The sequence below is a fragment of the Phascolarctos cinereus genome, unplaced genomic scaffold (assembly GCF_003287225.1).
Source record: "Phascolarctos cinereus isolate Bilbo 61053 unplaced genomic scaffold, phaCin_HiC Scaffold_9;HRSCAF=440, whole genome shotgun sequence".
In the NCBI taxonomy this organism is placed as follows: domain Eukaryota; kingdom Metazoa; phylum Chordata; class Mammalia; order Diprotodontia; family Phascolarctidae; genus Phascolarctos; species Phascolarctos cinereus.
Genome location: NW_027556402.1, coordinates 172,424,738 through 172,546,633, shown reverse-complemented (window position 1 = coordinate 172,546,633; position 121,896 = coordinate 172,424,738). Strand labels below are relative to the sequence as shown.

General features: G+C 39.5%; 1 protein-coding gene across 1 annotated transcript; it reads right to left on the bottom strand.

Moving 5' to 3' along the window:
* Positions 1-22,511: 22,511 nt before the first annotated feature.
* On the bottom strand, positions 22,512-67,509 carry LGI2 (leucine rich repeat LGI family member 2). The gene is made up of 8 exons (XM_020992412.2): positions 66,697-67,509; positions 64,436-64,507; positions 60,930-61,001; positions 54,430-54,501; positions 46,092-46,163; positions 45,203-45,372; positions 38,070-38,234; positions 22,512-28,542 (listed from the first exon to the last, which is right to left on the bottom strand). The coding sequence occupies exons 1-8, from the start codon at positions 66,897-66,899 to the stop codon at positions 27,725-27,727; spliced, it is 1,644 nt and encodes a 547-aa protein (XP_020848071.1). The 5' UTR covers positions 66,900-67,509; the 3' UTR covers positions 22,512-27,724.
* Between the last annotated feature and the right edge of the window lie 54,387 nt (positions 67,510-121,896).

Below are 121,896 nucleotides of genomic sequence, written 5' to 3'. Positions count from 1 at the left end.
GAAACAAAAAGCTTGTTTCAGTGCAAGACCAGAGCCCAACTCTCACATAAAAACACCAAGTCACAAAGAAAGGCAGAAAAAATTGAGGCAAAAAAGAACTTAACTATAGAAAATTACTATGGTGAAAGAGAGGATCAAGGCATACATTTAGAAGAGGACAATAGTGTCAAAATAGCTACATGTGAAGCCTGAAAGAAAAATGTAATTTGATCTCAGGCCCAAAAAGAATTCCTAGAATAGCTTAAAAAGAATTTTAAAAAGCAAATTAGAGAAGTAGAAGAAAAATTGGGAAAAGAAATGAGAATAATGCAAGAGAATCATTAAAAAACAGTCAATAGCATGGGGAAAGATTTACAAAAATTTATCAAGGAAAATAGCTCCCTAAAAATTTGAATTGGACAGATGGAAAAGGAAGTACAAAAGCTCATTGAAGAAAATAATTCCTTAAAAATTAGAATTGAACAAGTAGAAACTAATGACTCTATGAGACATCAAGATAAAATAAAATTAAATTTAAAAAGTAAAAAAAAAACGGTGAAATTTCTCATTGGAAAAACAACTGACCTAGAAAATAGATCCAGGATAGATAATGTAAGAATTATTAGGCTACCTAAAAGCCATAATTTAAAAAAAAAAGCCTGGATAATATCTTTCTAGAAATTATCAAAGAAATAGAAATTGAAAGAATCCATCAATCACCTCCTGAAAAAGATCCCAAAATGAAAACTCTCAGGAACATCATAGACAAATTTCTGAGTTTGCAGGTCAAGAAGAAAGTTGCAAGAAGCCAAAAAAGAAACAATTCAAATATCATGGAGCTACAGTCAGGATTACACAGGATTTGTCAGCTTCCACACTGAAGAAATGGAGGGCTTGGAACGTGATAGGCAAAGGAGTTAGATTTACAAGTAAGAATCACCTGCCTAGCAAAACTGAATATATGCTTGGGCGGGGGAGGGGAGGGGATTAACATTTAATGAAATAGAGGACTTTCAAGCATTTCTAATTAAAAGACCAGAGTTGAATAAAAAATTTGACCTCCAAATACAAGACTCAAGAGAAACATAAAAAGGTGAAAGAGAAACAAGAAAGAGAAAACATAAGAAATTTAATAAGGTTAAACTGTTGGTATTTCTACATGGCAAGATAATATTTGTAACTCTTAACAACTTTATTACTATAAGAATAATTAGGAGTATATGTAGACAAAGGGTATAGTTATAAAGTGACTTTTATGGGATGATATGGCAAAAAAAAAATAAAGGAGTGAGAAAGAAAATTGCACTAGAAGAAGAGGGGGGCAGATTGAATGGATAAATTATCCCACATGAAAGAGGCATTAAAAAGCTATTATAATGGAGGAGAAGATGGGTGGGGCAAAGCTTAAATCTTACTCTCATCAAAATTGGCTCAAAAAGGGAATAACATACACACTCATTTGGATATAGAAATCTATCTTACCCTACAAGGAAGTAAAAAAGGAAACAGATAATATAAGGGGGAGGGGGGAAGTGATAAAAGGGAGGATATATTGGGGAAGGCAGTGATCAGAAATAAAACACTTGTGAGGAGGATCACACTAATAGCTGCTAACAAAACAAACTAAAACAAAAAAATAAAGAAATAAAAATGAATAAGCAAAAGAGAAAGAACACAACCATAGATAGCTACTATGGGGATAGAGAAGATGTGGGTTCATATTCAGAGGAAGATAATGGAGCTAACAAAGCCACCCCTTTTTTTAGAAAAAAATCTTTTAACATTTTTATTTACAGTTTTGAATTCAAAATTCTATCCCTTCCTCCCTTCCCTCCCCCCTCCTTGAGATGGTAAATGATAGGTTAGACATGTGCAATTATATAAAGCATTTCCATATTAGTCATTTCCTATAAGAAGACTTGAATAAAAGGGGGAAAAAAGAGAGTGAAAATAGGATGCTTCAGTCTGTATTAAAACAATATCAGCTCTTTCTCTGGAGGCTCATAGTACGCTTCATCATTAGTACTTTGGGCTTGTCTTGGACCATCGTATTGCTGAGAACAGCTAAACCATTCACAATTCTTCATCAAGCAATATTGCTGTTACTTTGTATATAGTTCTGGTTCTGTTCACTATGCATCAGTTCATGTAGGTCTTTCCAGGTTTTTCTGAAACCATCCTGCTTGTCATTTCTTATAGCACAATAATGTTCTATTTCAATCACAACTTATTTAGCCATTCCCCACTTAATGAGAATCCCTTTGATTTCTAATTCTTAGCCACCACAAAAAGATCTGCTATAAATATTTTTGTGCAAATAGATCCTTCCCCCCCTTTTTTGGATGTCTTTGGGACATAGACCTAGCAGTGGTATTACCGGATCAAAGGGTATGAACAATTTTATAGCCCTTTGGGCATAGTTCCAAATTGTTTTCCAGAAAGGTTGGGTCATTTCACAACTCCACCAACAGTGCATTAGTATCCCAGTTTTCCCACATCCCCTCCAACATCCAACATTTTCCTTTTTTGTCCTATTAGCTAATCTGATAGGTGTGAAGTAGTACCTCAGGGTTGTTTTAATTTGTGTTTCTCTGATCAATAGTGATTGGAGCATTTTTTTATATGACTACAGAGAGCTTCGATTTCTTTGTATGAAAATTACCTGTTTATGTTGTTTGACCATTTGTCAATTGAGGAATGACTTGAATTTTTATAAATTTTACCCAATTCTTTACATATTTGAGAAATGAGGCCTTTATCAGAGATACTTGTTGCAAAAAATTTTTCCTTATAATTTTAGTTGCGTTAGTTTGGTTTGTGCAAAAACTTCTTAATTTTATATAATTAAAATGATCTAGTGTACATTTTGTAATGCTCTCTATATCTTCTTTGGTCCTAAATTCTTCCTTTCTCCATAAATCTAACAGAGAAACTACTTCATGCTCTCTTAATTTGCTTATGGTATTGCCTTTTATGTTTAAATCATGTATCCATTTTGACCTTATCTTGGTATACAGTGTGAGATGTTAGTCTATACCTAGTTTCTGCCATACTGTTTTCAAGTTTTCCCAGTAGCTTTTGTTCCAAAAGCTTGGATCTTTGGGTTTATCATATACTAGATTACTATGGTAATTTATTATAATGTAATTTGTACCTAATCTATCCCACTGATCCACCACTCTATTTTCCTCCAGTGACTGCAAACTACAGCTGTCCTCTCTGACACGGAACTGAAACCAGGGACTCTGCTCTCCTGCAAGTGCCCACAACCAATAGGGTCCCTGCCCCAGCTACTGCACTCACCAGGTGTGTACTATCTCTTTCTCCCTGCAGCCACAGCCTGGGAAGCATCTGGTCTGCACAGCTGTGCTTGGCAACCCCTGGGCAGTGGGAGGTCCTTCAATCTTCTCCTACTCAGCCATCAGACCCCCACAGTGAGAGATGAAAGTTTCTAAGGCTGAGGCTGCCTCTCAACCCAGCAGCCCCTGGGCTCCTTGTTTGTTGATTCAGCAGAGCTGGCCTTGAGGTGTTTGCACTTCACTGAGACCTAAACTCCGCCCTTGGAGGTTGGGTCTTTCCAGCCTTCTCAAATTGCCTTAGGAGAACAACTGCTTTACCGCATGTTTAATTCTGCTGCTCTGAGGCCATGTTCTGTCTTTTTTCATGGAAGAAATTTGGAGAGGTGAAAGTTATCTGACCTACTCCATCAGAATCCTCTCCAGTTTAAATTTGCCCTCCTCCTTAAAGCCTAGCCAGATTCTCGCAGCTGGATCAATCTTCCTTTTTTCTGATCTCACAGCATTTTGTATTCTTCTGTTCTGATCATTTTAAAATTTGTATTTTTTTTATCAGTATGTGTGGTTTGTCACTTCTACAAGATTATAAACTCTTTGAGGGCAGGGATCAGGGACTATTTTAATTTTGTACTTTTTCCCAAGGGGATGTGGTGCCTTGAACCTGATAGGTTACTAATAAATGTTCATTAGATGAACTGACCATAGGCAAAACTTAAATTAGAGACCTAGAGGTACCTAAATGAGAATGCACATGAAATAAAGGCAGAACAGGTATGAACAGGGCTATACCAAGAATCTGGAGAATGGGTCTCATTTTTTGGATGCCCAGCTCAAGGGAGTATCATACTATTCTCATTCATCACTGCTGCTCCTTGCTCCTTGAGCAGCTAGATGGCACAATAGATAGAGTACTAGGCCTGGAGCTAGGAAGATTCATCTTCCTGAGTTCAAATCTGGCCTCAGACAATTACTAGCTGTGTGACCCTGGCCAAGTCACTTAACCCATGTTTGCCTCAGTTTCCTCATCTGTAAAATGACCTGAAGAAGGAAATGGCAAGCCACTCCAGTATATTTGCCAAGAAAACCCCAAATGGGGTCACGGAGAATCAGAGATGACTGAAAAATAACTGAACAAAACAACAACAACAACAACAACAACAACAACTTTCTCCTCAACCATAGAGAGCAAGTGTCCTCCAAAAAAGACATAAAGACAATATTTAAAAAAAAAAGTTCATTGAGGTAGCTGTGTTATAAGCGCCCCTTGATGAAAGATATAAGCAAATACAAAATTTTACTGCTAAGTTACAGATGGCGGACGTCATTTTTAAAACACCAGGGAACTGCATTAAGAATGTGGATTTTTTTGTTCTCCCAAGATCTTTCATAATATGCAGGTACACAGATAGCAGCACGTCATTATCCAGAATGGTGGAGGGTTTGGATGAGCAACCAAAGGTTAGAATCATGGAATTTTAGACTAGGAAGGAAACTTAGAAATGACTTAGAGAAAGGCTTCTTAATCTTTTCTGTGAAATAGACTCCTTTGGCTGTCTAATAAAGCATATGGACCCCTTGCCAGAAAAAAAAATGTTATTAAAGGCATAAAAGATAGAGGATCATAAAGGAAACCAATTATGTTGAGATAATTATTTTAAAAAAAATTTTAAGTTCACAGACCCTTAGTTAAGAACACTTGATGTAGTCCAACCCTTTCATTCAACAGTTAGAAAAACCAAGCCTCCAAAAGATGAACTGACTTGCCTAAGAAGTGACATGAGGCAGAAACCCTGAAATCCTGCTTCCCTCAGCCCAAGTGTTACTTTCCTGCTCCCAGATAGGCAACTTAGAAGATCAAGGCCAGAGGTGGTTACACCAAAGGGATCACCAGCATCCCAATATAGGAAGTTATATGAAAAGGAATCTCAATGAATAGGCAAATAAGGCTTTTAAACTCACGACGCTCCGTATTCCCACCCTGCAATTATGGGTAATGCGCATATATGTGTGTGTGTGTGTGTGTGTGTGTGTGTGTGTGTGTGTGTGTGTGTATATATATAGTATGTGTGTATGTGTGTATATGCGCATACACACATATGTGTGTATATATATATAGTATGTGTGTATATGCGCATACACATATATGTGTGTGGATATATATAGTATGTGTGTATGTGTGTATATGCGCATACACATATGTGTGTGTATATATATATAGTATGTGTGTATGTGTGTATATGCGCATACACATATACACACACACACATACACACAGCTTGGGCTGAAAGAAGCTTCTCTGATGGGGAATATAGCCATGTACAAGCTAGTGATGATGATGATGATATGTGTGTGTGCTTGCGTGCATGCACACACAATAAATTGCTGTCTTGGTTGGTGGTTCCCCATCATTAGTACCATTACTTCTGATGGCTATTACTAGGGCTGCAGGCAGCAAGTGTCATCTTAGCTGCATGCTTCTGCATTTAAATGCTCCCCTATAGCCCAGATTCCCCTATTCTGAGGGAGGCTTCAGGCCAGGCTATCCCAAATGTTTTCATTCAGAATGATGCATCCCAGCTCATTTTGGAAGCTTTTAAACTTCAGGGTGGACAGCATGGCCCTTGGGAATGTGCTTTCATACACCAGGAGTTGATTTTAAACAGCAAAATATGCCGCAGTCAGTCATAGAGGGAAATAATAATATGACTTCAAAAGAACAGAGCCCAAAAGAAAGGGTGTTATTAATGGGAAAAAATTTTAAAGTCATATTAAAGAGCCTCAAGTCTAGTGGAAAAAGCCAGGAAATGGGAACAAAATTAGCATTATTATAGCTTTTCATGGTAACTTACTTGGGGTTTTTTATGGTGGCTTAAAAAAAGAGAGAGAGAGAAAGAAGAAAAAAGGGAGAGCCAAGCTGATAACAATTTATCCTACCAAATACATTACGCATCCAGAATGCACCTGAGATAGCAACTGTATTTAAAATGTTTTCTTTTTATATCTGCTTTATGGATGTTTATACCTCACAGGGGTTATTGGGAGGGAGAAAGCAGCATTTTGTGAGGAACAGTAAATAGTGAGGCACTTCTAAGTCTTTCAGAGAAAGGTGCCCTTTAAATACGCAGTATTATAATTATTAATCTGCAGTTTAATATTCCAAACAAGTCCAGGTCTTAACAAAAGCCCCCACACTGCTGAGGTGGGGCAAACACCTCTCCAGAGCATTGTTGCCCGTGAGGAGGGTGAGTCACATATCTGGCAAGCTCAGGTGGGAGAGTTCAAAAACAGGTGAGCCATTCATCCTGTACTTGTCATGTCTTCACACATAGGTTTTCGTGACTGCCCGTTATTGTTTTCAGTAATATCTCCTGAACTTCCCCCCACCAAGTCCTCTGCTTTTGTTCTGAAACCCCCCCCTTCCCACACCTAAATCCTTCCTCTTCTCCAGCACCCAAGACAAATTTAATTGTGAGATAGGAACAAGGTAGAGGGTGAGGAGGGGGTTTAAGATCTGACTACTCCAGTAAGGTGAAGGTAGCCTGGAGGCAGAGCTTATGGGAGGAAACTGAGAAACTGGGAGACCAGAGTGTTCAAAAGGATGAAGATGTAAGGAGGAAGACCACGAGCCAGTACTGAACTTACTAGGTAGGAGGAAGAATGACCCAGAGGTCCACATCAACAAGGAGCTGAATGGCCTGAACTTTTTTTCCCTCCCAATTAATAAGCATTTCTTTTTTCTCCTTCCTACATTCCCCCCCACACACCTTGAACAATGACAAAAAAAAGAAAGAATAACAAAAATCTCACAACAAACATGCATAATCAAGCAAAGTAAATCCCCATGTCAGCCATATTGAAAAACATATGTCTCATTTTACATCTTGGGTTCATCACCAACTGTCTCTGGTGGGTAGTCTGCTTCACCTTTAGCACAATGGACTTCAAAGAGGTGGAGGTAGTTGCTGAGTACTCATGACAGATCTGGCAGTGGGGAAGAAGAAATACACCCTCTCCTCCTGTATCAGGGGCAAAAGAGAAGGACCAGCCTGCCTCGAAGAGGATGTCAAGAGATGTGATGACTCTGAGACAATGCAAGAGTTCAGGAAGCACCAGATGATGAGAAGAGTATGAGCAGATCTCTAGAATGAATCGAAATTAGTTACCAATCAAAGAGGATCCAGAGGGCATAGCAGAAAGGGAAGATAGAAGAGGATATGGATGAGGACCCATGGGAGCTTAACTGTCCTGAGATGACAGTCTGGGAAGAGATGGGGGAGGGGGGAGGAGTGGAGAATGGAGCCGGGATGGGGACGGATGGGGATGGGGTGGGACGGCATGCCTAAGCCAGGGGTTCTTAACCTTTTTGTATCATGGACCCCTTTAAATAGTCCATGGACCTTTATCAGAGTAATGTTTTTAAAGGCAAGAACATATTGCATTACAAAGGAAACCAATTATATCGAAACACAATATAATCTTACAGTCCCCTGAGCCAATTAAGTCTGGAGAATAGTTTAATACCTTCTAAGGAAATTAGCCTAGTTTGCATGGAGGCCTGGGGCTAGAACGTTGCTCCCATCATAGATTCCCTATGGAAACATTATACTATGTGAGGACCAACTGAAGGAATTGAGGCTGTTCAGCCAAGGGAAGAAAAGTCTTAGAGAGGACACGCTAGTCAGGGGTGGGGACGTGTGGCATCAAGGCCACATGTGGCCCTCTACGTCCTCAAGAGCAGCCCTTTGACTGAATCCAGACTTCACAGAACAAATCCCCTTAATAAAAGGATTTGTACTGTAGAATTTGGACTCAGTCCAAAGGCCACACCCAAGGGCCTAGAAGACCACATGTGGCCTTGAGGCCACAGGCTCCCCACCCCTGTCTAGACCTTCATATACTTACATTATACTTCATACCCATCAGGTGGAAGAGTTCTTGTCCCCAAAGGGCAGAATGAGGAGTATTGGGTAGAAGTTACCAACATAGAGATTTCAGCTCCATATAAGAAAGAATCTCATTATAACTATATCTAACTCAAAGCTGGATGGGCTGTCTTGACATATGGTTGGTCCCTTTTCACTAGAGCTCTTTACACACCAAGGTCTGAATAACCATTTATGGAGTATTCTGTAGAGGAGATTTTTGTTCAGGTCCACACTAGACTCAAAGGACCTTGAGGTCCCTTCTAACCCAGGTTCCATGATTTGTTAATGAATGAAAAGACACAGACACAAAGCACGTACATTGAGAAGACATGCATGAGGTGTGGTCTATGTTGGGTAGGGAGTATTGCTCCCAAAAGAAGTCACAAATCCTCTGAAGTAAACACATATACATGGAGAAATAAATTATGACAAAAGGGTTGTAATGAAGCCTACCCATCCTTTTACTACATGAATAATGTACTGCTTCTATTATCCTGAGGTCCACTATTTCTCAGCATGAAGAGTTGGAAAAAGAAGATATATGTACCTTCATTCAACAGATATTTGAGTGCCTACTATATGATGAGCAGCTGGGGAAGGTACAAAAACTGAGTAGCACGTAGTCTCTGCCCTCAAGGGGCTTACATTCTAGTTTTTAGGTTTTAGAGCTGAAAGGAACCTCAAAGATCATCTAAAACAACCACCTCATTTCATAGATGAAGAATCTGTGGCTCAAAGAAATTAAGTGGCTTAACTAAGGTGATAGTACTAATAAACAGCAGAGTTCAAATTCCAATACAAATCCTCTGACTCCAAATCTGGTACTCATTGCACTATATTGTAGGGAAGAGTTGTGACAGGCATATAGGAAAAGATAGTGAGTAATATATGCTATCCATCTCTAGTTGGGAAATGAGACAGTAACATATGAAAAGATAACTAATGTTACATGCTATCTCCAATCTCTAGGTCTGAACTCTCACCTCTACCCCTCTCCCAACCCTCTGCTCCCTCCATGAAGCTATTTCTCACAGCTTTTCTATTGACCAGTCTAAACTTCTAGCTGTTTCTTGATTTTGTTTTATTTTATTTACTTTACCTTTCCATGCTTCTGTGAAGTAAGGCCTTCTTTTTCCTGTGTCCTAGGTCAATCCACTGGTGCTAGATCCAAGCTGTCACCCACATTGAGCAATTCTCTTGGATTCTGTCCACCAATTTTCCCTGAATTACACCTTCCTTTTCTTGGTCCACAACCCAGTACAAACATCTAACAGATGCTTCTTTGCTTCCTTTAATCTTCCTCTTTTTGTTTTCTGAACCCAATTTCTTTAGAAGTCTCCAACTCCATCAAAATTTCACCTTTACCATATGTTACCAACCCACTGCAGTAGTACAACATTCCCATTGCCTTTTCCAAATCTCCCCATGACAAGTCACTTAACTTCTCTGGGCCCAAGTAAAGGGAACGCTATTTTATTCCCCATCCTGCACTCTATAATCCAGTCAAATGAGGAGATGAGACTAAATAATCTCTAAAGATACTCTTCATCTCTAATATGATACATTTCTATATTTACAAATGTTAATATGACCAAATCTTCTTTGCATTTAGATTATTTCATCCTAGACAGACTCAAGTTTCTCTTAATACACATATATGAGAGAAGGATTTGTTCTGTTGTGATGGTAGTTGTGGTTTTGCCACAGGTGGATATATACAGGCAGGAATGTATACTCCTTTGAAGTAGGAGATTTCTAGCTTACCATTTTCTACACAATCAGTACATCCAGGGGGTTTCTGGGAAGGGTGATACCACTGGGCTTGTTTACTGGGCTATTACATGGACAGTCATGGTCAGTTGCATATCTGCTGCTGGGGAGTATTTTTAGTGGCAAAATGGAAAGGTTTGCAAAGAAACAAACATTTGGAACCAATCCTGAAGAGGAGAGTTCCAGTATGAGACCCACTGTCAAACTAGGTCAGCCTCGGGCACAACTACTTTTGACAATTTGCTCCCAAAGGTGACCTGCATGTGTGTATTACTTTGTCCACAAACAAGCCATCTGTGATTTTAGAATCACAGGGCTCAAAGGGACCTTGAGAGGTCATCTAGTCCATCCCCCTGCCTGCAGGTAGTCCCACATCCAATCCAACCCAGAGGAATGAAAATCTCTCTGCTTTTGTAAGGATCTCCTGTAAAAGAGATTCAATAATGTTTCTTATTATCCATTTCAGTATGGGCTGAATTCATTTTGAAGTAATAAGTATGCTCAAGTAATAAGTAAGCTCAAGGTGGCTATGTGGAAGAAAAATAAACCCAAGTGCCCCTGTTTCCACCCAGACTCTTAAATGGAGGTTCTGATTCCCACCCCTTTAGGGCTTAGGGTATCTCTGATTGTTTAGGACCTTGGCTTATCACTAGTAGCCTTGCCCTTGCCACCTGGGCCAAAGACCATGCCCACAGACTGTTCCACCATTCTTTCGCCACCACCTCACAGTCTCCCATCCTCTGTTCTGTTCTTCACTACCATTGATTCCCATTGATATATGAAGTTAGCAGCTGTCAGTCTCCGTTGTGTGATCAGAGTTGCCTATAGGACAAGAAATTGCACAGAGAAAATGGGTTAAAGAACTGTTTCTCAAACTTGTTGGTCTCAGGACCCCTTTACACTCTTAAAAATTATAGAGGACTCCAAAGAACTTTTGTCTCTGTGAGTTATATCTATCAGTAGTTACTATATTAGAAATTAAAAGTCTTTGTAGTATTATGAAAACAGTTTTGACCTCACAGACCAGATCCCTTGAAAGGGTCTCAAGGAGACTTTGAGAAATGCTGGTTTGAGCATATAGCAAATGGGGTAGAGTGAAAGTCTTCAGAAAATCAGAGGAAACATCCAGCCCCTAATGTGAGGGGAAATCATAAATCTAGGAGTCCTATTCAGCCAGCTCAAGGTGATAAGCAGAAGTAATAACCAGAGAAAGACTTGTAACTTAGAGCAGAATGTTTTTTAAAATCCCCTAGACTAGTCAAGAACACAAGCCCCTCGGAAGAGATGTGAGCCAGCCCAGGAAGAAGGGGAAGAAGGGCTTGTCTTCTGTGGGCACCATGTGAATTTCATTTCAGATTCTTTTGTCAATGTATGTGCTGTTGCTCTCCTGTATCTTTCTCCCACTTTAGCAGCTTTACAATTCACGAGCATATCTGCAGAGGAAAAGATTCGTCTCAATCTTTTCATTCATTACCCACTATCCTTAACCTTAATCTTACTTAATTTTAGGGACTCCACTAATTTTCATTTAGCTATTTAGAAGTCTGTTCTGACCATTGGAAAAGAATACTCACATGAAAAGAATTCACATCCCCGCTTAGGGGGGGATAGCCCCTTAGGCTTTCTGTCTCTGAGGAATTCAGAGGAGGAAGTGATCAAAAGAAAACTTCTGCCCAAGAGAATAGTGTCTCTAGACTGTCGGTTTTGGTTTTCATTTTAACTGCTCTAAGCACAAAATACTTAACAACAAAATTGACCCCATCCTCTCCTCCCAGAACTAAATTTAAGTGGACTGTGCCTTCTTATTTAATCCTCAATAGGAGGCAAAGCTGAGGTTTGATGTGGAGGAGTGATGAGACACTGAATACATCCCCACAGATACAGCATTCACTTTTCCTGTAGTTTACTTGGCTCTGTACTGTGGCACAGAATCATACACCTGAAAAGCAATCCAGTAGGCAAATCAGTAGGTTTAGTTTTTCCTTTCTGGAATTCCTGGGCAATCTGAACTTGTGCCACACAGCATCATGCCCCTACCATGTAAACAGAACGGACTTTTGAATGGATTCTAGCAATCTTGTGTGGATGTAAACTCTAGGATTCCCATACTGTCCAATCTCCCCACCCATAACCAGAACCTTTAAAATCTCTGCTCTCACTGGCTCATCATCTTCTTTCTTTAAAATTGAGGTGCAAAGGTGAAACAGGGTGATCTACTTTGTACAGAAAAATTTAAAAATTAAATTAATTACAGTATGATTTGTTGAACACTAACTTCTGATACATGAGACTTCTAAGCTAAACGCAGACCTGATATTGGTTAGAATGTACTCAAATCTCTCTAGGAAAACAATACAAAACAAATCTCTGTTTTGAACTTAACTGTTTATGGTTATTGCCTTATTGCTTACTATTTGTCCAAAATGTATTTGTTCTTGCAAAACATCTTGCTTTGAAGGGTAAAAGAAATTTGTTTTTGTTTTTTGATACCTCAGCAGATAAAAGAAGAAGGAATTAGCCATAGAATAAATAGGATCATAGGATTTTGCACTGAGGGGATCTTAGAGACCAGCTAGTCCAAGCTCCTTATTTTACAAATGAGGACACTGAGTCCCAGAGCTGGGAAAGGACTTGCCAGAGGTCACAGAAATTCAGAAAGAGAAACATCTTTTGAAATTCACATCTTTTCAAATGGTCTCCCGCTTCTGATAATAACCTCCGGGTGCCAGACAATTTTTGAGTTCTTCCCAATCCCAAGTGCAGAAGGAAACAGATAGAAATTTGAGAGTTCTCAAAGTCCTGGATATTCTCCATACTAGGGATATACCAGCTCCTTCTGACTATACTGATCACCAGGGTTTTGCTTGGGGGGGAAAAATTAAAAAGCAGACTATTCACTTATAGAAATAACCACAAGAGGGAGCTCCCAGGGACCCATGCACTACAAAGGGAAGAAGGGAAAACACCCACTATATACACAGTACATTGAAACTGACAAAGAAAACTTGATTTACAAGGCCCACTATTGTTAGCGGTGCCTCTTATCTGACCCATCGAAACTTCCTTCTGCGCCATTAACTTGAATTCCTCTCTGGAATTGGGATTTCAGGTCTATGAGAGTGAACTCATTGGTTTTTAGCATCAGTTTATCTGGGGAAACAACTCCCCATTTCCTAAGGCAAAGAGAAGAGATTCGGAATAAACAAAATTAGAAATTCAGAAAGTGTGCGAAGTTAACATGGAGCCTCAGACCCTGCTAAATGGAGGTGGGGACCTGGATGGCAGCTGATTATTTCAAAGCACCAATCCTCATTTCACAATTGTTTCCAGAGAATGCTGCTATCTGCGTATTCCATGGCATATGTCTGGGTCTTTTCAAGCTATGTTTCTTCATTTTTTTTCTCCAATCATTTTGCTAGGGACTTTGGATCATTATGAGATTGTTGGTAATGATAGACTATAATTAAGCTTAAAGCAGATTTTCTTTAGAAGTAAAGAAAACTCTGATCTAGTTGAGAATCCAGATTTTTCAGGCTGTAATCTGCAGCTCTGTCACAAAGTGAGTACTTTTTCAGCATGGAGCCCAGTGATGAAGAAGGAAGCATATTGGAGGGGTGTAGAGCTCTCCCTGCACACGGTATTCCTTCCATGGGAAAGGAATGGACTCTTAAGTAGCTAAGTACAGCTTGGGCTGATTACAGGCCAGATACTCCTATTGTACATCATCAGTTATCATTGTCAAGGCTGCAATTTCATCGCGATGTTTCTCTTTGTCGACTACTCACAGCTCATTTGAGTACAGTAGTAAAGCTGCATGATAAGCCCAGGGCTCCTTTCTGATAAGACCCATGTCCCTATCATATCACCCAATGAGCTTTCAACAGATCTATGGATTTGGAAAGCTTTTGCCTCTAGAATGTTGTTTCATTCATAAATCTTAACTCTAAAAGCCTAAAGTGCTGGCACTGTACTGAAGTTCAGGATAACATTGAAGGAAGACCCCGGGACAATAAGTCAACTGGAAAAGGGTACCCTGAAAAAATGGGGAGCACTAGGAAGAAAGCTGGATATTATTTTGTTGATCCCAAGGATGAGGAACAGTCTTAGCCGTAAGTGGAAAATGTTGTTTACACAATGAAATCTAAGTGGTGTTAAAAAGCCTTATCCCTCAACTGATCTACCATGGTATCTGAAATGGCATCAGACAGAATTCTAAAATATGAATTCTAACCATGGAATCCTAGAGTTAGAAAGAAATTTGCATGTTATCTAGTCCAAGTTCTTTTTCCAGATGAGGCAACTGAGGATATTACCAGCTCCTTCTGACTATGCAGGTTTACATAGATAGAATGGCCTTTTAGAGATATATCTGGAGGTAGAGGATGTTTTCAGGCACTAGCTACATTGGCTTCTTGGAAAGGTCATCCAGTTTCATTTCTCTAAGTGGCACTGAAATTATCCTGAGCTTGGGACTGGGGAAGACAGTTTGTTCTCAGTTTTTCAAGGTGAATTGAGTGAGCTGGGGTGAGGAGATAGGGTGAAGGCTGGGTAGGGAAGATTGGAGGGAGGCTGTAGATCTGGCTAGTTGGGCGACTAGCATTTTTTATATAAATAGTATTTTTTCCAATTTCATGTAAACATTCTTTTTTTTTAATATAAGATTTTGAGTTCCAAAGTTTTCTGCCTCCCATTTCCCCTCCTCAAGAGGGCAAGCAATTTTATATAACTTATATATGTGCAATCATGTTAAACACATTTTCACATTAATCATGTTGTGAGTGAAGAAACAGAACAAAAGGGAAAAAACCACAAAACAAAAGAAAGTTAAAATAGTATGCTTTGATCTGCATTTGGACTCCATTGGTTCTTTCTTTGGATGTGAATAGTGTCTTCCACCATGAATCTTTTGGAACTATTGTGCATCACTGTGTTACTGAGAAAAGCTAAGTCTGCCACAGTTGATCATAGAACAATGTTGCTGTTACTGCGTGTCTCCTGGTTCTGCTCACTTACTTCACTCAGCATCAGTTTATATAAGTCTTTTCAGGTTTTTCTGAAATTTGCCTGCTCATCATCTCTTATAACACAACAACATTTATATACCACAACTTGCAACTATCATTTTGAGTAGCTACCTGTACCATTGCTTCCACCTGTTGGAACCCTGATAGGTGTGGTGGAAGTCTTCCTCCAAAACCTCAAAATGCCAAGCTTTCTCCTGCTCCAGGAAAATACATATGGAGAAAACCTCAATGTTTTGATTTTTACTAATAGTTCTTAGAAGGTCCCCAATAGCTAAGGAAAATTAAGCCACACGAATTTGGACACAAAGTAATACAATGACCTAAGGATAACAGATTTAAGTAGTGGGAGGAGGTTTAGTAAAAAATTAGATGGTGCAGTGGATATAGTGTCAGGCCTAGAGTCCAGAAGACCTGAGTTCAAATCTGGTCTCAGACACTTACTAGCTGTGTGATCTTGGGCAAGTCCCTTAACCCCATTTGCCTCAGTTTCCTCATTTATAAAATGAGCTGGAGAAGGAAATGGTACACCACTCAAGTATCTTTGCCAAGAAAACCACAAAAGAGGTCACAAAGAGTCTGACACAACTGAAAACAACTAAACAACAAAACAACCTCTGATCAAGAGAGGTTCAGTGGCTCGCCTAGGGTAACAAAATCATGACAGAAACCATGGTATTCTTTAAAACCTGGTTTTTTACTAGTTCAGTGTGTAACCTTGGGCAAATCTCTTCCCTTTTCTACTCCCAAATTTCCTTATTTGTAAAATTCGGACTTTTGACTAGAGGATTCTTGCCAAAGCTAATCATCTATGGTTCAATTATTAATATAAACTAAATACACATTAGATCATTCATTTCTTTTGATTAGTTTACCCTTTTAAGAGCCTCCTATTAAAATCTAAACATGCCCAGGATAGATCACACCTTCATCTGTTATAATACAGCTGCCAAATTTATATTCCTAAGGCACAGATCTGACCATGGGAATGACTCTTCCACTCAAGAAACTTTAGCAACCCCATCCCCCAAGCCTCCCCAGTGACCTCTAGGATAAAATACAATCTCCTCTGCCCAGCATTTAAAGTTCTTCATATTCTGCCTCCTTTGCACAGATCATCCTCCATGCCTAGAGTGTCTTCCCCTCTCACCTCCATCTCTTATACCTCTTATCTCCCATCAAGGCTCATTGCAAGTACCATTTCCTTCAAACAATCTTTCCTGGTTCTCCTGTGTTGGTACTTCTAACCCCTCACCCCAACTCCCCTGCCCCAATCATTTTGTATTTATTTTGCATATGCCTTGTATTTCCTTATGTGTGAAACTTCTGTAGCCCTCTTCCACAGTAGACCAAAGTATAAACTCCTTGAGGGCAAGAGCTATCCTGCTTTTGTATTTGTATCCCCAACACCTAGTACAAAGCAGGTGCTTCACAAGTGCTTATTCTGTGATATAACAGAAAGGTTATTGCACCAAGAGTCAGGCAACTTGCATACGGTTGTTTTGAGGATAAAATGAAATAGTGCTTTACAAATATAAAGGTGGTGCTGATGGACTCACCCAAACATATCATCCCACCCCACTCAAAGTAAGCAATAAAATACCCAATTGAACACTATCAATACTAGACTTTAGACTAAGAAAAGTACATGGAATTAGAGTGAAGTTGCCTAGGAAGAAAGGTTCAGATAGATCAAGGAAATCTGGTCACATTCCAGCGATCATCTATAAACAAACAAGCTGGTTTAGGACTGGAGTCATTCAAGAGGTTGGAACAATAAAACTTAAGGATGAGCCACCTGGAGGATGAATGAGAGGTCGCTGCTTCAGCCTTGCCTTAGGTCTCCTTCCCTGCCACCCCTTTTGTCTAAAGGAGGACCGGACAAGCTTCAAAGAGTCTTCCCATCAGCATCCCCATTCTAGAAGCATTCCCAGACCAGCTAGTGACACTGTCTGTGTGGGGAGCCAAGGAAAGATTGGGGTATAAATTCCTAAGGAGCCAATAAAGAAACCACCACGTGCCTAAGAGGAACATTGTGAGTACCCCAAAAATGGGGAAAAGGGCATCAAGCAACCATGAGTTACCTTTTGCCATATATATTCTCTAAGCTTGACACCAACTTTCCCCTGCACTCTGCATGTATTTGTTGGAGTCCATATCACAGACTTTTGGGAGGATGTTTTATACCAGCTTCTTACTGTATAACCTTAGCAAATACTTGTTTATGAAACTACTTCAAGCTGGTTGTCTGATAATCTTGGGGATAAGCACCTTGATGGGTTTTAAGCTATGGTGTTAGAGTCCTTGCACTCCCCAGGGGTATCTCTAGGACCCTAAGGGCCAGATGTAGCTTTGCTCTGGGACCTGAGTCTCACCTAGGAGAGTGGGAGTTGGATAAGGATCTTCAGAGCTTATATGGGTTACATAAACTTTAAGGCACTACATAAATGTGGATTCTTATTAGTTTTTGTCCTCACAACCCTTTATCATCCAGATTATGGAGGCAAGCAGGATTTTCAAGGCAAGCAAGAGATCCTGCTAACCCTGGCCAGGGCTCTGTGACACACAGATGTCCTGGGGCTTCTGGGCTCCCTGTGGCATCAGCAGACAGACTGTTCTCTCATCTCTGTGTTATTCCTCACCCCTTGCTGCCAATGCCTGGTGTGATCATGTTCTCTCTCACCCCAGCCTTGCTCCTATTTGGTACTGCAGTGACCCACATTGGATAGAATCCTGCCAATGGATCCTGACAGCAAGTGCCTTAGAGCCATTCGGACACTGCTGGTGTTAATGAGCCAAGCTGTCTTCTCAGATTGCTAGACCTCATCCCAGGATTGTTTTGGTCCTGTGATTGAGAACATCCTCATGGCAGCCTCCACCCACCCCCCACGACTGGCACCTATTGGGTCCTTAGGACCTGGGCTCCAGGCTCAGCTCTGCCACTCGGTGACTCTTGGGAAGTCACCTCCTTTCCCAATGCCTTGATTTCCTCAAGTGTAAGATGAGAAGATTTGGCAAAGTCATCTCAAAAATCCCTTCTGGTTTTAAAATTTTGTGATTCTCCAAACCAGTGAACTAAAGCAATTGTGTTATCGGCCACAGTGGGAGTCTCGCTGTGATTACAAGAGTTTTCAAGAAGAGTCCTGGATTTGAAAGCAAAAGCCTTGGGTTTGAATCCTAACTACACTACTAATTTAACTTCCCTCCTCCCTTAACTATAAAATAAAGGAGTGGGGCTAGCTGATCACTAAGGTTTTCTAGCACTAAATCTAAGTTCCTAGAATTCCTCTGAGAGGGTAAGTGTATGGGGATAGCAGAGTTGGCATCAGGAACTCTTGTGTTCAAATCCCCTTTCAAACATTTACTTGCTGTGTAATCCTGGGCAATTAACTTAGCCTCTCTAGTTTCCTTATCTGAGCCAGGAGACTATGATGCCCCTAGGAGAAGTGCCTCTCTCACTGTCTTGTGAGATTCAAATGAAATAATGTATACAAAGTATTTTGCAAACCTTCAAATGCTATCTGTCAGATATTGTTATTTATGAAGGGAGTTGAGCCGAGAGTCCTTCGGAAGGCTGCTGCGGGGAAGAAGGGTTGGCTCCCGCCACCTGATGAATAGTCCTTTCACTTAGCATTGTCCCCTCTGAGCCGTATTGCTTATGTGCCTGTTTCCCCTGCTCCCCGGCTCCAGCTGACTCCTGTGGCCAGTTAGAGAGCCATGCTAAGCAATAGGAACAGCTTGGATCAATATCTGGAGATCTTGTTTTTGTTTTGTTTTTTAATTTATTATTTACTTTATCCCCACCCTCATCCCACATCCCATAATCCATATATTCATTCTCTCCCCCGACTTGTTAAAGACGCTGGGGCTACTTGTTGGTTCTATGTGTTGAGTCTGCAAGCTGGTGAGGATGTTGAATGTTCACAAGAGCCATGAAAGCTCTAATCACTGTGGCAAACTGTCACTGACCTTGCATTGGGTCAGTCTCTCAGGTGTGAACCCGTTCTGACTATGCACTACCCCTTCCCCCCTCCCACATTCCCAGAGATGCCTCAGGTTACAGCAGAACTCAACGGACTGAAGAACTGGAAGGGATCTTAGAAATCATGTAGATTGGGATGGGGGTGGGGGGGTGGGGGCCGTGCTGGACTGAAAAATCAAGAAGCACTGGATTTAAATCCTGACCCTGACATTCTGTAGCTGTGTGACCATGGACAAGTCACTTGACCCTTTTTAGCTTCAGTTTTTTTCATTTCTAAAATGAGGGGGTTGTATTATATAGCTTCTAACGTTCTTTCCACCTCTAAATCTAAGATCCTATGATTCCCAAGATCACACTTGTACTTAGTAACAGATTTGTGACACAAACCCAGGATAGGACCCCTGAGTCCAAATCTTGAACTAAGCCATCGATTCCTGGTACTCCAAATAGGAAAGAAGAAAGGGAGGGAGGGAGGGAGGGAGGAAGGAAGGAAGGAAGGAAAGAAGGAAGGAAGGAAGGAAGGAAGGAAGGAAGGAAGGAAGGAAGGAAGGAAGGAAGGAAGGAAGGAAGGAAGGAAGGAAGGAAGGAAGGAAGGAAGGAAGGAAGGTTGGTTCCTGTATACCTACCTTTTACTGGTTCAAGATACATTTCCCTACTTGATATAATTACTCTCTTTTCAACTTACTTTCTGTACCATTCATTTAACAATTCATCATTCACCACTTTGTGTCACCTTTTCTATTGTTAGGTTGAACTGTTCTTTATTTATTTTCCTGTTGTTTAATTTTTGACATGTTCATGCCTGTTTCCCCAAACAAACTTAATGTCCTTAAGGTGTCTAAGCCCTGTTTTTATCCCCCACAATGCCTACTTCTTCAGCACTCTTAATCAAGCAATCCAACAAGCATTTTAGTGCTGGTTGCCCAATGAGAGACAATTCCTGCTTCCACACAGCTTCCCGGAGGATGAGGATGTGATCTTTGATAGGATTCTCCTACGGCTAAAAGGACTAAGAAAGCCTAAGACTTCCCATGTTTGCCAGGTTAGACTTGTACATCACACACGGTGTTCCATGTTTTAAGTATATATTAACATGTGCTTAAGAGTTTTTGTTTGTTTGTTTGTTCTAACATTTTAAGCTTTTCCTTTGTGTTCTGCAGCCTCCATTTCCATCTGGAACTGAAGGTTCCACCTGCTGCCATCCTGAGCTCTGATCGGTGAGCATTTCACCTTAACTTGCTAGGTCAAAGGCCCATCATGCCACTTTCCTCACATTTCCATGCCATGCCAATAAGGGCATGCTCTTCTCCTCCCCCTACCACCTTCCTTCTCCCCGCCCAAAAAAACCCAACTGCCTACCATTCCTAGTGAGAACATCTCAATCAATTGCCCTATTAATTCAAACACCATTCTGACTCCTCTCTCCAATACTCCTCCCTGGCCACCATACCCCTACATGTGTTTTCTTCCCTATGAGGACGAGAGTTCTTTGTGGGCAAGAACTGTCTTGTTTGCTTGTATTTGATTGTCCCCTCCCCCTTCCACTTAGCAGAGTGGTTGGCACATAGTAGATTAGGCAGTAGGCTCTGATTTCATTTTCAAGGTGAGTGTTCCCACTCTGCACCAAAGAAAGTCAGTAGCTTCTCTTCTAGCATTAAAGAATTGCCTAGAATAGAGGTGTCAAACTTCCTGTGAGGAGGGAACAATATTAAAAGGTAACTGGAAAAATCTTGAACAAAATAAAGAAAAGCACAACTCAGATAACATTAATTTATGGTTTTCCAAGTCAATATATCTGCAGGGATCCATTTCTATTTGAATTTGACACCACTGGGCTCTAGTAGTGAAAGGTTAAGGGTCACACAGCTCATATGTGTCAGAGATAGGCCTTAAATCCAGATATTCCTGCCTTGGAGGCCTGCTCTGTATCTACCATATCATGAGTCTCTTGGTGGTACGCAATAAATGCTTCAGCTTTTTCATTAATTCAAGGGGGGGGGAAATAGCTAACCTAATCTTGATAGTAGCTACATTGTATGGAATGACTTTCTAGAAGAAACTCTGGAAAAGTTAACAACCTTTAAACTGGTTTCCTCATCTGTAAAACGGTGATTATTATTTGCACCACCAATTTTACAGCGTTGTTGGGAGGAAAGCGCATAGTAAATCTTAAGCATGAGTTTGTTGAATAGATGATGGATAAATAATTGCCATTTATTTCCCAGACTTTCCTTCGGTTGACCAGCAAAATTAACCAAAAAGTATGGATGGTAGAGGCTGAGACTCTTCTTAATTAAAGTCCTACACATCAAGCCCCTGCATTCTACTGAGACATACGACTTCAGGCAGAATCAAACCATCCAAACTGACCTTGTGCCTGTGGTCATATGCCAAGTTTGGAGTTCTCTTGCTCAGGAGACTTGAGAACTTTGAAAGGCGCCTTCTACAGACTCAGCTCAGGCACTGCTTTAATTTGAAAACTCTTCAATGAGCTGATTGAAAATGAGTATCTGTTTCCAGATGCTGGAAGGATACTGATATTTTGATTTGATATTATTTATATAATTTACATAATACTTCATTTATTTATATATATTTATATAATACTTTACATTTGTATAGCACTCCATATGTATTATTGAGCACTATAACACTATGAAATAGGTATTACCAGTGTCATTATAATCCCCATTTTACTGAGGAGGAAACTCAGGTTCAGAGTGGCTGAATCATTTGTCTTTGGTCACACAGCTAATATATATCAGAGACAGAATTTGAACTGAAGTCTTCTTTTTTTTTTTTGATGAGGTGATTGGGGTTAAGTGACTTGCCCAAGGTCACACAGCTAGTAAGTGTTAAGTATCTGAGGCTGGATTTGAACTCAGGTCCTCCCAACCCCAAGGCCAGAGCTCTATTCACTGCGCCACCTAGCTGCCCCTGAACTGAAGTCTTCTTAACTCCAACTACAGCACCTCATCTACCATGGTGGTATTAAACATTCACCATCGAAGCTACGAGGGAGTGTTCAGAGGAGAGGAAGGGAACTGGATTAAAATGTAATTGGGAAATATTTAACAACCTGAAAAAAACATAGAAGAAAGCATGCAACAGAACACAGATACTGTTAACATGTAGTTTTCTAATGCAGCCCAGACATCTTTACGCATGGTTTAGTTAGTGGCTCTATTTCTAGGTGAATTTGACCCTCCTGTGCTATACTGAGCTGCTTTTCTCAAGATGACTCTAAAGATACTCACCTCCTGATAGAAGATTAACTAGCCTTCAAAGGGTAATAGGCTCCTGGACCAGTTTTGTCATTAGCTGTTTCACTTTGGACAAATCAGCTTGCCCTGTCTAAGCCTCAATGTCCTCGTTTGCAGAATAAGGAGGCTACACTCCATGACCTCTACTATCCCTTTCCTGCTCTAACCCAGATGGGAGGTGGATTTCAGTGGAAAGGCTTCCCTTATGTGTCACATCATCTTAGGGTGGGTCTTCAGCTCTATATTCAATTAGACCAGTAAGCAAACCAGGTTAATCATGTGCTACTTTTTATTAGTATTTTTAAGGGTACATGGATTTAAGAGGCAGATAATTCATTGAATCTATTTACCAAAAAGAGCTAAATTTATACAACCTGAAAATGCATTCATTGTAGCCTGCATATTGTAAAATGTACTTTCATATATAAACTACTGTTATTGTACCTAAGTTTTGCATTTAAAATACATAAAATACATAAAAACTGTACCAAATGGAATATTGGCCTATTTTATCACAGTCCTGATACATTCCTGATAGTCAAAGGACATTGACAGGGGATGCATAGATTACTACTAGAAAAGAGTTCGATTATGCTCTAACAAGCCATAGAAACAGAATGGGGTTATTCTTGTGGACAGAAGGAAAAAGCTACGCTTTCATGTGGATTAGGACCTTTACAATGGAATCCCCCTTTCAACACTGTATCTTCTTGGTCTCATTTAAGCTGTTTTTCTACATTAATACCTGGGATGCTACTTTCTTGCCCAGCTCTCTCCTAGGCAATTCTGACAGTCTCAGGCATTTCATTCTCTAATGCTGTGTGTTCTCCCTCTTTTCCCCTGCCTCCTACCTTCCCCAAGCTGCCAGAGCTCCTCCTGCCCCCCATTCTCCTTAATGTCCTCCCACACTCTGCACCATCGGGCTCCTTCCATTAACACCTCCATCTTATCTTTGTACTGTTTGCCTGAAATCTCTAGTCAGACATCTTTTAATGGAGGAATTGTCCCTAGAAGCTGCCAGTGTGTGTGTGTGTTGTGTGGGGTGCTCATCTCGCAACAGAAGAGTCAATTTCCCTTGCTAACGTGATTTTCTTTAGAGGGTATGTAAATAAACTCCCCTCCTACAGACCTTCATTTCTCTTTCGTGATACCCACAGTGGAAGAAATTTCCATCGTGACTGCTCCTAGCAGCCAAATCTCTAGCATCCCACGCTGATTTCTTTCCTAAAAATAAACAGTCTCTCACTCTGCAGGAGAATACCACGTGTCTTTTCTACTGCCCTGCTCCCCAAGAGTGACGACAGCCTGGGAATCATTTTCTAGCATCCTCAGTGCTCCTAAGTTTTTTTCCATTTTTTCCTCCAGAAAGCCTTTCCCATCTGCCTTGCATTGAGTGCCCCACCAGCTTTAGCACTTAGTACTTTCTCCCTCCCCCCCCCCGCCCCCACCCCTTTCAAGAAGAAGAATGGGTTGGGTGAGGCAGGACTGCTCTTTAGAAAGTAGAAGGAACTTCTTGAAGACTTTGTCACTGCTCACTGCTTGGCAACATTTCCTTCCATAACACGGGGGCTTTGTTGGTATGGCGTCCAGGGGCCGATGCTGCCTCCAGGATAGGAGAAAACAAACACACAAAACCAGTCTGCTACAGAGGAAAGAAAAAGCACTGGCAAGAACCCAGGGAACTCGTTCCATTTGTCACCTTTCTGGTCCTTTGTTTCCTCATCCTAAAAATGAAGGGATGGACTAGGTGATCTCCAAAGGCATAGGAGAGATGGGAAGATTATCTAGTCCAATACCCTCATTTGACAAACGAGAAAAATCGAGGCCTTGAGTGGGGAAGTATTTTGTCCAAGATCACAAAGGTCCCTTTACATTCTGGACTTGGGAGTCAAAAGACCTGGGTTCAAATCCCACCTCCGACATTTAGTAGCAGTGTGACCCTGGGAAAGTCTCTTAACTTCTTTGTCCCTCAGTTTCCTCATTTGTAAAATAAGTTGGTTGGACTTTCTAAGGCCACTTCTAGCTCTAAACCTATGAATTTATGATTCTAAGTTATCTCCGTTCTTTATGTTTCTTCATCTGCAAAACAGAGACAATAATACCTGCTTCCATCTAAACTGAAAAAAAAAACCTATGATGAATATCAAAGGAGAGAAACTAGGTAAAAGAGCTCTGACCAAGCAGGAGGTATTGTTGGAAAGGCATTATTATTATTTGCAGCCCCAGAGAACAATGAGGAACTCAAGTAAATGGTTTGTACCTGACATCCATCCTCTACCCTGTGAGATTTTAAAATCCCTCTGGGCTTTAAGGTAGGTAGGCCAGTACCCCTAACTGCACAGAGGGTCTCAGAATAAGAAGCCAGAACCAAGAGAAAATTAAGGGATTGGATGAGAGCAAAGAGAAATATCAGAGGTCTTAGCCTAGAGACAGGAACAGCCACTAATAATGCTAACCTCCAACAGGGGATGGGCTCAAATATTTCGTTGGCCTGTTGGTGCTCTATAAGTTGCTTATGGAGAAAGAGTTTCCTGTGGCAAGAGTCATCCACAGTATGAGGTCTTAACCAGTTGCTGCTAGAATGTTTTCTGCTTATTTAAAGATAATGACTAGACAAATTATTTCCCCAAGGGGCTCAGTGTATCAGAGGTCCATAGTATCTTGCTCTCTCTTAAAAACAGAGAAAAAAAACCCCTCTCCCCCCCAAACCCAAATGAATTGGAGAGAAAGGGGAGTTTGCTTTTTGCATCTTTGATCACATCCTTTTAAAATGAAGATGGTGACAATAACCAACATTTATAGAACACTTTTGGGTTTGCAAAGCACTTTACATATTAGCTCATCTGATCCTCACAACAACCCTGTGAGGTAGGTATTATCCCCATTTTACAGATGAGGAAACTGAGGCTGAGAGGTTAAGTGACTGGCCCAGGGTCACACAGCTAGGATGTATCTTACGCAGGATTTTGAACTCATCTTCCTATTCTTGATTCCCAGTCCAGCATTCTATTCACTGCCCCACCTAGGTGACTTATAATTTTTTTCTTTTAGTCACTAATGCCCATCTGTTCTCAAGAAAACCAGCATTTCTGTGCTTCCTGGTGATCTCTATTGTGTGCAAAATTTACACCCCTATTTTCTGCTGTCAGAAAAGACACTGGGGAACCAGTCAGTTGAGGCAGTACTATGAGATTATGCCTCTTCAGGTGTGCCCATCACTAGCAGGTGGCATACAGAATACTGGAGTGAGCTGGGCTGGGGCATGGAGAGGTTTTTTTTTTTAAACTTTGCCTATGCTACTTGTCCAGTTTGCAACATGAGCTGGACAGAGTGGTGCCCAGAGTTAAGAAGTGTTCACTAGCCATCTTCACAGCTAGTGAGAGAGCTATAGGGTGGTCCAGGTACTCCTACCTCCCAGGGTCAAGGGAGACATGGAAGCCTCTGGGGCTTGCGTCATCAGTTCAAATAAAGCACAGAAGATAAAATGTAAGCAGGAAAAGAAAAGAAATCTAAAATATGCTTAGGGGAAAAACGGAAAGCGGACTTCGTCTTGTGCATTAATTTAGTGCTCGACTGGAAATAAATGTCAAAGTGGTAACACTTCTGGTTATATGTGGGCTGGTTCATTAGATCCACTCATCTTCTGGGCTAGAAACTCTTTGCCTGCAGTCTCATAGTGCACCCAAGGGTGCTGCTAGAACATCATGGCATCACCCTCCTAAGGGCTGCTGCCTACAGATCGCTCTGTTTATAGGCAGTAAACCACTCATATTTGTAGCTAGGTTGCTATCTACCCATGACTTGGCAAATGGACTTTAAAAAAAACTGATGCAATAATATTGTGCTAACTTCACTGCTGGAACAGAGGTGGTTGGTTTCCCTTTATATAGGCAGTCTTAAAAAATCTAGCCTGACATATTTCAAAGAAAACTAGAGTCATAAACGCTGTTAACCATGCAGAGCATCCAATGAGAATCCTCCACAAAACTGGGGCCAGAGGACAAAAAAGAAAAACTTCATTATGAGTCAAAAAAAGGCTTATTTTGATCAGGGACAACTTGGTCCTGTGAATCATGGAACTGGTCTCTATGACTCAGCTCATCTGGCTCGATATGTAGTCCCTTGTGATAAGCCTAAGGGCCCCATGCTCCCTTCCTCCCTCCCTGATCTGGAGGTGGATCAACCTGTGGGCACGCTCTAACCCCAGAAGTTGGTTGTTGTTGTGGTTGTGACTGTTAAGCATTGCTGTTACTAAACCAGGAAAGATTCGGGGGATCTTTGAGGGGATCCGGAACTTTCACAGTCTGGCACCTGCAGTACCTTATGTCAGGGGCCAGTGGGGGGTGGAGAGAAGCAGAAAAGATGAGTCAGCAGCTCACTGTGTTGCTAACAGTGGCATCACCAAACTCCAAGCAGAACTACAGACAAATGGTAGATACGTGTGGGTATGCATACATATATTATATAGGTACATTGTCTGGTAGGGAAAGAGAGAAGCATGCAAAAACCAAAGGACTGCCTGTGGCTTTCTAAGCAAACTGTCTTTCATGAAGGATCCCCTATGACTTAACATGATTCTCTAAGGACAAATCTTTTTTAGAAAAAAAAATCTGTAGGATGATCAACAGCAGTGGACAGAGGTGGCTGCCTTCCCGGGATTCATCTCTCTGAGGGCCAAGTACATGGCATCATTCAATCTTTGGCCTGTCAGTTGGGTTACCCAACAAACTCAAGGGATGATTTTGGGTAAGCAAATACTAGGAATTCAACAATTTTAGTTCACACAAACTACTATTAAACACTTATGGTCTTCATGTAGGCCAATTTTGAAGCTCTAATGAAAGGCTGCTGCCAAGACTAACATATCCAGGACTCTAAAGGGTTTATCATTTTTTTTCTTCAGTAGTGGACAAAAAAATTTCAAATACTATAGAGTTAACATCCCTAGCATGTCACATCAGTGTGAATTAAAACGATATCCTTCATTTTATTCAAAGAAGGACAAAAGAAGGCTGGACAGCAATTTCATGAACCAGATGGCCCAAAATAGCTTTGCTGAGTGTTGACATTATAAGATTTTATGCTAATCATCAGCAAATGTTTTTTAGCTGACTTTTGCTTTAAGCATTCTTACTGAAACAATCACTAAGGTGGAATGGATAGTTCCTAAATTTTAGTTATCAGAGCTGTACCATATGATCCAATTTTCTCCTCCTTTATTTAAAAAAAACACATTTCCTTTCTTGATAGTAAGAGCTAACGCTGATAGGCTGCAAGCTTTTCTCAATAATTACAGGCTTTCAAATGTCTTTTAAAATGAGAGTGGACATGTCATGCAATTAGCCAAGTAAATGCAATCCCTGATTAAAATGTGAATTCTAAAAGTTTTGAAAACTTCTAACAACTTTCCCAGTCAGAGCTGTGGCTCTGTTTTCCTTTTCTCTTAAGAACCAATGTCACTGTATGTTAAACTACCTCCTTAAGCTTTTCACAAGCTCAAATCCACAATTATATGTTCAAATATTTGTGTTTTTCCTTTGAAGCTGGAGGCAAAAAAAAAATCTCTTCTGTCTGTGGATACAGCTGTGAATGAACGAGGTGCCTGCACATAGATCTCTTTAAACTTTCTGAAGATCTGCTTCTCCTTATCCCACTGGTATATCTGGGAGAAGGTGTAGTCACTTCCCAGTGCTAGGTAGTGATTATCCTTAAAGGAAAAGGGCTGAAGGGTCATAGCGCCACGGGATGGGAGAGCCTGGATCTCCACAAATTGCTTACTATTCCATTTCATGACTCTGGAGTCCCCAATGAACCGGGTAAGGGAAATGTATAGGCTGTTCTGCATTCTAAAGCTTTTCACGGCCAATACATCTTCCATATTGGGAATGTCACCATGTGGGACAAACTTCTTAGAACTTTTATTCCATTGCAGTATGATGGGGACCTGTGAGCGACTGGAGAGGATTAGATGGGATTTTCCATCTATGTCAACAAATTCAGCATCTGTGTCCCTGAACCATTCATGCAGAGATTGGTAAGAGTAGAATCCTTTGCTATTCCATTTATAAATGGTTGACAAACCAGCTTTAGAGCTATCTGCGATGACAAAGAACCTTTCATCATCGATCTGAAACAACTCTATGTCGTTGGGCTTTGAAATCCGGGAAACTTCAATGTCTTGGAATTTGACAAACTTGGTCCAGCTCTCATCATACTTGTATATGTGTGAGCCACCAAAAAGCTGTGCCACCACCACAAACACCTGGTCCTCGATCAGGATTGCCTTACATCCCACTATGGACTGACCTGTTCCCCAAAACAAAAAGGAAGGAAGGGTATCAGTGCAGCTGCAGTCCAACTCCATCACCTAAGATAGCCAGAGAAATTCTTTTTCAAGCACTTTGAGGCCCCTCAGAGAAAAAGAGCTTGTTAGTAAAACTTAACAATTAAAACAAAACAAGTGGTTTTCACATTTTTCCTTTGTCTTCATTCATAAAAGGCTGTGGCAGTGAAAGAAGCCCTAACTATATTTGCTATGGGATAGGAGGGGAAGCACAGGATTTGTTTTCTGTAAAGATACAGAAAGGAAAACAAAAGAAGCAATGGCTTTAGAGATATTAGGGTCCTCAGTATAAGTCTCACCAGTCGAAGAAAATCTAAGTGGAAAATTGTGTTAACTATCCTGATAAATGAAAAAAAAAATCCCTCTCCCTTTCATGCCCTCCCAAAAGCTGCTCTTAATGCCTTTTATTTAAAACCACTTTGGTCTTGACCCTTCGGTGCCATGATTACTGAATAAATGGATTGATGGATGATAAGAGATGACTTATCTAGGACCTGTTGTAAATGTTATAGCTTACAAAGGACTTTAGATATGTTCTCTCATTTGTTGCTTTCCTAAACTGTGTGAGGTAATTATTACTGGAATTCTTATCCCCACTTTATAGATGAGGATGTTGGGGGTGGCAAGAGAAGTTCGTGACTTTTTTATGTGGTCAGGCATAGCTCGGAAGTGTTAGAGGTGGGATGTAAACCCAGGTCCCTATTGTCCAAAAAGAGATCCGGCCCTCTTTTCAGTAATTGTGAGTGAATGAATGAATGAACAAATTATCTGAATTATTTATATCAAACACTGACAACCTACAGCACAGCAGGATGGAACATGACATGATTTTCCAAGGCAGACTTGGTGGTTGCCACCTATTCTGGGCCACCACCACCTCCTAATCATACCCCTCCTTCCAGCCCATGGTTAATTACTTCCACCTTCTAGACCTGTGCTCAGTAAGCAAAGAAGCAACTGTCTTCTAAAAAGTTGCTGACTTTTGATCTAGGAAATTCAATGAGTACGTTTTCCTCAATTCGCTAGGCAATTTGGACAAAAGTGATTTTTGTTCTTGGAAGTTGCAGAAACTCTTCCTTGACTTTTCCTTTGGGCTTTCCCTCGGAAGCCCAGGCTAGTGCTGTTACTTCCTAGGAGCACTCCTTAAAAGTCTTTTCTTTTACTCTTCTGCTTTGCTTCACCTTAATTCGACAGCCTGCTTGACCTAGGTCCCCACAGTGCAGAAGCAGCAGAGAGAAATGCCAGGCTCAGTTGATTAGAGGGGCAGCCTGAGCCAGCATTTAACCAAGTGCAGAGCGGCTTTCTCCAGCTTCTCCGAGGAAAACACTACTTTTGTGGAGTCATTAGCAATCACAGCTACTTTCACTTTAAGGAAGGAGTTCTTAACCATGAACTTGGTTTTTTAAACATACATATTTTGATAAATGCATTTCAATATAATTGGTTTCCTTTGTAATACTGAGCATTTTATTTTATGTGCTAAAAACATTATTCTGAGAAGTGGTCCATAGGCTTTACCAGGTCGCCAAAAGGGTCCATAGCACACACACACAAAAAGCTAAGAACCCTGTTTTAAAGTGTTAAATGGAATAACGAAAAGAATTAGAACAAGCTAGCATGAGAAATCAAATAAGGTGGAAGTGTGCACAGATGTAGGGAAGATGAACTGATTTTTTAAAAATCGGGATAGTTACTCCATTTATCCACTTAGCTTTGCTTTGGTTGAAAGGATTTGGACCTAGAACTCAGTTAACTAAATCCTATAATCCTCATTAGTATTTTCCTCTCTGCCTTTCTTGAAGCCTCTCCTGCCAATGGAAAGTGCTGCTGTTATTCTGCAGAGGCTGGTTGGGCTGGGGGCAGGGGGAGTCAATAACTAAGGTGAACTTGAACATCTCTTCAAAATAAATCATTTTAAAACATGAACAAAACTGTCACCAACTCAATATGCAGAAAATGTGGGCACCACACAGGCAGACAGAGTAATGAGGGCAGAGAATGCACCATAAGTGAATAATGTCTAGGAATAATGTGGACATTATAGGTAAATAAGGTCTGAGAAAGATGCAGATTTGCCCTGCTTCACTTGAGTCCTATGCAAAAGGAACTGAGAACCCCATCAGAGTCATGGAAGCTAAGCTGGAGCTCCTGTTGTCAGCACATAAAGTTGGGGGGGGGGCTGGGGACTTCCAGACACAGCCAGGGATCAACCCATTGTCACTGAGGTGATAATCAGGCCCAGCACTGCTCAAGGAGGAGAGACTGGCCCACTTTCACTGCCTCTGTTTTCAGCAACTTATTAGTTGCTCCTTTTCTTTATTCATTTCTCATTGTCATCACTACTGCTGTTCTGTGTTTTTTCAACTGCAGTTTCTCTCCAGGGTTGGAAGGCCATACTCTTCACCATCCATCATGCTGCCCCTATGACCCAGGTGATCCTTGGGTTCAGTGATATTTATAAAACATTTGAAGCGATGCAGATAATATCACAGAAAAGTTCAGACTTTTCCCTTTGCACTGGGGAAAGCAGGCAGGACTCTGGACAGGGTCCTCTTGTCCATTCCCAGATCCTTCTCTTAGCTTCCTGTCAGAACTATGTGACTTCCAGTATACTTTCTGTTCTTTTGAACAGCTAAGAGAACATCACATGAGAAATTCAAACATTAAATATAATCCTGAAAAATAAGTGGAAGTAAGCACTATCCTCCCTATGGTCTTAACCCAGATTCCCACAAACACATAATAGAAGGAAAACTTATGAAGGAGACACTAGGCAAAATACTTGGGAAACTGATTTCTGCTTCCTCAAATAGAGAACAGATGCAATGGTACAAACCGTACAGATTTTGCTTCATCAGAGGTGGTAAAGAAGGGATGGGTAACAACCAAAGTAATTAATGCAAAGTCCTCTAGTCCCTACATGTTTAACAGAACTGAAAACAGGGAAGTGACAAACTTTGGCCACTTGTCCCTACCGCCTCTTCTTTTTTTTTGCTTTTTGTACTTCTAAAATTTATTAGTTTAAGTTCTTAGGACAGCCAGGCTCTCTCATTAGATCCACCTGCCCTAGAGTGTGCTGAATTTGCATTTCCAGAGTGGAGCCACTGTTTCCAGGAATGTTAGTTCAGCACTAAGAGACCAGATGGCCTGACAACAAACACAGGAGCCTTATTTGAAATGGCATCTTTGGAGCATCAGGATGTGTCTCTTGTAGACCTCTCAATATTGTGAGATTAGGCTAATTAGCAGCCCTTCTTCCTGAGGGGGTGAAATGACATTCTCTGGGAGCCCTGATGTCCCTGCATCTGCTACTAAGCCAGTTCATTCCTGAGAAATTCCTTGGAGTCTCCTATGCTGAAATGCTAGCAAGAAGGGTTTCTAATTGTAACTGTAAGGTCTTGCTACTTAAAGAAATCTGTAAAATGAAATTTGGACTAGACCATTTTATGTCTCTTTCAGCTCAAGACCCGCGCATCTCTAAGCACCAACATGACATCTCCACCTGGATGTCACACCAGCACCTCTAATCCAACATACTCCAAACTAAGTTTACTGTGTTTCTCTGTAAACCTTTTCCTTCTCTGACTTCACTTTTTCTTACCTATAGTAACCACCATTCAGCCCAAAATTTTGTTGTTATCTCTCCCTCACTGCTCCACTGGCTAGACTAGTCATCCAATAAATTATCCAGCCCTGGAGAGACTTCCTCTATAAAAGCTCTCCAATTCACCCCCTCTGTATTCCCATTGTCACCCCCCTGCTACAGTTGCATTACCCACCCGAACTACCAAACTCCTTTTATGAAACAAATATGATATTGATATCTAAACCAGGAAGAGTAAAAACAGAAAAAGAAAATTATGAATTGCAGAATCCTAAGAGGTTTTCCTGATTCTACTCTCTGTCTCTCTTTCCAATCAGTCCCTCCTATTGTTGACAGAACCATCTTTTTAATACATAGTTCTTTCATATCACTCCTCTGCTTAAAAAAAAGTTTGGCAGTTTCTTACTACCTACCAGGTAAAAGTTCAAGATTGTCTGCCTGCCATTCAAAGATATTAAAAATCTGGTCCCATCCTCACTTTCCAGTTTTATCTTATGCTACTTAATTCCCTTAATTTATTCTATGCTCCAACCAAACCAAATCAAACCATTCTCTGTCCCCTGAACATGCTCTAAACTTTTTTCATCTCAGGTATCTTCACTCACACAATTCCCTTGGTCTGCCTTGATTTCCTCATTTGTAAAATAGGATTAGAATAACACTTACCTCCCCGGGTTGTTGTGAGGATAAAATGAGGTGTTTGTAAATTGCTTTACAAATCTTAGAGCACTATATAAATGCTAGCTATTATTTTTACTGCTCATTCTTTAAAACCCAACTAAAATGCCAAGTCCTTCATAAAGCCATCCAGTTGCCCTCCAGTTATCTACCTTGAGGAGTTGTGATGAGGATAAAATGAGATATTTGTAAAGTGCTTAGTCTAGTGCCTAGGACACATAGTAGGTGCTGTATTAATGCTAATTCTCTTCCTCTTCCCTTTCCTTGGCCCTCAGATAGCACTCTGGCTTTAATGCACTTAGAATGTATTCTTTCAAATTACAGTTATCTGTGGTTTTGTCACTTCCCCCAAAAGACTCTAAGCTTCATGAGGGCAGAGAACATCTTTCCTTGGAACTAGCACACTGCTTTGTTCACAGTACACATTTAAATGTTTGTTGAATTAAATGGACATTCAGCTCTAAAAGTCTATGTTTTTTATGAAATTATCCTCATAGGAAAATAGCCTAGGCTTCTTTGCCTCTTCATAGCATTAATGTTAGTAACAATTTTCTTACTAATCATCAAGAAAGCTCATAAAATACAGTGTTTGGACACCATCTCACTAATAAGAAACAAGAAAAAAAACAAGAAGACCGCTGGATTTTAAGAGAAATGGGACATCAAGATCCCATTCGGAATACTGGAAGATATACACTAGCAAATCTGGCTCCAGAGGCCTGAATGTTGTGATCCCCTTATTCCTGTCTTACAAATAAGATCCTAGCATATTATCACTGGAGCCCAAAGGCACATCCAAATTATCTAATTAGTTCCAATAGATCTGGCCTTGGAGACAGATGATCAGAGTTTTAATTCCAGGTCTGCCTCTTACAAGCTGTATTATAGTATCCAAATCAGTTTACCTCTCTGGACCTCAGTTTCTTTATCTCTAAAATGGAGCTAATACTATTTGTAGTATGCTCTTTATAGGGTTATTAAGAGGAAAGGGCTTTCTAAATCACAGGTCAAATTTCCTAAAAGCAATTATCCTGAGTATTTTGGCACACTGGAATTTTACTGTATAAAGTACATCTTGAAATTAGTGGACTTGGACCAGGAATTTTTTCTTGTTATGTGGATATGTGTAAGTGTGCATGTTTACACACACACACACACACCCCCCACACAATCTGATCTCCTGATCTCCTAGATGGGAAATTGAAGCAAATTTTTAAAAGAAGAATCATTTTACCCAAGATTACCAAAAAAAGTCAGTGCCAAATAACATAACTTTTTAGTAGCGAAAACAAAAACAAAAACCAAGCCTGAAAACAAAGTAAGTATCCATTAATTGGAGAATGAATGGTAGAACACATTATAATATGTGAATGTAATAGAATATTATTGTGCCAAAAGAAACAATGAATATAAGAGATTCAGAAAAATATGGGAAGACTTGTATGAAGAGATAGAGTGAAAAACAGAGAACAAAATATACGATGGTTCTGATAACATATAAAAATATCACAAAAGGCAGTTGAGTTCAGCTGAACTGTTCTAAAGAATAGATGATTAAATGTGTATTATATATGTATATGCAAATATATGTACGTATGTGCATACGCACATATACACACATGCATGTTGGTATCCTCTTGGCAGAGATGTAGGGGGACTACGAGCATGGAGTGCTGGGCATATCATCATGTGGAGTTGCTCTGTCAGCTTTGCTCAAGTCTTTGTTGCAAAAGCAGAGTCATAGTGTGTGTGTGTGCGCGCGCTATGGGGAAGGGGGGATACTGAGAAATGACTGATGTAAATGAAGGCATTAAAAATAGTCCTCGCAGAAGCAGCCGACTGAATAGAATAATCCTGCCCAGTCTATTCTTTTTTATAGCAAATAGCCTCAAGGTACACGTATCTAAAATTAGATAATATGGTGGTTTTTTTAATATCCTGCTTCATAAACAGGGATCCAAAATAAAATTAATGTGGCTGTGGAACTCAGTGCCATGATCATAATATAACAATAACAGTAATAGAATCATAGCTCTAGTGTTGGAATGAACCTCATCATAATACATCACAATAGCTAGTATTTATGAAAATTTGCAAAGGGCTTCATATATATGTATGTTTATATATACATATAGATGCACATATGCATACATGTGTTTTGTGTGATCATATATACATAGATGTATATTGCATGTATGTTATATATATTAAATCTCCTTTGTTCTTCATAATAATCCCATGTTACATTTGGCTATTGTTAGTCCCATTTTATGGATGAGGAATCTGAAGATGGCAGAAGTTAAGTCACAGGGATAGTATCTAAAGTAGGATTCACATTCAGGTCTTGCTACGTCCAAGACCAACACTCTACTTGACAACCTAACACAATAAGCTTAAATACCCCATTTAGAAAAGTTGGACTCCATGGGATTCAAATATGTTCCAAGTAAATCATGTCACTACTCCATTCATGGATTAGTTAGTTCATTTGGTTAGAAACCTATGCTATGGACTCCAAGGCCATAGGTTCAATTGCCATGTGGGCTAGTTGATTTCATTCCATTATATGACCATAGCTATATACCCTTAGCCAATGTTTTTTTTCAAAAATACTTTCCCTTGGACATAACAATGTGTGAAGAGGCCAATGCAAATCCATCACACAACTTAGAAAACAACACTAAGATGCCCTATTGATGGGAGGTCTCTCAAATTATCTTTACAAGAGAGGAACTTTCTAATGGCCCTCAAAACTCAAAGTTATATAGATTCAGTTGCTTCAAAATATGGGGGGGAGCATAAACCATCTTGGGGAGTAGGGAAAATTAAGTTCAGCCACCTTAGGGAGACTGATGGTGTGAAGAAACCTATTTTCTCATGACTGTTAAATGATTAATTTTATATATAACATATGTTGTTGCTGTTTCAAAATCACTGTGTCCTTTTAAGAAGCCAGCATGCCAAATCATTCACCCAGCTTTAACTTGAAGGGTCTAATTGAAATCAGCTGAGCACAGTGACATCACCACAGGCAATGTGAAAAAGAACAAGGGAAAAAAAAGGCAGTTCCACGGAAACTTGTCTCAGCTCAGGAAAGGGAACTCCTGAGGACAGTGGTTCCAAACTGGTTCTTGCTGCCTAAACAAGACTAAATCCCCATTGCATGGAACTACTCAATACTGCCGAGCAATTTCATGAAGTCCAATTTAGGTGCTTAGATCAAGGTCAGGCAGCCTGGATGCAAAGAGAACTGGCTCTATTACTAGACAGCTTAGGGCAACTGTAAGTAAGGTGAATTTTAGTGTGTGTAAAGTGGATTTTTTTGTTATTCTTTCTTAGAGTTTTCTTCCCAGGATCTATAGCCATAACAATCTCTACTTCCCAGGTATTACATATGAGTTCTCATGATCATGGTTCGAAACAGTTTCTACCATGCTTGTGCAGTAGATACAGGGATGAAGTGATGTAAAATTGTGAGGTTATTGCTGGCAATAGGCCTTCTTTGTCTGTTGCCCTATAAAGCAAGTGGGAGCTGGTCAGTGACTGGGGACCTGCATAAGGGTGAATGTGCAGACTGAATGCTGTGCATGCCTTGATCAGCACCCATCAAGGCTTGAGAGAGGGAATCTCTGTGTTTGCCCCAACTGGACCCCATTGAGGCTTGAGGGGATTGAGGGGAGAGAACAAGTTTTGCTGATCTCAACTGATCCCATCAAGACAAGAAGTAGTTGCCCCCCCTTCACGAAGGGTTGTTAGAGAATGCTGTAGGAGTTGGTGCTCCCATTATCGGCAAACTCTCTTTCAGAAGACTAGGCTAGAATAAAGTAAGCTTATTTAACCCCTTATTATAACTCTATTCCTGTCTTCCTGTCTGACCAGATCAATCGAACCTGCTAGTGAGTTAGGTGCTAGAAGCCCTCCTGTGTCTCTTTCCTAAGAAATGGCATAGTCAGTGTGTTTATTTGTTCAACAGTAACCTTTCACAATTTTACTAGGGTAAAAATGATCTCCATTTTCCCACAGGAAAAAAAAAGAAGCTATGGGGTAAAATGGTAAGGGAATCACATTTGGAATCAAAAGAAGTAGCCCTGCCATTAGCTGCTGAGTGACCTTGTATAGTAGGGGGTTGGGGAGAGAGGGGAGGAATGCTGGACCTGGAGTCAGTGAACATCTGAGACTAGGTGTTCTTGAAGGTCCTTTTCCCCTCTAGTATTCTACGACTATGAGTATGTGTACTGTGTGATGGCATAGCCAAACCATCAGTGTAGAAAAGGAGATGGGTCTATGTCAGGAGTTGGAAAAAGAAGAGTGTTAAGTAGGCTGATTTTTCCCAGAAGCAATAATACTCATTATGTTAGGTTACCAAAAAAAATTGGCTATATAGTGGGATCTTGTAGCAGCTTAGATTAGCTCTATGATCAGAAAACCGTGACTGCTGGAATAATAATAGCTCAGTGGGTGCTGATATTCTCCAAGACGGAAGACACAGAAGAGTATGGGATTAATCCAGTATGGTGCATTCCTTACCCCCTAACGTGTCTTGGGACCTCTGGAACATCTCCATATCTGCCTCTCTTCACTGCTTTCTCTATGTTTCTAGAATCAACTAGAGTCAATCAAGATTCCCTAGAGTAGTTACAAAACAAAAGAAATGGCTCCTGGCCTGACCTAACTGACCTTGTACCTCTAGAAACATCACAAAGTCAGCTGGGAAAATGGGGACACAAACCAGGAAAGAGCTACTGGCCTGGCTTCGGAGGATACACTCCCAATGAGATGCAGTACAATCAGGCACTGCCCAGTTAGCCAAAACCTGAAACCAAAACTTCAAGGCCAAGGGAGAGGATCAAGGCAAGAGACTGCGGATGATTTTATGACCTATTACTGCTCTTGCAAATTTAATTTAAACACATATCCTACCAATAGCAGTTGGTAATATTTTTTAAAATGATCCATTTCCTTTTCTTCTCTCCCCCTCTCCCCAACCTCATTTGATGAGAGTCACCAGAGAATATTTTCGTCATTCCAGGCAGAAAGAACAACACGAAGCAAAAGCAAGAGAGAAAATGTGTGCTGTGTGACGCTAGGCTGCATTTATGGAGTCTAGCACCTAAGATCTCCCTTTATGACCGAGAACATTTCTTCTTTCCTGGGCCTTAGACAATGCTGAATGTTGGTAGATAAAACCGATTAGGACCATAAACGTACCTGTAATATTGTCATAGCTTCTGAAATTCATTTCAATGTGGTCCCACTCCAAGACCATACAGTTTTCCATACTGGGTTGTGCAATGGCCACAAAAACATCATTCTTAGAGTTGAATGTATCCACAGAAACAGACTGGTAGGGCAAAGTCTGATGCACCACAAAATCTAAAACCAGAAATTAAAAAAAAAAAAAAAAAAACAATGACCATAAAAATCACCCGCTGGAAATGCCCACAGTCACTTATCTCCTGCCTCATTTATCAATAGTACTGCCAGACTGGGGAGGGAGAAACAAGGGAAAGAGAACATGTTTAGACTCACTAAAAGCATCAAAATATAATTCACAGTGGGGGATCCTGTAAAGATTATGGTTTGCACAGGATTTGCAGCCTATATTACTGCTCCTATTAAGTTTCCCTCCAGGTGAGTAGGCTTCAGAAGTAAGTTAAGGGATTTCAAATCTTTCTAATAAAATTGGCAGAAACAGCTTTTAAAGTTGTGGGAAAGAGGCTATATGCCACAGAGGCTGCACGTCAAAAAACTCAAGCCGTGAAGTTGATGCAAACCTTGTGCGTTGTGTCAGTTTCACCTACGGTGCCTTCAGATTTGGAAATGGAATCACGTCCTCAAGCCTCAGGTGTAGTCTATTGTTTTTGTTCAACAGACGAATTTCTGTGAAGTCAAGAACTAAGAAAGGCAGCCTGACATACCTGTTCTCTCAGATCCTGGGCTTCTGACGGGAAAACTGTGGCTAATTAGTGAAAACAATAGCACAGAAAATATTGAAAATGGAGGCTGTCAAGCTTAGGCTGCAAAACCTGACCTGTCTTATAGGAATCAGGCAATAGTAGTGACTATGGCATCTCAGAGGCATTTCTTTTCTACTTGGGCCTCTTGAAGAGCCGTGCTAGTGACTTGCAGTTTAATTTGTGATGAAGAGTGGGGAAATAACTTGAATTTGGATACTTACTGACTCCCTGATTCTATGGAGAAGGTGGTTATTGTGGGATTTGGGTAGCCACAGGTGATTATTTCTCATTAGCAAATTCTTTATTTTCAGTGCATTTGGTGGCAACTCAATGTTCCTCCTTGTAGACCTCTACAAAAGATACCTAGCATGGCACTGAAAAGCTGGCATGCCTGTCTAACTGTGTGAGGATTAAGTGAACATTTTCTAAGTGATGCTGGATAGTAGTTATGTGACCTAGAGAAATCTGGGGCTGGGAGACTCTCCAAAAAGCTGTCAAATAATAAATACTAGTGATTAGCCCACAAAATAAATGGATAAAATTTACCCAGATGCTCTCAGGGGATAGGGATTATTTATTTTAATTATTTATATTTATTTATATATAATATATAAAATTACATATTTATTTATTATAATAATTTCATTTATTTAGTAATTCCCAGGTAAAGAAACTCCCTCTACCAATGAACATTGGTTTCTCTGCAACCTTTTGTCTTAGAGAACTATCTGGGGGCATTAGTGACTTGCCCAGTGTCAGGCAACCAATTAGTATCAGAGATGGAACTTGAACCCAGAACTTCTTGGATTTAAAGCTAATTCTCTATTCGTTACACCACATTGACTTGCTGTTGTCAATAGGGCCCAAGTTAAATATTGGCTAACTTTTAAGCATCGTAGATTGATAGCATAATGATAAGTGATTTATGCCAGGAATGGGCCTCTTTCCTGTCTCCTACACTTCTCCATAAATCACAATCTTATTGACTTTTTAAGGTCTGGCACAAGAACCAAAGCTTCCACATAGCTTTCTGTGACCACCCTAATCAAGCATTCTCTCACTTCAAGACTCCTGGCACTTACTGTCTGTACTACTTGTTGATTATATATTACATACTCTCTTCGTTTTAAACTATTACATCGGTTACTAATTTTTGTATGTTTATGCCTTGTCTCCTCCTGTAGATAGGGAGACATTTGAAAGACTTACTCAGTTTTATGCTTTTATTCCCCTTACTGCTCTTGCATACAGTAGGCATTCAATAAACACTTGTTAATTTTACTTTTGCTTGGATTGCTTCACTAAAGTCACTTCAGTTGATAAGGGACAAGTTGGAGGGTAGGAAGAGGAAGGTATTTAGGGAAGAGTTAGGGGAAGTGGGAGGGAGGGAGGGAGAGAGGAGAGGGAGAGGCAGAGACAAAGACAGAGAAAGACAGAGAGAGAGAGGGAAAGAGAGAGAGAGAGAGAGAGAGAGAGAGAGAGAGAGAGAGAGAGAGAGAGAGAGAGAGAGAGAGAGAAAGAGAGAGACAGAGACAGAGACAGAGACAGACAGAAAGACAGAGAGAGAGAGAGAGAGAGACAGACAGAAAGACAGAGAGAGAGAGAGATGATGAGAATCAGGGATTGCACCTGACCAAAAAAGGTAAAGGAAAGATGAAAGAAGTGGCATAGAAAATGAGGGAGAAGTTAACTAAATGAGAAAAGAAATGCTGAAGAGGGCAGGAAATGGGAAATAAGCAGCTGAAGAGATATGGTTGGGTTGAGTAAAAGAGGAGTTCCAGGCAAGGAGGCAGAGGTAAGGGATGAAAAGAGCAGGAGACTATTTGTCAAATGGAAAAAGAAGTGAGGGCATGAGTCTAAGAAAGGATGCTCACTTCACCTTTCACCTCCTTTGTTCCAGTCACAATTAAACTCATATTCTGCTGGTAGTGATATTTTAAAATCTTAGTCCTGTTTGCCAGCCATACTTTTTGAGTATATGGACAATACCTTCTTCTTTTGTACCCTTCACACTCCTAGCACTAGGACCACAGGACATACTCAATAAATCAGATTTCAGTCTTTTTGTGACACCATTTGGGGTTTTCTTGGTAGAGATACTGTGTGGTTTGCTGTTTCCTTCTTTTTACAGATGAGGAAACTGAGGCAAACTGGGTTAAGTGACTTGCCCCGGGGTCACACAGCTAGTAAGTGTCTGAGGCCAGATTTGAACTCAGTAAGATAACTCTTCCAGACTCCAAGCCCAGTGCTCCATGCACTATGGTGCCACCTAGTAGCCCTCTCAGTAAATACTTGTTGGCTTAATGAGTGTTGACTCATTATTGCATAGGATTTCTCAGTAAAACTTGGACATCTTAGAAAAAAGCCAGTGGAGGCTCCTGTCATCACTTTAGTGGGTCAAAAGCTAGTGCTGTCAGTAGGCCCCAGCTGAATGAATTGATGCTGGCAGGGAAGAGATGGCTGAAGCAGAAAGGATATTGCTTCAATCCATGATAGACAAGAGATGACTGTGATGGTCTAGGCACAGGAGGTGGGAAGAAACAAAAAAGGGACCAGAGCAATGGTAGAGTAAGTTGTCCATCAACAGAAAGGAAGACAACACTATTAAATGTGGAATTCAGATAATTAGGCTTTGCTACAGCTACCCAGCAGTGAGTAAAACCAGGCTTCCTCAACCTGGGTTGGTTTTGCTTTCACTGACAGGCTCATGGAAACAGAAGAACAAGGCTTTGCCACTTTTCTTGTAAATATTAAGATGACAAATGAACAAGAGGGAGGAAGGGGGAGTTGGTGGCAGTTACATGTTCACTGTTCTAAGGGTGCGCAGAAGGATACAAAGAATGCAGCTGTGTTCTTTTAATTACAACAGAGATGACTTTCAACTTTCTTTACTGGGTTTCCTGTTTTATAAGTATAACCCAAATCTGCCAAGAGTGCCGAACAAGTCCTATCTCACTCATAACTCATGACTCTTCCTGGTTTACATTAGTCTCCTAACTGCACTCTTAATTCTCAGATACATTAATGTTCCATTAAATACGTGGGTCTTTTAAATTGTCAAGTTTTGTAATTTAGCAGTAGTTTTAGTCTTTAAAGAGTCATGAAATGAGAAGTTATAACTGCAAAAAGAGGAAGATAATTCAAAAAACAAATTCTAGAAACTCTATCCTTTACTGGTCCCATTAAGCTCTCCTGTTGCTGAATCCTTTTTGTAAAAGTGTTTGCATAAACTTTATATATACTGAATATCTGGCGTAACAAAATTAGTTAATGGCTGGAACCATGAGTCTAATTCTTAATAGGAGACATTTAGACAAAAGGGAAGGATGAAAGGAAAAGGTGTGTGGGGGATTGAAGGCATTTACATAAAATCTCTCATTTACCATTAAATAGCAGTTAGCAGAAGCATACTCATCCTGAAACCCTCTCAAAGACTGCATATATTGGCATGACATCAACGCATAAGTGATACAGTATTAATAGGACTCTCTGGAGTCAGAGCTGCCACTTCTGTTCTTGTTGGATCAAGTTCATGATGTCAGTGGGGCTGTTACAATTTAAATCTGACTCCCACTGGAATCAACAGAATTTCATGTGACTATTTATAGCACACTTACTAAATAAATTATACATGATATAGATCCTATTGGGAGAGAAACTGCACATTAATGCATCGCTTCTGTTTGCATTTTCATTAGCCCCTGAAACAAGGGAGATAACGGGGCAATTAGGATGCAAAATTCACTCCAGCGAAAGAATCTGGTGGCTTCACCTTACACAGGTAATACAAGAAGATAGCTAAAATTAGCCTGAAGCTGGGGGCTGGGAGGTAGGGGAAATGGAGCTGTGATCTCAATATGCATGGGTGAAACTTCACAGCAGTGACTAGTGGTGTTAATAGCTTCTGTCAAATTGCTATAGGACAGTAGAAACAACAGCCCACCTCTCTTCCATAGGGGCAAACAGAGATTGCATGCTTAAATGCTCCGTTTTTGAAAGTGTGATTTGGGAGGAAAATTACATACTACAAAAGAGACTCCTTTCCAAATACTTAGCATAGGCTCTAGCTTTGGGCTTTCTATTTTTCTTGGTATTGTTCCTCAAGATAGCTTCTCCTCGAGCCTTTGTTAAAGCAACAGAGGGAGCAAAGTAGGGTCTGAGCAAAGAAGAGGAAGCCAATAACTCATAATTTCCTGACCTAGTTTTTACAATGCAGTGTTTCTATGGTCTAGGCAGGTCATAATTTTTCTGTGCCAATTTCATTGCAAGGGAAGAAAGCAATGACTAGGTAGGTGGTTGGTTCCTGTTACAGGAGGGGGGAAAAAACAAAGCCGAGGATTGCTATTTTTTCCCTTTATCAGGAAGTTTTATGACAACATGCTCCCCAAACCAGTCAAGTGCTGACTAATTCATGTTAACTAATGAAAAGCCACTAACTATGCATGGTTTAAAATCCATTATCAGGCCTCAGTTACCCCATGCATTCCAAGTTTACAGCAGTTTTCAGGTGCTGACCACTTTGGATCACTCCCATGCCACTTCAATGATAATAGCTATCATTTATATAGCTCCTACTATGTGTCAGGCACTATGCTAAGTGCTATATAAATATTATCTCATTTGATTCTCAAAAAAGCCCTGAAAGGGAGGTGCTATTATGAGGAAAATGAGATAAACAGAAGTTAAGTGAGTTGCCCAAGGTGACATAGCTAGTAAGTGTCTGAAGGCAGATTTGAATTCAGATCCTGCACTTTTTTAGGTGATGCTTCATGGGATTCTACTTCAGGAATTTCCCCTAACATAGAGTCTTTTCAGGTACCCAGATCTCCCCTTTGCCCCAGGGAGTCAGGAAGACATCATCCTGCCAGACCATTAGAACCCTAACGTTCTAAAGTTGACAAGTTGTTCATATTCCAGGACACATTGAGAGAAAAAGAAGTGAACAGGGAAGAAGGATGGGGTGCACCAGGCCAAGTTAATTACTTAGAGCATATCTCTCTACTGAAGAGTAGAGATGGGGAAAGGAGAGAGGATGAAAAAGTGGAGATCAGACCAAAGGTCCAGTGGGGGGTGGGGTGGGAATATTTGGCATAAATATCAATTGTTGATGGGTTTCTCATAGATAATAAATTGTCTCTCTAGTAGTTTCAAAGGATTAAAACACATTAACATTTAATCTCAAAGGATCTAGGCACACAAAGAAGTCCTTGTCCAGACATGAATGACAAGATGGGGACAGAATTTCAGGGTCTTCCTGAAATTCCAGGTTTTCCATTAGACCAAGACATTGCTTGCATGGCCACCTATTTACAAAGGTCAAATTCTAAAAAAAAAATCATTTTCACCTCGTGGTTGGTTTGTTTTTTTCATTCAATGGACCCTGAAATAACAAATGCCAGAATATGGTACAGTGGAAAAAGCTTTGATTGGGTATGAATCCAGAAAATGGGTCCGAGTACTGGCTCTGTCACTTACTATGTGAATCTGGGCAAATCACCCTCCCTTTTCTGAGCCTCCATCTCCTCCTGTGCATAATTCCCAGATGATCCCCAGGGAAGTCTCCAACATTCTGTTGTAGGTTTTTGGCTCTGACTACCTAGTTTCACTTTTTTTCCCCTTGAATTTGCATTCCTCATTCTCGTTGCTTCTCCTTTAGCATGCCCTGGGGCTTTGGAGATATCAACTATCAATCTGAATGCTTATTTTTATATATTTGGTAAGCAACTTTCATAGCACTCCTTTATTGATTCACTTTATCTTTAAAGCTTGCCTTAAAAGTGGCAAAAACTCAGATCTTTTCATCTTGAAGACATATAACTGATATTTTGTTGTGTTATTCCATGCAGTTAATATTTTAATTTTGTTATCTGACAACCTTCAAAAAAAACATAAACTGGAACCTTGAGGTTATTCTCAGGATATTACTTTTGGGGAAAAAAATCAAATTGTCTTTAAAAAAAAATTTCCCCCTGGATGTACAAACATTCATTGTTGATCCACTTTCTATTTTAACACTAATTGCAATTTACCTAACCATACCCTTTCACAAAGAGCTGCCTGATTGATTTATTGAGTTAAAGGGCTGACTAATGAAATAGGAATCATAGGGAAGATCATGATTAGACCTAATGGAATTTTAATTCCCTGGCTGTTTTAATATTCTTTCAGAATAAAAATTCACCTCCAGTTCTTTTTCTTTACCCTATTGTGTTAACTTCATCTAGAACTGTGAATTCTTCCTAAATAATTTTAATAGAAGGTCTCCCCTTTGAAGCTTCTGTTCCACTCCCCATAGACATTCTAGCAGAGAATAAAAAAAGAAATGGTTCTAAATATGAATCTTCAATCATTTATGGTGTGGTTAAAAAGATACATTCTGAATACCTGTAGTGGTGCATTCATAATCAAAACTGGCCACATCATTTAACTTCTTTTCCTGATATTCTGGTGGACCAATACACAGGACATCAGAAACAGTGGAATTTGTCATCTTTAACCACAAATACAACCACTTGGCTTTGCAGTCACACTCAAACTTATTGCCCCTTAAATCTCTAAAAAAACACACAGAAATAGACATGTTTGAAATGGTTGGTAGTAATGCAAAACAGTAGCACTGTTAGTACCCTAATATATTTAATTCCCCAAGACATTGGATCTGGTTTTTGAAATTTCCCAATTATTGCAACCTACTTCTTTTCACTTGTCACAACAATTTTATTTAAAGGTCTTCTGGGTTCAGGATTTTAGTTTTATGGTAAAGAGAGAGCACTTGTTGCTGGCTGAAAAACTCAATCAGGATGATGTATCACCCTCTCTTCAAACACTATTGAAATCGTCACTGTTCCATGCAAAACAAGTTTGGTATAAGCATCCTATTGATACGGGTTCTCACCCACTCAAACAGGACATAACAGGAAAATATTTCACAAGCACAACTGAAACATTGGGTTGTCTATACCAAGCCAGGCCAAAAACAAAAACTGACAAACACCATAAAATATGTAATAGCCAATAGCCATGGGGGTGGGGAGTTAGAGCAGAAGGGCCCACCTTCAGAGTCTAACTTAATAAAAAATGCATTTGAAAACTACAAAAGCTAACACAAGGTACACTGTACACACACCATACATACGAATAACACAATCTACCCTACTTTTATCACAGATTTCAGCGAGAATGCAAACAAAAGAGGAGAGGGGAAAACATTTAAAGTGCACAATTAACTGGACCATAATGGCAAGCCAATATAAATGTGGTTTGCATTACTTACAGTTCAATCAGCGAATCTAAATCACTGAAGACATCCCTTGGAAGTGTTTTTATGTGGTTATTGGCCAAAGAACTGGAAGGAGAAAGTTACATTTCAATATGGTTATTAACTTTATTCCTCTTCATTCTAAAATCACTTAAATAAAGCTAATGATGTAAAATAAAGACCTATTGCCTTCAACTCAGAAATATTCAACTTTGTCAGTGGATGCTGGGGTTAGGAAATTAGTTAGTTACACACAGAAAAAGCACGACTAGTCAGACTGTATTTTAGAGTCTGGATTCTTAAGACAATAATTAACAATTATATGATAATATACGATTGAAATCTTTAAGCAATATTAGACATCTGCCTCTTTAATTCAAGAATGATGTATAAAGTATTTCATCTGTAAAAAAAAAACCTCATCTATAAAATGACAGACTGGAGTATATAACCTCTAAGGTCTTTTCCAACACTAATATTCTATGATTATATGACATCACTCCATCCTTCAAGGAATTATACATGGTCCATCCATAATCATTTTAATACTTGAGAATAGATACAAGAAAGGACTTTAAGAAAGGACTCAGTAAGGTACCTGGTTGCAAAGTCATTTTTATGTCTTGGTTTCTAAGGTTTGCATGTGTAAAGAAACTAAATCTTAGTAGACACCCAATGACCTGGGCTCTTCAGAGAACAGCCTGTTGTAAGCAATTATTTTCTCATTAACCAAAAGTTGATTTTTAGTATGGGAAACAGGAGGAATCCAGGAAGTTGTACAGTGCTTTTACTAACCCCAAGCTTCTCTCTGAAACAAAAATTTATCTTTTTAACACCAAAAAGTGAATCCTCCAGTAAGGCTATAGGACTACAAATAATCTTTGAAGAATCAAAACTGGGCGTGACACAAAGGACAATGGAAAGACAAGTGGACTATAACATATAACCAACAATGGTTTGCATAGAAGAAGAGATATCATCCAAAAGTCATCCAGTCATTCTATGACTGGAAAAGGAAATGGGTCAGTCTTGTAGTGAGAGTGAGGTACATCAAATGAACAGCCTGAGGACTGCACTGATACCTGTGTGAAGGCATTCCAGTTCCCCATTCACCCAGAATACTTGGTGGACCCTTTTCCAAGGATTTATGGGAAGGCATGGAAAAAAATCAATCAATGTGAAGGTATAGGTTAGATCCCACATTGGTGGGATCATGGAACCTGTGAAAAATTGAAGTAGCCAAGATTAAATGGATATCCTTTCTTTTTCAACTCATTGTTTTAAAAAAAATCTTTCTAGACACCTCCCCTCATTACTTTGCTAAGGTGAGGGGGAGAGTCCATGGATGTGGAACATTGCATATGTTGTCAGATTTTTTTTTTTATGTATTGATCATTTTGCTGATTTTTTTTTCTTCTTCCTCATCTTGTTCTTTTCTTTCTTTTTAATTTGTTATATGGCATAGCTCTCTGGAATGGGGGGAAGTTTTTATATTGCCTAAATTTCTCCTTATATTACTGCATCCTTGTAAGGATATAAGATAAAATTTAGGCACCATAAAAAGGTTATCAATAAAAGTTTATTTTTTAAAAAATCTTTCTAAACTATGCTAATGTATTCACTGCAGGTCAGGCTATAAATTGATCCAAACTTTTGGGAGGTGGGAAATGAAATTATGAAAAAAGTTACTAAATGGTTCGTATTTGATAAACCCTCTACTGGGGTTGCACCTCCAAGGAGGTCACTGACAGCATGAAAAGACCCATTTGTATGAAAATATTCATAGCAGCACTATTTGTTAATATCAAAAAAGCAATAAAGAAATCATGAGTGTAAATATTAGTGGCTAATTGAACCAAGTATAGGCTCTATGAATATAATGGGATAATTCTAGGCCATGGGGAACAAGAAATATGTAAAAGTCAACGAAATGTGATAACCCTTGGATGAAGTGAGTAAAGAAAGCAAAACCAAATGCAGAATACATACAATGATAACAATGTAAATGAAGATGCGACCAACAGCCACAAAACTCAAGTTGAACCACGGATGATGCTGGCACCAAATTATTAAAGCTGAAGCAGGCATCCTTCTTTTCTGCTACACATAAATTACAAAAGTGGAAATCCACATATGCTGTTGATTAAAATCATTCTTTTTGGGTGGTTTCCACTTAATACTTTTCAAAGAATGTACTTTGCCTGGGGTAGGGGTTCACAGGTTTGCTAGGATATAGCTACTGTATCAACACCCAAAGTATCAAAATTTTAAAATAAGAACAAATTGAAATTTATTACTTCACTTTCCAACCTGAGTAAATAATCTATAACAGCCACAGCTGGTTTTTTCCTCATGATTCAGGATCTCTAAGCAACTCAGTATCATTCTGAACACAAAAGACTGCTGTATAGGTAGAAAGTAGAAAGTTTATTGAGACTATGATAAACACAAGAAAAAGAGAAGAACAGGAAGGGTACCTGGACTGGGAACCTAAAAACAAGTTATTGGTGTTCCTATCTTCTCTTCTCTTCCTGTTCCTTCTTCCCCATTAGAATATAAGCTACTTGGGGACAGGGACTGTCTTATTTCATCTTCACCCCTCAACTCATCTAACTCTACCTGTCCTTTAGAACCAGCTAAAGTCCCACTTCTTCCATGAAGCTCTAATCTAGCCTTCATTGAGCTCTCTCTTCCTTGAATTCCTCTATAGCACATACAGTCTAAACCACACCATTTAGTTGTCAATTACAGACTGCCTTGCAGTTTTGTTTTGGGTTTTTTTGCTCTTTCATGTGTATTAACCTTGCCCCTTAACTAGGAAGCAAATTTTTTTAAGGATGAGGACCGTGTCTAATTGTACTTCTTTATCTTTCACTGTGTCTAGCAAAGTGATGAGCATGTGCTCAATAAATACATGTTGGTTCACAGATTGTTGAACCACGTATCCCCAGTTGCAAACTATTCCCTGGGGAAGTTAGGTGCCCTTGGAAGCTATGTTTTCTATGCTGGAAACTACACTTAGTAATGGAAGAATTTAGTGCATCCTTTGTGAAGTACCTAACCAACCCCCAGTTAAACACTGGAAAATTATAGAAGCATGGCCCCAAAGGACAACAAGCTTCTCTCTGTTTCTCTCTCTCTCTCTCTCTCTCTCTCTCTCTCTCTCTCTCTCTCTCTCTCTCTCTCTCTCTCTCTCTCTCTCCCTCCCTCCTCCCTCCCTCTCTCTCTCTCTCTCTCTCTCTCTCTCACACACACACACACAGACACACACACGAATGCACGTATGCATGCACACATGCACATATGCATGCACACTTTCTCTACAGGTTCATTCCACTTCTGTCTAAACACCAGAACTTGTACTTTAAGGCCAGATAAGTGAGTCAATAGGTAACTGGGTCAGCTAGACTTTTCAGTCTGGCCCAAACACCCAAAAGATGCTTTTTAAACACCTAAATCCCTTATATGGACAATTTTCCCAGGGTGGTAATTGCTCTCTTTCTCTTGAAAGTAAAAGTACTCAGGGCTTGGGAAATTCAGCTGACTGAAGGTAGGGCTAAGCTGGGTTCCAGTTGAGGTTTCATAGTCCTACGATAGTAAGAACATTCTGAGGAGCTAAGGTCAAACCAAAACAGCAACTACCCCACATATCTGGTAATATAACCTGCCCACCAAAATCCTATTGCCAAAATTATCTAGATTGTCTACCTCGATCAAATCCAAAGCTAGAGGAGACCTCAGAAATCACTTAATTCACATTAAAGGTTAGAAAGGAAAAACAATTTGTCCAGTAAGTCATTGACTCTCCATTTCAATTGAAAACCATGTCATTTATTTTATTTCTGAAATGAAATAACCATTTAAGATTCTGTGTCCTTCAGGATTATTAAGCTTAGGAGAAAGCAAATGCCCTCAATGAGAGTCACAGAGTGGCAATGTCCCTTCCATACTTTAAAACACGATTTGTGTTTCTCTGTGTACACTACAAGTTTGAGGTCAAAGTATGTGGATGCTGTTGAGGTTCACTAAGGTGTAATATGGAACTGACTGGTACTGAACAAACTCCAGACAATGAGCACTGTTGGTCAGAGGAGCAGAGTCAATTAAGACATCTGGGAATCTCCTCAGCATTAAAGAGTTCAAAGGGACTTTAGAAGTTACTTAGTACAACTCCTGCCTAGAGTAAAAACCAGGCTTCCATGAGGTTGGGATATCTGTGTGTGCGTTTCTGTGTGTGTGTGTGTGTGTGTGTGTGTGTGTGTGTGTGTATGTATAGATAGACATGGAAAACACATGACCACAAGGAAACAGGACTAAGAAGATAAAGATATCAGGATGTGGAAGCAAATGAGGGTTCATTTGGTTCTTACTTTGCCAAATTTAATATACACTTAAAAATTATAATTTTTTGCAGGTTATGGCTTTCATCTCATTTTTAAACTCTGCTTATTGATTTGAACATTTTATACCTTGATAGTCACTAAATTTAGAATGCAAAAGTTATCCAAAAAAAGAAATGTAACTTTTTAAAAAAACCACATGTACCCAAAGTTACTTATCCAAATGAGTGTTAGTACTTTCAAAATAGTCACTTAGGGTGGCTTTATGCTTATTCTTATTTTGAAGAAGCTAGGGAGTATATTGGACAAAGAGCTAGACTTGGAGGCAGGAAGGCCCAAGTTCAAATATAACCTTAGACATTTACTGGTTGTGTAACCTTGGGTAAGTCACCTAACCTCTTACCTTCGAAGCACCTACCTCGAAGAATTGTTGTCTCAAATGAAATAATATGCATGCAGTGCTTTGAAATCCCAAAGAACTATATAAATGGTAGCTATTATTATTATTCATGATGTAGTAGAATGAGCTTATGATTTGGAGTCAGGAGACCTGGGTCTAATCAGTTTTAACATTTAAGGTCCCTTCACACCTATGGGCATCTGTGTCCTCATCCACAAAATGGGAACAATACCCACACTTCCTACATCTTGGCTGTTGTGAGTAAAGCACTTTATAAACTTCATACCACTATAGAAATGTGAATTATTGCTATTATTGTTATTATTAATTTTAACCTTACTGCCATTGAACAAAACATTTTAAAAATTCTTCATTAAGAAATACCCTCAAGCCTATAGTATATTCTACTGAGTATCATCATGGGACAGTGCAGGGGAGGGCAGGGGAGGGTATCACAATATTTAACCCTTGAGGATGGATTTGATTCTCAGCAATAGCCAGAAGTCATTTGGAACCAAATTTTATGAATGGGAGGGTGCAAATCAAACTTGTATATAGCCATTTGGGGTTAGACAAAATGTAATTATAACATTAGAAATAAAGTCATGAGGCATTGGATTTGTTGTTGTTTGCATGCTTCATAAATGACCTTTGAAGGCTACTCCAAAAGAGGAACCAGAAAACTTCTTTCTGCAATGACAACATTACCAGAATAAATGTATAACCTCCAAGGGCACTACTTAGAATGATGATACCTATCTGAAATCACAACTCCATTTGTTTTATTTTTAGTCCCATCACTTTATATACATCTCGTATATACATATGTAGAGCAACAAAGGTGTGGGCTACAGCTCATCCCTTTTAGTGCCCCTTGTACCTGTTACAGTGTCTTACACATTCCCTTACATTTTCTATTGTACTGTGTGTCTGGTGACAAGTGTGATCATTTGTATATGGACTTGCCCAGGGCCAGGGCCACGTTAGTGACTGGAGCCTCCCAACCTTTTCTATCCCAAGGTTTGTCTACAAATTTCTGCATTTTCTGTTCCCCCCACACCAGAGCAAAGAGAGGTTCCATCTGCACTGCTGAAAATCTGTGCATAAATGGCAGCTGGAATTGGAATTCTTTGAGTGAGTTGTTCTTGACTATGATAAAAACAAGGAAAAGAGAAGAACAGGAAGGGTACCTGGACTGAAAATCTAAAAACAAGTTATTGGTGTTCCTATCTTCTCTTCTCTTCCTATTCCTTCACCATTAGAATATAAGCTACTTGGGGACAAGGATTGTCTTATTTCATCTTCACCCCTCAGCTCATCTAACTCTACCTGTCCTTCAGACCCAGCTAAAGTCCCATTTCTTCCAGGAAGCTCTAATCTAGCCTTCCCTGAGCTCTCTCTTCCCTGAATTCCTCTATAGCACATACACCATTTAGTTGTCAATTACAGACTGCCTTGCAGGTTTGTTTGTTTTTGTTTTTGTTTTTTGCTCTTTCATGTGTGTTAACCTTGCCCCTTAACTAGGAAGTAAATTCTTTAAGGATGTATTTCTTTATCTTTCACTGTGTCTAGCAAAGTGATGAGCATGTGCTCAATAAATACATGTTGGTTCACAGATTGTTGAACCAGGTATCTCCAGTTGCAAACGATTCCCTGAGGAAGTTAGTTGCCCCTGGAAGCTATGTTTTCTATGCTGGAAACTACACTTAGTAATGAAAGAATTTACTGCATCCTTTGTGAAATACCTAACCAACCCCCAGTTAAACACTGGAAAATTATAGGAGCATGAACCCCAAAGAGACAATAAACTTTTCTTGGTTTCATACACACACACACACACACACACACACACACACACACACACACGAATGCATGTATGCATGCACACTTTCTCTACAGGCTCAATTCACTTCTGTTTAAACACCAAGGCCACATTAGTGAGTAAATAGGTAAATGGGTCAACCAGGCTTTTCAGTCTGGCCCAAATCAGCCAGACAAATAGCCATAACCTTCATTAATGATCTATATATAGCCAGGGCAAAAACAAAAACAAAAACAACCCCTCTTTTTTCATTAGTAAAATGAGAAAATGGGATTAGATGATCTCTAAGACCCCTTCTAGCACAACCATTCCATGATCTATAGTTATCTAGCCTCCACTTGAAGACTACCTTCTTCCTCATTTAAGGACACCAGGACTGTCTGTTCGTAACTGCTGTTTGCCAGCTATTCAGAATTGTTTGCTTATCAAAACCTGTTCTTGCCAACAAAACTGCTTTGGCTGAGCATGCTTAATTCAGATTGCAATTTCATGGAGGAGATCCAAACTTCTTTATGGAATAAGGAAGGCAATAGGATATAGGAACTTGACACAGGAGTTGACTTTGAAAAGATTCAGGGCCCTGGAAGAAGGAAGGTCATCTGGGAAAAATAATGTCAACCCAACTGAGACCTCCAGAGGAGTTTCTAGGTTCAATTCCTGTGTTCATAAAGATGTTTTTCCTAACTTTGAGTTCACTCTCTCAACCTCTCTCATTCCCTCAGTATTCTTTTACCCTAGGCAGACCTCTAAAATTGCTTATCTAAAAGTACTCGACAATGAGGACAATCTATTCATTCTAATGGACCTAGCTGGAACCAATTTCTATTAAGATAGCTATATATTTTTAAAGAGTATTTTCTCCACAACATCTCCCCCTTTAAATTTTCTTTTCATTACATACAGTTGGTTATTGTTGGGCAATGTTACCCTCTTTAAATACCACAGGATGCTTTTTTTATATGGACTTGCCCTGGTTTCTAACTAACCAAAGACAATGGGATATTTTTGCATTTTCAGAAATGCATGATTATTTAGAGTTTTTGTGAATTTCTAACAAAAAAGAGGTGTTTTGCCTCATTCTGAAGTATCAAGTCAAATCAATCTGCAAATTTTTTTAGAGAAAAAGGTCAGTAAAGGAGCTATAACTCAAGTCACAGATTAATTCCACATTAAAAAAATTTTTTTGCACTCAAATTAAAGAAATCATTAAAATGTACCATGGTATAAGAGAAAGGAGTTCAGGGTGGAGAGTTATAAAAGACCTACTCATTCTTTGATGTTGGAGAAGTCATAACTTTGGGGGCCTTTGTTTTCTCATGAAGGGAATGGGCTGGATCATCTTTAAGATTGCTTTCAGTGGTAAAAATTCTACTAATTTGGCTAAATTAAAAATTATTCATTGAACTGGTTCAGGGTTCTATTTCCACTGAAAAGGGCAACCTTCCAGTTCTTACCCCCTTCACTTAGAAATAGGCTACCTCCCTCCCCAAAGTTTACTTTGACTTTGCAAGAATGTTGGTGCACAAAAGTGATCAATCACAATGAAAAAAAAAAAGAACAGGCACAACAGTGGTAAAAACTGGAGATCAGAGAATGGTGGAAAAGGGAGAATGATACAAATTAGCAGGCGTGTCATAAACGATTGAGGAATGCCTCTGACTGAGTGAAAACTGGATTCTTTGAGGGAGTACTGCCACACAGTAATAACTGACCAAGTGAACAAAGAAATGCCCAGCAAGATGCATCTCGCTCAGCACATCAATGGTCCCCAACACAGTTTAAAGGACTTACAGGTGAGTCAGGTCACGGAGCCCACGGAATGCATTTCTTGAAATGGTTTCAATTTTGTTTCCTTCAATGAATCTACAAAGAAAAGCAAGCATCGTTAGCTACATTCTGTCATCTTAACACTTTAAAAATTATTTTTCATGGTGGTCCCTGACCAATCTCAGAAAGCACAACTGAATAAAAAACATCTTTGAAGAATGCCAATTTATGTACCAGGAATTCTCAATGCAGGGTAGGAGATTATGAGTATAAGTTAATGTGATTTTGTGTGTGTCTGTGTATGTGTGTGTGTGTGTGTGTGTGTGTGTGTGTGTACACTCCTTTTAATAGTGGCATTAAAGCACTGAGAGCTAGAGACAATGTAAATAAGAATGCTTTGAAAATAACAATGCTCCTTATATACGTGAGAATCGTTATAACAATATTAGAACATTTCTAGGTACCCTCCCTGCGCCCTGCCTCCCACCCCCACCCCCATTCCCCTGCAAAATCCACTTATGTTCCAATATCTCTGACTGTTAAGACAATTCAGTGATTGCATACAGGTTCTCAGTCCTAGTCCAGAGCCTCATCTTTTCATACCTAGACTATTATAATTGCCTCCTAATTGGTTCTCCAGCTTCAGTCTCTTCCTTATCCAATCCATGCATACTGCAGCACCTGACTCATCTTCTTAATGCATTATAGCTCCATCATTTCTCTACTTAAAACCTTCAGTGGATTGCTGAATAAAGTCTAAACTCCTGGCTAGCATTCAATGCCCTTTGCCTCAAGCTTTAACTAGGTCCTCCCACCCTCTCTCATACTACTTTCCTTCACATAGTTTTTATTCTTGCTAAATTACGACTACTTACCATTGTCCACTATTCTCATCATGTTCTGTTCTAGCAAACCTCTTAATTTGTTCACACTGCCCCATCCCATACCTAGAATAAAGTCATTCCTCCTCTCCCCTCTCTCCCCTTCATCTTCATTTATTGAAGTCCCTTCCTTCCTTTAAAGCCCAAATGAGATATCAACTCCTCCATGAAGACTTCCATAACCACCCCCTAGGTGAACATGATCTGTCCCTCCTCAAATTTTTCACAGCACTTGGTCTGGCCATCTCCTTTACACTTATTTCATTCTCTCTTGTATCACAGTTACTGTGCCCTCGTTCTTCTCATCTGAAGGTAAACTCTCTGAGAGCAGGGATTGTCTTAGATCTATATTTGTGTCTGCAGCACCAGAGATTTAGTAGATGCCCTGCACGTACTAGACAGTGAATGTGTTTATTGAACTGAATGGCTCTATGGGCATTTCTATGGAAATGCATCCCCTGTTCAAGCATTTATTCCAGAAGAGTGGTAGAAAATGGCTTGCTTTTGACAAAAAGGAGATATCACTTAATATTTGGAATAAATTATTCCCTAAAAATTTGTATGTAAATTAAAAACTTGCATGTTGTACAACCTTATTTTGTGCCTAACTCCCATTATTTAACCAAGAGATGTGTGTTCTTCTAGGAAATATTTTGGAAGTAGTTGTGTCTAGGAAGTAAAAGAGATTGAGGAAGGGAATGAAACCATGGTCATTCACTCAACAAATATTTATTGAACATCTTTTTATAATTGACTAATCAATTAAAAACCATTCATTAAGCACTTACTAATGCACACATGGGTGACTGGAAGGCTGATAAAACAGTACTCGATAGTAATAAGGGAGTCTGGAAGAGGAATGGGGTTAGAGGGAAAAGACAGTAAGCTCTGTTTTGGACATATTGAGTTTGAGATGTCTACATGGCATCTAGTTTGAAATGTCAGTCTGGCAGCTGATAACGAAGGACTGGAGCTCAGAAGAAAGATTAGGGCTAGATATATAGATTAGCATAGAGATTATAATTGAACCCATGGAAGCTGACAAAAAAAAAAGCAAGTGAGAGAATATACAGAGAAAACAGAAGATAGTCAGGTCAGAGACTAGTCAGGTCAGAGACTTGGGAGAACCCATTCCCTGCTCACAAAGAACTTATAATCTAGTAGGAAGTCCCACTTGTTATAAATGACACTATCCCTGCACACAAGATGCTTATGATCTAGTAGGAAGTCCCACTTGTTATAAATGACACTATCCCTGCCCACAAGAAACTTATGATCTAGTAGGAAGTCCCACTTGTTAGAGAATATGCCATCCCTGCCCACAAGATGCTTATGATCTAGTAGGAAGTCCCACTTGTTACAAATGACACTATCCCTGCCCACAAGAAACTTATGATCTAGTAGGAAGTCCCACTTGTTAGAGAATATGCCATCCCTGCCCACAAGATGCTTATGATCTAGTAGGAAGTCCCACTTGTTATAAATGACACTATCCCTGCACACAAGAAACTTATGATCTAGTAGGAAGTCCCACTTGTTACAAATGACACTATCCCTACACCAAGAAATTTATGATCTAGTAGGAAGTCCCACTTGTTACAAATGACACTATCCCTGCCCACAAGAAACTTATGATCTAGTAGGAAGTCCCACTTGTTAGAGAATATGCATCCCTGCCCACAAGATGCTTATGATCTAGTAGGAAGTCCCACTTGTTATAAATGACACTATCCCTGCACACAAGAAACTTATGATCTAGTAGGAAGTCCCACTTGTTACAAATGACACTATCCCTACACACAAGAAATTTATGATCTAGTAGGAAGTCCCACTTGTTACAAATGACACTATCCCTGCCCACAAGAAACTTATGATCTAGTAGGAAGTCCCACTTGTTAGAGAATATGCCATCCCTGCCCACAAGATGCTTATGATCCAGTAGGAAGTCCCACTTGGTATGGAACTCACTGTCCACAAAGAGATTATGATCTAATAGGAAGTCCCCTTTGGTATATAAGACACTATTCCTGCCCACAAGGAGTTTATGATCTTATAGGAGGTATCCTTTGGTCCATGTCACTTATCCAGCTTGCTAAGCAGAACAACAGCTACGTCAGTGGCTAAAGAAGGAAGCAAGCTATTGCTAACACAGTAACATAAGAACTTGATTCTTCTCTTCTTGTTGCACAAAAACTCAATATGCAGAATTTTTCCTATATGGAATATGATTCAGGGAACAAATTCTGTATCCAAGCCTCCTGTAGTCATACCAGTAACTCAGAAATCCCTTAAGGCAGATTTTCTCAAGTTCCACAGTTGAGAAGCAGGATGATATAGTGGAAGAAAAATTACTGAATTTGGAGCCAAAAGATCTGGCTAGTAAAAGGCTATGTAATCATAGGCAAGTCACTTCTCTCTGTGTTTCAGTTTCCTCTTCTCTTAAAGAACATAATAATATCTATCCTACCTAGCTCATGGGTGCCAGTAGCATCAAGTAAAATAATGTTCATAAAGTGCTTCATAAACTATGAAGCATATAGCTGTCACCTACTCTTGTTACAAGAAGCTCATTTCCCAATTTACCAACTGTATAGTAAGAAAAATCCACAGAGGGAGTAGGTGTTCACTGAGGAGCAGTAGTAACAGCTGTGTACAACTCAAATCATAAAATCTGATTCCTCTTCTGAACATAAACAACACACATACAGAATTTTAATTTGGTTCTATCTGTGGCTCTGAATTTACCCAGTGTTAACAGCAATATAACATGACTATTCGGCCTAAATGATGCAATTGCTTAGAAACTTGGTTAAAGACAAAGCATCTAGAGTATTGGGTGTGGTTCTAACCACCACCTTTAAAGAAGGGCATTGAACTGCAGGAGTGCCTCCAGGAGAGGGTCACCAGAATGCTCAAAGGGCTGGACATGCCTGTTCTGAAGGGGGAAGAGAAAGCTGGGAAGAGTTGTAGGGGAAATTGAGAGCTGCCAGCAAGTATCTGAGGGGCTGGTTAGTACAAAAGGGGATAGGCTTGTTCTACTAGAATTAGGATCAATGGCATATTTTAACCCACTCTGAAGGGAAAACTGTCTCCCAATTAGAGCTGTCCAAAAGTGAAACAGGCTGCCGCATGAGGAATCTGGTTTCACTGGAGCTTTTCCTGCCAAACCTGGATGACCATTTGTCAAGTGGAGTGCAGAAAGGATTCCTTAGCTGCAACAGATGTGCTCTGAGGTACCTTTCAACTCTGTGGTCCAGGGGGCTACCTTTTCATTGCTTGACCCAATCACTAGTACATGTACTCCTGAGCAAGTAGACCATATGAAGTTGCTCTCAAAGCCTAAAACCACCAGAAAAAGAAATAAAGGAGGAGACAAACATCTTCATACACCTATGCAAAAAAGTGATTTAGCCTAGAAATGTTTGGCTCCCTTATTAAACTTTTGACTCTATGGAACAAAGGTGCTATGAGGCTTATGAAGGTTATTATGGCTTCCTTCTCTACCTTACAGGACTGTTCAGGAAAAAGTGCTATATAAATATAAATTACCATTATTATTGGTTACCATTATCATTAATTTTTGGATGGGAAAGGATATGGATCTGGGATTTCATAAGTTTGAGAGTCCCCTTAACCAAGACAGGTCAGTGACTCATCTTTGAATGTACCAGAGGCAGATTTTGAATCCAAGGCTTTGTGAACTCTGAGGCCAGACCTCTCTATTATGCCACACAGTGTCTCCATTAACATTATTATGTTGTCCATGGAGCTGCTGAGGAACACATGGGATTTGTGTTCTAACACTGAAATTTTAGTCCATGGCACTTACTTGCCATATTACTTTGTCTTGAACAAGACTACTGTCTTGGGAAAAGTACTGAATGCAAAAGAATGTTACCATGCTACCCCACTAGTATGTTCACTATTTACATAGAGAGCTTGGCTTGTAAAATCAGAGATTTGTGATGTCAAAAATTTCAACAATAATAATAATACTGGAAAATTTTACAACAATCTGCAGTATGGGCTATTTGAAATTCTGCAAGGTTCTAGTTTCTTATTCTAATTCTGTCTCCAAAGTGCCCCTTGTATGATGTGAAATGAATAGTTTTGCATGCACACACACATACACACTCACACTCACACTCACTGACTTTCACAGACTCTGATGAAGCTTCGAATTCATGTTACATCACATCTCTGATGCTGAAAATAGAATGAGGGAAATTATTTCTTGCAGAGTCATTCCTTCCAGAGGGACTTATCTTGTACCCAGCATGTGTTTCGAATTTTAAAATATACCTGTTGATTTCAGATAAGAAAATAGGCAAGGCTTTCAAAATCCCTTTGAATGCTAAATAGGGAAAACCAATCCTGATAACCGGATTAATGTTATTAAAATGTTTAAAAGACTACAGGATGAAAGGACTTGAGGGGAAAAGACATGAAAGTGGAAAGAAGAAACAGGAATTTGGTGGAAAAGTAGAAATCAGACAAGAGGATATAAATCTGAAAAGGTAGAAGAAAATTAGCAGAGCCAGAAAAGCAGAGCACAGGAGAAACAGTAAACAGGATGACAAGGGATAATCAAAACAAGGACTGTGAAGTTTTCCACAAAGATGGGGCTAATGGACTCTGGAAGAGGCAGCCTTGCACATCTTTTGTCTCTATGTCTAGCTGATATCAGCAAATCATTGAGTAGTTACAGAGAGTTAAAAATAGCCCACCTAGGAAGTTTCATTTGTGCTTACTGCATACTTACCTCCAAACTAAATGCCAGTACTGGGTAAGGATCCCCTCTTCTCTGCTCACTTCTTGCCTTCCTTCTTTGTTCTCTCCTTCACTCACTACTCCTTCAAGGCCCAGCAAAGGTGCCATGTCCTCCATGAAACCCTCCCTGATCTCCACCCCTCCCCCACCCAGCCAACTTTTAAAAAAAAGGGTTCTGCCTCTTCACCTATTCTTGGAGTATTTACCTTAGGGTAAGGAATTTTAACCTGGGCTCTATTGAGACACCTCCCCCCACATACCACTCCCTCCCTCAAGAGGACTGTGGGTAGATTTCATGGAGTTTGTGAACTTGGAAGGGAAAAAATTATACCTTCATTTTCACTAAAAATTTCACTGAAATTTAGAGTTTCCTTCAATTATTTAAAAACATCATTCTGAGCAGGGGTCATTTAGGCTACACCAGACTGCCAAAAAGGGGTCCATGACATGCCCCCAAAAAAGCATATTTATAAAAGAACATTTTACCAGAGTCTACCCTTTCCCCCCCTATCACATTCTACTTTGTATTAGAGAGTTTTATCTTAATCACATACCTCTCTTAAGACCATAAGCTCCTTGAGGGCAAGAATTATGTCATTTTTCATCCTTGAATCAGCACAGAGCATTTTGTCACATCATATAGGTCCTTAATAAATATTTGTTGCATTGAATTAAATTGAATTAAAATAGTAACTACAGCCCTCATGTTATTTGAAAAGACAAGTAGGAGCTAATAAAGCATTGAAATGAGAAGGTAAAGTTTTTTTCATCTTCCCCATTCCTATGTTACCCAGAAGACAATTCCCCTAAAGGACAGACCCCAGCAACCCTCCAGGGTATCTTGAATTTTCCAAACAACAAATTGGAACTTACAGGTACTCTAGGTGAAAGAGGCCAGCAAAGGCGTCATCTCGTATGACTGTGAAAGAGTTAGAATTCAGCAAGCTGAAAGGAAAACCAAAGACAGTCCTAGTGACAACACAGTTATGTCCTTTCTGCTTACTACTGGACCAATCAGTTGAATTCTTGTGTCACCTCATACTTGGTAGCAAGAGATACTATTTTCCTGGGAACAGCAGGATAATCCCAACACTCAAAAATCAATGATTGAAAATAATCCCTTGGATTCTTTTATTGGCCTTTCTTCTAGTAATGCTAATCATAGAATGTCTTTACCCTGTAGTTGTTCACTGAATACTATCTGATGTTCCTCAACATTATTTAAAATCACCATTGAACCATATTCAACTAAACTGTAGGGGAAAGAGATCTGGATGAGGAATGAAGTGACATGGGCACTAATTCCCATTGCACTACTTACTATGTGACTTCAGCGAATATATCTCTCTAGGTCTCAGTTTTCTCATATACAAATTCAGGATAATATAACTCCTGCCCACTTCGCTAGGTCATTATGTAGATCAAAGGACATGCACAGAATCAGGGACTTTAGAGCTGGGAGTTTAAAGATCATCTACTCTAAGCTAATGGATGTACAAGGGTACAAAACAATAAAGTACTTAAAAATGTAGGTGGAGAAATGCATAGAGTTCTGGGGCTGGAGTCAGGAAGATTCATCTCCCTGAGTTCAAATCCAGCCTCAGACACTTACTAGTAGTGTGACCCTGGGCAAGTCAATTAACCCTTTTTACCTCAGTTTCCTCATCTGTAAAATTAACAGAAGAAGGAAACGGAAAACCACTCCAGTTCCTTTCCTAAGAAAACCCCAAATAGGGTGAATTTAGTTCTCAGTGTAACTATTTTGGATACAACCTGAAAATATGGTAATTATCCTTATTAAAGAAAAGCTTTTTTAAAAATTCTACACAAAATTGAAGTTGTAATTAATTTTTTAAATTGCAGATTTAATTATTTCTATACATAAAGTCTATATTCTCTCCAGGAAGATATATCTTTTCTTTTACATTTCAAGATGAAAATCAGTATGTATTCATTCTTTTCCTAGTTTCCTTTAATACTTCACAGAGTTTTAGTTTCCTTCAAGACCCACAACAGTAACCTAAAGAGAATATGGTATAGTATAAAGAACGCACATTTAGGGTCCCTTAACTCTACATTAACTGTATAACCTTGGGTAAAGCACTTACCATCTCTGTCACTCAAGTTATTAGTTATGTGACTTAAAAAAAAACACTTAATCTCTCTGGGCCTCAGTCTCCCTCATCTGCAAAATAGGGATAGTAGATAATGCTTACCCTACCTCCCACACAGGGATCAAATGACATATGGATATAAATAATAATGTCTGATATTTATAAAGTGTTTTACATACATTGATCCTTATGGTCCTCAGGACAATCCTTCTCACATTGGAAATACTATCCACTCCAGCAACTTCTCTCTCTGATCAGCCAGATCCCCTCAGAACCCCCATTTTAAGAAGATGATCAGTCCAAACACACCTTCATTCCTCTCTAGGACAAACTGCTGACTTACCTCCTAAGGACTTTCTCCACCATGCCACAAACCTCATGTAAGCTCACTGCATTCTGGAATGGCTTCTCATTGGAAGTACCCTGAACCCCTAAGACTTCTTCCTCTGGTTGCCTTCTTCCTCCCAGAATCTACATTTTAAAGAGAATGCCTAGGCCAACCAGGTCTTCATTCCTCTCCTAGGCACTCAGACTCCCTGGACTTTCTCTCCAATTTCCCCCCCACTCCTCGCACCAGGTACCTTCATCTCTGTCCCTCCCCCATCCTTTTCAGCTTCTTTTATGTGTTGGCTTTCCTTATTAGAAAGTAAGCTCCTTGAAGTCAGTGACTGTCTTTCCTTCTGTTCATATTTGTGTTCCCTTCACTTAGCATAGTGCCTGCCTGGAACCAGGTAAAAGTTCAATAAATGCTTGTTAATTTGGTGTGCTGACTTATTAAGTGCTTACTATGTGATAAGCTAAGTCCATTTAGCCGCATCTCCTTCATTTTAAAGATGAGAAAACTGAGGTCCAGAAAGGGTAAGTGATTTTCCTCAGGTCACACAGGTAAAAAAAATGGGATTTGAACTCAGGCCTTCAGCTGGCCCTCAGACTTCAAAGCCAATGCACTTTCCACTGTAAACTCCCTACTTAAGTTCCTCTCAAGTTAAGTAATAGCTGACATTCATACAGCTTTGTATATAAGACCTCCTCTGAGCCTCACATGTTCATATTGGACATGTTATTATTCATATTTTTCACAGGGAAACTGGACTAATATGTTCAGTGGTGAGATCCAGGTCATTTAGTCAGTGGCAGAGTCAGGATTTAAATATGTATCTTCTGACTCCAAATTTATCGTTCCCCACACTGCTGCTTTGCAAACTGTGAAGCATTTTACAAATGTGTATATATACCTAGATAAGGTATGACAACTAGTGACTACCAAATTAAGAATTCATGACCAAAGAAAATGAAAAAAAATCAGAATGCAACATTAAATCACTAACTTATACTCATCCATGATTAATGCCTTTGTTCCATTTCTTAAGATCTGGCCATTTTAATATCAAATAGAGTACGTAAAATACTTTGTAAAATGTTAAGTTATCTATAAAGATAAGACATTTTCATTAGAATTATCAAGAGTAAGATGCCAGGGTTCATTATTTTAGTTTTCTTTCCTTCTCAATTTTTAAGCTACTGGCCACAACAAACGTGTGTACCAGAGATTACATTTGTATTTAATGTACTCTTGAAAGTTATTCTAGTTGCTTTAAAAAGTTTTCAGCACCAAACAACACAAAGTGCGTACCAGAGCACAGTACTGGGTATAATGTGTAGTCCCTAGATAAGCATTGACCAGGCCCATAAACAATTTTACACTAGTTATGGGTATATAACAACGTAAGTGAGCCCAAGAGGATGGGAGGGGCATGAGAAAACAAGGCAGGAGATTTACAGCGGGGCCTCCAGGAATCCTTCAATAAGGCTATTCCCCCAGACTGGATATAACTCCACCATTTACAGAAGGCTCTCAGAGATGGCCTTTCAGCCCACTCCAACACAGAGATCTAAAATATAAAGTTAGAGAGTAAGGAAACCATACTTGTAGGTCACACTAAAGCCTCCTTTTGACTTTCCCTTCTCAATGTGCACATTACTGCTTGAGGCATTTGGGGGCAGATTAAGGAAGAAAACATTGGAGTAAAGATCTATAACGAAGGGGGGAGGGACAAAAAAACAGTTCTAAACAAATTCATGTGGCCCCAAGGAAGGAAGGAATGAAAGGGATCATAGAGAACATGCTGTACACAGACTCTACTTGTCAACTTAAGCCGGTTTGATTCATGGGTGCTGAACACCAGAGGAGAGAGGGAGAGGGCAACACAGGGGCAGGGATTGAAGAGGGAACAATAAATGTATTTGGGACATTTTCATACTTACAGCAATTGCAAGGAAGGCAGATGAGAAAACATTCGGTCCTTGATTTCAGAAAATGTTCCATTTACCAGGCTTCTAAAAGGAGGAAGAAAAAGGCCAACAAACCCCAAGAACAAATTCTAGCATTCCCCAAAAACATGCTGGGCAGTACAGGCAGTTTGTTCCACCATCACCACCACCACTCCCAGCTACTACCACCTCTGCCTCATTTCCTTCTGATGTGCAGTGAGGACATTCTTGACATTCCCTTAGAGAGGGTGGGCTACACAGAAGTGGCCTATGTCTCCTCAGATGCAGCAGGAAAACAGAAAAGCAAGCAAAGAGGTGGTGAATTTGATTAAAGCTTAGAAAACCAAATCTTGCTTGATTCAAGCCAACTTCCCAATCTTCTAGGGCTGAGGTGAAATGATCTAGATAATTGCTTCAATCTTGCCCTTGAATTTCTTTGTATAGCTACAAACTTTCAGTGGGGGACCGATGATTTCTATAGTGCAGGAAAATATGGCATCTGAACTCCCTCTATTTAAGACCAATTCCTAAGAGAGGCAGAGAAGTGAAGTGGACAGGCCCATGTTTACACAGCAGGACTGTGTGTCCGGAATTTAACTCAGGTTTTTCAGACTCCCAGTCAGGTATGCTATTTTGGCAGGATCCCTTTCATATATTAGACAAGAGATAGAGACTGAACCCATGTTAACACTGGGTACAGGGATCTCCTGAGTAAGGACACTTTTATTACCAAGGCATCTCTGCAAATTATAGTCTTAGAAAGTTTCCTAGGACAGTGAGAGGTTAAATGACTTGCCCAGGGTCACACAGCCAGTATGTTGGAGGTATGACTTCAATCCAGGTCTTCCTGGCTCCTAGGCCAGTTCAACATCCTGCCTCTCCATTCAATCTTAATGTTAGTAAATAGCAAAACTCCAGAGTTGCAGCAAGTACTGCTTCTCGGGGAAAAGATTTGAAGAATGCTGAAAGTACAGTTAATTAAATGAAGAAACATGGTCAAACTAAGCCATGAAAGCTTGGAAAGGGCAAAGGTCACCTGAACTGGAGTGTGCTGTGGGTGGCAAAACTGTTAGGTAAAATAGCCCATGTTAAGTCCGGAGACCATTTTGATCACCTGGTGACCTTGACTTAGTCCCTTATTTACCCTACCGCATCCTTCCTCACCTGCAGTTCGGAGAAGCTGTTAAGAACCTGACAATATGAAGAACCCAAAGTGATAGAGTCAGGGGTCACAGTCAGCTTTAAAGAAGTTGGTCAAGATTGCCCATCACAACAGGCCTGTGCTCTCACTGGCCCAACACCGGTCAGAGGAAGAAACACCTTAGCTGACATATTATCCAAACTTGAAAAACCTTAGTGCTCAGTTTCATGCTGGGGACCTCTTCCATGAGCAAGGGAAGGTATGCTGTGCATTGATAGTCCGGCATCCCTAGATGCCTCTATCTCTCTGATTCAGCCCCTATCCAAGGTTCACTGGCCCTTTGTCAAGTAAGCTTTTTGAGCAGGAAATTATCCTCAGTCCTGAGGGGATACTTGTTCATAACCACTGGGCACCGGTACCTATGGGACTTGAGATCATTGTATTCAAGAGACTGAACGCAACCCTGCCAAGGAGGTGGAGAAAAGCCACCAAGTTTCTCTAGCCCAGGAAAGGCAGTCAACTTCAAGAGCTGGTTTGAAGAAATGGACAAACCCTGGTAAAGGCGGCAAGTCAGCACTCCACCTGGACACTTGGCCACTTACTACTCCACGTTCCCCAGCCCCTTCAGGTGTACCCCACCCCGACGTGAAAGAATATACTTCAGGGCACTCTGAGGGCTTTCTAACCAACCTTTGGCAACTGAAGGATGTAATCACCTTTAGGCTTCCACACAAGCATTAAGAGCTACTCACCACACCCCCACACACCCACACCCACACACCCACCCACCTACCCACACACACACACACACACACACACACACCCCTTACCCGGGGGGCCTTCCCACCCCCAGCGTCCTTCTTCTTCCTCCCTCCTTCCACACGCCCTCTCCCCAGCCAATCTCCAGCGTACCCCCCGATCCACGACCCACTGCCCCCACAGAAAGTAAAGGAAGAAACAAAGGCAATAGGGGTGGGGAGAGGAGAAAAGGAGGAAGAAAGAGGGGAGAGGTTGGGGGTCTGGTCCCGAGGCACCTTCGCGCAGGAGGCAAGTCCCCGAGGAGGGAGTCGGGGTGACGAGAGGGAGGAGGGAGTTAAGAGGAGGTTCCACTCACAAGGAGCTGATGTCACCCGGGACGATCCTTGGCACCCAGGAGGAGCCGACGCAGATGATGGAGTCCTTGGTGCAGCTGCAAGTGGCCGGGCAGCGGACCAGCCGCCTCACCTGGGCGCGCTGCAGCAGACACGCGGCGGCCAGCAGCAGCAGCAGCAGCGACCCGCCGCTGCTGCCCCCGCAGCAGCCCCTCAGCACAACCATAGCCCGGCCGAGGGCCCCTGCGCCCGGGCGCTGCCGCCGCTCAGGAGGCTGCGGACGCTGCAGCCGCGCCCGCTCACACTGTGTCTGCTGCTGCTGCCGCCGCCTTTGCTTTTCGAGGGACTGAAGCGGCGGGTGTGGGAGCCGGAGCCGCAGCCGAGCAGCATGCTGGCCCCCGACCCCCCACCCCGACGCTGGCTCTTTCTCCCAGCTAAGCTCCGGCGATAGCCAGGACTCTGGATGCAACTGGGAGGGAGGCGGCTGCCGCTGCTGCTGCTGCTACTGCTGCTGCTGCCGCCGCTGGGGATGTTGCTGCTGCCGCTGCTGGGGCTGCTGCTGATCTTGCTTGCTGAACTGACTCCTTCCTGACATCAGCACTTTGGCTGCAGCCTGTTTCTGGCCAATGAATAATGTATTAAGGGCTCCTTTCTAAAAGTGGGGGTGGGGTGAAGGTGTTTTGCTTTTTTTTTTTTAATCCTCTAAGAGTGAGAGTTCAGAGTTAGCTTCATCCCCTGGCCTCTTCTCTCCAACTCCCTCCATCTTCACCATCTCATACCCCAGCCAGTCCCTCCAACCTACTTCTTCCTGGAGTTCCAGGAGGTGGGAAGAGAAGAGTGGCTGACCTTGGGAAGGAAGAACTGTGTACCTTTTGGGGAATGGAAAGAGGGTAGTAGTCCCTTCCTTACCTTCCCATTGCCACTCAGACCTGGCTCAGGATTTAGAGCTGAAAGGGACCTCAAAGTCTTCTAGTCCAACCCCCTCGTAAGTCGGGCTTCCCCCCTTCCCCCACCATCAGCCAAAGGAAGCTGGGAGATACCTGTTACAATTCAGGGGATGGTAAAATTTTAGAATTGAAAGGGACTTAAGGGGTCATCATTGTCTAATGACATATTAAGTTGCTCTAGAAGCTTAAATAATTATCCAGCCCAGATCTTTCACTTAACAAATAAAGAAGCTGAGGGCCCGAAAATTGAAGTGACTAGTTCTCTAAAGTCACAGGGACAGTAAGTGACAGGCCTTCCCCCAGGGGAATCCATCAATGTACCAAAGGAAGATAACCTGTTAGAGTTCAAAGTATCATAGGATTTTAGAATTGGAAGGGACTTTGAAAATAATCTAGTCCATAACAATAATAATAACTAGCATTTATATAGCCTTTTAAAGTTTGCAAAGCACTTGACAAATGATTTAGTCAATAATAATAATAATAATAGCCAGCATTCATATAGCCCTTTATAGTTTGCAAAGCACTTACATTTTACTCATTTAATCCTCAGAAGAACCCTGGGGTGTATGTCCTATTATTATGCCCAATTTATAGAAAAGGAAACTGAAGCAGACAGAGGTTAAGTGATTCACTCAGGGTCACACAACTAGGAAGTATCAGAGGCAGGATTTGAACTCAGGTCTTCCTGACTCCCAAGTCCAGTACTCCATCAGCTGGGCCACCTAGCTGCCTCAACATTAATATACTAACCTAGGAAAAACCTCAAGTTGCTATAAAAATGTGAGTAATTATCTAGCCTATTGCCCTCATTTGACAGATAAGGAATCTGAGGTTTAGAAAAGCGAAATTACTTGCCCAAGGTCACCTAGATAATTCTTATCAATTCTAAAATTTAAACTCAAGTTTTCTGACTCCAAATCCAGGGCTTTCTCCACTACATCACTGGTCAAAATATCAAGTCTCCAAAACCCCCAAAGTATATGCTGACCAAACTAAAGCACCATTGGTAGAGCCCTCAGTATTCAGGGATTTCATACTCAGGCTGTGGGGGAAGAGGAGAGATAATTATATGGTATCCACAAATGAAAATGTATGTAGGACTGGGAGGCATTTGCAGCTAGACTCAAAGTATACTGTATCAAATACCCCTATGTAGTTATGGCCCTGGTCAGGGAAAGGAAATCATAGGCACCATATTTTAAGAAGATTTTTTTTAAGGTTTCTTTAAGCAGGAAGAAATGTGAATGCCACCATTGTGGCCCTGAGCACCTGATTTTTTTTCTTGGTCTTCTTCGAGTAGGGCTCTGGAGAATAGTGGAGGTTTTAAAAGCACACTGGAGCTATTGATAGAAAAACTCTACCACCATAATTTGTTGGGGGGAAAATGCTTAATTCAGGCATTGATACATAAGTACATACACTGTTGTCCATAGAGTCATACAGGATTTGATTGCGACTCCCAAGAGAAATTGTGAGGAAAAAAAAACCTAGCATGTCCAGTGTTATCTATGAAATAGCTGCTTGTGGGAAACCCCCACCAAACGAACTGCAACATAACCAGAATGGTGAACAATAGAAATAATTGGTCCACACCATCCAGAATACTGGAGATAAGACAGTGATAATCACCACCCTGATGGTAGCTCAAGGCAAATAGATGTACATTTTGACATCAGATAGCAGATCCTTTAAGAGGCAAAGCTTTATTGCCATAGAAACAACTTATAATCATCTCTAGAGCAATCACTTGATCAAGTGGGACAGATATTTACTGATGTGGGGCACTTTATCCTCTAAAAGCTGGGAGAGATATGACAAGGTATTAGGGTGGCATCTGAATCCTGGGGCAGCTCAATTCAATTCCATTTAGTAAGCCTTTATTACATACACCTACACTGCAGTGGGTGCTAAGTAATATAGAAAATATAGAAAAGGAAACAGTCCTTATGTCATGGAGGTTATCTTCTTTTGACAAGGATATGACAAGCACAAAAGTAACTTCAGAGTACTAACAAGATCATTGGAAGAGGAAAAGTGCTAATAACTGGGACGATTAGGAAAGGCTTCACGAAGAAGGTAGCACCTTAGCTGCATTTCAGAATAAAGCTAGGGATTCTACCAGACAGAAGTGCATTCCAGATACAGGAGGCCACTTGTACGAAGGTACTGGGGCTGGTGATGGAATGTTATGGGTGGGAAACAGCTGGTAGCTTAGTCTTATTTGGACTGGAGGGTAAGTGAAAAGAGAATCACATTTTTTTTTCAGTTGGAAAAAAATTAAGTAGGAACAACATTGTACTGAGCTTCAAAGGTCAAGTTGAAGAGTTTGTATTTTATTCTAGAGGCAACTTGAACCTACTGAAGATTTTTTTAATAAAGAGGTAGTCAGACCATACATGGTTGGATCTATATTTAGGCATATAAACTTGATAAGGTATGTCAAATTGATAGATTGGGGAGGAATTGGATTTTGCTCAAAATGACTTAGATTGTTATGTTAAACACCTAGAGTTCATAGTTAGCCTACATCTTTGTTTCTTGGGTCAAATCTTTATGATCTCGCGTGGCATTCATTTTGGCTGAAAAGTCATCTAATCTCTTATCTTATGTTCTTCTCATGAGAGGATATTATTGTTGTTCAGCCACTTCAGTCACACCCCACTCTGCATGACCCCATTCAGGGTTTTCTTGTTTGCCTTTTCTTTCTCCAGCTCATTTTACAGATGAGGAAACTGAGGCTAACAAGGTTAAGTGACTTGCCCAGGGTCACACAGCTAGTAAGTGTCTGAGGCTGGATTTGAGCTCAGGTAGCAGGAGTTAATTAAAAACAACAACAACAACAGCATTGATTTGGAGTCAGAGTAAATGACTTCCAATCCCAGTTCTGCTATTTACTAGCTCTTATGACCTTGGACTGGTCCCTTAACATCTCTTGGACTAAGAAACCTTGTCTTTAAAATAAGGAAGTTGAACAAGATATTCTCAAAGATCCCTTCCAGCTAGTTTTTCAATCTCTGCTTTACTACTGACTATAATGATTAGTAACTACCTAAAAAGAAATTAGGGGCTCTCAAGAAGTAGTTTATATATAGTAGGAATTATGCCCTACCCACAGGTCCTAAATTTGTCAGCCTGTTGGGGGGGAAAAACTGGACCATGGCATTCCTTGACCTTCCTTAGATAAACAAGAGTTTAGGATAATAGGACAAAAAAAATCATCTTATGTAAGGGAGATACTGACCTGGGCATAGCTGCAGAAATATAACCAGATCCCATGTTCCTAATTAAAACTCCAGTGTAATTTGGAAGGCCTTGGAACTAGCTGCCAGTGGCATTACGAGAGTTGAAATAAATACTAACCTCAATCTAAATATCAAGTCAGTCTTGGGGAGTTCATGCGGAAGAGGAGTAAGGTAATTTTTTTTAAAGAAAAAGAAAAACTTTGATGTAAGGGACTCTCTTCTGTGTTGGCTGCGAATAGCTATGGTCGGCTGAAAAAAGTGCTTGAGCAGTGTGAGTCATGGGCTATTTCACAAAAGAACAGCAGCCCTCTCTGTGGGGGAAGAAGTCTAGCAGTAGATGAGAGCAGAAGCTCAGCAGAAAAGCCCAACAGCAGAATCCAGCAGCAGCTCAATGAGGAAACAGAGGGAGTGAAATATAACAACTCCCAGGAGAAAGAGCAGGGGAGCAGCACTAAGTTGTCTTGGAGAGTATAGCATGAAGGTCTATGGGGGAGGATGACCATTTTTGTGTGTGGAGAACAATTCCTAGCTAATACCTTCCCATTCAGTGTTGATTAAGTGTATTTTTATTTTAAGTGGCTTTACTGAGAACACATTAATTAACTAATATGATCACATTAATTAATTAATGTCAGAGATGGGATTCAAGCCCAAGTCTTCTGACTCTCTATTCTGTTTTTTCCTTATAACATTTACTAAACCGAGGATTTTAGACTATATGTATACTTATTAGGAAAACCCTAGAATGGCATTTATTGTGAGTTATTTGAATGGAAAGTAGAAGGAAGGAAGAAAGAAAGAAAGAAAGAAAGAAAGAAAGAAAGAAAGAAAGAAAGAAAGAAAGAAAGAAAGAAAGAAAGAAAGAAAGAAAGAAAGAAAGAAAGAAAGAAAGGAGTTCTCTAATGTGTTGAAATCAGCGATCCCTCTGTAACTTTGCATGCAAGTCCTAGAGAAGAGTCCTTGGTTATAATTCATAGATAGATAGATAGATAGATAGATAGATAGATAGATAGATAGATAGATTATTCCTTTATTTATGTATCCCCCCCCCATTACATGTTAAAACAATTTTTAAACATTTGGGGTTTTTTGTTTTGAGTTCTAAATTCTAACCCTCCTTCCCTCCCCTCCCCTCTCCCTGAGAGGATAAGCAATCAGATATAGGTTAGACATGTACAATCATGCAAAACATTTCCATATTAGTCATTTTGTACAAGAAGACTTGAATGAAAGAAACAGAATGAAAGAAAGAACATGAAAATAACATGCTATGGAATATTTATTAAACCATCATTCTAAAGCATGAGGCCCACCAAAATGAATCTTTCCCATTTTATGGACAGAAGAACTTCTCTCCTAGGAGGACAGTTCTAGAAAGAAGTGATTCTTATAACTCAATTCTATTTAATTCAACAAATATTCTATCTACTTTGTGTCAGGCTCTGGGGATACAAAGAAGGCCATAACAGAGGCCCAATTTTCAATGTGATTATGAGCTGATTTACAGTAGAGGGCTAGGTAGAAAGATGAATTTATGAAAAGCTATGAGACAAAAGGAGAATGTAAGAAAAGGAGGAAATCAAGTGGAGTTTTAGTGGGCTACAAGTTCAACATGAATCAACATGGAAACTAAATAAGCTAATAAAATCTTGGGCTGAATTAAGAGAGATCAAACTTCCAGGAATAAGAAGGTGATAGGACTATAATTTATCTTAGTGCTAGAAACACTGTCAGGTAGACATCTTAGACTTGTCCCATTTGGCCACGAGGGCAGAACTGTACATTCCACCAATGAATGAAAGCTGCAAAGAAGCACATTTAGACTTGATTTAAGGAAAAACTTCCCAGCAATTAGACTTATCCAAAATGAATCCCACTCACTGAAAAGGTTTTCAAGCAAAGACTGGTTGATCATCTGTTGGTTATATTGTAGCAGGGATACTTTGGGGCATGTGACTTGGACTAGACAGCAACTAAGGCCCCTTCTATCTCTGAAGTCCTGTGGTTCTGCAATGTCCTTTGAGAAATCTGAAGAGAGATAGATCACTTTCAGTGGGGAGACACATCAGAGAAGGTTTTATAGATTAGACAGCTCCTGAGGTAGGCCTGGGGTGGAAGTGAGTCACTTCAACAAGCAGAGATGGTAAGGGAGACCATTTCAAGTATTTTGTATCAGCAAAAGCATGTTGATGAGCTGGGTGGGGGGGGTGAGATTGCTGGGGGTGGACATTAGACAAATTTGCTTAAGCTTCTCCTGTTTTCATGTCTTCCCTCATTATAAAAAACAAGCAAAAACAAAAAATAACTTTACCTTGATCTCACAGTTTCGTTAAACTTTCATCCCATGTAGCTCTTCTCCTGCATTTACCCCCGCTTCCTCAAAACTCCTAGAAAGAATAATCATCGCTACCTCCAGTAAAGAAAGAGTAATACTTGTGACCTCCACTCCTTCACCACTCTCTGACTCCTCATCCTCTTTCATGATAGTTTCTGCCCTATAGCTCTGTTGGAATTACATTCTCAAAAGTTTCCAATGATCTCTGTTAGCCACTGAATAACGCTGGTATGGCCGCAGTACTCCAGGATGCATCAACACTATGACCAAAGACTTGGCAATATTCCCCTCCTGGCCTCTTATTGGATTGGCACAATTAGACTTGCATTACATTTCACCACCCTAATTCTCCTTCTACCTATTTTACTATGACTTCTCTGGTTCATCATCCTCCCACCACCTAAATATAAATGTCTCCTTCCCTTGCCTCCAGGCCCTGCTCCTGGCCTTTAATGATCCCATCCTCTCCTATGGGTTTAACTGTTATCTCTAGGGGGTTAACTCTTAGATCTATATATCCAACCCTATTCTCTCCCCTGACTCCCAATCTTATGTCTTCAATTTTATCTTTTTTTTTGAGAGATAACTGGGGTTAAGTGACTTGCCCAGGGTCACACAGCTAGTAAGTGTCAAGTGTCTAAGGCTGGGATTTGAACTCAGGTCCCCCTGACTCCAAGATCAGAGCTCTATCTACTGCACCACCTAGCTGCCCCTTATATCTTCAATTTTAAACATGTTTGGCACCTCAAACTCAACACATTCAAAATTGAACTCATCATTTTTGCTCTTAAACATGTACCCCCCTCCAAAATTCCTTCTCTTTGTTAATGGCATCACCATATTCTCAGTCACCCAGGTTGGAAACCAGGGTTATCTTTGATTCCTCATTCTCTTTCATATTTCCTATAATATCTCTTTTACATGTCTTTTTTTCTGCTTATATTGTCATTGTGTTGGTTTTGGTCCCGTTTCCCCTCTCACCTAGAGAAGATGGTTGTAATAGCTTGCTAACTTGTTTTCCTGCCTCCAGTCTTTCTCACCCTCCAATTAATCCTTTACTTAGCTGAAAAAAATCTCTGTAATATATGGGTTTGATCCAGTCATTTAGTTTCTCAAAAAGTCTTCAATGATTTCCTATTGATTTTCAGATAAAATATAAGCTCTTCAACCTGATATTTAAGGTTCTCTAGAATCTGCCTCCAACCTGCCATTCTAAGTTTAGTTCACATTGCTCTCCTTCTCCACTCTATGTTCTAGACTAGTGATTGGACTGCACCTCCTCCTCATCTCTCCTTTTTTAATTTTTTTTCTATTTTATGGAATAAAACAAGCATTTCTATAACATAGTACAACAAAAAAGATGATTGCATGTGAAACTACAAATTCACTATGTACAACTTGCTATTCCTTTTAAATACACAACAGTTAACATGTAAATTTCCTTTCCCCCCTTTTTTCTTCCACCCCACCCCACCTCAGTGATGGCTATCATTAGACACAAATAGGTATAGATAGTAGATAGACAGTACATTATATACAATTATTCTATGCATACTTCTATTTATCAGTTCTTTTTCTGCATGTCCTTTATAGTTAATTTGGGGATTTGTAATAATTGCATATTTATAAACTGTATTTATATAACTGTACCTCTTCTTAATCTTTTTTTTTAAGGAAATCCTTTTTTTCCTTCAAGGTGATACCTCTACCTTGAAGTCTTCCTTCCTTTCTCCTTTACTCCTGTCTGTGGACTCCAAGATCTCATGACTCTGAACCCTCCTTTTTGCTTTTTCAACATGGTACCCCCATATCCCAACTCTAATCATTTTCACTGACTTTCCTCAATGCCTGGAGCTCTACCTCTCTGCATCTCTGTCTGCTGGCTTCCCTGACTGCCTTCAAGTCTCAGCTGATGTCCCACCTTCTTCAAGAAGCCTTTCCCATTCTTCCTTATTTAGTGCCTTCCCTCTGAAACTACCCCCAATTTGTCCTTCTTTGTACATAATTGTTTGCATGCTGTTTCTTCCATTGCATTGTGAACTCCTTGAGAGCAGGGATGATCTTTTAACTTTCTTTGTAGCTTTACCACTTAGCACAATGCCTTCCACTGAGCAGGCATTTAATGAATACTAGCTAACACGCTGATTGACTGGTTATTTTTATCCCCATCCCACTGGATGAAAGCAATCTTTCCCTGCTCAAATTTCCCTAGACAATTTTGTCTGTACCTCTCCTTTACTCTGTAATACTTAATTCTGTATTATGGTTATATGTTTATATGTTGAATACTACTAAATAGAGTGTAGGAGTACAGGATCTCAAAGGGCATAGAAATAGAATTTGGGTCTCAAACTTTTCCAATGACCATTTAATAAAAGTTTAGTCCTTACTTGAATTTAATAGGTCCCTTGTTTGATATTAATTGTCTGTGTGTCAATACTGTCATATGATGTAACGTATCAGGAGATACTAACAATTGTTATGTGACTAGAGACAATTGGACTTGTACTCATAATTTACGACTACTTGAATCTTTGTCTATGACAAAGATTCATCTTATCCTGGAAGCAAAGTGGATAGAGCACTGAACCTGAAGTCAGGAAGTTCTGAGTTCAAATTTGACCTCAAATGAATCCTAGCTATGTGATTCCCCTGGGCAAGTCATTTAACTTCTATCTGCTTTGGTTTCCAGATCCATAAAATGGGGATAATAACAGCCACACACACACACACACACACACACACACACACACACACACACACGTGGAGATATATATATATATATAGATATCTATAGATATAGATATCTATATATATATATATATACACACGTACACATACATATTTATATATACTTATGTGTGTATGCACACACACACACAAACTGGGGATAGTTTCAGAGGGAAGGCACTAAATAAAGAAGAATGGGAAAGGCACCTTGAAGAAGATGGGACATCAGCTGAGACTTAAAGGCAGTCAGGGAAGCCAGCAGACAGAGATGCAGAGAGGGAGAGCTCCAGGCAATGAGGACAGTCAGTGAAAATGATTAGAGTTGGGATAAGGAGTGTCATGTTGAAAAAGCAAAAAGGAGGCTCCGGTGTTATAGATCTCGGAGTCCATAGACAGGAGCAAAGGAAAAAGGAAGGAAGACTTCAAAGTAGATTTGTCACCTTGAAGGAAGAAAAGGATCAAATAAGATACTATTTGTAAAGCATTTTGCAAACCTTAAAGTGCTATATGAATACTAGCTATTACTATTACCATTATGAAATATCACTCTGATTGGTTTTTCCTTTCTATTAGAGAAATGCCCTGTTCCTGTTTAGTAACTTTAACTCAAGCCTTGTAGTCTAAAGTTGTTGCTTAGAGGTCTCTGTAAACCCTTGGAAGTTTAAACCAAAGACTTCTCATTTCAAACAAGGAAACTTGGTTAACAGAGCTGTCTAGGTGCTTAGTATAACTAGCAAAAATCATTTCTAAGAGAGCTGATCACTAAACATAACACAGAGTGGCTCTATTATTTCCCTTCAATAAGAGCGAGGTCAATCCTTTTCATCTTTGTATGCCCAGCAACCAGTATAGTGTTTTTCACATAGTAGGCTCTTAATGTGTGTTTGTGGAATTGGAATTGAATTGATTTGAAGTAGTACGAAGTCGCTTGTGAAGGTGGATTAGAACTACTGTGGATATGTGCATCAAGAATGTATTCCATATTTGCTAGTCAATTGGGAACCACTAGGAGGTTCTTTAGCAGTGTCTCGTATCCATTGTAATGTCATCAGGGAACATTTCATATTAATGGTCAAAGGGCTGTGTAGTAAAGACTACCAATGACCCATTGTGAATCCCTTCCCTGTTCATGGGCCTCTGCCAAGTGCTAGGGCTATAGTCAGGGCTAGATAAGGCCTTAGTGCCTATGAGGGTAATATGAGAGTAAGGGAAGTGGAGAGTTTGTGTTAAATGATGAGAACAGGCCCTTCCTATGATTCTTATAGCTCTGTTCCTGTCCTGATGTATCCATTTAGAATCATTGACTCATAGAATTTCAGAGCTAGAAGGGACCTTTGAGGTCACCTAACCCAACTCTTTCATTTTACAGATGAAGAGATTGAGGCCCAAGAGATTAGATGACTTACTTACCTAATGTCCCATGCGTAGCTGAGTGACGAAATCAGTATCGGAACCCAAGTCTCCTTTCAATGTTCTCTCCACTGTATTACACATTCCAATATCCACATTTATATTTCCACTATATCCACATTCCTGTCACTTGGCAAGGAACAAAGAATAAGGAAGTTACCTTGTGTTAGATGGCATTAGAACACAGTAAAGAACTAATAAATCCCCCCCTTTCTGGGACTGGGAAGTTGAGGTAGGTTTCAAAGGGCTTCAGGAACTTTCTCTTAGACTTCGAATTGTCTCTTTAAATATGTAATAATTTTTTTAATTTTTAAATTTAAATTTTAAATTTTGAAAATTTTTTCAAAAATTTAAATTTTCAAAAACTCTAGTTTAATCAGTGCCAAATTCCTAATTAAAGAATGGTAGAATATGCACTGATCTGGATGTCAAAACACCTAGCTACTAGTCACGGTTCTGTCAGAACTAACTGTTGTGACCTCAAGCAAATCATTTAACTTCTTTTGGGCCTTTGTGTTGTCATCTGAAAAATGGATATAATGATAACTGCCCTTCTAACCTCAAAGGATTATTGTGTGACAATATTACTCAAAAGCACTCTACAAAGTTGGAAACTATTACAAAAATGTCAGATTTTGTTCTTGTGATTACCTCCATTGCCCACTCACTTACTGGCTACTCTCACACCGCCCACTCTGACACCAGGAATCTGAGCTCTACTGACCAGAAAAGGAGCAGAGAGAACACTTAGGCAGCATGGCTAACAGAGCAGATGGATTGGCGATGGGGCTAACAGAGAGAGACTAAGTTAACAGTGAATGAGTGGTTGCAAATTATAAGGCATAGTTCATAAATTAGGCAAAAAACGGGAATGTAGATTACATTGGTTTGATTCCAAGTCCTTAAGCAGTTAAAAAAAAACAACTCACAACAGACAACCAGGGAGACACAGTCTGTTTCCAGGAAACAACTAGAGTTTTTGAAAAATTTAAAAGCCAATTATTACAGATTTACACTTAGCCTGTGTATGACAGTAAACAAACATTTGGGCCAGGATTAAACTAGTGCAAGCAGGTGTGGATGGCAGCGTCTTAAGCCCCAAACCAGTTCTGCCATGTTTTTCCACCTGTGTTTGCTTCTCAAAGCCCTCTGGATGATCCTCAGTGAGCCAGTTTTATAGGAACCTAGATTTGAAACTAGAAAGTATCTTAGAAGTTGCCCAGTGGATGCTCTCTGCTTTTAGAGGCAGTGAGGTGGTATAGTGGATAGAACACTGGGCCCGGAATCAGGAAGATATGAGTTCATATGTGGTCTCAACTATTTACTAGCTGTGTGATCCTGAGTAAGTCACTTACCCTCAGTGTCCTCAATTGTAAAGTGGGGGTGACAATGGAATCCTCATCCCAGAATTGTTGTAAGAGCTGAAAAAGGCTTTAGCATAGTGCCTGGCCCATAATAGGTAGTGCTTTTTACAGATAAGAGAACTGAGTCACAGAAGGATGAATGGATTCAGAGATTAGAAGACAACATGTCATAGTAGATAAAGTATTAGCCCTGCCTGGAGTGAGGAAGATCTAGGTACAAACCCTAGAGGCAGCTGATGGTGTAGTAGATAGAACACTGGGCCTGGAGTCAGGAAAACCTGAGTTCAAATGCAGCTTCAGACACTTAGTAGCTGGGTGACCCTGGAAGAGTCATTTAATGTCTATTTGCCTCATTTTCCTTAACTATAAAAAGGAAATAATAATAGCACCTACCTTAAAAGGTTGTTGTGAGAATTGTAATATGTATAAAAAGGGCTTAGCACAGTGCTTGGCACATAGTAGGAAATATATAAATGCTTATGTCCTTTCCTCCCCTTCCCTTCTATCCCCCAAATCTTACCTTGGATATTCACTGTTTGATTGTGGGCAATTTGCTTTATCTCTATGAACCTCAGTTGGATCATCTGTGAAATGGGTCATTTTACTGACACATATAGAACCTACCTCACAGGGTTGCCATGGGGCTAAAATAAGACTATACATGTAAGATATATATGTAAAATAAGATTGTGTATTATATGTATCTACATATATGTGTGTAGATATGTTTAGCAAACCTTAAAGCACCCTATAAAATGTCAGTGATTGTTAAGTAGAAGAAAGGGGATTTTAACTTGGGTCTACCAATCCCAAACCCACCACTCTGTCAGCTAAACTAAACTGCCGCCTACTTGACCCAAAGGGGGAACTAGGTGGCTCAGTGAATAGAGTGCTGGGCCTGGAGTTGGAAAAACTCATCTTCCTGCATTCAAATCTGGCCTCAGACAATTGCTAACTGTATGATCCTGGACAAGTCACTTAACCCTATTTGCCTCATCTGTAAAATGAACTGGAGAAAGACATGACAAGCCATTCAGTATCTTTGCAAAGAAAACCCCAAATGGGTAGTGAAGAGTCAGACATGACTGAACAACACTAATCCTTTTTTTTTCTATGGTATAAATAAAGCAGGGGTTCTCATTCTCTTTTGTATTATGGACCCCTTTGACAGGATAAATGTTTGTTGCCTACATTCATATTTGAAGAAAATGCTACATTTCAGTTAGGGGTTGACGAAAATAAAGAAGAAATTTTTCCCATCCAAATCCAGAAATATTTCTAGGCATCTGTAAACCTTATATTAATAATCTCTAATCTAGAGAAAGGTGAATAATGCAGGGATGGAAGAAATATTTATGGCCTTATGTTTGAAAACATCCACTCCTGGTACAGTAAGGAGTGAAGAACTGATGTCTTAAAAAGGAATAAGAACCAAAGAATGTTCTAGTTTTTAGGCTAATGCTACAAACCAGATTGGAAATCTTACAAAACTGAAGGATTTGATTCACAATTCTTATTTATTTTTAAAAAAACATATGTGATTCACAATTCTTATTTATTTTTAAAAAAACATATAAGAACTTATTTCTGTGCCTCCATGCTGTCTTGGGAATCCACAGGGTCCTCTGCCTCGTTAGCTACTGATTTATTTTCCTTAATCTTACAATATTTATTCATAAATGTCTGGATTCTTTTAGTTGATCTGGAGGCCATATTCCCTTCTGTTATTAATCTTCCCTGTTGGTTTAGCTTTATGCTTAGTATCTTTAGTTGAGTTTACTTCCTCTTGAGATGTTTGGTGATTTGTCTTTTTAAAAAAAATTCTTATATTGTCCTGTTGCTCACTTTCTGATTCTTTTCCCTTTGATGGTGGTTTTCCTGGGCCCAAACCTCAAAGCCCTCATAACCTCCTCCCACACCGAGCAATTCATATTTCTCAGTCCTCACTCTATGCCCCAGATGACTTCTGGGATGACAAAACTGGCTCCAGTTGGATGCTGGGTTCTCTCTCAGGCTTAGTAGAGTGCCACAAGGCCCCCCACATGTTCTGTCCCAGTTTGCTCTGTTCCTCAATTCTCTGGACGAGTTATGTCTGTTGCAGCACAGAGTGCTGTCAAGCTGCTATTCAATCCTTAGCAAGGTTTTGCACTTTGAATTTTAGAGGCACTGGGAGGAAGGTAGGGCAAAAGGATCTAGAGTTTAATTCTCTCTTTTTTGTTTTCAGCCAAAGACAACTTTTATTAGAGCATCAGTCGTATTGGGCAGACTCTTAAGGAATCTGAGCAGTGGCTAGATTATCAGAATCTGAGCAGTGGCTAGATTATAAGAATCTAAGTGAGTTTAATTCTCTTGCAAGCCTGTGGGTCAGCCTATGCAGACCTGATGCTGGAGTACGATGGATGGTGGGGGAGCAGGGTTCTGAGTGAGCACATTGCTAGGGATTATTAGCTATCTCTATTGTTAGTGTATTACATTCTTACCTCATTTAAGATCTTGGTGTCCTAGACCATGGTAGCAGCTGAAATTGATTTATCTCCTGTGTATAATTTTGAGAAGTTATGAGAATCAGAGAAAATTATGTCTAGTCCTCATCTTGTTGGTCATGTGACTAGGTCTCTGAAGGATTCAGTTCAAATCAGTGTGGCAAACTTTAATGATGCTCTTACTATCCAAATGCAAGGCATTGTGCTAAGCACAGATGACAATAAAAGGTGAATAAACCCTTACTCCCCAAAAAGCTTGCATTCTAGTAAGAAATATAAGGTATGTGCCGAAATAAAGGAGCAGCTAGGTGGCACAATGATTAGAGTGCCAGGCTTGGAGTCAGGAAGATGTATCTTCCTGAGTTAAAATCTAACCTCAGACATTTACTAGCTGTGTGACCCTGGGCAAGTCACTTAACCCTATTTGCCTCACTTTCCTCATCTATAAAATGAGCTAGAGAAGGAATGGCAAACCGTTCCAGCATCTTTACCAAGAAAATCCCAAATGGGGCCATGAAGAGTCAGACGTGACTAAAAAAACTGAACAACATCCAAATAAATATACTCCCAAATGGTGACATACAAGCCACAGGAAGAGTCTTGGGAGACATGACTCATGACCACATATCAGACCATATACTTGGGGATGAAGAATGCAAATAGCCACAATGAAAAAAAGACCCAAGTTTTAGAAAATCGGGTTGAGTCAGATAGGTGGCATGTCAGAAACCCTTGCATTATGACAGCATGGAACAATGGAAAAAATAATGACTGAAAAGTCCAAGGTTCAGGGTTCAAATCCTGCTTCTGGTACTTACTACTATAATCATGGGCAAGAAACTTAACTTTCTTGGGTCTCAGTCCTCTCACATTTTATATGAACAGGTTGAACTGTGACTGTTCAGGTTTCCTATACCTAATCTTAGCACCTTAGAGGTCAGTACTCTTTAGACAGCCTGGCTTTTGGGTTTATGCTTGCTTTCTGCAAGCTTGGACTCTGTTTCCTCTTCCCTGGCTGGTGATTGCCTTCTCCCACATGGGGATCTGTTATTCCAACATTGGAATATTTTGGCCCTGCCTTAAGTTTGACACACTACGTGTCGTATAGAACTACAAAAGTCACATTAGATCAACTTCAGTGGGAGGGGGAGTGAAGAGAACACTATAATGCTGAGCTACCAAGTTCTGACTCGATTCAGTAGGTAATTGGAAGTTAGCACTCCCAACCTTCACTCCTTCCCGCTATCATCTGACCAGCACTCATGCTGAAGGATTCAGAAACACTTCAGGAGGATTCATCACTTCTAGTTTTAGTACTTGAAACCACTGGAGAAATAGTATTCATCCAAACCTCAAAATACATTTGGTTTAAGTGGCTGCAAATTAGATTCTCTGGGGATAGGGCAAAGGTTATGTTTCCCTCAGTGGTTTGCCAAGCCCAAGCTGACCACATTACCTCAATATGCCATTCTCTCCGTTGGCTGCTGATCAAATTCAAGATACCATTCATGGCTTGTTTTCCTTTTTCCTTCTTTCATGAATCCTGTGTGGTAGTGGATATCCTTAAACCTGGGATTCACTCTAAACTTGTCACTAATTTACCTTGTGTAATTTATCTTAGATTCTGTCCTTATAGCATTCTGGAGAGATTTCCTGATGACTGTAAAGTTACCTCTTCAAACTGCCCTTTTCTTCCTGTTTACTCCTACTCTACCTTTAACACTCCACCCTGCCCACCCACCCATAGGCTCATGGAATCATAGAATCTGAGTTGGAAGGGACAGCAACTACTATGTCTCATAACTGGAGTGGGTGACACATGTACACAAATGTTTATAGCAGATCTTTTTGTGGTGGCCAAGAATTGGAAATTGAGGGGATGCCTATCCATTGGGGAATGGCTAAATAAGTTGTGGTATATGAATGTAATGGAATACTATTGTTCCGTAAGAAATGATGAGCAAGAGAACTTCAAAAAAACCTGGACTTACATGAACTGATGCTGAGTGAAGTGAGCAGAACCAAGAGAACATTGTACACAGTAACAGGAACTTTGTGTGATGACTAACTTTGACAGATTTACCTTTTCTTAGCAATGCAAGGATCTAAGACAACTCCAAAAGACTCATGATGGCAAATGCTGTCCACATCTAGAAAAAGAACTCTGGAGTCTGAATACAGATCAAAGCATACTATTTGCCCTCTCTCTCTCTCTCTCTTTTTTTTTTGTTTCTTCTTTCTCATGGTTCCTCCCATCGGTTCTAATTCTTCTTTACAACATGACTAATGTAAAAATATGTTTAATATGAATGTATCTGTAAAGCTTATATCAGATTGCATGCCATCTTGGGGTGGGGGAGGGGAGGGAGGTGGAGAAAATTTGGAACTCAAAATCTTATGGAAGTGAATGTTGAAAACTAAAAACAAATTAATTAATATTTTTTAAAAATTAGAGTGGGTGAGAAGTGTATACAAACATGGAGGAAAGGGAAGGGATGGAGTGGAGCATCACATGAACCTCACTTTTAGCTGAACACAATAAAAGATTGTTGAATACACACTCACAAATATGCAACATATGGACACACACAAGAAATCTGGTATAATAGTACTTTAAACTCAACAGAAAAACATGTAAGGTCTTATATGCATGTGTATGTGTATATATATATATATATGTGTGTGTGTGTGTGTAGATACATATATGTCTATACATACATGTATTTGTATATATGTGTATGTATATTACATACTGTATATTGTGTATGCATATATGTGTATGTACATATGCATATGTATAGTCAATCTTAATTATTCATAGACTTTGTATTTGTGAATTCTCCTACTTGCTAAAATTTATTTGTAACCCCACAATTAAAATTTCTTGTACTCTGACAGTCATTCAAGGACATGCACAGAGCAAGGGGAAAATTTTAGTCACCCAATGTACATTCCCAGGTGAGGTCAAACAAGATGATGCTCTGCATTCTTGTAAACAAGTGTCCTTTTTGTAGCCTAGTGCCATGTTTTTCCATAATTTTTTTGGCTTTTGGGGGGTGATTTCACTGTTTAAAAATGGCCTTCAATATCCACCTTCAGAGAAACATTTGACAAGTGGAAATAAGCATAGTACAGTATTACATATATGTCTATGAGTACATATGTGTGTATAAATGAGTATGTTTATAGATATCTATGTATGTGTGTGCATGTATATATATACATATACATATACATACACTTGTAGCTTTCTTTAGGGGAGAAGGAGGGGAAAAATAAAGTAAAAAGTGCACAGTAGAGAACAAAAGAAAACCTACAAAGAAGCAAAGAAAGGCTGGACAGCTTTGAAAACAATGTGTAGTGTTTGTTATGTAGGTTTTCTTCAAATGGAAATTTATTGTTTTATATTGAATCCTCTCATATTCTACTGTGTACATGGCAATGTTTTTTTTTCTTTTCTTATTTTGTATTTAAGCTTAAACTAAATTTAAAAATTTACCCAAAAAATAGCCTTCAACTGTAGTGTTGAAATGTTATCTAGCTAGAAGGTTGTGATGTACCTTATGGAGAAAATATGTGTGTTAGATAAGCTTCATTCAGGTATGAGGTATAGGGCTATTGGCCATGAGCTCAGTGTTAATCAATCAACTATATGATATCTCCAGAAAAAGGTAGAGGAAATTTGCCAATCTGTACATGAGGCCGCTTCAGAAAGTGCCAAAGTAAATACTGAGACCTGAGGCTCACAGGAACCTAAACCTATATTTCTCATAGGAACAATGGCTCAATATTCCTTAATCTGATGTTCACTGGGACTTTATAGAACATAACTACCACAAATGATGGGAATAGATAGATTGATCAATAGATACATAGATATTTATCTATATACACATTGTGTACACACACGTTGTATGTGTGTGTATATGTATATATATACATATATATATATATACACACATATACATACACATACACACGTTGTATGTATTTGTATATGCAATGAGGGCATGCACAGAGCAGAGGGAAATGTGTATACATATGAAAAATTTAAAAAAACGTGGCACTAAATAGACCACAAAATGGATACTTGTTTATAGTATGAGAGCTGAACGAAGAAAATAGAGCATCATCTTGTTTGACCTCAGCTGGGAATGCATGTCAAGTGACTCAAATTTTCCTTCTGCTCTGTGCATGTCCTTGATGTATATACATTGTATACATGCACTACACACACACAACGCTATGTGTGTGTGTATATATACGTGTGTGTACATATATATACACAATAAATGTTGCATATATCTGATAAGTATAATTTTTTACATGTTGTCTCATCCAATAGAATGTGAGTTCTCAGAGAGCAGAGATCACATTTTTGCATTTCTTTGTATCTGCGGTGCCTATAGCACAGTGCTTGGTGTGTAGTAAGTACTTAATAAAATGCTTGTTGACTGACTGACATCAGAGGATGTCTGGTCCAACCACACCTGAGCAACCCTATAAAAATAGCATGGCAGAAACTAGCTATAGACCAATATCTTACACTGTAAGACCAAGATAAGATCAAAATGGGTACATGATTTAGCTATAAAGGGTGAAATTACAAGCAAATTAGGAGAGCAAGAAATAGTTCACCTGTCAGATCTATGGAGAAGGGAAGAATTTATGACTAAACAAGAGATAGAGAACATTATGAAATACAAAATGGATAATTTTAATTATGTTAAATTAAAAAGGTTTTGCACAAAGCTAATGCAACCAAGATTAGAAGGGAAGCAGAAATCTGGAAAACAATTTTTATAGCCAGTGTCTCTGATAAAGGCTTCATTTCTAAAAACATATAGAGAGCTGAGTTAAATCTAAAAGAATACAAGTCATTCCCCAATTGATAAATGGTCAGAGGATATGACAGGCAGTTTTCATATCCTGCCTGATATGATAATTTCATATCATATGATAAAAATATCATATCATGAAGATAAAGAAATTAAAGCTATCTATAGATAGACATGTGAAAAATGCTCTAATCACTATTGTTTAGAGAAATGCAAATTAAAACAACTCTGAGGTACCACATCACACCTATTATATTGGCTAACATGACAGAACAGGAAAATAATAAATGTTGGAGAAGATGTGGGAAAATTGGAACACTAATGCATTGTTGGTGGAGTTGTGAACTGATCCAGCCATTCTGGAGAGCAGTTTGGAACTATGCCCAAAGAGCTATAAAACCATGTATACCATTTGATCCAGCAATACCACTAATAGCTCTGTATCCCAAAGAGATCATAATAAAGGGGAAAGGAACCACATGTACAAAAACATTTATAGCAGCTCTTTTTTTGTAGTGGCAAAGAATTGGAAACTGAGCAGATGCCCATCAATTGGTGAATGGCTGAAAAGTTGTGGTATATGAATGTAATGAAATACTATTGTTCCATAAGAAATGGTGAGTAGGCAGACTTCAGAAAAACCTGAAAAGACTTGCATGAACTGATGCTGAGTGAAGTGAGCAGAACCAGAACACTGTACACGGTAACAGCAACCTTGTGTAATGACAGACTTTGCTAGACTTAGCTCTTCTGAGCAATGCAATGATCTAAGACGATTCAAAAGATCCATGATGGAAAAATGTTATCCACATAAGAACCATGGAGTCTGAATGCAGATCTAAGCATACTATTTTCTCTTTTTTGTTGTTGTTTTTTGTTTTTTCTTTCTCATGGCTTTTCCTTTTGTTCTGATTCTTCTTTCACAACATGACTAATGTGGAAATACGTTTAATATGATCATACATGTATAGCCTATATCAGATTGCATGCTGTCTTGGGGAGGGGGGTGGAGGGAGGGGGAGAAATTGAGAGCTCAAAATCTTATAAAAGTGAATGTTGAAAACTAAAAATGCATAAACAAACAAATGAATGAATGAATGAAAAGAATCCTTGCTACACCATTGCTAGGAAGTGGCCAACCAGCTTCTGACTGAAATCCTCCAGTGAAATGGAATATGCTGCCTCCTTAGGTAACCCACTTCATTTGGGGACTGCTTTAATTCTCTGCCAGATTTTTCCTTATGTACAGCCAAAAATTTGCCTCTCTACAACTTCCACACATTACTTCTTGTACTGCCCTCTTCTGCCAAGAATAACAAATAGAATCCCTCATCCACATGACAATGTCACAAATATTTGAAGCTAACTGTCCATATCATTCCTCTAAGTCTCCCAGCCCTTGTCATGCATTTTTTTTTCTAGGTGAAACATCCCCTCTTACTTTGACAAATCCTCATACAGCATGACCTCTAGGCTCTTCATCATGTTGGTCACCCTGCTCTGAACAAGCTCCAATTTGTCAATGTCCTTCTCAAAATGTGGTCTTTGGCATTGAATACAGTACCATGGATGCCATCTGACTGGAGCAGAGTATAGCAAAGCTGTTACTTCACTCCTGCCTCTCAACACAAGGTAAGATTTCATTAGTTTGGGTTTTTTTGTTTGTTTTTGCAGCCATGGCAAGATGCTGATTCATATTTAAGCTCACAGCCCACTGAAACTCCAAGATCTTTTCCATGGAAACTATAGTTTATGGTTACATGCCTTTTCTATGTAGTATCTGTGAGATTGACTTTTTGAACCCAAGTGTAGAACTTTATGTGTTTATAGCTACAAAACTTCATCTTATCAGATTTAGACCACCATTCTACACTAGCCAAATCTTTGTGGAAACTAGAAGGCTTCTGAGCTATGATCTTGACTGTCCCACTCAATGTCTCTCCCAGCTAGGGATATGCAGATAAATGTTTAACAACCAGCTACACACTCTTTTTAGTTTAATCTGCATTCTTAACATTTTTCTGTCACTTTCTTAAGCCCAGACAATCAACAAAGAGATAAATCAATCCTGATTTGTAAGTGATTTCTAAGGTGTAAGTGTTTACATTGAACTTAATGATCAGCATTCCTGACCTGGTTGGACCTGGCTCCAGCACACCCCTGCTCCCAGCTTTGTGTCATACAAAACTATCATAAGCATGCTATCTATACCTTTATCTGAGTAATTGACAAAAAAAGGTTAACAATACAGAACCAAGGACAGATCCTACTGGGGACCTCCCTCCAAGTTGACAATTAACCTATTAATGACCAGAGTACTAAACCCAGATTCAGGAAGACCTGGATTCAAATTCCACCTCCAACTCTTACTATATCCACATGTAAATCTCCTAACCTCTCTGCACCTCAGTTTCCTCATCTTCACACTGGGAAAGAAAACACTTGTGCACGCTATCTTAACGGAATTATAAGGCTTAAGTGAGATAATGTGCATAAGGTTCTTCATAAGCCTTAAAGTGTTATCCAAACTTCAGTCACTACTTTTATTACTAATAATATTTGGTTCCAGACATTAATCAGTTTCAGGTCCGCTGAAACACATTATCATCTAGCAAATCTGACTTGTCCACAAGGATTTTATGGGAGGCTTTGTCAAATGCTTTACTGAAATCTAGGTATACTATGTCTATAGCATTCCATTGATCTTCCATTCTAAGCATCTTGACTTTTAGTCATCATCTCCTCCTTTTCTTAATGCCCACAAATCATCCCTATAATAATATAGTCCCGAATTTTATTGGGAATCAAAGTCAAGATCACCAGGCTATAATTTGTGGATTCCTCAAAAAAAAAAAAACAGTCCTATGGTACCTCTAACATGTTCCACAACCTTTCAACAATTGCTAGCAGTCTGGAGAAGCAAAGATTTAAGGGGCACTTGTTCTCAAGTCTGAAACATTTGAAGAGGGATTAATTATTCTTCTTAGCCTTAGGAGGGAAGAATGAGTACAGATCCCATGAAAGTCATATTGGTGAGAACTTCTGACAGTTGGAAATGACCAATGATAAAATTAGCTAACTTGGTAAGGAAGAGTTCTTCATTACTAGAAATGTTCCAGGAGAGGTAGGATGACCACTTGTCAGGTATATTTTAGAAAGGATTCCTATTCATTTAGGGGTTGGGACCTCTCCCCCAAAGGTGAGATTCTATGGTTTTTTCCATTTGTCTTGGGTTCTTGCTTCACTCAGCTTTGAGGTAGAGAGGCAAGAGGAAACATCATTACACTATTGCAACCTGGTGATTGGGCAGGAGTTGGCCAAGCTCCAATATCATTTGAAACTGGAACAAGCTGGTGGTGTAATGGATAGAACACTAGGCCTGGAATAAAGAAGACCTGTGTTCAAAATCTGGCTTCAGACACTTATTAGCTGTGTTATCCTGGCCAAATCACTTAACCTTTATTTGCCTCAATTTTTCAACTATAAAATGGGGATAATAATAGCATCTACCTCACAGGGTTGTTGTGAGGTTCAAATAAGATAATATTTGTAAGAGTATTTAAGCACAATGCCTGGCACATAATAGGTGCTATATATAAATGGCTATTCCCTCCTTTTTCCTTCCCTAAATGTCCTTAACCTGGAACAGGTTCCCTGTGTTGAAATACATTTATATAATATTAAAGAAAAACCCCTCTCCCAAGTATCTATGTCTACTAAGTGTCCTTATCTTTAGGATGACATTGCAGTTCTTGGATTCTTTGAAGATCATAAAGTCATACAGATACATTCTATAGGGGAGCGATCCATCATTTCAAGAAGGGCAAGGCTATCTATCGGTTTGAATTAGCTTGAATGCCTATAGATAAGAGTAGATGCTGAATGGATTTCATCAGAAAAGAGGGCAGTTCTAAATCCCCGATCTTGTCCTCAGTGTGGGGCACTTGCTTTTGGCCAGATATAAACACGTGCTCAGTTATATTGAGAGTGATGTACTAGTTTCTATCTCCTGCCACCATATTTACCATCCCTTGTGTATTGATCTTCACCAGGCTTAAAGGACTGAATTCAAGAAATACCTCTACATGAAGACTTTGGTATTGCTAGTGGCGGGGGGTGGGGGGAGACACAACTATTGCACTGCTTTATACAAGGTTCTAAGGGGAAACGCACTTCAGATATTTTCTCTGATTTTATCTCAAATTGTTTGAAAACATTTCTTCTAAAATGTAAGATAATTATGGAGGATTGTAAAAGACAAGAGCTATGTCAAAAGCTGTAAGTAGCAACTTTTTGCACCTGGGGAGAGTGGTATCAGTTGGGAGTTCACCTGAGGTGTGACTAACAGGGTCAGTGACTAGTAATCCTAAGCTCCTGAATCAGTAAGGAGGTGCTATAAGACAAAGCCTTCATTATGGTGTATAGCTGGGTGGGGAAGGGAGTAGTGATGCTGGTGCCTAGAAATTTGGGACTTTGGTACAAAGTTCCAGTGACCATACCCTAGTTCCTGGTCTGCTTATGTTTTGTGTAATGTCTAACATACTACAAGTGGTACAGCCTGTCCCAGGCTATTTGTCCTTGCTCTCTTTTCTCCATTTGAGTAACTTGGGGAAATAATTTGTTTCAACCTACATCCCAAGGGATTGGAGGAGATTAAAGAAACTGGAGTGGAGAATGGCTTGTAAGTAGAGAGCAGCAGCATTAGTGAGAAAAGATTCCATAGATGTATTTTTGGTGTATTCATCTTTATTTTTCTTTCCATCTTTTTCTCCTTCCTAGTGTTCTTCATGGATCTTTGGGATGGCTCCAAGTTTCTTAGGCCAGGCATGACTGAATTTCTATTCAGCTTTCCAGTTTTATGAGGTTTTTTTCCCCAGTTTTTCTGTTATGCCAGAGAAATGGAAATAAAGAAACATGACTTGCCACCACACTGATCTTGGAACATCAGGTATCAATTGGGACTCAAGACTGCCAAGCCACAGGCCTTATCGGGGAAGATCTTCACCAAAGAGCTATATCATAGACAATAGGTGGCTCTGGAGATTTACACAGATCTCTGGAACTGATGGCTGCTCATTGAAGTGTGTCCATTTTGTTTTGGGAAGGGAAAAGGGAAGGGAAGGAAGGGGGAAAGGGAAGGGGAAAATGGAAGGAGAAAAAGAAATGGAATGGGAAAGGGAAAGGTAAGGAGAGAGGGAAAGAGAAGAGGAAAGAGAAGGAAAGAGGAAAAGGAAAGATACAGGGAAAGTGAAAGAGAAGGGAAAAGGAAAGGAAAGAGGAAAGGGAAGGGAAAGATAAAGTGAAGGATAGGGGAAAGGAAAGGAGATGGGGAAAGGAAAGAGGAAAGGTAAGAGAAGAGGAAAGGAAGGAGATAGGGAAGGGGGAAGGAGACAAGAGGAAAGAGAAGGAGAAAGGGAAAGGGAAGAGAAGGGGAAAGGGAAGAGGAAAGGGAAGGGGTGAGAAAGGGAAAGGGAAAGGGAAGAGGAAAAGAAAGGAGAAAGGGAAGGAGAAAGAGAATAGGAAAGGGAAGGAGAAAGGGCGGGGAAAGGGGAAAGGAAAAGGAAGGAAAGGGAAAAGGAAAAAGGTTTGCAATATTGTGAACTATATGCTCTGCAAGTAGAAATCTGATATTAGTATATTTTACAGGGTACTGGGTATATATTTCCCCAGGTTTCCTGGCTAGTGACCACAAACCAAAAGGGTGAGAAGATGCCCTAGCATGTATCTGAGCCCTTCTTGTAATAGGCCATTCATTGATGCAAGGGTTAGAATAAACTCAGTGGTTTGCTGGAGCCAGCTCAATCAGCTCTGGAGAGCCAATTGTTAAATTTTCATTTACACCTCAGAAATTATCAAGTTATAAATCAGGGCTTGATTTATTGTTTTGTTGATTGTCTAATCTTAAGACAGTGATGGATAAAATGTGAATAATTTAAATCAAACTTAAATTTTTATCATGTGTACATTCCTCCCAGAGAGCTACTTGTTAAACATCTATCAGCATTCCTCTAAACCCTGCTGCATTTCCTCAGTAGCCTTACCCACTTGAGGATAACTCTGCCCTGAGGCCTGCTCTTCTGATTACTGAGCTCCTAGCCTGAATCCTTATTTCTTTAGAAGCCTCTGCAATGCTCACTTCATTCTTAGTTTACCCTGCCCTGCCCCACTGCCTCATTGTCAGCTCCCTTAAAGTTCTCATTTTCTCTCATATTCTCCCCTTGAGAATAAGGGACTACCTTTTTGCTTGTATTTATATTCCTAGCACTTGGCACAGTGCCTGGCCTATAGTAAGTACTTAATAATAGTCATCTATCTAACCCTAAACTTCTAGGAGCTTGCTAGTCTGAAAACATTCCTTGATTTTCACCTTGAGTTGGTTTTAACCCAGGATGAGAAGAGAATTTCCCTGTCAGAAGACAGCCACCAAACTGAGCAGAGAGAGGAAATGAAAACATTTAACTTCCAAGATTATAGATCATCCTTTACCCTCCATGACATGAGAGGGCCAGATGGGAAAACTGCATCCATTCTCTGCACCAGAAATAGCCACACACTCCCTGTAGCTTACAATATGAGACAGAACGATTTTTATAGTTTACCCCAGAGGAAAAGTAATAGAATTCATTAATAATGTCTTGTTTTATGTTTGGGAATTTAAAAATTTTAACACTTACACAGGTATTCAACCTGATCACTTTTACTGTAGTATTTCTGAATTCAGTTATTACAATTGGATTTTGCCAGAAAAACAAGAGAATTTAGCTGTCTTTTCTGCCCTATATGTAGAGTGCTATAAGGCTTTTCTGATAAACAAACAAACAAAAAAACAATGTACAAAACATTGAAGGACTGGCCAACTGACTGTCCCGCTTCTGTTCTTCTTCCCCTCCCCACAATATATGTGTCCTACTCAGGAGAAATGATGCCAGCTCACAGAGAAGACTCTCAGTAGAAACTGGTCTCCAACAGTGAAAAAGTAAAGTAGAAATTAGTACTTGGTTGGCTGACATGAACAGAGAGGAATTAAATTGGAACAGATTCAAAGTAGTGATAGGTGACTTTAACCATGCAGACATATGGTACAGCCCCACCTTCCTCCTCTCTCTGCTAAAAGTATGGAATTGCCTTAATGACAATTTCATTCTTCAAAAGTGGAGAAAGTCACGGGGGAACTGCTATTCTGGGCCCGATGTTGACCAGTAATGACCAACTGGTTGTCAAACGGCAAGACCATCAAGAGTAAGGGAGTTTGAAATCATAGAGCTGATGATAGAGTAAAAGGTAGGGGAGAGTCGGGTGAAGACTAGTGTGCATCCTAGACTTGGGAAGAGTGGAATTAAGAGTTCTAAGACTACATAAGATCTTATGGCCTCAAGTTTTAGGAAGGGAATCAAGCCCAAAGGGCTGGGAAGCTCGCAAGAGAGTTCTGAAGATATAAACACAAACAACTCCAAAGAGAAAAAAAGGAGAAGCTTCTTAAAAGATATTGGTGTGGCTAGAAAGGAAACTCATCAACCTCCTGAGATTGAAAAACATTTACAAATGATGACAACAAAGACAGAGGACTAAAGATGAATCCAAAAGAGTACGAGGGTTTTATAAAAATGGCATCAGGAGAGCTAAGGTTCAGAAGGAACTGAAAATGTTGAGGAAAATTAAGGATGACCGAAAAGGGGCTGGGCTGTTTTTTTTTTTTAACTGGAATGAGTCAAGAGGACATTTAAAGAAGAAATAGGACTATCCTTAGGGGTAGATGGAGGCATTAACAGAAAACAGAGAGAAGCAAGAATTATTCAATTCTTATTTTGTTTCCATTTTCTTTGCAAGAGACCAAGTCTCTTTGACAAGGACCAGCCTAACGAAATGCAGACAAGCTCATCACCTGGCTGGCCATTTGGTGATGAATTCTTTAGCAATGGAAGAAAAATACAAAATGGCCTTCAGTCTGTACAGAACCGCTCTCCTCTTCTACTTACACTGTGATGGACAACAGGTTGTTCTATTTGTTTGCTTCTCTCCCAACAGCTAAAGTCTTTCATTTTCTCCATCTCCCAGTTTAGCTGAAACCCTCATCGAAGGCATTGCTATATTTTTCCTTCTTTCAGAAAGAAGAGGGATCCTTACTCTAGAATGGGAAGAAATTGCCTTTATATGTTCTCTCTTCTCTCAAGGCCTTGGTTCCAAATCTTCACTATGGGCAAGATCATCATGGCAAATGAATGCTCTTGGGCATAGTCTTTCCTTCTAACAACCCCAGACAGTATAGGGTTGGGTTCCTTTGGTGAGAGATTTCATCTTAATCTTATGTACTTATGGCACATTTTCAAAATGCTCATCTCTTCTGCCTAGATCATAACTAGGTTATGGGCATTTGCTGATGCTGTTTGTAATCACCAGACACCACCCAGGGTTGAAGTTGCCCAAATTTTTAAATTCTATGTCTCTCTAGTTGGTTCATGGGAATGAATGGGTAGGGAATAGTTAAAGATAGAAACTATGCCCAAGGGTCAAGTTCTTTGCCTCCATTGGCTACTCATTGTTTTCTTAGAATTTCCTTATGCAAATAAGCCCATTCAAATTTCATACTCTTTACCAGGTACAAAATGATCTTCTCAAATCTAAAAGGAACTTGCCTTTTATAAGGTACAAACACCATCTGTTTGATGTACCCTTTGTATTTCATTGTCTTTGTTATTTACCTCTTATATCTTGAAAATTTTTAGTCTTAAAAGGCACATAGTTTACTTAGGTTCTATCTCAACCTCACTCATACTATATTTCTGGACAAAATGGAGAGACACATGCAGAGTTATTGAATGTCTATTGCAAAAATCTACTTAGTAATGGTTCCAGTTGGCTTAGAAGGAGATCTCTAGTGGATTAACTCCAGGATTGGTACTTAATCCCATACTACTTAACTTTTTGTTGTTGTTGTTATTGACTAGGATAAACACATAATTGACATCTTTGTAAAATTTGAAGGTGACACAAAGCCAAAATACGTGTAATTAACACAGAGAATCAGGAGGCAAAAAGATTTTTGACCGCTTACAACATGGGGTTAAATCTAGCAAATGAAGTGTAATTGGGATCAACATAAAGTTCTATACTTTGATTCAAAAAATCCATAAATACAACATGGGGAAGAGGCAGATAGTAGCTTTTGCTTTTTTTTCTTCTTCAAAAGATCATGAGCCTTTAATAGAGCCCAAGATCAATATGAGTCAACTCTCATATGGCAATCTAAAAAATTAATGCCGTTTTAGGCTTCATTAAGAGAGGCATAGTGTCTTTTCAGGACTATGTAGGTGATAATCTCTCTACTCTACCTGCATCAGAGCACATCTGGAATATTGTTTTCATTTCCTGATGCTACATTTTAGAAAAGACATTGATAAGCTAGAGAATGCCCAGAGAAGAGTAACTAGGATAGTCAGAAATCCCTAGATCATTTCAGATAACTGAGACGTTTGTCCTGGAGAAAAGATGACTTAGGGAATATGTGATCATTGTTTTCAAATGGCTACCCTAAGTGAAGGGCTACCATACAGAAGAGAGACTAGAGTGTTGGACTCAGGAAGTCCTGAATTCAAATTCTACCTCAGATGATTACTAACTATATCACTCTGGGCTAGTCATTTAACTTCTTCCAGTCTCAGTTTCTTCATCAATAAAATGAATATAATAACCTACTTTACAGGGTTTTTGTGAAGAACTAATGAGATCATGTATTTAAAGCACTTTGCGAATCTTTAAGCACTAAGTAAATGTTTGCTAGGCAACACAAGGAACATTGGGTAGAAGTTGAAGAAAGGTAGATTTAGGCTCAATGGAAGGAAAAGCTTCCTAACAATTTTGTCATTGTTGTCGTTGCTCAGTCCTTTTCAATCATGTTGTCCAACTCTTCGTGACCCCATTTGGGGTTTTCTTGGCAAAGATACTGGAGTGGTTTGCAATTTCCTTCACCAGCTCATTTTATAGAGGAGGAAACTGAGGCAAACAGGGTCAAATGATTTGCTCAGGGTCACCTGGCTGGTAAGTGCGTGACACCAGATTTGAACTTAGGAAAATGAGTCTTCCTGACTCCAGGTCTGGCATTCTATTCACTATACTAACTAGCTGCCCCAATCCTAACAATTAGAGTTGCCCCAAAGAGGAATGGATTATCTTGAGAGATTGAAAATTCTCCCCTCCCTGAGGTTCTTCAGGTAAAGGCCAGATAACCACTTGTTAATTCTATTGTAGAAGGCATTCTTGTTCAAAATCTTGTTGGACTGAATGGAATCTGAGATCCTTTCTTGGTCAACAACATTATGTGATTTTGCAAAAGTGATGGTAGCTAATTGTCAACCAGAATGGCTTCATCAAGAACAAGCCATGCTCCCTAATAAATAAGTGGTCAAACAATATGAACAAACAATTCTCAAAAAATTGCGAACTATTAGTAACCATATGAAAGTGGGCTCCAAAACACTGATAATAAGATAAATGCAAAAAAAAACAACTTTGAGGTTTCACTTCATAACTGGCAAATGAGCAAAGATAACAAAAGATTGGAATAGCCAATATCGAAGGGGTTGTGGAATGATGGACACTATTGTTAGGGATGTAAACTGATACAACCATTCTGCAAAACAATTTGGAATTATGCAAAGAAAATGACTATGTTTTCTAAGCTCTCAGACCCCAAGATTTCCACTACTAAGCATCTACTCCAACGATATCAATGAAAAAAGAAGGGTCTTATGAGCACCAAAAATATTTGTAGCAGCAAAGAATGGGAAACAAAATAGATGTTCATCAATCAGAGAATGGCTAAATAAGTTACAGTGCATGAATATAATGGAATGTACCTGTGCCATAAGAAATGAAGAATACAATTTCAGAGAAGATTGTGAAGACATATGAACTGCTGCAAAGTAAAGTTAGGAGAGCAAGGAAAACAATACACATGACCACAACAATGTAAATAGATAATAGAACAACTACAACAAAATAATTTCGACTGCTACAAAATTATAACGACCAAGCTTAGCCCAAAGAAGAGATATAAGAAGCCAGTTTCCTACTTTTATTGCAGAGAAGTAGGGAACTATGGGTATGGAACACTGTAGATAATGTCACACTTTATCAAAGTGTTAGTTTTATTGAACTTTTTTCTCATTTGATTCTTTGTTATAAAGGATGGTTCTCTGGGAGGAGAAGACAGGAATACATTGGGAAATGTAAGGGATGTTAAAACAAAATATATAAATAAAAATAATAATGGTGAAGTGTTTAACACAATGTCTGGCATATAGTAGGTGCAATATAAAAATATTCATTATTATTATTATTATTGTTATTATTATTATTATTCCAAACCAATTTGATTTTCTTTTTTATCAGGATCTCCAGACTGTAACAGTAGATCAAGAAAATACCACTGATTTCACTAAGATGACGAAGTCTCTTGTGATATTCCTGAGAACGTGATAAAGATGGCAGAACTGGAACACTGGCCAAAGCCAAAAAGTCATGAGTTCTGGATCAATGCCAGCCTCAATGGAAGTCTCTAGTGGAAAACCTCAGAACTCTTTGTTCCTATTCTTTTAAGAAAAAAAATCAGCAACGGATTCTATGCTAATCAAATTTATTGATGAGAGGAATATCTAATACATTAGGATTCAAAAAGCTCTTGACAAGATAATACCTCAAAGGTCCTTTTTTAACTGAGATTCTATGATTTTGTGAATAACTGTTTATCTCTGGTTCTAAAAGGATATATATTTTTTCCCTTTTTCCATACATGCCTTCTTTCCATAAATTCACTCTCTAGTGAAGGGAGCGAAAACTTCATGCATTTTGTTTCTTTCTTTCACAGTGCCTCTCTTGTGCTACCTGCCTGGCAGCTAGATTGGACATCAACTGTTTCTTTCTTTTTAAGAAGATGTTGTACAAAAGTCTATTTAATTGGGGGTGTTTCTCTTTAGTTTCATCAGAATGAACAAGAGCTGAAATGAAGAAGAGGAGTAATATCCTGCTGTGGAAGGGTAGCACATCTTGTTTGGGTGAAGACAGCAAGTCAATCTATCTTCAAACATCAGGCATGGGGTACTGCCAAGTGGCAGAAATCCTACTGTTTAAATACATGGCTCTCTCTTCCCTTTCCATCCACATATAATATGGTTGAAATCAAGCAGTTCTGGAAAATCTCATTGCTCCCATAAAGCAAAAGAAAAGTGATCTTGAGTATCTTGGAACCTTTAGGAACATTCAAATATTGACTCACAATTCCCTGATGAGGTCCAGAATTCCCCATTGAATCTATAAGCTAGGCTACTTGGTTATTTGACATTCATTTCCCCAATACCATACCTGTTCTCTCCCTTTCTTCCTAGGCAGGGCTGGCCTGATACATAGACAAAGTAGGAGATCACTTACATACATGGTGTTATGAGACATTTGAGGAAAGTCTCTAACCTAAAAAATCTAATGTCCAAGTTCTAATGGGCCTGAAATTCTGTCATTAGCCATTTATTCCTTTTTAAGAGGTTCTATAACTAAATTTTCTTGAAAAGAGTAACACATTAGATCACTCTCAATTCACTAAAGGCAAATAGGGTTAAGTGACTTGCCTAGGGTCATACAGCTAGTAAATGTTTGAGGTCAGATTTGAACTCAGATCTTCCTGATTCCAGGCCCAGCTTTTTATCTTCTGTATCACTTATCTGCCCCAGTGGTTTCCCATTTCCTTTGCCAGTGGATTAAGGCAAAGAGAGGAAGGGATAGGAGTTACCGAGTCTTGGAGAGGAAGAAGCATCATTTGAAGGGGAAAAAAAAAAACATAAATCCATAAACAAGCTTCTTATGCACCAGGCACTGTGCTAATTGTTATGGATATTAGGATGAAATTTTAAAAGTCTCTTACCCCAAGAAGCTTACATTCTAATGATGGAAGCAACATGCATATATTTAAGTTTTTCCTGACTAGATACAAAAAGAACACAAGGTAGTTTTTGGAGGGAGGGAGATCCGTAGCAGCTTAGAAGATCATAAAAGGTTTTCACTTCAATGTAGCCTTGACAGACTAGAGTGGTTCTCAGAGTTGGAGCTGAGGAGGGAGAGACTTCCAGACATGAGCACCTCCAGTATAAAGGCAGAGAAATGAGAGCTGGAGCAGTGAGTGGGGAATGGCAAAGAGCCCAAGACAATAGAACAGTTTTCTCTGTTTTAATGCAATGTCAGTCATTCTATAAACATTTAGTAAAAACCTACTATGTGCCACAGCTAGGTGGCACACTAGACAGAGTGCTGGGCCTGGAGTCTGGAAGACTCATCTTCCTGAGTTCTAATACGGCCTCAGATGCCTACTAGCTGTGTGACCCTGGTCAAGTCATTTAACCCTGTTTGCCTCAGTTTCCTCATCTGTAAAATGAGCTGGAGAAGAAAATGGCAGAGGACTCCAGTATCTCTGCCAAGAAAACCTCAAGTGGGGTCATAAAGAGAAAAACATGACTGAAAATGACGAAACAATAACTTCACGTGTCAAGTTTGAGCTCTCAAAGAGCTCCCAGTCTAATGGGAGAAACAACATAAAAACAACTATGTACAATCAGGATATACGCAGAATATCAGGATATATTAGGACAATCAACCTAAAGATTGGGCTAGGGAAGCCTTAAGGTGGATCAAGAAAGGCTTCCTGTAGAATGTGAGATCATAGCTATGTCTTGAAGGAAGCCAGGAGGAACAGATGAGGAGGGAAAGCATTCCAGGCATAGGGGTCAGTGAGTGGAGTATCTTGTTCAAGGAACAGCAAGGAGGTCAGTTTACTAGATCACAGAATGGGGGGGGGGGTTATAAGATGTAAGAAGACTGGAAAGGTGAAAAGGAGCAAGACCTTTAAATGACAGACAAAAGAATTTTTAATGACCCCAAAGGCAACAGAGACCCTCTGAAGTTTATTGAGTAAGGAGTCAGACCTGAACTTTAGGAAAATCCACTCTATTTGCTGTGAAGAGGATGGATTGGAGTAAAGAGAAATTCAAGGCAGAGAAACCAAAGAGGAGGCTACTGCAATGGTTGTTGTCCTTTGTGCATGAAGAGGACCAAAATGACATCACTAGGTAAAAATGGTAAAATGGTAAAAATGGTATGAGTGATGTCTTTTGACATGAGCATAGATTGAAATTAAGTGAAGCAGAGTTTTATGAAGTCATCAGTCTCACTCTCTATTCCAGAGTCATTGGAGTCCAGTGGCAAGACAAAAGTCAAGACAACTGGTGATGGCCTGGAATGCTGAGGATGACTTTGGGCTCTTCAATGTCTGAGCACACTCTAAGCACATGTTTCAGCCACCTTCATGTCTGGGAAGACTTCCCCTTTAGCACAGTGTCTAACTCACAGTAGGTGTTTAATAAATGTTAATTGAATATTGGATATCTATTTCATGGTGATTTCATGACATAACTCTCCCATCCTGCAGTGAAGTTTCCCTTATAACAAAGATAGTTAAGCAGCAAGCACAATATTCTGTACTTTTAGTCTCCTGCATCTCTAAAAGGAGGAAGTATATTTCATCATCTATCCTCTAGTGTCAAGATTTTGTCATTAAAATTATATTAGAAGGGGCAGCTAGGTGGTGCAGTGGATAGAGCACTCTCCCTGGAGTCAGGAGGACCTCAGTTCAAATCTGACCTCAGACACTTGACACTTAACTAGCTGTGTGACTCTGGACAAGTCACTTAACCCCATTACCTAGCCCCCCCCCCAGAAATTAAATCAGAAATCAATTGTCTTTCAGTGTTATTTTCCTTTCTCTTTGAGGGTAGGGTAGAATGTTCTCCTGGTTTTACCTAATTTGCTGTCCATCAGTCTATACAAGTCTTCCTATGCTTTTCTGAATTCCTCATTGTTATCACCTCCACTACATTTATGTGTAATTTAAAATTTATATGCCACAGTTTTCAGCCATTCTCTAATATACAGGCCCCTGCTTTATTTTGTTTTGTTTGGAAGGAGGGGAAAGTTGCTGCTTGGTTAATTTTTTTCTTTTCTTTTTTATTATGAATTTAACAATCATCAGTAAACATTTTAATAAAAACAAAAGAAGATTATATTGAAACCATGAACTTCTATTATGTATAGTGTTCTCTGTTTTAAACAAAACCTTCAGTGAAGGTACATTTTATCAACTAGTGGTACATATTAGGCAAGTTTGTTCAATTTCATTTAAATGATTACTAAAAGAGAAAACTGGTAACTTGAAATTGCATTTAATTTGATTAGCAAGTTTATTTTATCCCCAATATGTGCCTGAGTTGTTTGCATCTGTTTTTATTAAATTATTTACTTCAACTAAGGCTTTCAACTCATATATTATGTTAATTAGGTACTGCTTAATCTCATTTGATTTAGTCCCTTTAGGATTCTACATCCACAGATTCTCATTAGAGCACCTTTCAGATGTTAGCCATGGCTTTTCTGGATCTCACAGTTAGTAAACTGTTACGGTAAATGGCTACTTTCCCAAAGGAAAATAATTAAATCATATCTAGGGAGCACTTACTTTAGGTATAGAATCATAGAACTTCTGAATGGAGACAGAGAAGAAAAGAGAAGAGAAGAGAAAAGGGAATAGAAGAGAAAAGAGAGGAGCGGAAAAGAGGGAAAGGAAGGGGAGAAGAGAGGAAAGAAGAGGGGAAGAGAGGGGAAGGGAGAGGAGGAAAGAGAGAGAGAGAGAAATAAAGAGAAAAAGAGGGAGATGAGGGAAGGAGGGAGGGAGGGGAGGAAGAGAGAGAGAGGGGGTGGTGCCAAGCACTGGGGATACAAATGCAAAAAACCAAGATGATCATCCAAGATGATCTTAGCTACAGTGTCATAGGCTATAGAGCAGGATGGGTTCTTAAAGATAATTTGCTCCCAATCTCCTCATTTTACGGCCCAAACATTTGGGTTTAGCGACTTGCTATACCACCTCCATCCAGCGCCAACACGTACTCTGTGAAATAGCCAGGATTTACTTCCAGGTCCTTGCACTCCAAGTCCAGCTCTCTCTTATTTGTACCACCTGAGACTAGAACTCAGTTCCACTGACTCTCAGATTCTTTCCATAGTTGCTGGAGTAGCATGTTTAAGTGCTCAGAATTCATTTATCTCACATGGGTGGACAGTTTGCTCCTGTTTCTTTTTGTCTTTTTCCCCCTTCAGCTTCTATCATTAGAATTCTCATTTCTCAAAGATGGCAGGCCTATTGTAGAAACAATGAAAGATGGACCTGAAAGGAACCTTCAGATATCTTAGTGTAGATGCTGCCCATATACCCATGTACGGCTCCATCTTAGACATCCAGGCTACTGAATAAATGCATCATCACAGTACATCACAGATGTTGTCATTATTATGACCTTCTAGAGGACAGGAGGCAAGGAACTTGATCCCTGATAACTGTCAGACCAAGTTCTCTATCTTGTTGATCTTCCTTATGAACTGATTGCCACCTAACAGTCTTTGTTCTCCACTGCTGCAAAGAATCATTAACCTTGCCTTTCTTGAATCTCAGGGGCAGTTTTACATAATATTTCCATACCTCAACCTAGTATCCTTAGTGCATCACACTAAGTTCAGGGACTGCTGAGAATACCATCAAGGTCTCCACATGGCCTTCACTGACTTAATTAGAGCCTTTGATCTGATCATTATCCCAGGCTCCGCCAACTGTTCAAAAGGTTTGATTGCTTGGAGAATGTTGCTAGTTAGTACTGCCTGTCTTTGCGTGGATGGATTATGGTCCAACCCAGGGGTGAGGAACCTATGGCCTCGAGGCCACATATGGCTCTCTAGGTCCTCAAGTGCTGTCCTTTGACTGAGTCCAAGTTTTACAGAACAAATCCTTTTGTTAAGGGGATTTGTTCTGTAAAACTTGGGCTCAGTCAAAAGGCCACAGCCAAGGACCTAAAAGCCACATGTGACCTGGAGGCCATAGGTTCCCCACCCCTGGTCCAACCCATGCCTGCATCCCCATGGAATAAAGCAAGGTTGTTAATTCCCTTTGATAAAGGTTACTTGGTGACACTGAAGGACAAAGACTTGAGGGTTCATGATAGTTTACATTCCTAGTGCTTTTGACAACTCTTCCATCTCTAAGCATCATCCAGGAATGCAGTTCATGAACTGCCAAATGCCCGTGACTGGGCTTTGGGAGTGTACTCAGCAGCAAATAGGCAGCAAAGGGCAATAAGTACAACAGTCACCAGTACAGGCTGTGTAATCTTAATACCTGCTGTTTGTACAATGAGACTGAGTTGTTTGCATCTGCTTTTATTGAATTATTTACTTCAACTAAGGCTTTCAACTCATCATGTTAATTAGTTAATTAATGAAAGACAGCATAGCATAGCAGATAGGGAAGCAGTCTTGAATCTGAGAAATCCCGGGTTCAAGTTTTACCTTTAATACACACCGGCTGACTTTGAGAAAGTATCCTATAACTAAGTCACTGCCTAAGTGCTCTAGGTAGCTCTGTCTATAAGTTGCAGAGAAGGTGCCAACCTAGTTTGGAATTTCCTCATCTGAGAGTTCACAATAGAAGTGAAATCGTAAGCCTAGTTCCTATTCTCCATATGTGTATAGGGCTTTCTGGTTTCCAAAGTACTTTCACCTACATCATCTCATTTGATTCTCATCACAACCTCATAAGAATGGCATGGCAGATATTATTACTCCAAATTTAAGACAAGAAAAAAAAAACCTGAGGCCCAGAGAAGTAACTCAACTTGCTGAAGATCACATGACAATAAGCATGAGTGGTAGAGCTGAGACAGGAATCCAGGCCTTCTGACTTGTATTCCTTAAATGGGTTAAGAAAACTACCACTTCAGCCTTAATGTGAAATCAGATTTCAAGTGACATACTTACTGAAACTTAGCTGGGTGGATCAAAATGTGCTGAAAAGGGCATGTGATTTTTATATACACATGTATGTACACATACACATATACACACATACATACAAATAGCACCTACTGAATGGTGAATTAAAGTGTGGAAGCCATAGCAAAGTGAACACAAGATGAGTACATTAAAGTTCACTTGTTCATAAGAGTTAGACGGACGGGAGGAGAGTGGTGAAGGGAAGCCAATAGGTTGTTGCTTATCTTTCGTACTTCCCCTGATGTTTGGTCAAGGTCAGATGTGTTGGACTGTGGCTGATCAGTCCAACATAAACTCAGGAGGCTCTACCATAGAGTGGGCACAAGTAGTCCATTTGAACATTTGGGTAGGAGATGTTTCTGGATGTGTGCATCTCACATTTCCTTTGTACTACTGTGATTCTGCTTCACTCGTGGAGCACAGTGCCATCTTTGATGCAGACATACCATGCTGCCTGGTCCCATGCCAGTGTCTCCCCTGTCTCACAACAGATACCAAAGTTCCTCAGAAAGAACTTGACAGTGTCCTTGTACCACTTCTTCTGACCGCTGTGTGAATGCTTGCCTTGTGCAAGTTCTCCATAAAATAGTCTTTTAGGCAAACATGTATTTGACATTCAGGCTAGGTGGTCAGTTCATCAGAGTTGCAATCTCAGTATGTACAATATTTTTTAAAAAGTGAGGTTATATTACTTTTAAGAACATGTAGGAACTAAACACGAAGCTAAAGGATTACCAAATGGAAGTTCTTTGGAGATCTGCTTTAATGAATATGGAAAACTAACCTGTAATTAGCCTAGCAAAAATTTGTAAAAGAAAAAAAATCAAAGTACTTTAAGATATTAGGAAAATTTGCTTTTGTATATAACTTAACATTCTCCCTATAGTTTAGCTTTTGCTATTGGTAATTTCATGAACTATGATTCCACTAGAGAAGATATGATCCTTTGAAAAGTTACACTGGCTGCCATTTTGTTTCAAGATAGCAGACTGACATGCAAATCAAACTTAAGGTCTGTCTGGATGCCCTTTAGCGGTGTTTCAAGTGGAATCAAAATCAGCCACCTCTTTCAAAGGTGATAACAGAGCAAATAAATAGACATCCAGGCAGATGTGGGATGCCAAGCAGCCAAGTTGAAACAGACCTAACTCTGTTTGGTCAATTAATTTGCTCAGCAAAACTCTTCATGGGTTGTGCAAAGATAAATGTCAGCTCAGCTCCTGCCCAAATTATCCCAAACCCGTGGCAGTTTTACTGCACAGAAAAACCAAACTTCAAATGATGTAAAATAGCCATTTAGTTCTAAGAAGTAACAACAAGCAGATAATTCAATTTAATTGATCATCATTTCTTGAGAGCCTACTATGTGCAATAGATCATAGGCTCACAGAATTTAGCACTGGTCAGAAACTTAGAGATAACCTAATCCAACCCCTTATTTTGCCAGTAAAGAAACTGGTACTCAGAAAGGAAAGTTGGCATGCCCAATATCACAGAGGAGTCTAATTAGATTTAAATCTGGAAGAGACCTTAGAGATCATCAGTTCAACCTTTTCATTTTACAGATGAGGAAATTGAGGTCCAAAAAGGTATTCTGGCTTATCCAAGGTCATACAGGTAGTAAGTGGCAGGGCAAGAATGTGGATACAAGCTCTCCTGACTCTAAATCAATTTCCCTCCTGCTGAAATATTGCCCAAAAACCTAGAGCTACTAGATTGCTCCATTAAGTACCCCCTCTTCTTGTTACTCATCCTCAACTGAGGACTCTGGAATCAAGGACATCTCCAAATTTACCTCCCTATTCTTCTCCCCTTCCCCACTGCAATTTGTTGGGCCCCGTAAGAGCCACAATTAATCAAATTATTTATTAAGTACTTGTATCATATACCATACACTGTTCCAAGCTCTTTCTATATATAAAGCAACAACAGTTCTTACCCTCAAGGAAATTACATCATAATGGAAGAGACAGCAGGAACATCTATAGGCATGTAAAAGACACATACAAGATGTAAGGTAACCTTAGAGGGGGAAAGCACTGGTAGCTGGAGTGGTAGAAGAGAGAAGACAGAGAAAGGCCTTCTCTAGAAAATGGTGCTTGATCTGAATCTGATACCCTTTCATTTACAATGATAGAGTAATAAGCCTCCTTGGGCAGAGCCAAAGCACTTCTGGAAACCTTAAAAACTCAGACAACCACACCTCTATATCTCTTAGGCACTTAAACTTCTTACCCTGTGATCTTGAAGAGTCATAGGGATGAAAATCCTCACACTGCCATTTCATGGAAACTAAGGGGTCCCAGTCAAGTTGGACACACTGTTATAAGATCACAGATTGAGATAGAAGGTACCTTATAGTTTTCTAGTCAATCTCTCAGTTTCCTTGTTTGTAAAGGAAGAGACTTGAACTAGATAATTTGCATCATAAGATCATAAGATAGTAGGACTTCAAAATGGAAGAGCCTTTATAGCCCAATTTAGCCCACTCTCCTCATTTTACAGATGAGGAAACTGAGGCTAAGAGGGGGAAAATGAAATGACCAAAGTCATATAGATAGTAAATTGAATAGCTGGTGCTTGAATCCAAGGAAGATGACTTCAAGGGCCTTTTCTATTGCAAACTCAAAGTGATAAGACCACAGGAATGGCCAATGACTATAATATTTTTTAAGCATTATCTTCAAAGACCAAGGATAGTGGTATATAAGTTTACTAAAAGCTATTTAGTTTCTAAAATGAAGCTCTATTAAGCAAAATTGAGAAAAATTCATTTTGTTTCAGAGTGGTAGTTCAACCCATAGTACATAACTGTTTTACATTCTTATTTTTTAAAAAATCTTAACATACTTTCATGATCAACCTGATTCTCCTCTCCAAAGTATGAGATGATGTCCCACATTCCTTCATATCATTTCTAGAGGGCCCGTGTCAATATGTGGTTGTCAAATGGAATATACCTTCTGATAAAGGTGTATAGGTATTTGAAAGCTATAAAAAGAATAATACATGAAAGTTGGTCGAATGGGTGTTCCCATACTCAAAGATGCTCATTGCACGTTTTTCCATAATGATTAGAGCTAAAGGGTTACATCAAATGATAGGAAAATGTTGTGTAAAATTAGAGTTAGATGCACCATTTATAGCAAATGATGTTATAATCACTGCACATAAAAGTTTGATCCATTTATATTGGCTAGGAAATCTATGTTTATCCAGCATATTAAACAGGTAATCACGTTGCATTCTGTCACAAAGTCCTTTGAACATCATGCATAATCATTACTGCTTGGTTATCATTACTTTGGCTGATGTTTATTAAGGCTATAAAATGTCTTATGTTATTATTCCAGCACCTTCATTTAATAGAGCAAGCTTGATTCTGACAATTAAGTAGAAAAGAATATTTCCCAAACTAATAGCTCATGCTTTTTGCAAAGGTTTTGTAATCTAATTAGTGACAGGAGCCTAAAGCTTCTTCAGTTTCTTTCCATTCACTAGGACTCAGAAGAAGAGAGATGGTAAACTAGATTCTTCAACAGAAGAAAACCAAACTGTAAGCAAGGACCAACAATCACTTTACAATCTTCAACAAAGGGGATTGAGACTATACCCTCCACAGTGCCTATGTGTAGGCTTCATAAATATTGAATGAATAAATGAACAAACATTAGCACCCTCCCTCAGGCATTGCATACTTTCAGATTCACTCTACACCCACTGTGTATCTCCAGAATGTATGACAATGCAAAAAGGCAGGGTTAAGATCAATTATTCCATTAACTTAATGACTTAAGATGTTACTTTAACCCAATGTAGTGAAGCTACAATGGTGGAATGCCAGGCATCTGACTGTCTAGGCCAAAAATGAAGTGTGATTAAGATATGCAAGCTATCAGCAAGAGCATTTCTTAGAGACCCTCCTCAAGCATCTTAAATGGATGACAAACCACAGTACTGAAAAGTCTTTGTCTACGTTGAACATTTGGGTGCCTCTTCTTGGTCAGTGGCTATCTGAAACCATATAACAAAGTGTGCAGCTTCAGAGATGATGAGGGAACTAAGCCAGTAGCAATAGCAACAGCAACAATAATAACTACACGTTCATATAAAACTCTGAAGTTTGCAAAATTGCTTACGTATATTAAATCATTATCCTCACAACAGCCCTGGGAGGAAGGTGTCATTTACCCCCATTTGAAAGATAAGGAAAATCAAGGTAAGAGAGGATGTGACTTGCCCAGCATCACTCAGCTAGTTAGTGTCAAAGGCAAGATTTAAACTGAGACCTTCCTGACTCCAAGGCCAACATTATTTACTGCACCACCTAACTACCAAGAATAAATTGCTGAGATGAACAGATGGAGGCGCAAATGGAGATGCAGCTTTTCCTCCTCTGAAATCCTATAGCGTTTATGACCTATGCTACCCAAGGGACATTATCAGATGCTATCTTTAAGTGCCTGAGGACATATGTCACCCTCACAGGGATGCTATAAGCCTTCTGAGGGCAAATACTATGTCTTCTGCAGGACATAACTGGAAAACTAACTGAACTTTCACCAACCTACCACAATTAAATTTTCACCAACATCCAAATGAGTGCCACCTCAGCAAACCGTTATATATTCATTCTAACAATATTTCCATTGTTCAAACCATTTTTCAGTCAACAAATATTTGTAAAGCACCTATTATGTGTCAGGCACTGTACTAAACCCTAGAGACACATCTTTTGGAACTGCCTTTAATGCCAATGCTTTTACAAACACTTGCTATGGGCCAGGCACTGTGCTAAGCACTGGGGATACAAAAAAGGCAAAAAAACAGTCCCTGCTCTCGAGGATCTCAGAGTCTAATGGGGGAGACAACAAGCATATAACTATTTACAGGATAAATTTTGGGGTAGTCTTGGAAGGAAGGTGCTAAGATTTAAGGAGGACTAGGGAGAGATTTCTTGAAGAAGGTGGGCCTTTAGTTGAGATCTGAAGGAATCCAGGGAAACTAGGAGGCAGAAATGAAGAGGGAAAGAGATCCAGGAATCAGAGAAAGCAAGTAAAAATGCTCAAAATTAGAAGATGCCATCTACATTGTCTCAGAATGGTCTTATCAAATCTGACTTGCCTATATTGGAAGGCTTACTCACCCAATGAGAGGTATTGAGTACATACATGTTATACAAGAAACCCAGGGGAAGAGGAAATAGATACCAGGCTCCTCTGCCTTCTGTAGGGCTGACATACTTAGAGGGACCCATAAAGAAATGATTGTGTTGGGAAAGGCCCCCGGAGTACCAACAAAGCCTTACTGCGCCAAACCTGAATTTAGAAGACTCTTCTGAATCTGAATCACTCCACAATAAAGTTACTTCCAGCAATAGGCTCCACTCTTCCTTAAATTTCCTGGTACATCCTTCATTCTGGAAGAGGAAGACCATGACATTAGGGAGGTGATGCCATGACATGCAAGTGAATTAGATGTGAGAGAGGGCTGTGCAAAGTCATCAGCCTCACTTTCCAGTGGTGAGATATATATCAGAATGACTGGAGATGGTCCTGGATGCAGTGAGAGACCTTGGCCTTTTTAACAGATCTCAGTCTGACTGAGGCAACACCTAGTCAATGATTAAGGCTGGGTAAGAAATGAGGCAGAGAATGGCCTCTTTACCTAGTCAAAAAAAATGCAGTCTAGGAGAGGAAGACCCTCAGGATTTCTGGCCAAAACAAACAATTGCTATTTACATTCACTCTGAGCCAATCAGGACTCAAACAAGTGGGGCTTTGGCTTGGGACTTATTGTTGGCCAATCAGTGAGAGCCAGAGTGATTTTGGTTTAAGGCATGGTCCTTAAGAAAAAAATCTAGCCTGTGAACCCCAAGATAATTTGTGAGGTTTCAGTGATCAACATTTACATACCTGTGGGCAGAGTACCCACAGTTAAGGGTATGATACCCTATGTGGACAGAGGGAAGGGGGAGAGAGAGAGAGAGGAGGAGGGAGGGAGGAGGGAGGGAGGGAGGGAGGAGGAGGAAGGAAGGAAGGAGAAGGAAGAAGGAAGGAAGGAAGGAAGGAAGGAAGGAAGGGAGAAAGAGAGAAAGAAAGGAAAGAAAGAGAGAAAGAAAGAAAGAGAGAAAGAAAGAGAGAGAGAAAGAAAGAGAGAAAGAAAGAAAGAGAGAGAGAAAGAAAGAAAGAGAGAAAGAGAGAAAGAAAGAGAGAAAGAGAGAAAGAAAGAAAGAAAGAAAGAGAGAAAGAAAGAAAGAAAGAAAGAGAGAAAGAAAGAAAGAAAGAAAGAGAGAAAGAAAGAGAGAAAGAGAGAAAGAAAGAGAGAAAGAAAGAGAGAAAGAAAGAAAGAAAGAGAGAAAGAAAGAAAGAAAGAAAGAAAGAAAGAAAGAAAGAAAGAAAGAAAGAAAGAAAGAAAGAAAGAAAGAAAGAAAGAAAGAAAGAAAAGCTGTGTAGCCCAACTAGCCAGTTCCGGTGGGGTCTCTAGTGGGCAGCTCCTACCACTTCTCACAGAGGTTGTTGTTTTTCCTTCATTTTTGAAGAGGACCATGACATCAGGGAGGTGATGCCATGACATGCAAGTGAATTGAATGTGAGAGGGGGCTGTGCACAGTCACCAGCCTCACTTTCTCCTCCAGAGCCATCTGGGTCTAGCGGCAAGATATAAATTGTTGGGGTTTTTTACTAAATAAAAGAGGCCATTCTCTGCCTTATTTCTTACCTAGCCTTAATCACTGAATGATGCATTGCCTCAGCCAGATGGAGAGCTGTTAAAGACCTTAGTTTAAAAAGGCTAAAGTCTCCCCATTGCATCCAGGGCCACCTCCAATTATCCTGATCTATATCTCATTAGTTGACCCAGATGGCTCCAAGGGAGATAGTGGGGCTGGTTACTTTGCACAGTCCTACCTCACTTAAATCCAAATTACTTGCACGTCATGGCATCACTTCCCTGATGTAGTGGTCCTCTTCAAGAGTGAAGGACAAACAACTACTACATGCTTCATTCTGTTATCGTTCTGCATTCTGTATTTTCCTATATGTTCTACATTTTGTTAGTACATGGCCAAGAGTAGTGGTGAAGATAAGAACTTAGCCAGAGCTACAATAAGGGACCACATTGTGTTCCTGTATGCCCATAATGCCAGAGCTCAATTGTGCAGCTCAGCTTTGTCCCTTAATGTCCTGCTGACTGAGATTCTACTTTACCCTTACCCCTGACCATGGTGCTGATAGAATATCAGGAGTTGTAGGATCCCAGGCAACCCTTCTACTCCTATATAATTGATTGTCTATTCCACTAACCACAGAGGCTATTCCAAACATTCTCTTCTCTCATCTAGCCTCTCACAGCACTTCTTCCCACAACACATTCATCTAAGTACTTTAAATCATACTTCATTGAAAAAAAAATCAAGTATTCTCTCCCTCATCTCACACCCCCAAGGCTTCTTCTTTAACTTGAGCCTCTGATGAAGAGATGGCCCTTCTCCTTGCCAAAGAAAACCCTCCCACATATATGTACCCTTGATCCTATCCCCCGCCATGTTCCCCAACAAATTATCCCCACTAGCTTGACAGGTAGACAGGCAGGCATCAAGTTTTTATCAAACACTTTCTATGTGCTAGACTTGGAATATAAACACAAACAAAAAGAAAGACATTCCTTGCCCTCATTCTAATGAAGGGAGACAACATGTAAAAAAAATCTGACAAGATTAGAGGGGAGAAAATACCCCCAAAAGGGGCGAGGCACAGAGAATCAGAACTGCAGCTGGTTGGGGAATGAAGCATAGCTGGCTGTACCTATCTCCAAAATGGAGGCCCTCAGAAGGAACTCACCAATTAAACTGGAGGCCTCAAGAAGGAACTTACCAATGGGAGAAGGGGACAGCAAGTCAGAGGAATGTTCTAGGTTGAGAAGGTCCCAGGTGAAGAAAGAAGCTCCAGGGTAGGAAAGCAGATGAGTAATCACCCCCTTCACAATCTTTCTATATGTACTGGTTCCTTTCCTGCTGTTACAAACATACTCAAGAATCTCCAATCTACCAAAAAACAAAACCCTAAAGCAGGGATTCTACCATCTGTGCTTACTGTTGTCCTATATTTCATTTCTTCTTATATATACTACTTGAAAAAGCTATCTATACTCGGTGTCACAACTTCCTTTCCTCTCACTCTTCTAAATCCTCTGAAACCTTTATCTGTCAACTGAAATGGACCCCTCCAAAGTTACCTGTGACCACTTACTTGCCAAATCCAATGGCCTTTTCTCAATCTTCCTTCTTCTTGACCCCTCTGTTACAACTTGACACTGTTGCTAACCTTCTCTTACTGGATATTCTCTGCTTCCTGGGTTTTCATGACATTCTCTCTCTCTCTCTCTCTCTCTCTCTTCTCTCTCTCTCTCTCTCTCTCTCTCTCTCTCTTTCTCTCTCTCTCTCTCTTCCTCCCTTCCTCCCTCCTTATATATGTGTGTATATATGTATATATGTATGCATGTATATGTATGTATGTATGTATATATGCATGTATGCATTCTCTCAGTTAGTGATCTCCTCAGCTCCTATGGATTCACTCATCATTTTGATGCAGATGACTCCCGCATATAGAGATACGGTCTTAGTTTCTCTAGTGAGCTGCCATTGCTCACATTCCCATGTCATGAATTACCTATTAGACTTTCAGAACTGGATTCCTGTAGACATTTAAAATTTAACACGTCCAAAATAGAATTCATTATTTTCACCACAAAACTCACTCCCTACCCAATTTTCCTTTCACTGTCCAGAAAATCATCATCCTTCTAGCCCAGAATCACTTCAATGTCATCCTCAATTCCTTCCATTCTACGTATCCAATCAGTTAACAAATTTTACCATTTCTATTTCTACAAAATATCTCATTTTTATACACTTCTTTGCACTCAACAGCCACAACCCTGGTTCAGGCCTTCATCATGGCTTGCCTGGACTATTGCAACAGCCTCCTAATTGGTCGTCCTGCCTCATCTCACCCCACTCCAGTCAATCCCCCACAGAGCTTCCAAAATAATTTTCCTGGAGCAAAGGTACAATCATATTACCTCCTTGCTCAGTAAATTCCTGTGGCTCCCTATTACTCAAATATAAACACAATCTGGTCCCTCTCTATCTTTCCAGTCTTCTTATATAGCATTCTCCTCCATACAGTCTAGCCATACTGACCTACTTGCTGCTCCTCACACATGATATTCTAAATCCCATCTCCATATTTATGCCCTGACTGTCCCTAATACCTGGAAGACTCTCCTTTCTCATCTTCATCTCTTAGAATTTCCTGCTTCCTTAAAGACTCAGCTCACATGATACTTTTTATAGAAAGCCTTTTTTGGACTCTGCCTCCCACCTGCTAGTGTCTCCCCCTTTAATACTACCTTGGACCTACTTACTATGTAAGATATATGTCTATACATGTATACACTGTCTCCTCCATTAGAATGTAAGCTCTTTGAGGGCAGGGACTAATTTTGCTATTACTTTGTATCCCCAGCACTTGCACAGTACTGGTCACATAATAAGTGCTTAATAAATGCTTTTTGATTGACTGATTAATCATAGGATCATAAATTTAGAGCTATAGGAGACATTAGAGGCCATGTAGTCCAACCCCCTCATTTTCAGTATCTGGCTTAAGGGGGAACTAATTGGAGGGAGGCTTCCTTCCTGGTACCGTTTAAATCTCACCATATTTAAAACCAACCCTGATTGCCTTCCCCAATTTAAAGAGTAAAAACCAAAATGTGACATCTAATAAATATTCAATGTAATAATAGTCCTCTTCTCTTTACTTGAAAATTATATTATAATTAGTTCTCTAATCCCCAACTCAGCAATTGCCTTTTCTGTTTTCATCATTAATAGATTTTCTCATTTATTCTTGGTACACATTATTCAACTGAGTCACATGTTGTTAATAAATCTATTGGTCCTATGTCATTATTGGGGGAAGAGATGCTTCTTCATAAAGGCATAAATCTTCACAAGATTGTCTGAAGATTTGATTTACGTCATTGCTTCTGCCCTGGCTTAAGTCATGTAGGTAGTGAACAGTGACGTAAATGAAGCCTTCAGATGATTACAAAGAATTATGTCCCCATTACTGGCACAGAACAAATGGATTCCTAACCAAAATATCACTCCACTGAGTAATGTGTACCAAGAATAAACTGGAGAGATCATTAGAAGTAGAAATAAAAGAAGCAATTGTTCTGAATTTTTAAAAAACTTATGCAAGATTTGTGGATGAGGTAGATGTCATTCTAATTAAGAGGAGGAAAAGCAACCTGACAACCAAGAATGTATGCTGGATTTCCAGCTGGAATTCCAAATTAAGGCTTCCATTTTACTTTGGACAGTGGATAGAGCACTGGATTGAGAGTCAAAAAGATCTGGGTTCTAGCCCTAGATACCTCCACTTACTAGTAGCAGAAAGATACATATAGGATGTGAAACACTTTGCATGCAACTTCTACCTGTCCATGAATAGATGAAGCTAAACAGAAATAAGCAAGTTACTTCAACTCTCACTTAGTTTCCTCATATTTAAAATAAGAATAATTGATATTACATACTTCACAGAAGAAAGTACTTCATAAACTTATAAAGCTTCATAAGCTTATAAAATACTTGATAATGTGACTTTTTACTTATTAGGTAGAAGGAATAATGGACGTGAAGGAGGATTCCATGGTAGTGAAAAAGAAATACTCTCTCCCAAGTCAACATCTCCCAACAGCACCACATAAAAGATTTGTATTTAACACCATGTGATTCTGAAAAATGTCATGCCGCCCAAATTTTTGTAAATTGAACACTTGAGTAGATTTCTCAACAATATTCCCCTCTACAATTTTAAGTTATAAGCACAACCATAGTCTAAGAATAACAACACTTAAGACTAAATGCACATTCATAGAATGTACTATTGTGACCAAATTAAACACAAAATTACTCTGACTCATGTTTAGTTACCAAATCCAAAACTAGAGTGAGGTGACGAGAGCTTTGTGCAAAGGTGACAAATTTTGAGAATGGTGGTATTTGCGTTCCAATATTTAGTTTAAAATAGGAAACTACTGGATGTTGGTCTGAAGACACAAAGGATAAAGAGTAGAGGAATAGCTGCCTAAAGAGAACAATATGGATGTACAGGGAAATATGTCATTTTAGACTTTTTTTAAAAGACATTTATAGTATATGGAAGCAACAACACTAATAGCAGATGTATGTAAAAATGTAGCAGCATCCTGTGAGAATGATGCCAGGAGCGCTAAAGCTCAGAATCAGATCAGCATGTTGAAGAAATCTAAGGATAACCAAAAACAGTGGTTTTAAAGCTATATTGGGATAAAGAGGAAAATCAACAAATGGTAACACTACTTCTTTGAATGGCTAAGATTTTCACAGATGACAGAAAACAATGGGGCTAAAGTCTTGTTTTGCTTTGTTTCTCGGCTAAGAGAGTGGTCTTTGAACTGGAAAGGACAGAACAAAAATGCCTAATAGGGAACTGATACTCCAGATAAGTAAGGAGACCACAGGAGAAAGCCTAACTGCTTTTAATGAGTTTAAATCAACGGGCTCAGATGAATGACATCCCAGGGCAGTGGAAGAACTGGCAGGTGTGATTGCTAAGCCACTGGGAGTGATCTTCAAAAGACAGAGGAAAATAAGAGAGGTGCCCTTTTATTCGAGAAGGGCAAATGTCCCAATTTACAAAAAAGGGGAAGGAATAGTGTATGCAAATTATAGGCCAATAAAATTGATTTTAATTCCTGGAAAAAAACTGTAGAATGCATTACTAAAAGAATGACTAGTGAAAAGAAGTGGTATTCCCAGTGCCAGCATGGCCTCATCAAGGACAGGTCATGCCAGACTAACCTCATTTATTTTTCTAACAGGGTTACTAGCCTGACAGACCAAGTAGAATGGTATAGGCATGGCTTACCTAAATTATAATAAAACATTTGACAAAGTCTTTCATGCTATAAGGGCTGACTTGCCCCAGAGAATTTTAAGCCACAACATCCTACTATTCATTTCCACATGTAGAGTGAACAGACTATGCTGAGATTTTTTTTCTTCTTTTCTCCCACCAATTCTAAAGTGGAGCAGTATGGTCATTTCTCATGGTTCCCATCAACTCCACCCCAACAACCAGTTCCTTCTTGCTAAATGAGAATCAAATCCAGAATATATTCTTGTTTTCTCTGTTACTTTGGTTTAAAAAAAAAACCAAAGTTTTATTGATGCCTTTTATTTTTATATCAGTCATATATGTATAGAGACCAACCCAGCAGCCCAGTGAACTTTTCCTTGTAATTAAGGGGAAAAAAATCAGTAAAATCAGTTGATGCTGTCCAAATAGCTTTTGCAGTATTCCATACCCATAGTTCCCTACCTCCTCCAAAAAGGAGAAAGCCATACTTCCTCATCTCTTTCTCTAGGAACAAGATTGATCCTCACAACTACATAGGATAAACATTATTTACACTATTTAAGTCATTGTGCATATAATTTTGCTGGCTTTTCCCACTTCACTCTGTATACAAGACTTCTTATACTTCTTCCAGAAAGAAAATAGTTTAAATTAGTTATATTAATCATTTCTTTTTTAATTTAATTTTTGTTACATTTTAAGCTCTGAACTGTCTCCCTCTCTCCCTCTGCACCCTGCACTAGAGAAGGCCATCATTTGATACAGATTTATAAATATATGTAAAATCACACTATGCAAATTTCTATTTAACGGTTCTTTCTCTGGAGGTGAATAGCATCTTTCTTCATAGGTCCTTGATAGTTGATTTGAGTATTGGTTGTTCTTCTATTATTACTGCAATTATTCTTTGACCAACATTGCTGTTACTGTATACAACTTTCTCCTGGATCTGCTCACTTCACTTTTCATTATTTCATTCAAGTCTTTCCAAATTTTTCTAAAATCAACCAGCTCATCATTTCTTACAACATAATAGTATTCCATCACAATCATATACCACAGCTTATCTAGCCATTCCCCAATTGATGGGAATCTCCTCAATTTCCTGTTCTTAAGCACCACAAAGAGGGATGCTATAAATATTTTAGGACATACAGGTTCTTTTCCTTTTTCCCGATCACCTTGGGAAATAGACCTAATAATAGTATTGCTGGGTCAAAGGGTATATACAGTTTTATAACTCTTTGGGCACAATTCCAGAATGCTCTCCAAAATGGAGAGATAGAACAGTTCATACTTCCATCAATAGTGTATTAATGTCTCAATTTTTCCACATCCTCTCCAAGATTTGTCATTTTCCCCTTCTGTTATTTTAGCCAATCTTGATATGTCATTTCATTATTATCATTCTCTTTAATAAAATCATTTGTTGTTTCTATGACTTGTTTTTTAATCCACTCATTCTTTAAGATTAGGTTATTTAGTCTCCAATTAATTTTTAATCTATGTTTCCATGGTCCCTTATCAAATATAATTTTGTTGTATTATGACCTGAAAAGGATGCATTTAATATTTCTGCATTTAATAAAGTTTTATGCCATAACACACGGTCAATTTTTGTAAAGGTAGCATGTACCATGAGAAAAAGGTGCATTCCCTTTTATTCCTATTCAGTTCTCTTCAGATATCTATCATATCTAGCTTATCTAAGATTCTATTCATCTCCTTGACTTCTTTCTTATTTTTTTGGTTAGATTTATCTAGTTCTGAGAGAGGAAGATTGAAGCCCCTCACTATTATGGCTTTGCTATTTACTTCAATCTGTAATTCTTTTATCTTTTCCTTTAAAATTAGGATGCTTTAGCATTTGGTGCATATAGGTTTAGTATTGATATTATTTACTTATCTATGGCATTTTTTTATCATAATGTAGTTTCCATCTTTATCTCTTTTAATTGTCTATTTTAGCTTTAACTTTGAGATTATGATTGCTACTCCTGCCTTTTTTTTGCATCAGCTGAAGCATAATAAAGTCTACTCCAGCCTTTTATTTTCACTCTATGTATGTCTCTCATTTTAAAATGTGTTTCTTGTAGACATTATATTGTCAGATTCTGGTTTTTAATACATTCTGCTATCTATTTCCATTTTAGGAGGTGAGTTTATCCCGTTCATAGTCAAAGTTATAATTTCCAATTGTTCATTTCCCTTCATCCTATTTTTTATCACTGTTTATCCTTCTCTCCCTCTCTTTTTACCCTATCCCTCTTCAAATGTCTAATTGACTTCTAGCCACTGCCTCCCTAATTTGCACCCCTTCTAGGAATGCCTTTCTTATCCTCTCCCTTTCTCTTTCTTAATCTACCTACCTTTCCAAAAGTTCCTCCCTTATCCTATCCTCTTGCCCTCCTATTTCTCTGTAATTAAGACTTTTTAAAAATAAATAAATAAATATAAATAAAATAAAAAGGAGGCTTTTATACTCTGCTAGATGTATATGCTATTCCCTCTTTAACCCAATTCTGATGAGAATAAGGTTCTAACCCTATCAGTCCTCCACCCTCTCCTGCCTCCACTGTAACAGTTCTTCCAGTCACACTTCATTTGTATGAAATAATTGCTCCATTTTACCTCTCCCTATCCAATTTTATTTTTTAGGATCATCCTATCATACTCAACTCAACCCCAAACCTTCTATCTATGTATGTGTTTCAAACTATCTATGCAATGACAACATTCTAAAGAGTTACAGATAACATTTTCCCATATAAGGAATAAGGATTTTGACCTTATTAAGTCCTTTAGAGTTGGTCTTTAATGTTTATCTTCTTATGTTTCTTGAGTCTAATAGGTCAAATTTTACATTCTGTTCTGGTCTTTTCTTCACAAATACCTGAAAGTCCTTTAGTTCATTAAAAAATAAATTTTTTTCCATTAAAGATAACACACAGCTTTCCTGGGTAAGTTATTCTTGGTTGTAAGCCTGGATCTTTTGCTGTTCAGAATATATTATTCCATGCCCTTCAGTCTTTTAATGTAGTAACTTCCAAATCTTGTGCTATCCTGATTGTAGTTCCACAGTATTTGAACTGGGTTTTTTTTCCCTAATTGCTTGTAGTATTTTCTCCTTGACCTGGAAGCTTCAAAACTTAGGCATGATATTCCTGTGAGTTTCCATCTTGGGATCTCTTTCAGGTGTTGATCAGGGGATTTTTTTTTCTTATTTCCATTTTACCCTCTCACTCTAAAACTTCAGGGCAATTCTCCTTAGTAATCTCTTGAAGCATAGTGTCTACACTCTTTTTTTAATCATAACTTTCAGATAGTCCAACAATTCTTATATTGTCTTACCTTGATCAACTCTAGGTCAGTTGTTTTTCTAATGAGATGTTTCACATTCTCTTCTACTTTTTCATTCTTTTGATTTTGTTTTATTATTTCTTGGTGTCTATGAAATCATTAGCTTCCCTTTGCCCAATTCTAATTTTTTAAGGAGTTATTTTCTTCTATAAGTTTTTGTATCTTTTTTTCCAATTGGTTGGCCTTCTTTTCATAACTTTCTTGATTTTCTTGCATCACTCTTATTTTTTTCCTATTTTTTCCTCAGTCTCTCTTATTTTATTTTAAAAGTCCTTTTTAAGCTCTTCCAAAAACTCTTTCAGGGCTTGTCTGTTAACTTAGTGTTGAAGTCGAGCTCTAGTCCTAAGGTATGAGGTCTCAGGCTTCAGGTCCTGTTGTTTTCTGAGTTCTATCCAGGGGCCTGACTTCAAATATTCCTCTCTGCCTCTGAGCCTTCACCAGGGGCCACAGCAATGCTGTCACCACAAATGCTCTTGATCCCTTCAGTCGTTTCTGAAACTGCAAGCTTCAGTTCACTCCTCTTCCCTAGAACCAAAACCAGGAACTCTGCAGGTGCCCACAGCCAGCAGGGTCTCCATCCTCTGTGACCACACTCACCAGCATATGCTCACTCCTCCTTGCCCATAGCCACTATGTGGGACCTGTCAGGTAAGTGCACCTGAGCCTGGCATCCAGCACTTTCGGAGGGCCCGAGCAGTTTCCCCCTGAAGTTCCTGAAACTGAGGCTGCCACCCATACAGCTGGCCCCAGGGCATGTTGTGTTCTCCCAGGAGCAGGTCTTTGGCATTTCCTACATGAATGCTTCCATTTTTGGTGATCTTGGCATGCCCCTCAAACCCTGTTACAAATCAAGTTTAAAGGCATTTTCACAATGTGAGGGAGCCCAACAGAGTTGAGTGTAGGAGGGAAGTTGAAATAAAAGGATGTCCTGATCAACTCCAGGCTGGGTTGGTAGTTACAAAAATATAACTAGGAATTTATTCACCTGGGGCAAAAAAAAAAAAGGTTGAGAGGGGAACATCGACAGTATAAAGGACATCTTAATTGTAGGTGCAGTTCTGACAGAAGTGGGAGAGGCCCAATACACCCCCAAGTCTGGCCGTCACCCAGAATCAAAGTATTACAAGGAGCAGATGTAATGATAGCCTTTGAGGTAATTTCCAGTTCTGAGACTTAGTAGTCAGATAGATGAGTGACCAAGGGTCATTTATTCGCACTACTGAGATGCTGTAGGTCAGTAGCATCAAATTCAAATTGAAAAGATCCCTGTGGTTCACATATTGAGTTAGAAAACCATAAATTAATATTATCTATGTTGTATTGTTACATATTAATTTAAACATTTCTCAATTACATTTTAATCTGGTTTGAGCTGCATTATGGGCTAATTCTGATCTTCAAGTTTCACCTCTATTGTAGGTGACTTTTGCCATAGCAAACATCAAAAGAAGCTTGATTGTCTTTCATTCTTTTATTTCCCCAGCTCTGCTATAGGGGTAATGCTAATAAGGATGGAAAGGACTGAAAATTAAGGAGAAGTAGGAACAAATGAAATCATAAAGACCTGGATAATTAGGCCCTGAACAATCAAAAGTCCTAGTAGACTGAAAATGTAACAATATTTTCATACTCATCTCATTGATAGTCATTATCTATGTTTGAAACCACTTTTAGGAGAACAGAAGGGTGAAGGAAGTGGGGGAGGGAGAGGGAGGGAAAGGAGAAGAGAGAATGGATATAAAGGGAAGAATAAAGTGGAAGGGGAAGAAGGAAATGCAAAAAAAAAGAATCAAGAATGAGAAAAGGAAAGAGAGGAAGGAGTTGAGAAGGGGAAAAAAAGGAAAAAGACAAAGAAGAAAAAGAGAAGCAGAAAATAGGAAAAGAAAATGGAGAAGAGATGGCCAGCTTCTTCCCTTCTAATATGCCCATTAGATAAAATGGGCTGGGGTTCTTGGTCTCCCAGGTGGTATTCCAACCGTTTCAGAGGCAATTGCCTTCCCAGTAACATGCTGATTAGACTGCATGGTCCCTGAGAATATGGCCCGGCTCTCAGCCAGGTGCTGGAGGGATCCACCAACATTTCCCCAATATCCTGTATGTCACTGCTGCTCCTTCCTCATCCTCCTCTTCCTCTTTATAGCCTCGAGCTATAACTAGTCTAGTGTAAACTGAGCTTTGCCCTAGAGTGAGGGTCTCAGGGTTTTCTTTCCTAAGAAGGTATGTTTCTTCCCAGAAATCAATGCTATCTCTGTGCTTCACCTTGGGATCTCCCACTGGCCCAACCCACTGCAAAGCACAGCTGCCCAGAATTGCTTACTCCACAGTTTTATCAAACACAAAGCTTACTTTACAATCTAGCCAGTATTACAAGACACATACATAAATATAACATGAAATGAAATACAATTAGTACATGAGGCAGGCACAAAGAATGGGCTAGAAGGCTCCAGAGGAGGGAAGGGTACAGTTTTGCATTGCTTTTTAGTTATAAAAATGTAAAACTAGAAAGGACTGTAGAAAACAGTAGCCCAATCCTGCTGTCTTACATATGAGGAAACTGAGGCCCAAAGAAGTAGAAGCAACTTGCTCAAAGTCAAACAGGAAGTTAGTGACTAAATTA

Excerpts from the sequence above, each read along its gene's own strand:
- LGI2 (XM_020992412.2), bottom strand. The coding sequence starts at position 66,899 with ATGGTTGTGCTGAGGGGCTGCTGCGGGGGCAGCAGCGGCGGGTCGCTG. Across the intron at positions 61,002-64,435 it reads CTGCCTTCCTTGCAATTGCT|CTTGCTGAATTCTAACTCTT; the intron begins GTAAGTATGAAA and ends TTTTCCTTTCAG. Across the intron at positions 46,164-54,429 it reads CTCCGTGACCTGACTCACCT|TTCTTTGGCCAATAACCACA; the intron begins GTAAGTCCTTTA and ends TTCTCCTTCCAG.